Genomic DNA, 137506 nt, shown 5'->3' on the forward strand with positions numbered 1-137506 from the left:
CACTTCTCACTCAAGAGGCTTGCATCATGGTTGCACGTGGCTGCACTCCACTATAGATGGTTTGTCACTGAGTGAATCCACTTAAATAGAGAACTACATGATTTCTTTGCAGCCTTTTTGCCAACTTATTTGCAATGTTTTTGCCATGTGCCCACATTATACTGATGTTGGATGTTAGGATGCTTTGTTTTCATAAAGTTTTTTTATTTGTGGATGTCTTTCGGTAGTCAAGATGTTGATGTGGAGTCCATTGTCACTAATTTTTTGCAAGCATCTTTGGAGACCAGCCTTTTCCATTGCATGTGAACTTGGAACTTCAGAGCATTGGACAAGTTGGAAATCAATAACAACTCCTGATTTCTCTTCCATGACTGTGTATGAGCCATACTTGTCAGAAACCAACGTCCGTCTCCAGACACTCTCAGAGATTTTCCTTCCATCACTGCAAACACTGTTTCTTGATGAATTGTCCAAGCCTCAGTGACAACAGGGAATAAATAGGCATCTTGAATTCAATAAAACTCAGAACGTGATAAAATTTGCCAATTGAGGTGTTTAGAAAGATGAGAAAATTTATCATAAGTACTGCCAGAAAATAATATGGACGCTGACATAAGAAGATTGCCAGTAGCCATGCCGCTTATGCTTGGTTGTGAAACCCATTTGAAAGTGTTGTCTGCGCAACACTCAGTAATGACTGAAAGGCAGCTGCCAACAACAAACTTGCCTGTGTTCAAAATTGCCTTGCCACATGTAGGACAACGTCAAATTAGCTGATCAAGGCAGCTTTCAAAAACAAAAAGAAACTTTCTTTCATGCATGGCCGAGTGGTTGCTGCTTGTTGATGTGTCCAGTGAGACAGCAGTTGAGTCATCATTTGTTACTTCCTCAAGCGGTGCATGATATTCAGACATAAGAGAGATGTCTTAGATTACAGAGATGTCTTCAAATGAAGACATGGTAGCAGCCGCAGCAGCAGCAGCACCAGCAGCAGCACCAGTGGGAGTGGAGTCTCTTATGGAATAACTGACTTCACCTACTGACTCGTAGATGTCATCATAGTCATATTGTGTCCAAGCATCTGCAGTTTGAGGAACAGCTTTGGATGGCAATGTGGAATGTGGTAGGAAATGATGAGCATGTAGATGTATAACTGGCCTCTGATGGAACTTCTATGTGGGAATGATGGTTGTCATGTTCAATTAAGTTGGTGTTTGTACTTTGTACAATTCTCAATAGAATCAGTTGGTTTGGTTTTTTGTTGATCTGTTATTGTCTGTTTAGATGTCTATCATATCAGGAATGTTGTTGATAGGAAAATTGGTACTTGTAGCAATAACAGTTGTTTACCTCTAAAATTGTGTCCCAGCTCTCTACTGTCTGTTCCCTAGCCTCGACACTAGGCCTCCCTTTGCTTCGGTGGTCCGACCGCGCGAGGATGGCAACAGGGACTGTATCACGTGATGTTCTCTCCAACAATTTGATAAACAGGAATGCCAGACCTAGCGGTTTCTAACGATACCGAGATCATCGCGTAAGTCCGCTAAACAGCAGAGATATTGATGATTTTCAAAGTTCACACTTATGGGGCACAGACAGTAGTAGAGTGTCTCTTGCTTAGATTCAGAGGCAGAGCATATCGCCTTAGTTTTCTATAAGTGCCTTTCAAGTGTGAAGACCAAGACTCACGTGGGAAATGGTCTGAACATACGCGATAAGTCTTCTTGATATCAGTCTCACCTAGGCCAAGTCTACGTTGCCATTTCCTTGAAAGATTCCTGTTTCCAACAGGAAATCTGTAAAGAGAGGGAACCTCCCTCTTTGTTTTTCGCAAACGATGCACTTCAATACCATAACAACTGCCACCTCAACTACTAAAAGGTCTTGCACTTCCATAACAACTGCCACCTCAACTACTAAAAGGTCTTGCACTTCCATAACAACTGCCACTTCAACTACTGAAAGGTCTTTGTTTATGTTGTATACGCCCACACATGCTGTATATATGCCCACACATGCCCGCTAGTAAAATTGTCGTTACTGTACAAACAGTACAGTGGGAGTGAGGATGATAGCTGTACATCGTAGAATTGAGGAGATATACCTATGATCTAGATAAAGCATCGCTGTTAGGTTAGTAAAGTAGCGTACAGTACCACGCAAGTGGCGACTGTGTTGGTACAACACGGAGCCTCAAAAGGAGCCCCTTTTTAAGTTAATTCATAGATCATGTCTCGCTGCATTTTGGGTGCGTTAGGAGCACTTGGCACAGTTAATTAAACCTAAAGTATTTACTTCCAAACGAGGACACAGAGACCGAATACGCTTAAATACGGGGAATCATCTGAACAGCTTGTGGCCCATTCTCTGCTTCAGTACATGGCTGGACCGTAAGCTTCATGCAGGAAGATATTGGGCCTTGTATCTTTCTTTCAGCAAGTTTTAGTAGTTGGTGAGAGTTCTCCTTTGACGATAACTCTATTCAGAAAACGTGCAGAAATTCAGCTTGCATCAGTACGCAGACATGGCACATGCGCATTCTATTCCACGTTTCGTTCCGCGTTAAATTCCATTCTGCATTCCATTCCATTCCGCATTCCATTTCATTCCGGGTTGCTTAATTTACATTCCATTCCGCGTTCCATTCTATTCTGGGTTGCTTAATTGACATGTTGCCACAATATTAGGTCAGTTTCATAAGCAATTACTGCTCCGTCTGAGTTCTCGTTTATTACCTCTCGTCTTCTAGCTCTCAAAAGAACAGAATCAAGAATGAAGACAATCGTTCTGTGCTGCATTCTGATTGTCGCCGAGGTAAGTATAGATTGATCGGTCATCTGTGGCTTGCGGTACGTGTTGTGATTAGTAGCCTTACATGTCTGTCATATTGCTGACATTTCCTAACGTTCTCTTACGACCACTATATCTAAGCTCTCATGCTTTAACATACCATGGAGATTACTGTAACAGTGGCTTCGTATTTTGTTCTAGTTTTCTATTGAAAGCATCTTTGGAGATGAATCTGGTGTATGCTTGGCAGGAAGACTTGTTGAATCGGTAAAGTTAACATTATCTTCCTTACTGAGGCAATGGTTTTTATTACTTCTCTACTTCAGTGCACTACTACAGTTCGATACTTGCAAGAAGAAATGAAGGTATATGTACATTTGATGGCACACGTAGCCATACCGATTCCTTGTATTTTAAAACTTGTGTCCTACTGGCTGACCACTGAATCGATCGTTTATAGAAAATGCAGCAGTCATTCAATGAGAAGATAAAAGAACTACCAGATAAAGGGCGTATGCGAGACCGAGAGATAGAGGTAGGACTGATGGGTGATGTTGATGTGTTAACCACGTGCATGGAAAGTGGAACTAACATTATTTACGAATAGTGTTAACTCAATAGAGTTGACTTGTCCAGAAATCTGACTCTACCTAGTTAAGTGCTCTCGAATGATATGTTTAGCAACGGCTTAGGCGCGTACTTGTCGAAATACTGGAATTTTCCCACAGGCTTACCATTCTTTGAACGGACTTTAGATGAATGCATTGAATGGAAACCTTAGCTGAGACGAGAGGGTTGGGCTAAAACCTCAGTATGGAACTTGACGAGATAGTGTCCTAGAGTTCAGGCATATTCAAATACATTCTCAGCTTTGAAACTTGCACTGAAGAAGCAAAAATGCGTAACTAGGAAGCTAAATTGATTGACATGAATATTACTTAGGCACTTGTGTTTGTTTAGAAACGACTTAGTAGGTGCTGCTACTCTCTGCATCTACTTGCATCTAAAACTGCAGGGAACACAGTAGATTACCTACGCATACCGTTACAAAATCACAAGCAAACATTTTGAAAAGTGACTTTTTCTTAGTAGCAAAGTTAACGAATTACATTTCAGAAATTCAACGCAGCTAGAACATTGGCAACATAGGCGGATAGAGGTGAGGAGTACTGGGGTCAGGACACCCTCCTCTTCAACAACACGCATACCGGCCGCAGCCGAAATCTTGTGTGTTGTGTTATCTAGGGGAACATTCAATTGTGTTTTAATGGATTCCAAACTTGTATCCTATACTATAATACGCAAACGCTTGGGAACGCCCGCTTCCGTCTGTCCACATGTCTGTCTGTCTGTAACGCGCCGATCGACACGACGTCGGTCTCGAATCGTCGAGAAACGCGGTGGGCCGGTCGAGATCGCAAGTCCGAGACGAACGGTCGCGTCGAATTTTGCCTCGACTGCCTCCGACGGCCCGAAACGAGACTTTGGCGACCTGAAATGAGATGCGCGGAAGTTTGTTTATTCAATTGACCGAGTATGCGGATGGACGCACACCCGCCATCGTACGCCGTTCTAATTCTCTCATGTACAGTGTGAGGATGCGCCGGGTGTAGTCGGAGTAAGCCGGCCAGCTTACCGGGCCACTTGTGCGTGCGTGCGTCCGTGTGATACTGAATGTGTCTTCGCGGAAGTGACGTCATCCTTCACGAATAGATCATGGCGTTTTAGGTGAGAAGAGTCTGAGATGTGGATGCTGGAAAATGTCTAGTTGGAGGCAAACGGTTGCGTCGGATTGCTTTAGGGGCTGAAATTAACCTAAAATTAGATTGTGTCTTCGTGGCAGTGCCGAGTATGCGGATGTGACATGCGGGTCGGCGCTTCATCTGCATCGAGTATGAGGATGTGACGTGAACTGGACTGTGCTTCATCTGCATTGATTGTCTGGATGCGCCATCATCTTCATCACGCTGATTGTAGTCGGAGTAAGCCGGCTGCGGCTCACGGTCTGTGGTGGTACTGGTAGCGTCGGCTACGACGTCTGCAGAAGCATGTAATGTGGGAAGAGAAATGCAAGATGTGGCGGCTGCAGTTTACGATACGTAGAGTCTAATAAGGGTGCGTTCGAATACTAGTTCCAGTTCTAGAACTGGAACTGCCAGAACTGTCAGATCTGTTGGAACTCTTGCCAGCAAACGAACACTTAGAACTGTCAGCAAGCTGAGCATGCGCAAGGGCACATACTTCCGAAAGCGCAATAAGAAGTAGAGTGCCGTTTCTACTCCACTAACTTGTTGTAGTCTGTTCGAACATCAGCAGGGCTTTCGTTTTCAGTTTTTTGGAGCTGCTCGCCAAGAAAGTTACTGTGATCAGTTCCAAATGTCGTTTCTTCTTGTATTTGCCAAGCTGATGGTCGCCGAAAGTGTTCACTAGAACCAACAACAAGGTCCACAACGACCTCAACATCTGTACCCGCCATTTCACTTCGGCCGAATCCGAGAATTTGCATCTAGGGCATGACAGTTCCAACAATTCCAGCTCGCTAGGCAGAACTGCTAGACCTCTTCTGACATTTCTAGAACCGTCAGAACTACCAAGCGAACGCTACAGAACTTTGCTCCCACGCCAATTCCAGTTCTAGAAATAGTATTCGAACGTACCCTAAGCTCTTGTATGCGTGTGTATATGATTCCCAGAGTGCAAGATGCACCGGCTCACCGGGCCGCTTTTGCGTGCGTGCATGGGTGCGTCCGTGTGTCACGGAAGGTGCGTCTTCTTTGCAGAAGTGACGTACAACGATATATTGCTATCGCCCAGATCGCCACCGCCCATAGGGCGGGTAGTACTAGTATTATGTACTCATAACGGATTGCACAAACTACTTTGAGTAGATTACTAGATATATCAAATGATTAGGTCAACAGTAATTCTAGTTAATTCATAGCCTTTGGGTGCCTTTAATCCTTGGTGCCTTTAATCTAAGTTGATTCTGGTGTCCTTTATCTAACATTAATGATGCGTTAAATTTTTAGTTGATATCGTTTTAATAGATTCTTTTAATGTGATGTCATGGATTGCCTTCTAGATTGACAAGAAACTGACTGATCTGAGAAATGACAAGGACAAAGATTTCTCAACACTGAATATGTCAATAAAAGCTACAGAAAGGAAGTCAAGCAGTGAGTTGCAAGGATTTCAGAACAGGACAAATGAGATAGTGGCTGCTATTGAAGTAGGACAGCAATCCGACGTTAACGCGCTGCAGAAAAGGGATGATGAACTGAATGCTGAAATAGACACTTTAAACCGGAATACAGAGAAAATACGCAACATTTCTCTCGCTAGTAGTAATTCATTGATGGATTTGTCTACTAGTCTGCAGAAGACACAAGATAGTGTCACAAAATTAGAAGAAGAGCAGGTGAAGTTTGTAATGACCTTGCACTCACAGAATGAAACGCTAGTATCACTGGAGACGAAATTAGAGTCCACGTCAGACACTAGTTCAGCGAAATTACAAGCTCTTCGTAATGCATTCGCTGAAACTCGTTCTCAGTTGAGTTTGGTTAACGTGACGATTAAAAACTTGAGAAGGCAAGCGGCAGACCATGATATTCAACTTCAGAATCATTCACAAACTCTCATTGATACAGCTGCTGCTCATAATGAATCTTTGGAGCAGTTGAAAGATGAACTTGTTAATGATATTAGCTATTTGAATGTTAAGTTGACAGTTTTACAAGGCTCTGTAAGCAAGTTTACAACAACTTTGGTTGAATTGGAGAGAAAATATAATTCATCCATAAAGAAGGTTCAACAGACAGATCGGCTGTTGAACGAACGTGTTGATAACAACACTCAGAAAATAGCTGACAGCACAGAAAAGGAAGAGGCTCGATATCAAGAAGGTAGTAAAAGTCTTAAGCAACAGAATATCACCCTGCACCGAGAGATACAGAAAGTCAGGATTGATAGTCAAGCAGAGATTGAAGTTCTCAAAACCAATTTAACTAATTTAAAAGCACGGCTGGACAACTGCTCATGTGATGCAGCACCAACTCCTAAGAAGAAGGTATGTGAGGATGAACCTTGCTTTCCTGGAGTTGAGTGTTATGATCTAGGAACTGTTGTTGACATGAGATATTACAGATGCGGAGCTTGTCCAGTTGGCATGTATGGCAACGGGGAGAGCTGTCATGTGTATCATGTTGCAGCTAAATGCAAATGTTACTCTGATCCGCACTTTATTACCTTTGACAATCTTGCCCATGATTTCCAAGGTAAATGTGAGTACACTTTGGCTAAGGACTGTTTGAAGGATGACTTCAGAGTTCATCTACAAACTGATGATTCTAGAGGCATTTCTTTCACTTGGCCTAAAGCTGTTGCAATATCTGTTCCAAAGAACAACTTTGTTATCAGACTTTGGAACAACGGAACAATATCTGTCAACCGTATTGATGTCAAGTCTCTTCCGTATGTTTTGCCGACAGACAGTAGTACTATCAGCCGTTCTCATGGTGTCATTACTGTAAGGCTAGGATATTCAGGAGTAATTGTTCGTTGGATTTCTGGGAGATTTGCTGAGGTATCTGTCCCTTCAGAGTATGCCAACCGTACGTGTGGTTTGTGTGGACAGTTCAATGGAATTTCTGAAGATGATCTGGAGGCGGCTGATGGACACGTTTACACTCCTAGCTCTGTGGCAGTACCGTCATGGTCATCACGTTCTAGACTAGGTTACCTTTTGTTTGGCAGGAGTTGGACTATTGAGGGATGTGAGCGTCTTCTTGTTTCACACAAAGAGGTCTGCTTTGATGACGACACCCCTCCGCCCGTTCCTTGCACTTCAAATAGTCAAACATACTCCTTAGCTCAGTCATATTGTTCAGTTATCACAGACAAACTAGGGCCATACAGAAAGTGTCATGATACTGTTGATCCTTCTGTCAACTACCAGTTTTGTTTGTATGATGTTTGTGCATGCCAAGGCGACACCAGCTGCGCTTGTGACGTGCTTCTTGCCTATGAGACTCAGTGTCATGATGCTGGGATCACTGACATTAGTACAGTGATTGACCAATGCGGAGTTTGCTTTGGTGACGGAACAAGCTGTTTTACAGACGGCGCCACGTGCCAAGTATCTGGTGACCCTCACTACAGAACATTTGACAATTCTGGTCATCATTTCCAAGGTATATGCGAGTATGTTTTGGCTAAAGACTGTTTGTATAATGACTTTTCTGTTCACGTTCATAACGAACACAGAGGTGGAAATACTGCAGTTTCCTATACTAAAGCTGTTGCTATCAAGATTCCTGACGTCGGAACTATTCGATTATTGGCTGGTCGAATGGCAACATTCAACGGTACTGCTATTGAAAAATCTACATACGTGGCTAAGAAAGATGGTACACTTATATTAAAGCGTTGGGGCAAAACAATTGTACGTTTGGCTAGCTCTGGTGTTGTGGTCAGGTTTGATGGCAATAATCTTGTTGAGGTGACTGTGCCGGATCGATATCAAAAACGAATATGTGGTCTTTGTGGTGATTTCGATGGATACTGGCGCAATGATCTGATAACGGACTTTGAAACTAAGGAGTATCTCAATGCAAGTCATCGTCATTACTCCTCATCAGCACGATCTCGCCAGGCATATCTTGACTTTGGTCAAGCATGGGCAGTAGGTAAGGGTTGTGGAAGGCTCCTACTGGGTGACAATGAGACATGCCGGGAACCTGATCAACCACTACCTTTTCCCACTGATTCTTGTACTGAGCTAAAGCCTAAAGCAATAGAATATTGCAGTGTCATGACCAGCAAGAACGGTCCTTATGCCAAGTGTCATGCTTCTGTTGATCCATTACTTCATTACCAAGGATGTCTCTTTGATGTTTGTGCGTGTGATAGTGAAGCAAGCCTTCCTACGTGTGCTTGTCCAACAATCCAGGCTTACGAAACAAGCTGCAAGAAACAACGCGTGTGGGATATAGGGACCGTTATTGATAATTGTGGAAACTGTTTCACTGATGGAACTAGTTGTAGTCGTCAAGGAGCAGTCTGTCAGGTGTCAGGGAATCCTCATTATCGCACATTTGACGGAGCGGGCCACCACTTTCAGGGCAATTGTGAATACATTCTTGCAAAAGATTGTCTGGACAACGACTTTCAAGTTAACGTGCGTAATGAGCATCACGGAAATGCTGCCGTTACATGGACACAGTCTGTGGCCGTATTAATTCCAAGGGTTGCCGTCATCAGATTATATGCCGACTCTGTAGTAACGATTGATAACATAGAAATGAAAACCGATTACTACAAAATTGGTCGTGATTTGTCTACAATAAGTCGATTAAATGGCAAGACACACGTGGATTTGTCTTCTGGAGTGAGTATAATTTGGGACGGTGATCACGTAGTGGAAATTCGCGTGCCTGCTTCATACAAGAGCCGCACATGTGGTTTGTGTGGTATTTATGACGATGATAATAGCAATGATCTTGAACTGCGCAATGGGTCTGTCGTTTACGCCAGTGACTTGATGTACTCGGGATCTCAGGTGTCAATAGAATCGTACCATGAATTTGGCACGAGTTGGGCTGTTACTGTTGGCGAGGCCCTTCTGACCTTGGATTCAAACGGAACTTGTGTAGAAGAGCCACCCAAAGATGATCCTTGCTCTGGGAACCCAATCCTGAAGGGAGAAGCAGAGACGTACTGCAAATTTATTAGCGACCGTCAGGGCCCATATGCTAACTGTCATCCCGTTATTGATCCTAAAGTTTACTATCACTCTTGTGTGTATGATCATTGCGCATGTGAAGGAGACACGAAATGTGCTTGTCAAGCAATTGGAGCTTATGAGTCGTTATGCCGCCGTCGTGGTGTGCTTCGCGTTGGGTCTGTAATTGACAAATGCGGTGTTTGCTTTGGAGATGGGACTAGTTGTTATGATAAACGAGACACATGCATTGCTTATGGTGACCCCCATTATCGAACATTTGATGGCGTTCATTACGACTTTCAAGGAAAGTGCGAGTACGTCCTTGTCAAGGACAAAAGCAACTCGTTTGTTGTTACAGGAAGGAACATTGGGCAAACAGTAACTTACACTCGGGCTATTGGGATCAGCATCCGTGGCGTTGCCAGAATAAGGCTCGATGATCAGCTGAACGTTTGGGTCAATGATCGTGAGCTCACTACATTTCCACACTACATCAACAGCGATGGAACAACAATCAGCTTGTCGTCAGGTGGCGTGAAAGTTACGCTAGGAAACTCAGGAATAGAAATTGTTTGGCATAAAAGATGGTGGGTTCATATACACAGTCCCGTTGCTCTCAGAGATAAGCTTGTTGGTCTCTGTGGACAATACGATGGAAGTGGTGTTGATGATTGGACTAGTCCAGATGGAACTGTCTACACCACGGCTCATGATTTCGGACTGAGCTGGAACGTTTCCGGAACGGACCGACTTATTCTTGATCCAGACTTCAACTGCCTTGATGCTCCGCAGCCACCAAGGGATCCTTGTGATGTTAATCCTCTAGCTAACGCCGCTGCTTTACGATACTGCAAGTATATCATCGATTCGACCGGCCCATATGCACCATGCCATAAAGCTGTTCCACCTAGATCTCAGTATGAGGCCTGTTTGTACGACGTTTGCTATTGCCGAGGCGATGCAGACTGTGCTTGCACTGTTGTTAAAGCTTATGAGACACTTTGTGGGAACGCTGGAGTGAATGGTCTCGGCTCAGTTGTGGACGAGTGCGGCATATGCTTTGGATCCGGACCTCCATGCAAATATGACACTGGCGGATCAGGTGGCGGAGCTACCTGTACCGCGTCAGGTGACCCACATTACAGGACATTTGATGGTCGTTGGCATCATTTCCAGGGTCTCTGTGAGTACGTTCTTGCAAGCGATTGCGTTAATCAAGACTTTGTCATTCACCAGCGTAATCGGCCTTGTGGCTCTAGGTCTTGCACTAGATCCATTGCAATCCGCACTATATCTGGTGATGTCATACAACTTCTCCAAGGTGGTGTGGTTAAAGTTGGTGATAAAACCGTTGCTTTAAGATTTGATGTAGGCAGCACCGCTATATTTCGAACGGGCGGATATGTTGTTGTTCATTTGGCTGGTCGAAACGGATCGATTGTTATTGTCAGATTTGATGGCAATCACATGGTAGAAGTAGTAGTACCAGAAACATACCGTGGTCGGGTTTGTGGACTATGTGGAACGTTTACCGGAATAACCAATGATGACTTAGAGCTACCAGATGGTAATCTAACCTCAAACGTGCACACTTTCGGTCTGGGATGGGCAGTTACACCACATAATCGTCTTCTCATTCCCATTGCAGATACTTCATGTCGTGACCCAGCTATGGCATCAGGTCACCCTTGTGACGGCAAACCGGGTATTAAACAGAAAGCTGAAGAGTACTGCAGTTTGATATCGGATGCTCAGGGACCGTACCGTGCCTGCCATCAAAAAATCGACCCACAGGAGCATTACGACTCTTGTGTTTACGACGTATGTGAATGTAATGCAGACATTGCATGCGCTTGCGATCTCGTAAAAGCCTATGAGCATCAATGTATACGGCAAGGCCTCGCGAATAAAATCGGTTCTGTTGTAGACGATTGCGGAAAATGTTTTGGAAATGGAAGAGATTGCATTCCACCGACTAAGTTTGCACAAGTGTTTGGAGATCACTACGTAACATTTGACGGTTTTGGTTATCATTTCCAAGGAAACTGCGAGTACACGTTAGCAAAGGACACTTTCAAATCAGAATTTGTCGTCCAATTGCAGAATGAATATTATGGCAATAACTCTTTGACTTCCAACAAGGCTCTAGCCATACGTGTCGTTAATGGTCCAGTTATCACTATTACTAAAGAGTTACTCGTGTTTGCCAACAATATCCAGATTGCAGATTTTCCATACAAGTCTCCTTCAGGAAATGTTGTTGTTCGTCGCGTGGGAAAAAGTGTGACCGTACATTTGGTCAGCTTGAAAATTACTATAGTGTTTCATGACAACAATTTGGTTGAAGTTGGCATTCCCGTTGCGTATCGCAATCCCATTGCTGGTCTGTTTGGAAATTGCGATGGCAATTCAACCAACGATTTAACATCCAGTAACGGTACAACTTGGAAATCGTTGAGTAATTCGAGTTCGGAAGCTAGTTTTCTTGCATCTCATGAATTTGGAAAGAGCTGGGCAGTAGAGGGTGTTGATCGACGTCTTCTTCCCGTAAATAAGAGCTGCGTCCATCATCTAACGTTATTGCCTCATCCGTGTGATGGTAAACAGCAGACTCAAGCAGAAGGCCGGAAATATTGTGATATTATCAATAGCGTCCGTGGTCCTTATCACAACTGCCACAGTGTGTTAGATCCGACGTTTTATTATGAAAGCTGCGTAAATGACATTTGCTTTACTGATGGGGAATATGATGGTGGGTGTACCGTAGCGAGGGCATACGAAGCTGCTTGTCGACGATTAGGGGTCAAGGGATTAGGATCTGTACTGGACGAATGTGGAGTCTGCTTTGGGGATGGAACCAAATGCAACTTCGATACTGCTGCTACGTGTCAAGTTCAAGGAGATCCACATTTTACTACGTTCGACCAAGCCGGTCATCATTTCCAGGGTAAATGTGAGTATGTGCTCGCCAAGGACTACATTGGCGACGAGTGGCAAATACATGCTCACAGTGCTGTATGTAATGGCCCGTATACTTGCACCAAATCGGTGGCAATTCGAGCTGCTAGAGCTGGAGTCATCAAGCTTTACCGTGGTCCAAAGGTTTATGTAAACAATATTGCTGTGACGTCATTTCCGTTCTGGTTGGCAGGAGATGGGACGACAATTAGAAAACGTTTCAATAAAATCGAAGTTGTATTAGCAAGTGCTAGGGTTCGTGTTACATGGGATGGCTCGTATGGAGTCGATATTTCTGTACCTCTGGACGCCAAGAACAAAACATGCGGACTGTGCGGCTCATTTAACGATGTATGGACGGACGATTTGAAGACCTTGAATGGTACAATACTTTTGGCTAGCCACAGATATGGGTCACGTTCCACTCAGTCGTTATATGCTTATCACGAATTTGGTCGAAGTTGGGCGGTCACAGGAATTGACCGATTGTTGCTGTCAGAAAACGATGCATGCGTCGATCCTGCCATACCTGAACCTCATCCTTGTGATTCTGCTGCTGGTGCGCGTAAGAGAGCTCAAGTTCAACAATATTGCTCTGTTATTTCTAATCGCCAAGGTCCTTACGGTGGATGCCATGACAAAGTCAATCCAACCGAGCACTACGAGTCTTGTCTATTTGATGCGTGTGCATGTGAGGCCGCGTCTCCTTTGACGTGTGCTTGTGATTCCGTTCACGCTTATGAGAGCTTGTGTGAGAAGAAGGGTGTAAGAAGACTTGGCACTGTATTAGATGAGTGCGGCGTATGTTTCGGAGATGGTTCTACTTGCATTAACGCTGGAGCAACGTGTCAAGCATCGGGTGATCCGCACTACAGGACATTTGATAACGTTGTACATCACTTTCAAGGACGCTGTGAATACGTTCTGTCTCGAGATTGTGCTAATAACGAGTGGCAGATTCAAGTGCAGAACGAAAACAGATACAACAACAGGGCGGTCAGTTGGACGAAAGCGGTTGCTATTCAGCTGGCCAACACAGGCGTTATACGCTTGCTTGCCAATCGTATTGTGGAAATAAACACCGTCAGAATCAATCACTTTCCGTATCGCGTTCCGAGTGGCGGCGCATTCATTCGCCAGGAAGTGAACAAGGTTCGTGTTTACTTAGCTGAATCGGGTGTGTCTGTTTCGTGGGATGGAAAGCACTTTGTTTCTGTTACTGTGCCGTCTTCTGCTAATGGCACTGTATGCGGTTTGTGTGGTCAATACAATACCGATCAAAGTGATGACCTGGAACAGAGGAATGGTACTATACTCACTCCAAGCTCAGTTTTGGGGTCCGGCTCAGTCCAGTCTCGATATGCCTATCACACGTTTGGTGTCAGCTGGTCCGTTTCGACCACAAAGCGACTTTTGTTACCCACTGATGCGACCTGCGAAGATGATTATCTTCCTCCTCCTCATCCGTGTGATGACAATCCGTTTATCACAGTCCGAGCAGAAGAATATTGCAGCTTTATTATTAATCGCAACGGACCATATGCTGCTTGTCATGGTGTCATTGATCCACAGAGTGATTACGATTCTTGCCTCTTTGACACTTGCGCTTGTGGTGGAGATACCACTTGTGCGTGTGACTCTGTCCAAGCTTATGAGACAGTATGCCGGCGTAACAAAGTGGCCAATCTAGGTTCGGTAGTTGACGAGTGTGGCTTGTGCTTTGGAGACGGCACGACGTGCTTTCCAAGTGGAGCGACTTGCTCCGCGAAAGGAGATCCTCACTATACAACGTTTGACGGATTAGCTTACGATTTTCAAGGCAAGTGCGAGTACGTTTTAGCTAAAGATGTAGAGGGTGACTTCGAAATTCGAGTTCAAAACGAGCCATGCGGATCCACTGTCACGTGCACGAAAGCGGTAGCTATTAAGATTCCAGGTGGTGCTTCTGTTCGTTTATTTCGTCAACTGGTAGTGGAAGTAGGTGGTATTGTAATAAAGAGGTTTGGTATAACTGATTCGTCGCGTACGGTTCGAATCTTTAGAAAAGGTGGGATGGTTTACGTTCGGTTGTTAGGACCCGATGTCCTCATCAAATGGAACGGCAATACCGTTGTGGAAGTGACGGTGCCAGAAACTTACATGAAACGTATGCGTGGTTTATGTGGTGACTACACTGGCGATACTGCCGATGACTTTTTGACAAGTTCTGACGTCGTTGAATCTAGAACGTCGGCGGGAATCTTCAATTTTGGGGTCAGTTGGGCTGTTGAAGGTGAGGATCGATGTATTTTGTCACCGGGTACGGTGTGCAATGACGTGATAACACCACCATTTCATCCTTGCGACGGAAAGCCAACTGTTAGAGCCAAAGCAGAAAAATATTGCAGATTTGTTACAAATGTGCAAGGCCCATATGCAAACTGCCATCCAGTTCGTGATCCGTCTGACTACTACAAAGACTGTGTATACGACACTTGTGCCAATGATGGCAACACTAGCATAGCGTGTGAATCGGTCCAATCGTACGAGAGTATTTGCCGAACGCAAGACAAAGTAACTGAGATTGGGACCGTTATAGACGAGTGTGGAGTATGCTTTGGGGATGGATCCTCGTGTGTAGATGTCGGAGCGACATGTCAAGCCTCGGGCGACCCACATTACGTGACCTTCGACGGAGCCGGTCATCACTTTCAAGTAAGTACTGTATATTACTTTTTGTATTTTGCTTTCTTACAGTTTTAGTATTTCTATTAGAACTTATTTATTAACTATTTTGTAATAATTTTATGTTATCCGAGTTCGATTTGACCATTATTATAGGGAAAGTGTGAGTACATCTTGGTGAAAGATTGCTCTGGTGCTAACCAGTTTCAAGTCAACGTTCGTAACGTTGGAAACACTGTTACCGTGACAAGAGCGGTAGCTATTCGCATTGCCAACGTTGGCGTTATTGTCATGAGGCAAGGACAACCAACGACAGTCAACGGGTTCAATATAGCCGGATATCCATACAACGTTCCTGCTGACGGATCACGTATCACAAAAGTAGATGGTAAAATACGCGTCCACCTCGCGAATTCTGGAGTAAACGTTTACTGGGATGGTTCCCACTTTGTCCAAGTGACGGTACCGACTCAGTACTTTAACAGTACGTGTGGACTATGTGGTCAATACAATGGTGATAGTAGCGACGACTTAGAAGCAAAGGATGGTACCGTTTATTATCCCAGTCATCGCACTTATTCGTCGTCACAAAACTCAAGGCATGCTTACCACGCTTTTGGTATTAGTTGGGCTGTCAGTGGTGCGGAGCGCATTCTTCTTGATGAATCTGACTCTTGCAAGGATTCCACGGTTGAGCCTCCGGATCCATGTTCTGGCAAAGCGGCCGTGAAGGCAGCTGCAGAAAAGTACTGCAACTGGATTAGAGATGCTAACGGTCCTTACATTGATTGTCATGCGACTCGTGATCCAGAGGAAGCGTTCAGGTCGTGTGTGTTTGATGTATGTGGAAACAACGGAGACACGAGTGTGGCGTGCGATGTCGTCCAAGGGTACGAGGCGCTATGCAAGCGACGTGGAATAACTACCATAGGATCCGTGGTTGATCGATGTGGAATTTGTTTCGGAGATGGCAGCACGTGCAAAGCAGGTGCGACATGTCAAGCTTCTGGTGATCCTCATTACGTAACATTCGATGGACTCGGTCATCATTTTCAAGGTAAATGCGAATACATTCTTGCACAGGATTGTCGAAGAAAGACATTTTCTGTTCACGTCCAAAACAATCAGCGAGGTAGAACGGACGTCAGCTGGACCAAAGCGGTAGCAGTTTGGATCAAGAACGTCGGTGTTATTCGCTTACTTCCCAACAAGGTCGTCACCGTCAACTCTCGTGTTGTTGAGACATTTCCACATCGACTACCAGGTGACGGCACCGTCATTAGGCGCGACACTCAATTCGCAGAGGTAGATATTGTGGCTCTCGACGTCTTGGTGAAATTCGATGGCACTCATCTAGTTGAGGTGACGGTTTCGGATGCTTACAAGTACTGGACGTGTGGACTGTGCGGTATTTACGACGATACTTCTGCCAACGATCTTGCGCTCAAGGATGGTGGAAATGTGACCGCTAGTCACGACAAATATTCGGGATCTCTGGCATCGAGGACTGCTTATCACAATTTTGGTGTTAGTTGGGCAGTACTTGGCACTGATCGTTTTCTGCTCGGTGCCAATGATACTTGCGTTGATTCAAAAACTCCGCCGTCGGACCCTTGTGAAGACAGGAATCAAATAGCGGCTGATGCTCATCGATATTGTGGAATTATTGCTGATCCTCAAGGACCGTATGCCCCCTGCCATTCAGTCGTAGACCCAAGGTTACATGTTGACTCGTGTGTCTTTGACGTATGCGCTTGTACTGGAGATACAAGCTGTGGCTGTGATGCAATCAAGGCTTACGAAGCGACCTGTCGCCGTTCCGGTGTGGTCAAATTGGGAACAGTTGTTGATCAGTGCGGAATCTGTTTTGGTGATGGCAACTCTTGCACTAAACCACCAGCATCATGCCAAGCATCCGGTGACCCTCATTACACGACGTTTGATGGAGCTGGACATCATTTTCAAGGCAAATGTGAATATATCCTTGCTCGGGACTGCGCTCACAACGATTTCGTTGTACACGTGCGAAACGAGCATCGACATGGAAATAACGACGTGACGTATACACGCTCTGTTGCCATCAAAGTTCCAGGTGTAGCTGTTATTAAACTTCTGCCTTTTAGAAAGAGTCTAGTCAACAATTTTGAAGTTTCGCGTTACCCTTATGTTATTGGAGTCGACGGTTCACTTATACAGGTACAAGGTGGTTTGGTGAAAGTAATCCTGGCGAGTTCTGGAGTTGAAATCTATTGGGACGGTAATGACTTTGTTAAGGTCACAGTTCCCGGAGAATATAGGGACCGTGTTTGCGGTTTGTGCGGAACCTTTGATGGCAATGCACAGAATGACTTTGAACTGCGAAATGGTACTGTACTGAGTGCAAGTCATTTGACATACTCGAAATCTGTTCAGTCAGTAAGAGCATATCATGATTTTGGTCGTGACTGGGCCGTTATTGCTTCTGAGAGGTTGCTCTTGGATCGCAATGTCGTGTGCGTTGATTCTCCTATTGCACCTCCTCATCCTTGCGACGCACGTGCTGGACTACGACAACAATCAGAACAAAGATGTCGCGTTATTCAAGACAAGCAAGGCCCATACGCTCCGTGTCACGCTACTGTGGACCCGAATATGCAGTACGAATCTTGTGTATTTGATACATGCGCTTGCGGTGGCGGATCGTCGTGCGCTTGCGAGGCCGTTTACGCTTACGAGGACGCTTGTCGTGAAAATGGAGTAACCGACTTGGGTTCTGTGATCGACGAATGTGGTGTCTGTTTTGGAGACGGGAGTACGTGTCCACCTCGCGGTTCGATGTGCCAAGCGTCAGGTGATCCTCACTACAACACTTTGGATGGCGCTGGCCATCATTTTCAAGGGCAATGTGAGTACGTGTTGGTGAAAGATTGCGTTGACAAGGACTTTGCTGTCCACGTGAGGAACGAGCACCGTGGATCGCAATCTGTAACATGGACCAAATCTGTAGCGATTCGTGTAACAGGAGGTCCTGTAATCAAACTCCTTAGAAGTTCTGTTGTTCAAGTTAGCGGGGTTGTAGTGACATCTTTTCCTAGAACGCTATCTCCAGATGGTACCGTTCTGCGTAAAGTTGGTCGCGTTGTGAAAGTTCGGCTCGGAAGTTCAGGCGTTCAGGTGACGTGGGACGGAGACTCTATAGTTGAAGTTACTGTTCCTCCGGAGTATAAGAACAAGACGTGTGGACTTTGCGGACAATATGACGACTTGTGGACAAATGATTTGCAGCTTGCAAATGGTACGGTCGTCTCTCCGAGCCATAGGTACGCATCTTCATCGCAAGTCTCGATTCGTGCGTATCACGTATTCGGCGTTAGCTGGGCTGTAAAGAACACCAGTAGACTTCTTCTCCTTCCTAATGACGCTTGCATTGATCGCACCATTCCTCCTGTTCATCCGTGTGACTCAAAGTCGAACGATGTACGAGATGCTGCTCGAAAATATTGTAATGTAATTCAAGACCCTAAAGGGCCCTACAGTGCCTGTCATGACTCTATCGATCCAACTCAGGCTTATGAATCTTGCGTTTTTGACACATGCGGATGCAACGGCGATACCACTTGCGCTTGCAGGTCTGTAAGAGCTTATGAGTCGCGTTGCAGAGATCTCAAAGTGAGCGGTTTGGGAACCGTAGTAGATGAATGCGGTGAGTGTTTTGGAAACGGGCTCAGTTGTGTGTCCGTCGGTTGTGCGGCGCAGGCGTCTGGAGATCCGCACTACTTGACATGTGATCGCTCGGGTCATCATTTTCAAGGAAAGTGCGAATATATCTTTATGATGGACATCGTAAACGGAGACTTTCAGGTTCACGTTCGGAACGAACACCGTGGAAATCCTAGGGTTACGTATGTGCGCGATGTAGCGGTAAAGTCACGTGGCGGAGCCGTCATTCATATTCTGAAGGGCCAACTTGTGAAAGTTAATGGTGAGACCATAACGTCGTTTCCTCATTATGTGGCAGTTGACGGTACTTGGATACGCCGTGTACAAGGCAAAATACGCGTGTTTCTGGCCAATTCGGGCGTTGTCGTAAAGTTTGACGGAAATCACTTTATAGAAGTGACCGTTCCTGACGATTACAAAGAAAAATTGGGAGGCTTGGCTGGTAACTTTAATGGAGATTTCTCGGACGACCTGGAAGGAAGCGATGGCACAATTTACAGTCCATCTCATCGATATTATTCCAGCTCATTGCAGACTAGGAGAGCGTACAACTGGTTTGGTATTAGTTGGGCTGTGAACGGAACAGATCGTTTGATATTGAGCGCCAACGATCCTTGCGTTGATCCCATTGAACCACCACCTCATCCCTGCGATCCGGATCCAGCACTGAGAAGAAAAGCAGAGAACTATTGTCGTTTCATTTTAAACCGTCAAGGTGCTTACGGACCTTGCCACGACGCCGTTCCTCCCGACTTGTATTTCGAGTCGTGTGTGTTTGACAGCTGTGCTTGTCCCAATAACATCGAAGAGTGCGCATGCGCGTCTGTTCAAGCTTACGAGGCCATCTGTGCGCGCAGCAATGTAACCGGTTTGGGCTCGGTTATTGACGAATGCGATGTTTGTTTCGGAGACGGAACTTCATGCGAACCAAACAGCGCAACGTGTCAAGCGTCGGGAGATCCTCATTACACAACCTTTGATAACGCCGGCCATCACTTTCAAGGTCGCTGCGAGTATATCTTGGCAAAGGACTGTGGCAACGACAGTAAGTGGGAGATTCATGTTCGCAACGAACATCGCGGCAGCAGAGCTGTTACGTACACGAAATCAGTGGCCGTGCGCATTCAGGGCGTCGGTGTTATCAAACTATTAAAGAGTCAGGCCGTCGAAGTCAACGGATTTCCTGTAACGAAATTCCCGTATATCGTACCAGGTGATAATTCTGTCATTCGTAAACAGTTTGGTCAAGTGAAAGTTTTCCTTGCTGATGCAAACGTCGTGGTTCGATTTGATGGCAACCATCTAGTTCAAGTGTCTGTTCCTCCAGAATATTTCGATCGTCTGTGTGGACTCTGTGGTACTTACAATGGCGATTTTTCAGACGATTTGCAATTACGCAATGGCAGCGTAGTCCGCCCCAGTCATCGCTTTAATTCTAAATCGACTCAGTCTGTTTGGGCATACCATACTTTCGGTGTGAGCTGGACCGTTCTCAGCGGTCAGCGTATTCTCATCCCAACTACGGATACGTGCGTCGATGATGTTGTTCCGCCTCCTCATCCTTGTGATGGAAATCCTTATCTGCGGGCTAAAGCAGAGCAGCGATGCCGCGTTATTACCAACGCTCACGGTCCATACCGTGAGTGTCACGGCGTCACGGACGAATCCAATGGGTATGAATCGTGTGTCTTCGACACGTGCGCCTGCGGCGATCGACCCGAATGCTATTGCGGTGCCGTGCTGGCGTACGAAGAAATGTGTAAGCGTCGTGGCGTTTCTAACATTGGAACAGTCATTGACGAGTGTGGCGTTTGCTTTGGAGACGGATCGTCATGCACACCCGGTGTATTTTGTCAAGCATCCGGTGATCCTCACTACAGAACGTTTGACGGTCTCGGTCATCATTTCCAGGGTCGCTGTGAGTACGTTCTTGCGAGGGACTGCGGAGGCACTGACTTCAGTGTGCACGTGAGAAACGAGCCGGCATCTCCTGCCAGCGATGTGACAGTGACAAGAAGCGTTGCCGTCAAGGTTGGCGGTGCCGGCGTTATTCAACTACTTCGGAACAACGTCGTCGTAGCGAATGGGAAAACAGTGACCACCTTTCCATATTTCGTTGGCGCACACGCTATTATCAGTCGGCTTCCTCCACGCTGGATTCTAGTGCGTCTGTCCGAATCTAGAGTAAATGTACGGTTTGACGGATCGAGCACAGTACAAGTCGCTGTACCAGAAGATTATTTCAACGGTACGTGTGGTCTGTGTGGTTTCTACAATGGCGAAGCATCTGACGACATGAAAACGGCGAATGGTACCGTACTTGTTGCGAGTAACCCTCATCATTCGAGATCGTCTGCATCGGTCTATTCCTACCATACATTTGGTATAAGTTGGACAGTTATTGGTTCTGATCGCTTGCTGCTAGGTGAAAGCGATACATGCACTGACCCTGTTATTCCTCCTCCACATCCTTGTGATGGGCAAGCTCAGGTTCGAGCTGACGCAGAGAGATATTGTTCGTTTATTAGGAATGCGCGAGGACCATACGGAAAGTGTCACGGAGTGATAGATCCTACTAATCACTACGAATCGTGTGTGTTTGATACTTGCGCTTGCGGTGGAGACACAAACTGTGCATGCGACTCGGTTGCAGCTTACGAGACACTATGTGGCAACTTTAACGTGACCAACCTAGGCTCGGTCGTCGATGAATGCGGAGTGTGCTTTGGGGATGGTTCAGCGTGCACTAATCCTGGAGCTACATGTCAGGTAGTTGGTGGTCCTCATTACACCACGTTTGACAACGCAGGTCATCATTTTGAAGGATACTGCGAATACATTCTAGCGCAAACTAACGACTTTTCAATGCACATTGAAAATGGTCCATGTTGTCAGAAAACAGACGCGACTGTAAGGAACTGTGCCATTAGCATTAGGAAAGTTGGTGTCGTGCAGCTGAATGAAGATCAAAGTGTACTTGTAAACGGAATAATAGTCGAGAACTTTCCGTATACTATCGCGGCAGACGGCAGTCGCATTTCCATTCTTAACGGTCGAGTTCGACTGTGGCTTGCTAATTCTGAGGTAATCCTCTTGTGGGACGGAAAGAATGCCTTCCTTCAAGTGGACGTCCCCACTACATATAAGAACAGAACCATCGGTTTGTGCGGTAACTACAACGGCGACCCTAACGACGATCTGACGTTAAGAAATGGATCGGTAGTTTTCGCAAGTGACTTGCGTGCGTCTCAATCACAGCAGTCTATGTGGACCTACTATGACTTTGGAACGAGTTGGTCCGTTAACGGTACCGAACGGTTACTGCTAGACGCGTTTTCTATATGTGATGATCCTGAACCCACTGATCCGCATCCTTGTGTTGCAAACGCTGCTTCTAAGCCGGAAGCGGAAAAGTATTGTCGCTTTGTTACTGATACACGTGGGCCATTCGGTGCCTGTCATGCTACCGTCAATCCACAGATTTACTATGAAGCCTGTCTATCTGAGACATGCCGCTGTAGAGGGGATACGGCGTGTGCATGTAAGGCAATCACGTCATACGAAACGGTGTGCCGTACGAAGAGAGTACAGCAACTGGGCACGGTTGTCGACGAATGCGGTATTTGTTTCGGTGACGGTTCCACGTGCCTCCAAGCTGGTGCCACCTGCCAAGCTTCCGGTGATCCTCATTACGTCACGTTTGACGGTCTCGGCCATCATTTCCAAGGACACTGCGAGTATATATTAGCGCAAGACTGCAAAGCCAATGACTTTAAGATACATGTGAGGAATATTGGTAATACGGTGACAGTGACGAGAGCCGTGGCCATTGATATCCGCGGTGTTGGCCATTTGAGCTTGCTTCAAGGTCTTGCGGTGGAAATGAACGGCATTAGCGTTGATACCTTTCCCTACGTTGTGCCTGGCGATGGCTCTAGAGTGACTAAAATTCCCGGAAGAGTAAGAGTATACCTCGCATCGTCGGGTGTTGTTGTATTATGGGATGGGTCACATATGGTTCAGGTGACTGTACCGAATACATACAGTAACAGAACTTGCGGTCTTTGTGGACAGTTTAACGGCATCCCATCGGATGACTTGGAAACACGCAACGGCATCGTTTATACTCCTAGTCACCCCAGTTATTCGTCTTCTGATCGCTCTAACAAAGCGTACCACGCTTTTGGCGTCAGCTGGGCGGTAGCAAAGTCCGACTGGCTGATCATCGACTCCACAGTCATGTGCGTTGATCCTGTTCTGCCTCCTCCTCATCCATGTGACGACAAAGCAGCTATCAGGCAAAATTCGGAGAAATACTGCAAAATCATTACGGATATCCAAGGCCCTTACGGCAATTGCCATGCCACGATACCGCCACAAAATCATTACGAATCGTGCGTGTTTGATAGCTGCCAGTGCGACGGTTGTGACGAGAATGCTTGCGACTCTGTTCGTTCGTACGAGCTACTGTGTCAAGCTCGTGGTGTCACCGATATCGGATCGGTTCTCGACGAGTGTGATGTCTGTTTTGGCGACGGCAGTCGGTGTCAGAATATCGGTGCGACGTGTGTGGCGTCTGGAGATCCACATTACAATACTTTCGACGGCGCAGGTCATCATTTCCAGGGTAAGTGTGAGTACATATTGGCTGAAGATTGCTCTGCAAACAAAGCGTTTTCTGTACATGTTCGCAACGAACACCGTGGAAATGCGGCCGTCACTTGGACGAAATCCGTAGCCGTTGTAGCCCCTGGGCTCGGTTCTCTCTTGCTACTGTGGAATGGTGTCGTTATTCACAATAACATCGAAGTAACGACATTTCCCAGGACGACGCCCGATGGGACGCGAATTTCTAAGAAACCGAGAAGCACGCGAGTCCGCCTGCCAGGGTCGGACGTTATCGTCACGTGGGACGGTAATCACATGGTACAAGTGTCCGTACCTACATCATTCGAAGGTAAGACATGTGGCCTGTGCGGATTCTTCGACGACGACTACACGAACGATCTCAAATTACGAAATGGAAGTGTGGTACATCCGAGTCATAAGACCTACTCGAGATCTAGACAGAGCGTCTATGCTTATCACATATTCGGAATAAGCTGGGCTGTTTCTGCTAGTCAGTCGCTTCTATTGGGCGACGGAGAAGTTTGTGTCGACGGCACTATACCACCTCCTCACTCTTGTGACGGAAAGACGCAGATACGAGCTAAAGCTGAGCAGTACTGCGACTTTGTACGTAACGTTCAAGGTCCTTATACTGGCTGCCATACTACTATCGATCCTTTGGAGGGTTTTGAGGCTTGCGTGTTTGACGTCTGTTCGTGCGGTGGAACGGAAAGCTGCGCCTGCGGTGCCGTCCGCGCGTACGAAACGCGCTGCCGTACCCAAGGGGTGCAATATCTCGGCTCTGTTGTCGACGAGTGCAGTGTTTGCTTTGGAGACGGTTCATCGTGCGAGGGAGGCGCGTCGTGCCAAGCTTCGGGCGACCCACACTATTCCACTTTCGATGGTGCCGGTCATCATTTCCAGGGTCGATGCGAGTACACTTTGGTTTCCGACTGCGTTTCGGGCGATTTCTCCGTCCACGTACAGAACGAAAATCGAGGTAGCGCACATGTCACTTGGACGCGATCGGTTGGTATTCGCGTGAAAGGCGGGAGTGTTATACAGCTATTGCAGAATAGGAAAACATACGTCAGCAGTCGTGAAGTGACCCGTTTCCCTCACACCGTCGGCGTGGACGGAACCCGCATCACTCGACAAGGAAACAAGGTCCGCGTTTGGCTGGCAAATTCTGCTGTTGTCGTGCGTTGGGATGGATACCATCTGGTAGAAGTGATAGTGCCCGATACGTACAAAAGCAAGACATGCGGACTGTGCGGAACGTACGACGGCGACTATACGAATGACCTTGAAGGACCAGATGGAACAGTATACACTCCTAGTCACCGCACGTATTCTCGTTCTACCCAGTCTTTGTCCGCATATCATGCTTTCGGAAAGAGTTGGACCGTTCTCGGTAATAAACGCCTACTATTACAGAGCACTGATACATGCACCGATTCCGTCACCCATCCACAGGATCCTTGCACAGTTCATCCTCAAGTGCGAGCAAATACCGAGCAATATTGTCAATTTATTCTTGAGACTCAGGGTTTGTATGCAGCTTGTAAAGCCCCAACCAATAGCACTCTGGCAGCTCTAGACTCCAACTTTTACTACGAGAACTGTTTATTTGATACGTGTGCAGCTGGCGGAGACAAGAGCGTGGCTTGCAACTCGGTTAAAGCATACGAGAGCGAGTGTCGGCGTCGCGGTGCGGACATCGGCTCCGTCGTCGACCGATGCGGCGTTTGCTTCGGAGACGGCAGCACTTGCGCCGCCTCTCGAGCAACGTGTACAGCAAGCGGTGATCCTCATTACTCGACATTTGACGGGGCAGGTCATCATTTCCAAGGGGCATGCGAGTACATCCTGGCGAAAGATTGCACAAACGAGGACTTTTGTGTTCATGTGAGAAACGAGCATCGTCATGGCAGCAACAGAGTGACATATACCAAATCGGTTGCTGTACGTATTAGAGGACTCGGTGTCGTTAAGATACTTAGTGGCAGAGTAGTTACAGTTAACGGTCAGACTGTCACACATTCGAGAACGTTGACGGACGGCAGTCAGTTGGATATATCTCACAATGCAGTGACACTAACGCTCACGACGGACGTCGTGATTAAGTTTGACGGATCGCACTTTGCACAAGTGTCGGTGCCAGGTGACTATTTGAACAAAATGTGCGGTCTCTGCGGGAGCTACGACAATCAATGGATGAACGACCTGACCTTGAGCGATGGACGTGTGATGATGGCGAGTGCTCGTAAATACTCTTCTTCTGCTCAGTCGTTGAAGGCGTACCACGATTTTGGTGTAAGTTACAAGGTCACTGGTGCTTGTCGTCTATTGCTGGGCGTAAATGAAACATGCCAAGACTCGCCGACACCTCCTCAACATCCTTGCGACGGTACTAACCATAGATCGAGTGCTGAGCAGTTTTGTCAGGTAGTTAAGGACCCGAACGGCCCTTACGGTAGCTGTAAGGACGTTGTTGACTTGACGGAAGCGTTCGAGTCTTGTGTCTTTGACGTTTGCGCATGCGCCGGTAACAGTTCATGTGGTTGTAACATAGTAAAAGTATTTGAGAGTGAATGCCGTCGCTTGGGAGGGCAAGTTGTCGGAACAATCGTAGACGTATGCGGCGTTTGTAATGGAGATGGTCAGAGCTGCCTTGATGACTACGGACAATGCACAGCGTCGGGGGATCCCCATTACTTCACATTTGATGGATATGGACATCACTTCCAAGGTCGCTGCGAGTACGTATTCGCCGAAGACTGCGTCGGAGGTGACTTCTCAATTCACGTTGTCAACGAAAATCGTCATGGCAGCAGTCGCGTGTCGTACACGAAATCGGTTGCGATCAAGGCAAGAGTTGTGGGAGTAATCAAATTGCTGATGAATGACGTCGAGGTTAACGGACAGAGTGTTGACATCTTTCCTCATCGATTGGGATCGGACGGCACTACTATTGAAAAGAGGTTTGTTGAAGTGACCGTGACACTCGGATTGTCAGGTGTCGTGGTGAAATGGATCGGTGTGAGCAGTTATGTTAGGGTTTTGGTTCCGCCGAATTACAAAGAGCGTACTTGTGGATTGTGCGGAACGTTTGACGGTAACCGTACCAACGATCTCCGCCTACGTGATGGTTCCGAAGTGGCGGCGAGTAACCCGAGCTATTCATCATCACAAAAATCGAGAAACGCTTATCACTCGTTTGGCACTGATTGGACTGTTCCTGTTGCCAGCCGTCTGTTGTTACGTACTGCAGATTCTTGTAGCGATGATAGCACGGCTCCGGATGATCCATGTAATGTAGTGAGCAGTAGCTTGCCTGCTCCAGCAGAGCGACGGAGACAAGCCGATAGCATATGTCAGGATATCGTGGATACGAATGGTCCTTATGCTGGTTGTCATGCAGTAGTCGACACTAAGCTGTACCATGAATCGTGTCTCTATGATGTGTGCGCGTGTGGCCTAAATGCAGATTGCGCTTGCGCTTCTGTCGTTGCCTACGAGAAGGAATGCAGCAACCGTGGAGTGACGAACATTAAGTCTGTTGTTGATAATTGCGGTGTTTGTCATGGCGACGGCACTTCGTGTCGAAAGGATTATGCTACGTGCAACGTGTACAGTGATCCTCACGCTGCGGTTACAGGACAAAAGCAAAGATTTTTTACGTTTGATAATCTTATTCATTTTTTTCAAGGTAAATGCGAGTACGTTTTGGCTCGGGACTGCACTGGAAATCTCTTTGATATTCACATTGAAAACGACCATCCGTCATCTGGTGTTATTCACACATCGTGGACGACTGGTCTCTCTGTACGTGTAGCTGGCCTTGGTGTGATCAAAGTAGTTCATACTGCGACGGATACGACAGTGTACTTGAATGGAGTCCTACTTACTCGACCTTCTGAGAACAACGGAATCGATGGCTCTCAGGTCATTGTTTCTAGTTTCTTAGAAGATCAAGTGGACATTTATTTGGCAAGTTATGATGTCAAAATCACTTTCTATGGTAACTATGAGATCATAGTGTCAATTCCGCCGTCGTTGAAATCCCGTATGTGCGGCCTGTGTGGAAACTACAACGGCATTACAAGCGACGATTTGATACTACCGAACGGTATATCTCTCAACGCCAGCAATATAAACGGTTCTGCGTCTTCACAGTCGGTTAATAATTATCACAAGTTTGGATTGAGTTGGTCTGTGGAAGGCGATGATAGACTAAGTCTTGCCCCCAGTTACCAATGCCCAGACGAGTTTTCTCCACCTTTGTGCGAGAGGAAGCCACAATTAAAGAAGGATGTTGAACTATTTTGTAACGTTGTTATAGATTCCACTGGTCCGTTTGCAAGATGTCACTCTTCGATCTCTCCCAATTCATTGAACCAGCAGTGCATACTCGATTCTTGCTCTCAGAACGGCAGTCTACTATTCGGTTGTTCTGCAATCAGATCATATCAGAGCCAGTGTGAACGGCGCTTGCGCACTTTGCTTGGTCCTACGGTATTGAATTGCTCAACAGGTAATTAGGTTAAAATTTAGCCTATACTTCTATATTTGTATAAAATAGCTACTTGTGGCTTGCTGTGCAGATGCTTGTGCAGATTTTAGTCCATGTTTCCAAGGAGTGACTTGTACAAACGATTTGAGCCTTCTACCGCCGTATACGTGTGGTAGCTGTCCGTCTGGGTATTTAGGAGACGGGCAAACGTGTGTGGATATCGATGAAGTATGCTAGAAAAATCAATCGCTAGCTGTGTATAAATAATGTTGTAACTTTGTTCTTAGTGTGGAGATGCCACGCCATGTTCCAGTGTTGTCACGTGTCAAAACTCACCGGGAGGATTTAGTTGTGCCGCTTGTCCGTTGGGTTACGCCGGCGGCGCGAGAACCGGTAGCGGTTTGCAGGACGCGCGTACAAACATTCAGGTGTGCTGGTCATGAAATGATTTGTCAGACTTGAAAGTTACTTTGTGCTGCTTTCTAGGTTTGTGTCGATGTCGATGAATGCCTAACTAATAACGGTGGATGCGACTCAAGAACCAGCTGTACTAACAAAATTGTGAGTCTTCACACGTTGGTATCTTGTAATAGTGTAATAGGAATCTGTTCTTCTAGGGTTCGTTCGAATGCGGGCCTTGTCCACATGGATACACAGGAACTGGTCTGACAGGTTGCGTGCTTGGTGACTATTGTCTTCTGGGTCTTGATAATTGTCATGACCAGTTGGGTACTTGTACGTCCACTGGTCCCGGTCTGTACAAGTGCGAGGTCAGTTCCACTTTGTAAGATTATGTTTACACTGAATAATAATTGTTGGTGATGTTGTGGTGTAGTGTAAACCTGGATACGCTGGTAATGAAACATTATGCGCCACGGATACGGATCAGGATGGCGCTCCCGACAACGCGATACCTGGATGTACCGACTCCAGATGCGAAGCGGTAACTTTTACATTTCTATTATTGCGTGTGTTCGGTTCAACTACAATATTGTTCAGGACAACTGTCCTTCAAAACCGAATAGTGGACAAGAAGACGCAGATGGAGATGGAACAGGTGACGCGTGCGACAATGACAGCGACAACGATGGCAGAGCAGATACAAGCGTAATGACATTTAGTGGCCTGCATGATCCTCGAGTACATTTACTCTGTGTTATTTGCAATTTTAGGACAATTGTCCTTTTGTTACGAATGCTAACCAGGCTGATAGAGACGGTGACGGTGTTGGTGATGTGTGTGACAACTGTCCTTCGGACAGTAACGCTGATCAAGCTGATGCTAACAACGACGGTAGAGGCAACGCTTGCTCGTCCGACAGCGACGGCGACGGAGTCGACAATGCGAATGACAACTGTGTGGACGTTCCGAATCCAAAGCAAAACGATACTGACAATGATGGTCTAGGCGACAAGTGCGACAACTGTCCAAATAAATCTAATGCTAATCAACTCGATGATGACGGAGATTTGGTGGGAAACGAATGTGATACCGATCTAGACAGGTTATTATTTAAGATGTTATATATATATACATATTACGTTTGTTATTTCTCTCTGTTTGTACAAAGAGACGGAGATGGATATCAAGATACCATCGACAACTGTGCTGACGTGCCTAATAGTCAACAAACGGACTCGGATAGTGATGGCGTTGGTTAGCATACGTTTTGTGTTTCATGACGAATTTGCGACATTAATTTTGACTCTTAAACTGTAGGCGATGCGTGCGACGATGATAAAGACAATGATGGCGTCACAGATAACAGCGACAATTGTCCGCTAATAGCGAATGCTAACCAAACCGACAGCAATAGTATGTGTTCTGATTTTATCGAACTTCGGATCTAATCGTTGTTCATATTTAGGTGACGGGGTCGGAGATGCTTGTCAGAACGACGAAGATGGCGATGGAGTGATCGATTCTTCTGATGCCTGTCCTAAGAATAGTGGAGTTACAGCTACTGATTTTAGTCAATTTCAGTTGATATATCTTATCGGAACTGTTAGCGGCATCGAGTGGGTTATATTGAATCAGGTAAAAGCATACATTTCGTCCGAGAATAGAGGAAGGAGTATAATGTACTACTTACTTATGTTCTAGGGCAAAGAGATCAAACAGCTACTTAATAGTAATCCTGGAGCTGCTATAGGTAGTTTGGTGTGTGTTTGGTAATAGTATCTCTGCTCATATTGCTTTTGATTTAGGATACGATAGTTTTGGAGCCGTAGACTACGAAGGGACTTTCTTCGTCGACACGACAAGAGATGACGACTTTATGGGGTTCGTCTTTGCGTACCAGAGCAGCAGCCGGTTTTACCTTGTCGATTGGAAGCAAGGAACGCAAACATACTTGGGCCAAGGAGTTGCTGGAGTAACCATTAAGGCAAGACTGAAATGCACATAACATGTTTAGTTAACATTGTCAGTTATCGATAGAGAGTTCAAAGCAGTACAGGACCCAGCAACGCTCTTAATTATGCACTATGGGAAACTGAAACAACTTCTAATCAGGTTTCGAGTCATTACAGATACTTTGTTACGTACATTACTATCTTAATACACTATTTTGTTCCTCTCTTGATGAAAGGTTTACAAACTTTGGCATGATCCCAATAATTTGGGCTGGCAAGACCGCACATCATATCAGTGGAAGCTAAAGCACAGGCCAGGAACGGGTTTGATTAGGTAGATATGGCGTATCGCTGACCCGAATTGTTTACAGCCTACACGTATATTGGTTTGTAGAGTGCAGATATTTCAAGGGACAAGCAAAGTCGTAGACAGCGGTGATGTGTACGACAAAACGTACGCTGGAGGTCGCTTGGGTGTATACTGCTTTTCGCAAGAACAAATCATTTGGTCACAATTGTCATATTCATGTGTCGACAGGTAGACTTTATTAAATATAATTGCATTGCGCAAGTTTAGATGTAGACTGTAATAATTATTACTTTAGGTTGGATTACGCCCTTCGCTTCGATGGAGCAAATGATTGTGTCGATGTTGGTTTGGCTGCTACATTGCATTTGACCAGCAGGTACATGTCATAAAACCTCTAGCCTATGTTATGGGGTTTCTGATAGTTGCGGTCCTTTCCAGCTTTACCATCAGTGTCTGGATGAACCTCCCTGATGCGAGTACATCCACGTTGCCTGTTGTTTGCAGTGAGGACACGATGCTCTGTCTCTACATTGATCAAGGGTAAGCAAATGTGTGAGATGATACCGAATTAATCACTAATCGTTTTTTGGTTATTTAGTCGAGTGAAAGGAAAGATAGGATCTACAACTATTGTCGGAGCAACAGCTATAAAGACTAAAGAATGGGAACACATTGCTCTTGTTTACGACATGACAAGTTGTTCTTTCCTAATATACTTGATAAACTTCTTTGCAAATTCGAATTATGTTTTAGAGTTTGAGCTGAGCGTCTATCTAAATGGTGTACGTGGCAACACCGCCACAAACGTTCTTGCATATGCAGTTAGTTTCTTAGGACGAATGAACCCATGTGTGTTCTTATGATTCTATTTTGTATAGGGGGGATCCAAAAAAATCAACATCGGTAAAGACGGAGCTGGTAACTTTTTCAAGGGACAAGTCGATCAGGTCATAACTGTTTCATAACTCAATTGTGTCAGATCGTCTTTCATAGTATTACGCTACCGCTGCTTTGTGTAGTTGCGTGTATGGTCGAAGGCTTTAACAGCAACAGAGCTGCGTACGCGGGCGTTGCTTACAGATCTTAGTGACACAACAATCTCTGCCGACCTTCAAGCACACTATCCGATGGACACTGGCTCCGGAGACAAGTTGTATGACCAAACAATGAATGATTTCCACGGCACCTTGGACGGTCCAATGTGGACAGCGGTAGGATGTTTGAGATGCGGTGTACCTATACTTGACTCTTGTGATCTCTTTCTGCTCTGTTTAGAGTTCTCTGGTACTGTCTCGAGAAAATTTTTGAGAAAACTTGTGTGACACTTAGTAACCGGCTGTTTCGTCTTTTCTATTGGTTTTTTTGGTTTGCATTAGCGGTATAGCATGCATAAATATTTTGTTTTGTTGCTATAGTTGTTAGCGCATGCATTGTAGCACTAAGTTTGATCAACGCAAATTTTATTTTCGGAAACTGTTTTCGTGTAGTTGTTTGCTACGCGCGAGAGAAAGAAAGAAAGAAAGAAGCAGTAAACGTGAAAATGCCTTTTAGGCCAGCCCTCCAGCTATACAGCTGGTCTTTTGTGCGATTCTCAGGAGAAATCTGTTCACCGACCGTGTGCTATAGCGTTGGAGAGGTGATTAATCACACAGCAAAGTCCCGCCCCCTTTTTACATTTTTACTTTCACCGCCGCCGGATTGCCGCCGGATTGCCGCCGGATTTACATTTTTACTTTCACGGCCGTCTTTGCCGGAAATTGTACTGAGCATGCGCACTACACCTGTCACATTTTCGACACTGGCTTCAAGCTTCGCCATACTGCAATGCTGATGTGTTCCTCCAAACATGGCTAGCATCACCGTCAACACACCACACTAGGCGGACTGTTTAGTAAGCAAACATGAGGCTTCTGTTTGACAAGCATACGAGATTGGGGAGTCTTGAGCTTCCCTTGGTCCCCTGACTTACGCCGGTGAACATGTGCCTGCATTAGCTATATTCTGTAGTCCAGCCAAGTGCTCGCAGTGGTACAGACTTGATTGTGACGCCAACTGAGGTGTGGCCATTTGAAGTACCATCGAGATTTCATCGACTGATCTTAGGGTCACAGTAGGTAGCCTACTGTAGCTGCTACTGTCTTCAGTTAGAACTCAGGCGATTCTGTACACTTCTGAGTTGAAAAGCAATGTTGCTTGTGAGTTCCTTGCCAAAGGGTTTAAGTTGTGACGAAATGTGACCCTTTTCACGATAGAGCTACAGACACGGCCCATGCATGCAAAGTACAGAACGCTACTAGTACTGGTACACTCAACATACGGTGTTAGACTAATAATAAAAACAAAACTTGGAGATTGATAACTCAAAATTACGAGATACTGAAGTTAGATATCTCGAATTTTGTTGTGCATGTGATAGTCTTCCGACTCTACGTCTTCTTTGTTATAGTGCTGATTGAGGCAAATACAAAACGTGACCAAATTTGGTAGGCTTTATGTGTTTGGTATGTGTGTGTGTGTGCGTGTGTGTGCGTGTGTGTGTGTGTGTGTGTGTGTGTGTGTACATACACACACACACACACACACACACACACACACACACACACACACACACACATATATATATATGTTACGTCACAATGCTATAGCTATCCAGCAGTCTTATCAGCAAGCTGTTGTTGATTTGTTTATCTAAACATCAAACTACATTCAAAGCAAAAACATAAGAGTTCCGAAAAGAAATATTGTTTAGTGCGTAGGTATAGGTTGGAAACGTGCTGAGTATATTCTAAAATATCCCAGGAGAACCCGTCTCTACTCGCGCGCATTGGATAACATCAAACTACGTCCAGAGCAAAGACGTAGAGGTCCACTTAGTAATGGTCAGTGCGTATATAGGAGGACACGCCTCCACTCACAAGCGAATTACTCTGCAACGGCTCATCGGACCTCCACCAAATTAAGCTGACCTCGGACGGTATGCACAGAGCGTGTCGTTTATTACCGGCAACGTCAACGACAAGATATTTTTGTGTAGCATATCTGGGCATTTAGAAATACGCCTACCTTTGGTTTTCCGAGTACACTCGCCGAATACCTACCACAGTCGATACGCCTGTTTCCTGCAACGGCAGCAACGTCTTCAAAGTGATAACATCCAATGGGACTGTTGAAATGGCTCCGAGAAGACTCACTGAAAAGACGTGTGACTGCGTTTGCACTGAATACAACCTACACGTTTCCTGCACCGAGCGCTAAACTGGGAGTGTGAACACATCACAAACAGAGAGCAAACAGTGCACTAAATCATGTCTGCCTGCATGCCAAGCTACTGCACGTATCCTATGGGTGAGTAAGAAACTGCATGTGATGTGACTTTCAAGTTTCTGTTGTTCAGATATAGATCTCTGAATGGGAAAGTCGCTGCAAATTTCTGGGAATATGACACTTGGTTGAGTTTTCATTTGTCTTCAAGGGATATTAACTAACTAGCACATTCCAGTTTATTCAAACACACATGCCCACACCAGTCATTTGAACTGGATCCTCACAGGGAGTGTGTCGATTTCTACCAAAAAGTTGCACATGACGTGTCTACAAACGCTCAAACTGACTCTTCCATCATAACACTACAGTACTCTGCCCGTACGAAGGACGGGTCATGTATCTAGTATATATATATAAGTTTGATAGTCGGCTAGACTGAACCCACGAGGCTAAAATTTGGTTTACGGGCGTAACTCGGCATGAGTAAGAACATAGGCAGGGTGGTGTCAGCTTTCACCTTCATTCGGGTCTCCTTTTGGGGTTGCATCGTAGAACGATATAATGCTGTTCATCGTTCAAGAAGGAAACTGAATGCCCTTGATAGACTCAATTTGAAGAAAGTTCCGTTACTTGAGCACAATATCATTGGGTAGTTTTGTTTTCTCATAACTAAGAGTGCAATGCTTACATTCAATATCCATTGTTTGTTCACATGCCATTGTTTCGTCACAATGCTATAGCTATCCAGTAGTCCCATCAGACTGCATTATCTGAGCAAGCTGTAGTTGATTTTTTTATTTCAAACATTAAACTACATCCAGAGCAAAAAGATAAGAGTTCCGAAAAGAAATATTGTTCAGTGAGTAGGTAGGTTGGAAACGTGCTGCGTATATTCTATAACATCCCAGGGGGACCCGCCTCTACTCGCACGCATTGAATAACATCACACTACTTCCAGAGCAAAGACGTATAGATCCACTTTAGTAATAGTCAGTGCGTAGAGATTAGAAACGGGCTGAGTATATATTAAAATATACCAGGAGAACCAGCCTCCACTCGCAAGCGAATTACTCTGCAACGGCTCATCGGACCTCCACCAAAATTAACCTGACCTCGGACGGTATGCACAGAGTGTGTCGTTTATTACCGGCGACATCAAAAACAACCAGAAATTTTTTGGAGGAAATCCGAGTATTAAGAAATACGCCTACCTTCGGTTTCTTCGAGTACGCTCGCCGAATACCTGCCACTTTCGATACGCCTATTTCCTGCAACGGCAGCAACGTCTTCAAAGTGATATTGCAAGCCCGTACAGAGAGGGGGTTCGGGGGGTTTGTACGAATCCCCCGCAGCTTTTTTGGTGTTCCGCTGCTTGAAGCAATGACATGTACACATTCGATAGAGTAACTTCCAACGCTGAATCTAGAATTTTTGCGCTACCCAACGTCTACAAGGTTTCCTGTAACATAATTACATACACAAGGCTCTTTGAAATGTACACATGATAAAAGAACAATCCATCATTAAATATCAGATATTGCTGCAGGGCGACGCGTGTCAGGATGGTATTAATGACACGAAGTGTGCGGGTGCGATTCATAACAGGGTACACACGAGGACAGCTATAGTGCCCCGGATAAACGGATACTCCGTTTGCCACCGTAGAATGGGTCGACCCGAAGACCGGGAGAAAGTGAGAAAGAGAGCTGCTTTTGCTTGCGAAAGCATTGATGTGGTGTTTGCGGCAAAGCGTCAGAAGACTGAAGAGTCTGAGAACAGATTTTCTGTTGACAGGGAAAACACTATTGTTGCTTCAGAATCCGCCAACTCTGGTAGCGCCTGGTTGAATTGGCACTGAGTTCCAAAACTACTCCTTTAAGAGAGACATCATTTTGCTACAACCTGCTTGAAGGCCAAAGCTGTCAGAGTCCATGTCCACCGGTAGATATTAATGATTAACACCAGCCATCTGTTGCGCCAACCATTGCCGCAGATCCTTGCCATGATTCCGGATTGGCGTTGAACAACGATATAGACAGTATTATAGGCAGCTGTGATTCCGACTGGAATGTAATCATGACTTTAAAGTCTATGCCTAGTGCACGGATATACGCCCTCTTGAAAGAGCACTCGACACCGCCTGAGAGTTATGCTTTTCTACAGCTTTTCTTGGAGGATGCAAACGAAGCTTTCGCAGAAACTGACTTGTTGAGCACAAGTGGTTAGCATACAGCATGCAATTGGATGGTGGTGTTTGCGTTGCTCGTGCTATTTTTAATGGAGTGGATGGCCCCCAGATCAAAGAAAAGTTTGTAACCAAACCGTTCAAGATGTGGCACAAGAAGTCAGAGCAGTGCAAAGAACACGAGACTCTTAAACATCATGACACTGCTATGCAACTGGCCCATGACTTGATCCATGAAGTGGAAAGTGCTAAAACTGGAGTGCTGATGCTGGCTGATAAACAAAGAGCAGCTAATATTGAGAAAAACCGAAAGTTGCTCAAGCATGTTATTCGAGCTGTCTTGTTTTGTGCTTAACAGAGTATCGCTCTACGTGAAGACTCCGAGAACTTGGCCACTCCTGGTAATCCTGGCAATTTCTTGGCACTGCTGCAACTGCTTTCAGTCAATGATGAGGCTTTGCGAGACCACTTAGAGTCTCCTGCTATAAAAAATGCTACGTACATGTCTCCCCGCACACAAAATGAGATTATCGAAGTTTTAGAAAACATATCATTTTGCGAGGTTTTTTAGGTGAGCTGAAATCTGCTAGATATTATACGATTCTAGCAGATGAGGTGACTTCGCACAACGTTGAACACCTCGCAATCTGTGCTAGATTTGTAGATAGACTCAATCAGGTGCGTGAGGAGTTTCTTGGCTCTATTCCTTTGAAACGTATCACTGGGAAGCAAATAGCAGACGCAATTACATCATTTCTTGACCACAATGGGATTGAAGTCAAAAACATGTGTGGTCAATGATATGACGGTGCAAGTAACATGGCTTCAGAACGCGTTGGTGTGCAAGCCCACATTCGAGAAAAGGCTCCGCTTGCTACCCACGTTCATTTCTGCAGCCATGCCTTGAATCTTGTTATAACCAAATACTGCTCCATACCAGACATTCGCAAAATCTTAGATCGACTCCATTACTGCTGTCGATTTTGTGAACAGCCCAAAACGTAGTGGCTTGTTAGACCTCATTGTATCAAGCAATGTCCTGGATGCTGACAAGCGCAAGCCTCTTCTGAATCTCTGCAAAACCCTTTGGGTGGAGAGACACAAGGATTACAAGCATTTTTTTTATCAAGGATATAAGTTTATCGTACAAGCGCTAGAGCTTATCGGGCATAAGAAGCATTTGGAGACGTATGGTGACATGTACCCGGACTGGTACACTGCTAACCGGAGTGAAGCTCAGCAGATTCTTGCTGTAATCACATCATTTGGTTTCATTGTCAGTTTCATGAATCCGTATGAGTCTAGGTCACACAGTGCTGGCATTACCGTAAAACTGCAAAAGAGAAGTCTTGATATTATGCAAGCGCACCAAATGGTCATCGAAACCATTGACACTTACCGAGATGAGCGTCAGGTAGACAAGAGAGGTTTTGACAGCATCTTTGAAACAAGCGTCAAGCTAGGAGATGAAGTTGGTGCTTCGGTTTCTATGCCAAGAATTGCTATACGTCAGCAGCACAGAAGTAATCCCGATTGCTGTTTCCAAAAGACTACTTCAGAAAAACCATTGCTATTCCACTTTTAGATCACATTTTGTCTTCCCGGGAGTCGCAGTTTTCTATTGCTTCTATCGTTGCGTGTATCCTTCTGGGCATCGTACCCACGGTGATGTGCTCGACTAGAGAAGTCGATCTCACACCCGCCATTTTTATGTACGAAGAACACCTGCCAAAACCTCGGATTGTTCCCAGCTGAAATGTGGCGATGGAGAAAGAAGTATTCTGTAATGCCAGATGACAAGAGACCGTCGTCACCAGAAAAGCTATTAAGGACTACGACGAGGTCTTTTTCTCAAACAGGTATGCTCTCCTCAAACTTGCCTGTACGGTACCAGTCACGTCGTGAGAGTGCTCTTCGTCGCTTAAATAATTATATGAGGGCAACAATGGGCAATGATAGCCTGTCTTACCTTGCTCTTCTTCACATACATTATGATACTCAGATTAATGCAGTAGATCTTTTTGCTAAAATGTACCCTCGCGGGCTCCAATTAGAATCTGTGTTGAAACATTAGCTTTTTCCGTGTTAGCGGTGACTTTGCCTTTGTGAGCTGATAGATTATTATAAAGATATTGCAGAACGCAAATTCAGATCACACGGCAGCATCACTTTTAATTAATAAATGGTCCACAGTCGCCGTACGCGAATCTCCCCCCTCCGCCCAATAGCCTGCGTACGGGCTGTGTGAGAAAATCGAAAACGGAGAGCAAAAAGTGCGCTAAATCATGCATGCCTGCATGTCAAGGTACTGCATGTATTGTATAGGTGAGTAAGAAACCGCACATGACTTTAAGTTTCTGTTGCCGAGATATATATCTCTGGGAGGGTCGCTGCAAATTTCTCGGAATAGAACACTCGGTTAAGTCTTAATTTGTCTTCAACGTGATATCAACTAACTAGCACATTCCAGTTTGTTCGAACACACGCCCATACCAGGCATTTAAACTGAATCCACACAGGGAGTGTGTCGATTTCTCCCCAAAAAATTGCAGATGGCGTGTCTATACACGCTCAAACTGAGTCTTCCGTCATAGCACTACAATACTCTGACCGTACGAAGGACGGGTCATGTATCTAGTATAAATATATATATATATATATATATATATATATATATATATATATATATATAATATGTCAAGCTAATCGCGAGAAACTTCCAACGTAAATGGTTAAGCAGAACGTAATTCTGATGCGTTTTAGCTCGAAGGCCGTTTTCAATCAGGTATAACAGTAATTTGACTACTGTTTGTTGTTTTAGATATGTTCTCCTGTTAGGTCACAAAGTGTGACCACCAATCGTTAACTACATTAAGTCCAGCATCTTGATTCATACTATAACTACATTTTCTGATCCATATAGCCTCTTTTAATCTTCTTTTATAGTATCCTCGTTCTGTAGTTATTTTCCCCAGTCATTTGATGTCCTAGTTTCCAACAATGTGCTGCCACTGCTACCCGATGTAGGTGGAGTTGCAGTCTCGACATGGTATTTGGTACACGGCGTCTATTTGTTGCATTGATGGAATTGGATCTTTTGGATGGCATAGTATTGATGCGTTGGTGGATTTGTATTTACAGACTAAGTTGACGTTTACCAGTTTGCATAGACGGCAAATCTTTTCTGTCATACCAGGAACGTACGAAAGTTAACATTGGTTGGGTTTCACTTTTGCTCAAATCGACCGGAAACAGGATGAAATGACAGAGAAGGTCATATTGGGTGGGTGGGGATATTCCGTACACTTACTAAAACTCGCTTTTCTCAAATGTTTGGGGTTTATAATACTGTTCAACGCGCAATAACACGTACCAATCGAGTCTGCATGCGTGTATTCCTGAGACGTACCATCAGCGTTTAGAATTAGTCACGGATGGTTGCCGAGATCCAGGCCCGTAGGACAGGGGAGGGGGGGGGGTGGATTCGGACGAACCGCCCCGCTCAGCCGTGAAGGTCAGCTTTCGATCCAATGTATATATATAGAACGCGTATAGTTAGTAAATGCGCCTCTAGATTTGTATGCGCTCCTATTGTGTCAAATTCTCTCTATTGTTTGAAGCAATCCCTACATTTCTCGTCGTTTCTTTATAACATGCTTTTAATTGTAGTGTCTATATATCTAAAGAAAAGTGCTCCATGGACGCAGCCGTATGATTGTTTGTTCAGTATCGTAAATACATGTGGTCGCAAACCGCTCTGTTCCTTTTCACTCTTACAGCACGCGACCTTCTCTACTTCGAAAAGCAACCACTACTTTGCTTTGTGCTGGCGTTCGTCTGTAGGTCGTAACGTCACAAAATGTTTGTTCTTCGTGCGGCTCGCAAACTCTGCAATTTTGCGGTCCATCTTTAAATTAGCACGCAACCTTTTCTCACTTTGAAATAGCAACTGCATGGTGTCGTTCGCAGGTCCCCTGTATCTATGCGTTGTTGTTCGTCTGTAGTTTGCAAAAGTTGACATTGCAGAAGGAAAGAGACGACGAAGTTGCTGGCCGGCTTGAAGCACTGCACATGTGCCAGTCGACGGATCGTGAAAGCTTCTTCTAAATCGGCACTGTCGAAACAGCTGCAAGTGAATACTTGGTCACCTAGACAGCCTGTCAGAGCTACATATTGTTCGGTATTTTTGTGTTTTCTCCGCCAAATAAGCGAACTGTATGATGTTCCAATTATTTAGACGCGGAAAATTGTGTTAATTAACATAAGTTGCCCAGGCGAAGAATGGCCTAATCAGCTAGTAAATATATATAATTCGAAAGGCTAAAAAGTAAAATGTATGTGACGTCATGGTTCGTTTTGGTGTATTGCATACCGCCCACTTCTGAAGCCAGGCTACGGGCCTGAGATCTAGCAATTGGAATCTAAACCTACTCTATTGTAACCTGGTGAAGCAGGTAAGGATACGCCCCGCAACAGGGCCTGGATGGCTCTCTACTACCAAGCAGAGGCGTAGGAAGGGTGAGCAGACTATGGAAGCACAGTGATATCAGACTCGATGTCTATAGTAGCCGTTTCTGATTTTGCGCCCACGGGGCAAAATCTAGGGGTCCAAGAGCCCCATTGCCCCATGCGTATGCAAGTCTTACCTCCCTAGTTTATGTCTGAAATATCGTAGCACTGAAGACCAAATAGTACGGCTACATGTAACAAACACTGGCCGTTTATTTTGTTCCTTTTGGAGCGCTAGAGAATCAGCTATGCAACGGGTGCTTACATATTAGAATAAAGTCAACCATGCACTGAAATCAAACTTTACGGAATTGCTACGCGTACGGAATTACCCCAGATTACTCTAACGGAGTTTGTGATTGACAGCTGTTTTCTTGGCTCACATTTCCCTAACTTACTGGTCCCAAATACTGCATAGGCACAACAGCAGGGATTACCTACCATCTTGTGGCCTCACGTTCGCCATCTAATTAGACAGCTGATCCACGTGTCTGGTGTCGTCAACATATCCTGGTAGCCAAATTAATGGTCGATTCTAAATTGGCGGTCGTTGGAAAATCCGCCAATCCGCCAAATGTAGAATTCACCGCCAATATTTAATCTTACACGGTAATTTTCTAAGGGGCCTGATTCCCTACTGACAAAATAAAATCATTATAATTCACGACATAACTGTTACATATAAATTATCAGTTAAAACGTTTCAAAATTTATCGATTGTTAATGCTAGTAGAGTTTCAACGGTCTAACTGTCAAGTTGTCTCCATAGCAACAAGAAACGCCTCCGCTGTTTTAAACAAGGTTGGCACGGATATTGCGCGCTCGCTTCGCTCGAACGTGCAGGGAACACGAGGCTACGTAGATCGCAGAGTCTGATCTGATTAGAATCTTTTTTGTGCGTTCAAGCTCATTTTGACGAGTTTCTCTACCTCGGGGTTACAATTGGAAAATACTGTTCATCTGTGCCGGCTGCTACAGCTTGCTACAGAGTGCATGCAAGTCTTCAATTTCGAAAGCCTGCCAGTGGCTGATACCAGCTCTTCCTCAAAATTCGCAGGACTAGGCAGATCCGTCTGCTTAAACGCATCCGTCTGGTTAATTACACGCTCCAATTAATCTCTAGCGCGTGTCTTTCCAGAACAGGTGTGCGTGTCTATACGTATAGCTATATTGACAAGGCCTAGTCCATGCAGATGCTGACTTCTAGTGTGCGTTTAGAAACTTGTGCTCTGCGCGATTGCACAAACAAAAGAATCTTCAAGGTCCCAAACCTACATTGAGTCAAAACATTTACTCTATTTGATCAAGGAAGTGCTTGATCTAGGAACGAAATGACAATAGTTGATCTTTAGAGTACTCTTCTACTGTCTCCAATAATACATTTGCGCGGTTTCTTTGTCTCCCACAAGTCAACGACAGGGTAAGGACGGCACACAGTCACCTACAGCTTCATGAACCTCGTAAGGTATACATTTGGACCATCGGTTATTGGTTCCTGAAATTCTGAAGCCTTTGGAAAGTCTATATATGCTTTACTTATGTCTGTAAATGACAACTGTAGCTTAACAGTAAGACCTATTACTGTATACCATAGGCATTACTTTGAACAGAGTAGTGAGAGCATAGGGGAAATTCTTCAAGACACGCCCACTCAGTTGGAGATGCACCAAGTTCGCCATCCCTGGATCCGCCTTTGAAAATAATGTCGATCCGTCAAGCGTAGATGTAGCCTGGAAAAGAACTTTAGATCCGATCAACTTCAGAATAGTTTGAGAATAAAATTTTGCCTAAACGCATGTTCCGTTGTGTTAATTCGTGTGTGTGTGTTACATTTGTATGTCAGATATAAATAAGAGGAAGTCAGGAAGATAGAACTTGGTGGTCTAGGTGTCCAGAACTTGTGAAAGGTAGTGCTGTCGACATAATTTCCAAACACTGCATAAGCGGATTCTTGTGAGACATCAGACTCCGTGTTTTGACGTCAGCTGTTACGTAGTTGTTTCTGTGCTATTTAACTGCGTACCATGAGCACTATCAGTCGCGGATCCAGAGCCCTAACATGGGGGTGCACGATTAATATCAACAAATGAAAATTTTATATTAACACAAATATATAGCCTTAAAGGACTTCAGTAGTTATGAAACGGCACTACGCACTAGGCTGTCATCTGAGTCTAGAATATGAATTAAATAATTTCATCCTTCGGGGTCTGTTTTCCAGCAAATCATTGATGACTTCCTCGTATTCTGTTTCCATGTCGTAGTGAAAGTGTGACAAGGCGAGACCGCTAATTGTCTATCCTAGTGTAGACCACAGGTAAGATCTAGTTAAAGCAACAGTAGTTCACTGATGCTCCGCTCACAACTATACAAATGATTACTGGTAGTGTGTAAATAGTGTATTTATAATATATACAATTGGAAAATACTGTTCATCTGTGCCGGCGGCTAGAGCCTGCTCCAGAGTTGAGGGCAAGTCTTCAATTCCAAAAGACTGCCAGTGACCAATACCAGCTCCTCGTCAAAAGTCGCAGGACTACGCAGATCAGGCCCGGATCCAGATGGGGTTCAGGGGGTTGAAACCCCTCTTTTCCAATAGGTGTGGTTTAATAATTTCATTAGGAAAGAGAAAATTAATAATGCTATAAATAACTGCTACCAGGTCAACCCCCTCTTTCAAAAATTCCTGGATCCGGGCTTGCTGATACGTATGGATAAATAATTAACTTGATCAGAAACTGGCGAATACTTGTAAAAAATTAACCACGCCCCTTTGCCAGCTGCTTCGCTTGCGACTTTAGCGTATGCGTAGCTATGTAGGCTTCTGCTGCAGCTTCATGAACATTTTCAGCTGCATATTTGAACCATTGGTCACTGTGTTCTGACACGTTACGCCTGAAATTCCAACCCTTAATTGGAAACTACTATCTACGTCTTTATACATATTGTCTCGAATTTTCTTTATAAAATTTCTGTAGAAATTTCTCAAGACACGTCCACTCGATTGGGGTGCACGTGCACCAAGTGCACCATCCCTGGATCCGTGCCAGAACGCGTTGACGAACCGGTTAGACTACAGAAGAAACCCATGTCGGAGAGTAGAGAATACATTTTACTTCATACTGCAAACAGAAAAAGTACGGTGCCAAAAGAATGATTCTATTCGTATACCAGCGCCATCACCACACGCTGGCATCAAACACAAGACACGGATTTGCATTATTAATGTCTGCACGTCGTGGTGCAAATCTACCTGCGGCCCGTGGTTCATAGACGCCACTGGTGAGGTACGTTCTCGATAGAAATGACGCCTTTATCATCATACATATTAATGGCGACTTTATCTGTAGGATGATCCCATTTTCTCACGTGATCGCTCTTTGCTGGGGGAATTAAATTTTCTTGATCACACCTTGCTGGTGTAGTAGTCGTTACTGTAATCACGTGACTAAAGATGTGTGTGTGAGTGTGTGTGTGTGTGTGTGTGTGTGTGTGTGTGTGTGTGTGTGTGTGTGTGTGTGTGTGTGTGTGTGTGTGTGTGTGTGTGCCAGCAGAACGAATATGATACGAGTATCGCTTGCACGACACTTCAATCATCATCTAGATGTAGTATCTAGTTATAAAGAGTATAGCTACAGAAGACCTGGTGTGTGTGTGTGTGTGTGTGTGTGTGTGTGTGTGTGTGTGTGTGCGTGCGTGCGTGTGTGAGCGCGTTATAACGTACAAGCAACAGAATAAACAAAGCTCATCTTCACAAAAAAAAGAAACTCTGTGTCAGGCGTAGGTCTGATCTGCATAGTTTTATGGAAACGAAGTGGCTACGGATACGGGCCCGTACCCCCAACTTGCTCCGGCTACGGGTATGGCACACTGGTCACATGACGCGGCACGCTGGTCACATGACAGCTTTGCTTTTCTGACGCTTGCGCATTGTTTGCACGTGCCGGTGACTGTCTGTACGTGCAGACTTCAAAGTTACCCGCGTAAATCTCCCCCGCGTAAATCTCCCCCGCGCAAGTGTGTTCTGACCACCGCCAGTTTCTTTCGCGCCCAAATGTTTGCGAATTTCTCAAGCTCGACAATCAAAGGCAGGTTAGACAATCATTGACTGAAGCGGTACATATACATGGCGGGTGGTTCCGATAACAATTCACACTCGTAGGTCTATCAGAGAGCTGACCAGGCAGGAATGCGGTAGACTGAAGTTTCCTAGTGTGAGTCCAGAGCAGGGTCAGGTCATCACTGTGTCCAGAATCACTCTTTTCAGCAACCCCCACACCAGTACTGTGATGCCCAGTGAGTCTGTGCGCAGAAGACTAGCCGGAAAGATCAATCAAGACTGTGACTGTAAAGATGAAATCCAGGTTGCTGGATTCTTGTTTGGTGTATTTGATGTAGATGGAATTAGATAGTTCCTAGCAATACACGAAGCCAAATCCATCGCCTCACCGGTAAATTTGATTGATGCAAGAAAGAACACATTGTTTGTCGTACTGACCCTTGCATACATACACTTGACATGAACTTCACAGGAGCATGCACGCACCTGTATCTGGTAAATATAAAGGTTTACACATTCAGTCGGTGCCAACAATACTGCTGACTTAATAAATACCGTAATTCACACCACTCTGTGCCCTCTGTCATTTATTGTAATGCATCTTCAACGTAGACACAGAACATACTTTAAAAACCAGCAACAGGTCTCAAAGCAAACTACCATATGCTATACATAGAGCAACCTCTAATCTTCAAATATAAAGTAGTCACCTCTTTCTCGCCTAACGAAGATATAGAATCGACAATAAATATATCATTCCTCTTGTCCTAATTCGACTGCTTCTAAGGAAGCCTCTAAAGAAGCACTCATTGATGATTGATTTCCGAACTGTGAATTAGTTCCTCATACTTTGCGACTCAATTCCCTCTTTGAACAGAATAATCAGTTTACCACAAAAAATTCCTTTCAGCATGAGTAAAGTATGGTCCTAGGAGGAAAGTTGAGGAGTCATAGATGAAGCAAACTACTATCAGACAGATCATATGCAATCACACACATGCAAATCTTTCAATTAAATCAATCAATATTAAAATAATGTTGCAACTTTCCAGATTCCAAAACTAGTTTTGCTTCTCTACCATACAATTATGCAATTCAGAAATAGTGCAATAGAAAACTTTTCATAATTGATATTACTTCAGGATTAGGGTTGCATGACAACACTTCATAACCTGTCAGCTGAGCAAGCCACACATGGCCATCTAAACAGTTCATTAGACAACTATATGGTGCTAATTCTAACTTAATCAGTACTGCTCCAAACTGCAGTAAAGTTTTCAATTAATTATTCTTATACTTGGATGTACCAACAACTGACATTAATAGAATATCACTGTGCCACAACTGTCAACATTATCATGCAAACAGTAGCCCTGTTAGCAACATAATTCCATTGCGAAGATGTCTACCTAATTCTGCACTAGGGGTAACATGTTCTTTAATGTTTCTCCATTTAATTATTTGTTAGGTCACTCTTGAGAAAAACTGGTTTTCTACAAATTTCACCATTCCTGACTTCTTGGATGTGACACCACTCGACAACCAAAGTTTCCAGCTATTCAAAAACATGTTATGGAACCAACCAGCATCTGCCATAACAACGACATGTGGTAACTTAAGCAGTCATCAAATTTCCATGTTGACTTGCAATCGTTGGCTAACAGAGGACATACTGCAAAACTTGTCTGATGTCTTAAATCAACGTTCAAGAGACTGTCTGAGCATAGTTCTCTCTGAGTATAACAAAACACGATCGCACAAAGCTGTTTTAGCAGCTGCAGAAGGCAAGGAAAACGTACGTCTTGCATTCTTGATCTTAAACGTTTCAGTAAATCAATTACTTCAGACCACCATGGCTTCCAACAAGTTGCTAACAGGAAATCACTGGGTGGTAGCTGTAATAGATGTCTGTGCTGAAACTACCTACTACTGTGATCCCTTAGGTTTTCCTATTCCCATCAATCTGTCAGTCGAAACACAGCAGGTTTCTTTAGAACTGAAGAGGGTTCTTAGCAAGCAAATGAAAATGTTCTATCACAGGATTGCAATGCATAAGCCGATGTTTGGCCCCAATAGTGAACACATCTGTTCTCGAAATTGTTTGAACTTTCCAGTTCAAAAGTGTTCATCGGCATGTGGAATAATAGCGTTTACGTTTGTTGCAATTTCTGCATTTACCCCAACAAATGTCTGGGAATGTATATGCTCACCCCACATGGCTCTGAATGATGTAAAGTCAAATTTGACTCTATTTTGGCAAGCAAGTAAATATTCACCTTACCTACGCAAGGTGCTAGTGTGTTGGATATCCACTCGGACTATTGACGTGACAAACATCATTGATAAGTCTGCACTTGTGCTCACGGCATCATCTTTTAACAAACAAATTTCATATCAACATCAAGCAAGCAGACTTAGACTTAGACTTAGCCTGAAGCAGAAAGACTGCGAAACTGAAGAAGACAGTTTTGGTCACAAAAATGCACCATGTGACGAAGGTACAGAGAATAGCAATGACAGGAGTCCGTCTACTACTCACTTAGACATCTCTTCTGTAACAGTTCCACAGCTCACAACTGGACAAGAATTTTCCTCCTTTGAAGAGCTAAAGCACTGTATTTCTAGTTATGAAAGAGCAACATTTGTACAACTCTACATTAGGAGATCCAGGTCAGTAGAATCTGCCAAGAAGCGAGCAACTAAAAAGAACTTCAATTCTGACTTAAGGTTTTCAGAATTACAGTATAACTGTATTCATGGTGGAAAGCACTTCCAGTCACGGGGTACAGGAAAGCGCCCTAATCACTCGTAAGTCTCATTTGTTTGTCGTAATAGCTATTCAACACCTTTATATGTACAACTTCACTACATTGCAGAACCTTTCAAATGGAATGCCCATGTTAGGTGAGAATTGTAGCATCAACGGATGGACAGAAATTGACCATCAAAAGTATCAACCTCTAGCATAATCATGACATTAGCAAGGTAAGAATTATTGTCATCCTTGCATTCAATAATTAAAAGGCATGGCATATTGCATTGCACTTGGCTGTGGTACTTTAGAGACAATAACAGCACCTTCTTGTTTTCATAGGAACTCTTCAAGCAACTACCACGACAGAGAAAGCTTTCCAATGATGTCAAGCAAGAAGCGCAAAAGTTGCTGTCATTACAAGCAAACAAGAAGATGGTTCAAGATAAACTGTCAAACGAAACAGGCCAAGTGGTTCTTTTAAAGGACCTGAGCAATCTATCTACGCTAATGAAGAGTGGCAGTACCCGTAACAACTTAGAAGGTACTGTCAAGGAACTGACAGAGCAATATGGTAGGTTATTATGTAGGTTTTAAATGCTGTAGAATGTGTTGTTAATGTGCATTTGGGGTGGTCACGTGTAGGTTCAAGTGTGCATGTAATGACAAATGACCAAAAAGAACTATTGGGAGCCCATTTTCAAGATGACCAAATGAAAAAGGCATTCGATGCTTACACTGAGATATTATTTATTGATGCCACCTACAAGCTTCTTGAGCTGCGGTTCCCATTATACATTATCCTCATAGAAGATGGCAATGGGCAAAGTGAAATTGCAGCAGCATTTTTGTTACTTGAAGAGAAGAAAACATCACTATCAAAAAATCATGTCTATTTTTAAAGAAAACAATCCATCCTGGACAGCTACCAGAGTTTTGATGGCAGACAAGGACATGACTGAACGTGACGTACTAGCATCAAATTTTCCAAATGCTGACCTTTTGATTTGCCTCTACCACACTCTCACGTCATTTCGACGAGAGATTTCTTGTGAAAAAATGGGCATCACATCAGGTCAGAGAACCATGTGTTTGGAACTTCTGCAGCAAATGGCATATGCCACAAATGAAGTAAAATATACAGAATTGTATTCTCGTTTCAAAACCTGCGCTCCTGCAGCTGTAATCGACTACTTCAACAAGCAGTGGCATCCCATTCGTAAGCAATGGACAATGGGTATGAAATACAGCACAGGCAACTTCTTGAACGCGACCAACAATAGACTTGAATCACTAAATGCCAAATTAAAATCTGTCATTCCCCGCTTTTCCTCCATGGAAACATTCACTGAGAATTTCTTTTGTTATTCTGAGAGTACTACAGTCAGAACGAGATCATAATGCAAGTCTTTCAGTTTTGAAAGTGCCCACTGCATTTCATTCAACCTCTGATGAAGCAAGCAAGCATATTATGCTGTGCCTTACTCCCTATGCCTATGAGTTGGTGAAAAAGCAAATGGATATGATTGCAAAAGTAGCATTAAAATGTGCAGAAAATCAGCAGTATCATGTGTCCTCTAGTGAAGGCAATATTACAGTAACTGCAACCTCATGCCAGTGTCTAGGATGGCTTTCAATGAGGCTCCCATGCCGTCATATACTGTCGCAAGGGCTGACATTGGCATGAGCTTATTCGACGAAGGATTATGTGACAAAAGGTGGACACTACACTACTTCAAGTCAATGCACAGTATTTTCAAAGAATTTTGCCAGCAATCAGTCGACTGTCTCTTTTGTTACTAGTTCATTGCCTCAAACACATAACTTAGCACAACCACTCTCTCAGGTTTGTATTACATGGCTAGAACTTCAACAACATTGCCTGCAGTATGCTCTGGTTCAGTTTCAGAAATCTAAACTTGTTTCAAGAGTCACAAGTAAATTATCTACCCTAGCTTCAGAAGACTCTGGACTAACCTTTACCAAGCGATTAGAATTGTTGAAACAATTAGTTACAGCATGGGAAAATGGAGAAACAGTTGCATTAGTCAATGGTAAGACCTAGTGGCATTATGTATACAAACTGTGTGCATACACCAATAATGTGAGCAAATACACATGCGCATGCTGATGCAACAAGTAGGCACACACATTGTACATATTTACTTTGTTAAAGACAAAATGGTGTCAGTTTTGTTTTGACAAATACCTAAATGTGTGCAGATCCTACAAAAGAAAAGCAACAATATTTAAAAAAATGAAACACACAAAAACAGAGCTCAACAAGGTACACTCTTTTTCCACCGGCAATAGTAATACTGAAAGGAAACATGTTCTGACACTTACAGTTCCATCAGTAAAAATGAACCAAGAATCAGAAATGAATGCCTGCATCCCGACACCAAATGCTGCAAAGGCAAACCGAAGACAACTAGGTATGTTCTTCACCTTTTGCATACTGCCTGATATTACATACAACATTGAGTCCAGTGTTGTTTCTTTGTATAACAACAAAATGCGTTGTTTGTAATAGAGACCAGAGCAGAACGACTGCTTGAGAGTCAACAAGTAAGTTAAATATATACTCCACTGACATGGTATTGTGAATTGTGATCACTACAGTTCTTTCTTTGATCTGCTCAAATGACTGACATACAGATAGCAATTATTGAACTAAGCTTCTACATAGTATGACGTAGTCACTACAAGTGTTTCTAGCCATTATGAGGAAAGTAGTGTCTTGATTATACAGTACCATACCATACCATAACATACCATACCATACCAAACCATACCATACCATACCATACTATCCCATACTGTATTGTACTGCAGTGTAATATACCCTACTATACTACTGTATTCGCCTGTAATATAAAGCCTTGGGCGTATAGAAAAGAAACGCTTTTTCCTGGGCGTATACTAGGCCATGGGCATTATTTTGGTCTCAAGCGTATACATGGCTGCAAAATGCTGTCGTTTGGCCAGTCATCATCTAAACACTTGATGACAGAAATACCACAAATGCTTGCAATTATCCTTTGCAAGATCAAAGGTAATGGTATCTGTACAGCATCAGCATACACGCAGAAACTACACTACACACGCAAACCAGAGTGGTCGCCCTGAAGTCAGTCAAAAGCATCAGGATTGGTAATTGCAATGAAGACATGAGTCTAGCGGTAAGCACTTTACTCAACACTGACACCAGCTCATCAAACGCACAAAGACGGAGACAAATTTTCTGTGGACCCCAGTTTGTTTTGTCTGCGCATGCGTATCCTGGGCTTATACTTGGTCATGGGCGTATAATTGGGCATGAGCGTTTTTTCGGGCTGAAAGTTCTGACCTGTCACACATGGGCGTATATACGGGCATGGGCATTATTTGGCATGGGCAAATAGCAGCAGTATAATATACCATGTAATAGTCATAGCATGAGTTGTGGAAATCCATGTACATTGTTATTGATCCAAAGCCTTCAAGGCTTATCAATGAGCTAATTGACAGAACCACATGTGAGATCCAATTATCTAGTTGATAATCCCGAGAGGTTGAGGTGTCAATAAAATACATGGACCCTATTACAACCATGCTATAAAATATTTAGAATATATCATGTGACCTTTAGAGGTAATGTGATTAGTGAATTTGGTACGGTGGCAGTTTTGAACCTACCAAGACATTTCTATCATGTATAGAACACCCCATATTGACTAATCAGATTGTCTAAAGATCACGTGACATATTCTAAAGTATCCCTTACTTCACCACACCATATTGGATGTTATACCATGGTCACGTGCGTGTGACCAGTCACAAGCTCATATTGAGGTGGTGTATATGGCGTATTGCACAGTAAGTATGCAATAAGTTACTTCTGCTTATTATGTTACTCTCATTTATACTTACATGTCACGTGACCATGTTATAAATAACTTATGGTATGATTAGCGGGCAATATGGCTTTACCAGCACTCAGGACGGGGTTATAAAGCCATATAGCACGCCCATCGTACGATAAACTACACTTATACAATACTACTATAAATAAACAGATGGTATACAGATATGAGGTGCATTTCTTACCTCTTACAGTCTTCTAAAGGATAGAAGAGTTACGCGACCTCTTCTGGTTGTTTTTTGCCTTTCGTCCTCTTTCTAAAATGTTGAAATAAGGACTGATGCTTATTCTGGTTCTTCTACCTGAAAAAACAGAAGAGAAAGTCGTGTACATAACTACTGTGCCATTTGCATGTAATAGACAGCCACTTAATCTACCTAGCTTGTTGTGCTATACAACAATAGGGTACATGGCAGCAGAGGAGACAGGGCCATTCTTGTGAGACTTGATGATACTTCCTTGATTAGCCATCAGATAAACAAGATGATTGACTTTCTTATACAATTGGTAGACATGAGGCAGAATCGTTGAAAAACTAGACTTTCCTCCATCCAAGATATGAGATCTGCTTAACCATATTGAAGGCACGTTTCATACCTAATTTCAAAAGGACCCAGTCAGGATAGAACGTCCTCTAATGCCAACCTAACATGCATATGCTTAGCTCTGAACCTCCTTCTGTTAGGGTTACGGTTACTTACGAGTTAGGTCAATGCTGGAGCCAGCACCAGAATCAAAAATAACTATGTCTGGCCGCTTTCATTGTCTACGTACCGATGAAAGACTTGTTTCTTGTGATGAAGATTTAGTTCATGAAGGCAACTGCTTCAACAGCAACTATTTCATCATGTTCCCTGACTGACTGACTGACTGACTGACAAAAATCATTTAAAAACAAATTTCTAAATACAGAACACCAAAAGTTAAAAATATTATCCATGACAGTGGAATCACGGTCACAGCAAACTACAAGTTAAAACTAAGCGCAAATAGTAGAGATCAATTCTAATGAAAAGCGCCTTGAATGGCACTGTGCACTGACTGACTGACTGATTAACTGCCGTTCGTTAGTTGCAACACATATCTGTCTACAGAGAGAGACACATCGAAAACGTAAATCTGTTTAAGCCACTAATAGTAGCACTGGAGAAAGATGGATTAACTAAATGAATTGTTTCTGACTGTTTGTATCACATTATCTCTTCTTGTTAAATCACAGGATAATGACTTTGAGAAATCAAAGTTAGCCAATGAATTGAAACAAGATCTCCAGAGTGAGTTTATAAAATGAAATCAGAGTGTACTCAATATTTGGTGCATTGACAATTACATTTGTTCATGTCAGGTATCAAGATGCCGTCTACATATCGAAAGAGAGGAAGACCAAAGGACACGAACTAACAGTGATAGGCCTGCCATCAAAAAAGAAGAAGTCTCTGAAAACTCTCCAGCCATTTACTAAGTTGCACACATCAGTAAAGGAGAAGGGTAGGTATTTATCTGGACTAATTAACAAACACATCCAGCTAGTTACTCTGTACATTGTGCAGTAATGCTAGAATGGTTCGTGGACGCAGATTTGGCAGCAGGTGTGCTGAAAAATTCACAACGACTGCTTACTGAAAGAGATGTCGAGGCTAGGCCAGAGATGGTAACTGATGCTGTTCTGGATGAGAATGTAGACATTCATTTAATCAGGAAGTACTTTCAACACGATGCTTGGCTGCTTGTGACCCAAGTTGTACGGCAGAAGCAGAAAACTCAAGGATACATTTGCAAGTACTGTTCCCATGATCTAGATGATGAGTCACAAGCAATTTTGTGTGACCACTGCCTTCAGTGGTTTCACATGAAGTGCGTGGGGCTGAAACAGAAGCCAAAGAAAAAAGTACTGGTTTTGCAGACATTGCCACCATGCACGCCTAATGTAGCTAGTGCTCTACCACGCTAGCTATAGCCATATTTACGTATAGATTATTATCTAGACATACCTACGGTCGACTAAGATTATAGATTGCTTAGCTGTGACAACTCCGTTGACTTACCGACTCAACGCTATGCGTATACGTACAGTGTACGTACCGACAAATTGCGAAAGTGTCATGTGACCAGCATGCCACGTCATGTGACCAGTTTGTCGTACCCGTAGCCGGAGCAAGTTGCGAGTACGTGCCCGTACGCGTAGCCACTTCGTTATGGAAGGCTTCCTCTATTCCATTGTTTTGGGTTTGAAAAAGTCACTAGTAGAGCTAACATGGAGTCAAGCGCTAGTCCCATTGAGCTTATTGTACTTTGCACTGCACTGGAGCTACGTAGAGAAATTTGCCGACACCGAGACTCAAAAGTACACTTACAACTGTGTGCTATGGACAGTGGGCATTCTAGTTTTCACCGCAAAAGTACATAGCATTTACCAGAATGGTCAGTAGAACTGTTGTGTAGCTACATAGAGTTGTAATTGTCTAAGGTTGGACAACTTTCGGTTTCTACGTAGGGTTCTGCAACGCTTGCGGCCTCACGGTTGAGAATGTAATTTTTTCAGCGGTTTTCGTAGTTTTTGTTACACACTGCTGTCAAACGTTTCTGATTCGTGACGTTGTCCCAAAAACGCCAAAAGAACAGACTGTCTCTGCTGATTTGGTGGATCACGCAACAGACGGTACCGGTCAACACTAATTTGTATAACAATTATTAATAAACATGCGATTGTTTACTAAATATAATAAAATGCTTTCAAGAATGATAAATGAAATATATAAAATTATTGAAATTATTGAAATTCTAATATTTAAAATATTAAAAATTTTTATTCAAGTATTCAAATATGTAAATATTAAATTTTATTTAGCTGTTTAGTACATGTGCTAAGTCTGTAGGTCAAAGGTCTTCAGCTCAAACGAGCAGCCTCCCATTGGACGGATTGGACCAAGCAGAAGTTCGTCGGAGAGCTGTAGGTGCAGCTCCGAACCTTGAGGACAAAGTCGATGACCGGCTGTTGTTGCAGGTATTGTATAACCCGTCTGCTTCTGTACCTAAATGCATATTTAATATCTAACCCATTTCTAATCAATAATATCATCACAGCCCGCATACATTCATTAGCTGAGAGGTTCAGTAGTCTGTGCCTGTTTGATCAAGTTTTTGCTATATTTTGAAACACATCTCGAATCACATTTACAGCATACCTATAAACCGCATTTCAACTCTTAACAATTCATTAGACCTGAACCAGGAGTACAAGTACTGGAATTTTTCAAAAATAGTAAAGCAATTGTTAGACTAAATCTGTAGTAACAGATGGTAAATTGTTGATAATTAATCACCAGTCTCTTTGAGAACGTGGGTTGCAATCTCTCTCCTGTCACCACGTATCACAATACTGCAATGGTGTACACATGTACACTACAAAAACTGTCTATTGTTAATATCAACCCTTACAGATAGGAATAAATGTTATTGGCACAAGCTGGGTTTTCCTGATTGACCAAGCTAATTTTTTGACAAAGGTATCTTGATGTATTGCATCCTTATGTAGTCAGTGTAAAGGAACACCGGATCTTTGAGGGTTTCCTAATTGTTTATGCATTAAGTCCCCAGCAGTGAGAGGGATGCTGTGGCTCTCTGCACGCAGGCGTGCAATTACGCGTAGGTTATGGCGTCCTACGCTGGCCAGACTGTCAATAACGGACAGGATTACACAACTGCAGCTTCTGCAGGTTGATACAAGTGTGTTAGGCGCTCTAGACGTTCGTCTGTTTCTAGGGCAGGCGCCATGACATAGGCGTGTCTGCATTGTCTAATCTTTAAGGCATGGACATACGTTTTTCTGCATGCTCCACTGATCAAGTACAATAGCCTCGTTAAAACGATGTAGAAAGTACTAGACAGGTAGTTTGCAGCTTCCTCACTGGACTCCTTGTCTGTTTAGACAGGAACGTGAGACGTTGCGTCATGCTTCCGCTCCTCGTTTTTCATTGTTCAACTTCCAGTCACCGCCTACTAGAGCCCTTATAAATCACAACTTGTCATGGTAAAGTCTCCATTTCTGTGTGGCACTGCATGCATGAGTATTCCCATGCACAGTCGCCCATATACGTAAGCTCTTTTCGGACACATGGAACATGAGACACATGCACACATGAAATTAATTGTCTTGCTACAGAACTTTGTCATGCACTATAGGCGAGTACTACCAACCAGGTTTAATGTAGCTACAGAAATATTAGTCACGTGAATCAATGTGATCCAACAGGAACGTACTACAAAAGCTTACTAGAATACCAAGTTTGAACTTTAGACAAAAGACACACATTTCACTGTTTTGTTGGTACAGTATTTTACGTTGTCTGAAATCTGTTGCTTTCTTTACAGTTTTCAAAAAAACTTCTAGACCTATGGGAAGATATTGGCGTTGCCTTAAAAATACCAAAGGGGGACTTGAAAAACATCGAGCATAAGCACAGGGATGATTTGTCAAAGCGCCTCTTCGAGGTCCTAAAACTATGGTGTGATCGTGAATTTAATCCCACTGTTGGAGCTCTGGTGGAAGCCTGTAAATGTGAAGGAGTGAATGCCGAAGTAAGATGTCGGAAAGCTCTCGGTCTTATTTCCAAGTAAAAACTGGATTTATCAGCTCGCATATGTGTAATGACTTGTGTACAACTTGAACGTCTTTTATATACCACAACATGTTAAATAGCATTAAAGAAATGCATTCCGAGCAGCATTTATTAGCTAGTTTTAGTGTTGGCTTTTTTTGCTTTTTTGTGGTAGGTATAAGTTATTGGAAGGCAAAATCGTACGTCTACTCTGCTTTCAACCGTGTTGTCGTTGTCCTAGCCACATGCAGGCGTAGGAACCTGGTTTTGTTCAATGGGGCACAAATTTGCGTAGGAGGGCGTGACATCAAACAGAAATTAGACTGAATATATACAATCTAATAACTAACAACAACACTACAGTAAGGCACGTCATCTCTAAGTATGTCTCTATGTTTGTCCTTAAGTTTTGTATATCTGCAGGTCAGTTAGAAGCATTCTAGAGTTTTCATTAGTCAGATTTCTCTCAATCACAGCACAAAGAGTTGAGACGGCACGTGCCCCATGCAGTGCTCCCACAGTTGCTACGCCTAGGGTAGCTACTGCGTGTAGTAGGCATACCTACACCACGTGCGCTACCTGTCATGTGTGTGTATAAGGCATACACTAAAAGTCACAAGTGAAGGAGTGTGGTCTATTTCCAGGGGCGGCGAAATATCCTTTGGATTGGGGGGAGCTAAAATATGGTAACAGACTGCCACCATTTTGATTTGTTAACTAAATATGGTTGGTTTATTATTGATTAATCTGTGACAGAAGTTGCCAGAGCAGCATGCACAAATGATCACGACAATGTGTATCAAGTGACAAGCGAGTCAACTGCAACAGCATTCAATATTGTTTAGTTCTATGCAAGCAACCAAACTTCTAGAGTATTTTCTTTGATCATCATCTGCTGAAACTAAGTCTCTAGCAATGTCTGTCTCAAATCTGATGTAAATATATAGCGTCCAGTATTGGAGGGACGATGCCCCTATACCCATATTGTCCCTCCTGCCCCAGTTCCGTCGCCACTGATTCTCTAGCATTATATCCTCCAATTTCTGATTCCTCTCAGAAGTTCAATTAATGGAATGTAGTACAGTATAGTACAATTCTAGACAGGTACTGGCCAAAGTCTCAGTGCTCTGGTATTAGTGCAGGTTCATAGTTTTAAGCAACCAGACCTCTCAGCTGGCTACTGTTTGGCGGGAAAGCTGGTCTGGCTACGGGAGACTAGCATGCTTAAATACAGGGCCACCGGAGCCGCTATGGCACTTCCATGTTTTTGTAAAGGAAGGCAAAAGTTTCCAAAAATAATCTGGAGCTGAAGAGTTGGTATGCTCCAACGGTTGTGAATGTAGGCGAGTATGTTCAATGCCTAACTGAGATCCTTGCATCATGTCTGTCGTCGAGTATCTACTTAGTTTTCTGTGTTTGGTTAATTATATTGGTAACTACGCTTACTTTGATCACACCTACTAACGTTCGTTACTATAGGCCGCAGCACTTTACATTTGCTGCCGACGGGCCTGATATTTCAGTCGTAAAGTCCACATCCGGGTGCATGTCTGTACTATTGCTTGGATGTGTTCAAAACATACTACCTCTAAGGTATGAATTGGAACAATAAATATATGTTTTAGCCTACTACTGTGCAATCAACGATTCCTTTTTCCCTCTTGACCAGACTCCCTATTGCAATTTGATTCTAATTTGTTAATTAACGTAACTACAAGAAGTCACAGTTTGTCACAGTTGCTTAGTAAATTTGTTCTGTAGTCATTAATTGCTTCTAATTAGAACCTAATATATCGTACATTATAGCCTAATATATATGCACCACTACACATGAAGGGATGGTGCATCCGACCTTCAGAGCTTCGTCAATGCTTGAGCTACAGTACCATACACGCAATCACGTGTTTCTATGCTTCTTTCTTGCCTCTTCACTCAACTTTTGTCTTGGATGCTTCTTACGTTTACTCGCTCGTTCGAACGCAAGTTTGATTGGTAAGTTCTCCACACTTGGTGCAGCACAACACAGGATCCCTTGATTCCTCCACAGACCTTTTGGATAATCTCCTATACTCCTTAGTAACCCATTTCACTACACACCCACACATTTCCTCTTCAATGTCAATCCTTTTACGACTTTTCACAGACATTCCATGATTGGCGCCGGCCACCCAGTAAATAGCTGGCTGCGTTGCCATCTTGGCAGATACCTCTGTGAGTACCTTCTTATCACATATCTCATCAGAGTCTCCACTTAGAAATAGTGATGGTAGAACCAAAGGTAACAAATGTTCTTTTCGAAGTGCTAAGGGTTTTGGAAGACAGTAGAGTGCGTAGGACAAGAAAATATAAGCAGAAATAAAATCTGACATAGCTGGTTCACACGTCAAAGCAGCAGCAACTGGAGCACCCATTGATCAACCTGCAGAGTAATGTGTCAATGACAGTGGAGTCTTAATTAATTTGATTGCCATAAGGTGATTTCTTACAACACACACACACACACACACACACACACACACACACACACACACACACACACACACACACACACACACACACACACACACACACACACACACACACACACACACACACACACACTTGTACTTGTGTTTGAGTATTTGTTTATCCTTGTTCTTTTAATATTCGAAGAGAAACGTTCAGCGCGCCGTCTGGCGTGTGCAACAAAGGATGATCCGATTCTTACATCTAACCTTCTACCAATCAGCGGCAAAAGGAAGTGAGCAGACCGGATGTGAAAATAGGAACGTCCCCCTGTAGCACACGCCAGGCGGCGCGCTGAACGTTTCTCTTCGGATATTAAAAGAACAAGGATAAACAAATACTCAAACACAAGCGCGTTCTCTAGGTAAGCCGTGGTATTGAGGAATTCTGCTAGAAAGTCTGGAGCGGGCGCATGGGCGTTGCACTCACAGTAACATCCGACCCATGTCGGGGAGTAGAGAATACATTGTACCTTATACTACAAACAGAAAAAGTACAGTGCCAAAAGAATGATTCTATTCGTATAGAAGCGCCATCAACACACGCCGGCATCAAACACAAGACACGGATTTGCATTACTAATTAGTGTTTGCACTTCCTGCTGCAAATCAAGCTGCCGCCCGTGGTTCATAGACACCACTGGTGAGGTACGTTCTCGCTAGAAATGACGGCTTTATCATCATACGTAATGGCAACTTTAGCTATTAGAGATAATAAATAATAAATAATAATAATAACACATAAATAAATGTCTGTGTGAGTGTGTGTGTGTGTGTGTGTGTGTGTGTGCGTGCGTGCGTGTGTGTGTGTGTGTGTGTGTGTGTGTGTGTGTGTGTGCATGTGTGTGGTTGTGCGCGCGCGCGTTCTAGTATACCTTACAAGAGTAAACAATGCCCATCTTCACAAACATACGGGGCTTTGTGTCTATCGTGTCTGGTCTACATAGTTTTATGGAAAAATTCCTCTATTCCATTGTTGGTTTGAAGAAGCCACTAGAAGAGCTAGACGTGAAGCAAGCACTAGTCGCTTTGAGCATAGTGTACTTGACACTGCACTGGAGCTACGTACAGAAATTTACCGACACCGAGACTAAAGAGTACGTTTACAACTGTGTGCTATGGATACTGAGCATTCTAGCTTTCGCCACAAAAGTATATCACATTTTCCAGAATGGTCAGTAAAGCTGTTGTGTACCTACATAGAGTTGTAATTGTCTAAGGTTGGACAACTTTCGGTTTCTACGTAGGGTTCAGCATCGCTTGCGACCTCACTGTTGAGAATGCCATTTTTTCAGCGTTTTTCATAGTTTTGGTTGCAACGTGCTGGCAAACGTTTTTGATTCGTGATGTTGTCCCAAAAACGCCACAAGAACAGTCTGTCTCTCCTGATTTGGTGGATTATCACACAACAGACGGTACCAGTCAACACTAATTTGTATAACAATTATTAATGAACATGCGATTGTTTACTAAATATATTAACATACTTTCAAGAATTATAAATGAAACATATACATTTCTTTAAATTATTGAAACTCTAATATTTGAAATATTAAAATTATTATTCAAGTATTCAAATATGTAATATTAATTTTAGTTAACTGTTCAGTACATGTGCTAAGTCTGTAGGTCAAACGTCTTCAGCTCAAACAAGCAGCCTCCCATTGGACGGATTTGACCCACAAGCAGAAGTTCGTCGGAGAGCTGTAGGTGCAGCACTAAACCTCGACGACGAAGTCAATATCTTGCTGTTGTTGCAGGTATTGTAAAACCCGTCTGCTTCTGTACTTAAATGCATATCTAATATCTAACGGATTTCTAATCAATAATATCATCACATCCTCCATACATTGATTAGCTGAGACATACAGTATTCTGTGCCTGTTTGACGAGGTATTGAAACAATTGCCAAACAGACTTTAGGAATACTCCTTTGTGCATTTTGTAAACTCTAGTCTGTGACATTTTTTGCTATAATTTGAAACACATCTCGAATCACATTTACAGCATACCTATCAACCACATTTCAGCTCTCAACAATTCATTAGACCTGAACCAGGAGTACAAGTACTGGAATTTTTCAAAAATAGTAAAGCAATTGTTAGACTAAATCTGTAGTAACAGATTGTAAATTGTTGATAATTAATCACCAGTCTCTTTGAGAACGTGGGTTGCAATCCCTCTCCTGTTACCATGTATCATAATACTGCAATGGTGTACACATGTGCACTACAAAAACTGTCTATTGTTAATATCAACCCTTACAGATAGGAATAAATGTTATTGGCACAAGCAAGGTTTTCCTGATTGACCAAGCTAATTTTTTGACAAAGGTATCTTGATGTATTGCATCCTTATGTAGTCAGTGTAAAGGAACACGGGATCTTTGAGGGTTTCCTGATTGTTTATGCATTAAGTCCCCAGCAGTGAGAGGGACACTGTGGCTCTCTGCACGCAGGCGTGCAATTACGCGTAGGTATGGCGTCCTACGCTGGCCAGACTGTCAATCTAACGGACAGGATTACACAACTGCAACTTCTGCAGGTTGATACTTGTCACCATAAAGTAAACAAGTGTGTTAGGCGCTCTAGACGTTCCTCTGTTTCTAGGGCAGGCGCCATGACATATGCGTGTCTGCATTGTCTAATCTTTAATAAAGTCTAGTCTGTCAGTTTTTGCTACATTTGAAACGTATCTCGAATCACATTTACAGCATACCTATAAACCACATTCCAATTCTTGACAATTCATTAGACCTGAACCAGGAGTATATGTACTCAAAATAGTAAAGCAATTGTTAGACTAAATCTGTAGCGCAGATTGTAAATTGTTGATAATTAATCACCAGTCTCTTTGAAAATGTGGGTTGCAATCCCGCTCCTGTCACCACGTATCATATCCTGAAAGGGTGTACACACGTAAACCACAAAAACTGTTTATTGTTAATATCAACCCTTACAGATAGGAATAAATGTTATTGGCTCAAGCAGGGTTTTCCTGATTGACCCAGCAAATTTTATGACAAAGGTGTCTTGATGTATTGCATCCTTATTTAGTCAATGTAAAGCAAAACCGGATCTTTGGGGCGTTCTCTGATTGTTTATGCAACTATGTGGCTAATGAGGGGCTAATGTGGCTCTCTGTACGCAGGCGTGGAATTACGCGTAGGTTATGGCGTCCTACGCTGGCCAGACTGTCAATCTAACGGACGAGATCGAAGATCTGCAACTTCTGCAGGTTGATACTTGGCACCATAAAGTAAACAAGTGTGTTAGGCGTGCTAGACGTTCGTCTGTTTCTAGGGCAGGCGCCACCACGTCTATATAGGGTGTCTGCATTGTCTAATCTCTAAGGCATGCACACTGATCAAGTACAATAGTCTCGTTAAATCGATGTAGGAAGTACTAGACAGGTAGTTTGCAGCTCCGTCTCTGGATTCCCTGTCTGTCTAAACAGGAACATGAGACGTTGCGTCATGCTTCCGCTCCTTGTTTTCGTTGTTCAACTTCCACTCACCGCCTACTAGGGCCTATATAAATCACAACTTGTCATGGTAAAGTCTCCATGTCTGTGCGGCACTGCATGAGTGTTGCCATGCACAGTCGCACATATACGTAAGCTCTCTTCGGACACATGGAACACAAGCCACACGCACACATAAAATTAATTGTCTTGCTACAGAACTTTGTCATGCACTATAGCCGAGTAATACCAACCGGGCTTAATGTAGCTACAGGAATGTTAGTCACGTGAGTCCACCTAATCAATGTGATCCAACAGGAACGAACTACAAAAGCTTACTAGAATACCAAGTTTGAACTTTAGATGAAAGACACACATTTCACCGTTTTGTTGGTACAGTATTTTACGTTGTCTGAAATCTGTTGCTTTCTTTACAGTTTTCAAAAGAACTTCTAGACCTATGGGAAGAGATTGGCGTTGCCTTAAAGATACCAAAGGGGGACTTGAAAAACATCGAGCATAAGCACAGGGATGATTTGTCAAAGCGCCTCTTCGATGTCCTAAAACTATGGTGTGATAGTGAATTTAATCCCACTGTTGGAGCTCTGGTGGAAGCCTGTAAATGTAAAGGAGTGAATGCCGAAGTAAGATGTCGGAAAGCTCTCGGTCTTATTCCCAAGTAAAAACTGGATTTATCAGCTCACATCAGTGTGATGACTTGTGCACAACTTGCATGTCTTTTATATGTTGCAACATGTCAAATTTCATTGCACAAATACATTCCGAGCAGCATTCATTAGCTAGTTTTAGTGTTTTGCTTTTTGCTTTTTCATGGTAGCTATAGGTTATTGGAAGGTGAAATGGTACACCTAGTCTGCTTTCAACCGTCTTGTTGGTGTCCTAGCCACAGGTGTAGAAACCTGGTATTATCCAAAGGAGCATAAATTTGCATAATAGGGCGTGGCATTAAACAGAAATTAGACTGAATATATACAATCTAATAACTAATAACAACAATATAGTAAGTCACGTCATCTCTAAGTCTAAGTATGTCTCTATGTTTGTCCTTGATTTTGTATATCTGCAGGTCAGTTAAAAACTTTCTAGAGTTTCATTAGTCTGATTTCTCTCAAACACAGCACAAAAAGTCGAGATGGCACGTGCCCCATGCAGTGCCTCTGCAGTTGCTACGCCTAGGGTAGCTACTAGTAGGCATACCTAGACTCATGCCCAGTCCTCATTCACGCTAGGTTGCTACACCACGTGAGCTACCTGTCATGTGTGTGTCTAAGGCATATGTGAAGGACTGTGGTCTATTTTCAGGGGCAGTGAAAGATCCTTTAGATTAGGGGAGAGCTAAAAAGTTTGTAACAGACTGCCACCATTTTGATTGTAACTAAATATGGTTGGTATTTCATTGATTAATCTGTGACAGAAGTAGCCAGAGCAGCATGCACAAATGATCACGACAATGTGTATCAAGTGACAAGCGAATCTACTGCAACAGCATTCAATATTATTTAGTTCTATGCAAGCAACAATACTTCTAGAGCATTCTTTGATCATCATTTGTGAAAAAAGTCTCTGGCAATGTCTGTCTCAAATCTGATGTAAATACATAGTTGCCAGTATTGGAGGGATGATGCCCCTATCCCCATGTTGCCCCTCCTGCTCCGGTTCCTTCGCCACTGATTTTTTTATCATTATATTCTCCAATTTCTGATTTCTCTCAGGAGTTCAATTAATGGACTGTAGTGCAGTATAGTACAAAATACTAGACAGGTACCTGTGTACTGGCCAAAGTCTCACTGCTCTGGCATTAGTGTATGTTCATAGTTTCAAGCACCGAGACCTCTCAGCTCCCTACTGTTTGGCAGGGAACTGGTCTGGCTATGGGAGACAAAATGTGTAAATACAGGGCCACTGGAGCCGCTATGGCACTTCCATGTTTTGTAAAAGGAAAGCAAAAGTTTTCCAAAAAATTCTGGAGTTGAAGAGTTGGTATGCTCCGGCGGTTGTGAATGCAGGCGAGTATGTCCAATGCCTAACTGAGATCTATGCATCATGTCTGTCGTCAAGTATCTACTTAGTTTTCTGTGTTTGGTTAATTTTATTGGTAACTACAATTACTTTGATCACACCTACTAACGTGCGTTACTATAGGCCGCAGCACTTTACATTTGGAACTGATAGTTCAGTCATGAAGTCAACATCCGGGGTGCATGTCTGTAGTATTGCTTGGATGTGTTCAAAACATACTAACTCTGAGGTATGAACTGGAACAATAAATATATGTTTTAGCCTACTACTGTACAAGCAATGATTCCTTTTTCCCTCTTGACCAGACTCCCTATTGCAATTTAATTCTAATTTGTTAATTAACATGACTACAAGAAGTCACAGTTTGTTGCAGTAGCTTAGTAATTTTTTCTGTACTTATTAATTAGAACCTAATATCATACATTATAGCCTAATATATATGCACGATTACATGAAGTGTTGGTGCACTCGACCTTCAGAGCTTCGTCGATGCTTGAGCTACAGTACCATACAAGCAAGATCCAATCACGTGTTTCTATGCTTCTTGCTTGCCTCTTCACTCGACTTTTGCCTTGGATGCTTCTTACATTTCCTCGCTCGTTTGAATGCAAGTTTGATTGGTGAGTTCTCCACACTTGGTGCAGCACCAACAGGATCCCTTGATTCCTCAACAGACCTCTTGGATAATCTCCTAAACTCCTTAGTAACCCATTTCACTACACACCCACACATTTCCTCTTCAATGTCAATCCTTTTACGACCTTTCACAGACATTCCATGATTGGCACTGGCCACCCAGTAAATAGCTGGCTGCGTTGCCATCTTAGCAGCTACCTCTGTGAGTACGTTCTTATCACACATCTCATCAGAGTCTCCACTTAGAAATAGTGATGGTACAGCCAAAGGTAACAAATGTTCTTTTCGAAGTGCTAAGGGTTTGGAAGGACAGTAGAGTGGATAGGACAAGAAAATACACCCAGAAATAAAATCTGACATATCTGGTTCACACGCCAAAGCAGCAGCAACTTGAGCACCCATTGATCGACCTGCAGAGTAATGTATCAATGAGAGTGAAGCCTTAATTGATTTGATTGCCATGAGGCGATTTCTTACAACACACACACACACACACACACACACACACACACACACACACACACACACACACACACACACGCATGCACGCACACACGCACACACACACACACACACACACACACACACACACACACACACACACACACACACACACAGACATAATGCAAACATATCTGTCACCACATCTGCAAATGACTTAATTAAGTTCGAAACTAAAGAGGAAAGAACATGTTCGTTGTTAGCCTCAGCTATTCAATGTTTCTATACTTGAAAAAAGTCCTGTCAAGTCTATATGGTCTGTAATCTCACACTCTTATAGTTACATCATTTCGTGAACATAGCATTTTTGGTCTATTTAGAAAGTATTTATTGATAATCATACAAACAGACATTGAAAACAGAGAAGTAGAAACAGGCAGCCATTCTAAGCATAGCTGATGAGTGCCTCATTACAGAAATCAGACTGCAGCATCAAAACAGTCCAGTCCTCACCCAAGCTTTCCCAATTACAAACTTTCAATCAGTTGAAACTGCTAATCAGTAAAGCCAAGAGCTTACAAGACAATAATAAACAAATGTCATGTATTGTCAACATTGAAGAATCAAATAGTTACTTCTAGAATAAGCATTTAATTCTCACCTCACTTCAGCAAGACATTAACTTAAAACATCAAATTTATTATATAGAAATCATTTAACAAGAAACAATGTAACCTACACGAGGTGTCCCAAAAGTCTAGCCTCTAATGAAAGTAAAAACAATACCACAGAAGAGATTATTATTAATTTATCAATTATCATTATTAGTGTAATAATAATAATTAATAATAATCACTTCTGTTAGTTTATTAGTTACAATACATGTGTAATTATGATGACATTACAATGATGTTAAAATCTAGGAAAAACAAAAAGGAAACAAAAACTATATCTCATGAAGCCACTTTAGAACACACTGTACATACAGTAAAGGCTAGACATCATGTTGCTTTGACACTAAAATAAGCCAAGGTCACGTAATACAACACCCCATTGCTAACCTCTTGTAGAAGGACCACCCAAGCAAAGGAAGGCCTATAAAGTGTCAAGGCTTTACAGACTGTATAATAAAAGGCATGGACATACCTTTTTCTGCATGCTCCACTGACCAAGTACAATAGTCTCGTTAAAACGATGTAGAAAGTACTAAACAGATAGTCTACAGCTCCGTCACTGGACTCCTTGTCTGTTTAGACAGGAAAGTGAGACGTTGCGTCATGTTTCCGCTCCTCGTTTTTCATTGTTCAACTTCCAGTCACCGCCTACTAGAGCCCTTATAAATCACAACTTGTCATGGTAAAGTCTCCATTTCTGTGCAGCACTGCATGCATGAGTGTTTCCATGCACAATCGTCCATATACGTAAGCTCTTTTCAGACACATGGAACATGAGACACATGCACACATGAAATTAATTGTCTTGCTACAGAACTTTGTCATGCACTATAGCCAGTAATACCAACCGGGCTTAATGTAGCTACAGATGTGTTAGTCACGTGAATCCACCTAATCAATGTGATCCAACAGGTACGTACTACAAAAGCTTACTAGAAAACCAAGTTTGAACTTTAGACAAAAGACACACATTTCACTGTTTTGTTGGTACAGTATTTTACGTTGTCTGAAATCTGTTGCTTTCTTTACAGTTTTCAAAAGAACTTCTAGACCTATGGGAAGAGATTGGCGTTGCCTTAAAGATACCAAAGGGGGGACTTGAAAAACATCGAGCATAAGCACAGGGATGATTTGTCAAAGCGCCTCTTCGAGGTCCTAAAACTATGGTGTGATCGTGAAGTTATTCCCACTGTTGGAGCTCTGGTGGAAGCCTGTAAATGTAAAGGAGTGAATGCTGAAGTAAGATGTCGGAAAGCTCTCGGTCTTATTCCCAAGTAAAAACTGGATTTATCAGGTCGCATATGTGTGATGACTTGTGCTCAACTTGCATGTCTTTTATATACCGCAACACGTCAAAAAACAAACAGTAAACAAAAATTATATCTTTTGAAGCCACTTCCGGAACACCCTGTACATACAGTAAAGGGTAAGTCGAACTTCTGACGTACCTTCTTGCAAATTCTTAAACCAACTCAAGATCTTATAAGTTCATGTGCAATTACTGACAATTAATTTGGTGGCAATTCTAAGAACTTGTGTGTTCACTAATTGGCACATGTACAATCTTTTAAGAACTTGCAATTATTCTTTTCAAGATCTTCGAGGATCTTAATCATCATATAGCTATAAAGTATATACCCATGCACTTGCAATTTCTACTACATAGTCAAATGTCAATCCTCCTCACTTGAAAAACACAAAGACTTCTGGGTGAGATCTCTTCTTTCGAACAACTCTTCAATTTCTGTCTTCTTGAGCTAGCAGCATCCCGGCACTTCTGATTAAGTGACTGCTGAATTGCGTTCATAGAATCTTTTAAAAATGATTGACTATATTTCTTGGTCAAACATTCTAAAAAACTAAACCATAAGTTACATCATAGATCAACATCACATCACCGTACAAATGCATTCATTCCTATAGGTACATTGGCCTGGAAATACCCTGCTCAATTAATGACCAAACAGCATGTCAAAATAATCACTGTTAGTTGCCATCCATGGGCAACTAAATGCCAAAATTTCAGTTGCCTCTGGTTGACAACAAACTGTATCAAAACATACATACAATCTACAGTTTTGTCAGATCTCAATTTAACATCACACACTAGCTGGGTCTGTAAATGTGTAACAAAAGAACGCTGTGCCTAGATCATTCTTAGATTTCAGCACTCTAAGTGGTGACTCCTTTAGTAGCCATGGCGACTACTCACAAATTGGCTTGGGTGCATACTGAATATGACAGATGCAAAGCTGTTCAGATAATCAATCACACGGAACACGTCTGGGTAGACTTCACAAGAAGACATCTTGCATGCAAAGGAGAACAAATTTCTGTGGCTGTGCTATATATATTAAGCAGTAGCATTAATTTGACAAAAAATGAGTAGAGATTCGGAAAGATTCGGATCTATAGACATGTTTAGCCCTGGCTACAAAATCTTGTGGTACAATAAGAGCTACTTGCAGTAAGTACCTGTTCTAAGAGATAGCACTGGCATTTACGTTTAGAGATCAAAGTCTAAGCAGCTCATTTCATATAGGAATTTGCATTTGATCATTCATACTCTTGTCATCACTGTTTGTCAAATCGCTACACCTGTTAGTTGTCCCTGGGCTACCATGTGCCCATGTGTCGGTAGCCCGGGAAAATGTTAGGTTGCCCGTCATAAAAGTGCAGAAGCTGCTTAATCTACTAGCCAACTAAAATAGCCAAAATATTTTGGGTATTAAGAATTTATGTCTAATTGTCCATAATGACATCTACATATGTTGCTGCCTTTAATTTTAATAATAAGAAAGCACATAGACTACCTATTTTGAAATTTAAACTAAGAATTGAGACGATCTGAAATAGCTATTACTGCTCAGTAACTGCAAGAGGTGTTATGCTCTAAGCCTTAGCAGCTAGTTTGCAATATGCAATATAAAGGTAGACCTAGCTACTGTCTGATCCATCAGACCCGTCACTTCTTTTCACATTTGTTTTCTTTCTGGGAAGACGATGACCATGAACGTGTCGCCAACCAGTTGACCCAAGAATCCAAGCATTTATGGCTGGATCAGGGTCAAACTTCCGAAAATCTGGACCATCACAATGCACCCTCATAAGGTCGTTCAATGTGTCTTGCTGTAGACAACATCGCCGATTGGCCTTTATGATTTTCATGCCTACACCACATAACAAAGATATAAAGCATAAATTTACCAATGTATTGTACCATGGCTTGCTTTACCCGAGAACTGCCCTTCACATTCAGCAGTGCTGGGACTCATAATGAGCATGATGTGCACAAGGTGCAGAATATTGGGGAGGTCACCATCAGGGTTGCTGAATTCACCTTTCAATAGATCAGTGTAGACTGAAAGTATAGGGAAGGTTCGAAGTGAGACTACATGGCGTTTCAGTTTCCCCCACTCACTGCGAACACTTTCCACATTGCAGCTGGCATTTTTCAGTGCTAAGTCAAAAGCTCTAACTAAATTGCTGATGTGGTCATGACCAAAGATCTTCCTCTCGGTTTCATCGTATGGCCATTTCTTAAAGTTTAATGCTGCGAAATGTGATAAAATGGTGGATTTTTGAAGCAACCAAAGCGCATTTTCATATATGACAAAGCACCCTTCACAAACTTCTCTGCGTCGTCATCTAAGTCGACAGTGGTAACAGTGTTAGCATGGATGCCACCTCTGGTTGATCGCCGAGAACTAAGTTGCAAAGTACCAAATGTGCTCTCATGTGCATTGAACATAGCATTGAACTTCTTACGATAATCTCCACATTGCTATAGAAGGTCTGATAAAGCATCAATGCAATCATCAATAATGATTGGCACTGCAATTAAACAATGTTGTTCTGTTGCAATTTTCTTGAGACTTTAGTCACAATCGCAAGAAAATCAAGCATCATGTGAATCCAAAAAATAAAACGAAGACTCAAGATGGTATCTAATATAGCTCGAGCTCTAGACTTCTCTTCGCTACTGTTTCCGTCGCCAGCAGCCATATGCTCCAGGTGGGCAGCTAAAGATGACAAGTTCTGCAGGATTGCTTTCAGAGCCCGCTCTTTACTAGCAACCCATCTAACTTGCTTGATATCAGAAAAAGACTTGAGCTCTTCGTCAAGAGTAGATGCAACTTGTTTCAGCTCTCGTTGTCGTTTAGGTGAATACTGATATATTTTGAAAATTTCCTTAATACAGTACTTGCTTCAAACTCTGCAAGATATGGAACCGCTTTAACTGCATCAAGAATGCCAAGCTCTAGTTTGTGAGCAACACAGTGAATTACAACTGCACAAGGATAGTCTCTGACCAGCTTTGCTTTGACACTGTTGCAATCACCCATCATGACAGTAGCAACATCGAAATTCCCGCAAACAATGTTGGCCCCATGCGTACAGAGCCTGAGGGTATCCTCGGGTTTTTCACTAATAACTCTTCGCAAACCATCCTTTAGCGCTGTATATACTTCATCTGTGTGAGCGTGTTCCAACTCTATCAACGCAGCCAACCTAATCACTCAGGGCCGGATCCAGATGGGGTTCATGGGGTTGCAACCCCCTCTTTTCCAATGGGCGTGGTTCAACAATTTCATATAATTTCATTACAAAAGAGAAAATTAGTAATGCTATAAATAACTGCTACCAGGTGAACCCCCTCTTTCAAAAATTCCTGGATCCGGCCATGTTACTGGTCGACCAGTCGTAAGATCAATGCAGCGAACCATGACAACCTCCTGTTCCACTACAGTCAAATCTGTTGATCCATCACAAATCACGGAGAGATAGCGACACTGCTTTAAATCATTTGCAGTCTTGCACCTTAGATCGTCAGCAACATACTTCGTGAACAAGGCTGCAGACTTATCGCGCAGATAGTTCTTACCTAGATCAACATCATTGGCCTGCTGTACCTCACAAATGTAATCATAGTCAAGAAAAGGCTTGCATTTCTTTGCAACAGCGTATGCTGTGCGAAACAAATACTGATAACGTTGCCGTTCTTTGTTATGAAGAGAAAGAAGGCCAGCTCCGATCTTTGTAATTTCGACGTTCACTGGTCCTGCTCGCATTTCTTCAGCACGTACACATGCAATATGCTATCTTGACAAGTGTTGCTAGATGGGATCTATTCTAAAGTTTGTTGAGCCAATAAAAATGCACTACGTTTGTCGGCAACGAGTGGATTGTTTACATAGACTCTACATTGCATAAAATCAGGACGAACGCTGCTGTCATTGTACTTTTCTTCCACGCATATTTGCAACCAAGGGTAATGATTTCTCCATGTCGAAACAAACTTTCTCTGTCGCTTTACAGCATCATATTCAACATCATATTTGCCTTTCAATAGTTGGCAAAAGAGAACACCCTGATGTTGATAATCGCGATGCTGTTGTAGTTGTTGTTGTTGCCTGTGTTATTGCCGTAGGTGAGGTTGCTAGTAATTGCAATTTCTGGTCATGTAGAGCGTGGCTACTTTCATCAAGTGATGAGATGGAATGTTCAGGTGATGGAATCTTCACATGAGATTGTTCTGTTTCTAGTCCTACAAAGCTAAACAAATTTGTTGCTTTGTCTTTTATGAAACCGGATGGGAAGATTTATTTCTTGCTGAGAGGCGTTTCCTTGGTTTAGCAAAGGACTCGGTCGTTGACTTTCCTTTGGTTGCAGTTGAGACCGTCACTGGGATGACCAAGGGCACAAAATGGTTTGGACTGGGTGAGTTTCCCGCCGACATTGCCATGCAAGACCACATGATTATTGTGGGGATTTGTTCCTGCTGCAGTTCTTGTTGCGCTAGCTGACGAGGATAAAATGTAGCATTCATGAAAGCATGGCAAGCGAAGCGAAACTTTGTTGGGTAGACAGAGCGTACTGGGTGTCCAAAGACAGTATCCAAGCCAGCTAATTCAAGCATGCCACACCAAGTACCGAACTTTGAACATAATCTCTTCTGCTTCTAGGCCAGCAATGTATGAAAAATCGCGAAGAGAAGACTTTTGCATCAGCAATGAGGAAAACGCGTGGCTTGGTCCATCACCAAGAGTTTGGGAAAGTAGACCTACACATTGACCGTCAAGCCAGTGATGACGAGCGTGGCCTAGAAACAGATCAGCATTGTGCTCGACGTTGTCATCTACCTCTGTCATCACAGCAGCATGAAGTTGGTCATGGCGGTCCTCTTTGCCATAAGTTAGAAAGCTTGCAGCCCAAAAGAGACAGTTACCATCTCCTAGCACTTTCACTGGTACTGAATTGCCAGGAGCATCCTTTGGCAGTAACTGAGTAGTAACGTGATCAATTTCAAAGCTACCAATGGTGGGCGTTGAAAACAAAAAATCAGCCATACCGCACACTCACATTCGTGTTGAGCTTGCTGAACAGTAACAACTACGACTTCTAATCATAGTGCTAGAAACTGTGTTCTTATATAGATTGTGTACTTGGCATAGACCATCTGGATCATTATCTCTCCATGCCCCATACTCAGTGCATACGCTAGACTCTAGTCATCCGGTTGAGTCACAGTCATTGTGGTTGAGTCACAGTCATTGTCCGTTTGAGTCATCCACATGAGAGAGTAGTCTCGCATAGCCAGATTCCTTTCCGCCGCGTCAATTGTAATCTGGTGGGTGATAATTACTGGAGCCTTTCTTGTAACGTAATGTTAGTTACACAGTCTCAAGTAAGAAGAACAAAACCAACCAAGAGCAGAGAATGGCAAACACTCATAAAACAAAGGACTATGCTTCAGCTGTGGAACTTACAATACTTGCTCTACTTACTAACCACAACCATTACGCTCAAAAGAGAGGAAACCATTAATTTGAAGTACGTCAGCTTCTAGGAATCTGACCTTGCTGCCTTGCTAGCTGTACAGTGTATTAATACTAAGAACCAGTTTTGTGACTGTGAACAAATCAAACGTTTTTATGTTATCTACAGGATTTATTTACATGCCCTCTACAATGACTTATCAATATCTAGAAAAGTAGGAGTAATATACTTGCTGACAGCAACTGTTGACAGCAGTAAGCCACTGGGTAGGTGTCTACATAATTGTATGCCACCTGTTCAAGGCTATTTGCCAGAAGCCTAAATCACAAGGCACCCGTAAGTTGTTACTTGTTGCCCCATGACCTACTTAGACCAGTATCGTAATTGATACTGAGAACAATAGACACTATTAGTAGTCACACCCTTCACTCTTGCTGATTACAAAGAAACGAAGATAGAACAACATGACTAGCTAGACCTTTAGAAAAAAACAGTCTGATGCTTTATCGAAAACAGAAACTATTGGATCTTAGCAAAGAACAGCTATGTTGCCCAAACATTGCGTAGTTGTCCCGGGCTACCTGCAGATGCATTTTTGGTTGCCCATCCAATATTTGTGGCTGTCCGCAGTGCCCGGGCTACCAATTTGACAAACACTGCTTGTCATGCATACCAGTAAGACTTCAATTTGGTTTGGTCAATGCTGCTGGGAGTTAAAGAGGTAAGCTCGCCCACAGCAGAACACATATTTTCCGTTGTATATTCAACTGCTGACACTGTGAAGAGTTCCCTCTCACATTCTACATTCAGTAATATGTTGTCAGACTCCTCTTTCGCCAAATTGAAACAGCCAGCCAAACCTATAAACAAAGCTGCAAAAGTTTGCAACACAGACTAATCAACCAATAACAGCTTTTCTGGCTTCAGGTCCTCACTTTCACAATTTATTCAGAGCATTCAAAACAGCTTCTGACAGTCATTCTCCAGAGGTTGTGACCGATGGTGAAACGGTTTGTCCTTCCAAAGCTGTAGAGACTTTATATGAGTATTCAGAATGTCAGTCAAGAATTGATAAGCGTGATGGTAGCAACGCTTGCACCCTGATCAGCGCAACAGTTGCTCACAAATTTCTTGCTACCCAAACTAGTGTCCAAGAGTTTATTTCTCAAAAGGATGGCCTGTGAAATTGTATACGTGCGGGGAATAAAAGGTATGACGAATTGCCACTTGCAGGATTCTTGAGTGCTAAGGAAGCAATCCAATTGGAACCATCACTTTATTTGATGGCAAGTACGGACATTTTCGTTAGGGCGGGCAAATGGAGGCTATTTGAAGAGTGCTTATTGCAACAATCAGCGTTGAATGGTTGTACTGCTGGTATACTTGTCGCCATATCATACTCATTCACTGTCTGCTTGGACAACACTAGTCTGTTCCTCTTTGATAGCCATACACACGGACAAAATGGTTATCTTGCTGCCATCGTTGAAAAGAAGAAAATGACTGGTTATATGCAATACTTTTTTCATAAGTGGTACCCAACCATATCTTTTGTTGGCAGACAAGGAGTTGCGCAGCTAACCATTGTTTGTCTCACATCTGAACAGCAGCTGTCATAAATTTAATTACCTGAGTCCTGTGTCTGTCCTGTCTGTCTGTCATTAATAGCAAACAGTGTCTGCAAATCAATAATTTGTGTGATTAAACTATTATTACCCAGGCGAAGCCAGGCATTGGAGCTCGTTATGTCATAACCACAAGCTAATCATCAGAGCTATCATTAAGCATGATCATGACTAAAACAAATTTAGTAACGAAGAAAGGCTTGAAACATGCCAGCAACAAACCTCAGGGGCCCAAGCTCTGCTTTGGGCTTTGTTCCGAGATGTATCTAGCTCCACTTGGTTCATCATGCGGTCCAAGCTGGCTTCCATGGCCTCTTTCGACCTAAATGAAAACGTATCTTGCGATAGATTTAAAAATAAACCGACTTTGTGATAAATTACCTCCACTCTAGCACAGCAAGCTCTTCCTTCGTGTGACCCTTCCTGGTTGTAAATCTAACCAGAACCTTTGTTCCCACGTCTAGAGGAGGATCGGAAACAATCTTCCTTCTGGGAACGACACTCAATGTCCTGCGTCAGACTCTAGTCACTCTACTACAAAGTGAGAGGCTTGATCCGACTCTGTATGCGCCATATGACAGCCACAAGCCAACTATTAGAAGAAATGGTAAGCCAACATGCTGATAGATCGTTTCGCACCATTTCTAAGTCTCTTCCTCGACTGTCTCGCACTCGGCATGATTCACTAGCTTGCAACGAAAACGACAAAACGTGCCGATGAGAATATGAACATGCCCAAGCATGCACGCTGTTTTGGCACACATTGTATCTAACAGAATTAAAAGACTCACTCTCTATTCGTCCACTAGATTCACGCTTCGGCGGTTTCGCTAACCTGATACATTCCATTGCTACATACGTGAAGGTTTGTTCAAAAGGTGTCAGCTGACCAATTAGGCTAGTAGCGCGCGCTTGTTCTAGAGTTACAGTTGTCTATTATCATCTTTCTGACACTGGAAGAAATATCAAAGGTCAGAACATTTGTAAACAGTTACTTAGGAAGTCTTCAGACTTTCTGATAAGTGTTTGTTACATCAGTCAATTTGTGCCTATACTCATGGCTGGTGCATGTGTTCTGCTGTTGCTCTCCAATGTTATTAGGGTATGTGTTTGGGTATGACGGTGCTTTTTTTGTAGATTCTGGACAAGAAATAGACACATAAATTGTAGTAGATTTCGGTCATCAATTGGGAGACTTCGATTGCTGTCTAGTTGCATTAGTTTCACGAAGTGGCTACGGGTACGGGCCCGTACTCGCAACTTGCTCCGGCTACGGGTACGGCAAACTGGTCACATGATGTGGCACGCTGGTCACATGACACTCTCTCAATTTGTCGGTACGTACACTGTACGTATACGCATAGCGTTGAGTCGGTAAGTCAACGGAGTTGTCACAGCTAAGCAATCTATAATCTTAGTCGACCGTAGGTATGTCTAGATAATAATCTATACGTAAATATGGCTATAGCTAGCGTGGTAGAGCACTAGCTACATTAGGCGTGCATGGTGGCAATGTCTGCAAAACCAGTACTTTTTTCTTTGGCTTCTGTTTCAGCCCCACGCACTTCATGTGAAACCACTGAAGGCAGTGGTCACACAAAATTGCTTGTGACTCATCATCTAGATCATGGGAACAGTACTTGCAAATGTATCCTTGAGTTTTCTGCTTCTGCCGTACAACTTGGGTCACAAGCAGCCAAGCATCGTGTTGAAAGTACTTCCTGATTAAATGAATGTCTACATTCTCATCCAGAACAGCATCAGTTACCATCGCTGTCCTAGCCTCGACATCTCTTTCACTAAGCAGTTGTTGTGAATTTTTCAGCACACCTGCTGCCAAATCTGCGTCCACGAACCATTCTAGCATTACTGCACAATGTACAGAGTAACTAGCTGGATGTGCTTGTTAATTAGTCCAGATAAATACCTACCCTTCTCCTTTACTGATGTGTGCAACTTAGTAAATGGCTGGAGAGTTTTCAGAGACTTCTTCTTTTTTGATGGCAGGCCTATCACTGTTAGTTCGTGTCCTTTGGTCTTCCTCTCTTTCGATATGTAGACGGCATCTTGATACCTGACATGAACAAATGTAATTGTCAATGCACCAAATATTGAGTACACTCTGATTTCATTTTATAAACTCACTCTGGAGATCTTGTTTCAATTCATTGGCTAACTTTGATTTCTCAAAGTCATTATCCTGTGATTTAACAAGAAGAGATAATGTGATACAAACAGTCAGAAACAATTCATTTAGTTAATCCATCTTTCTCCAGTGCTACTATTAGTGGCTTAAACAGATTTACGTTTTCGATGTGTCTCTCTCTGTAGACAGATATGTGTTGCAACTAACGAACGGCAGTTAATCAGTCAGTCAGTCAGTGCACAGTGCCATTCAAGGCGCTTTTCATTAGAATTGATCTCTACTATTTGCGCTTAGTTTTAACTTGTAGTTTGCTGTGACCGTGATTCCACTGTCCTGGATAATATTTTTAACTTTTGGTGTTCTGTATTTAGAAATTTGTCTATAAATGGTTTTTGTCAGTCAGTCAGTCAGTCAGTCAGGGAACATGATGAAATAGTTGCTGTTGAAGCAGTTGCCTTCATGAACTAAATCTTCATCACAAGAAAGAAGTCTTTTATCGGTACGTAGACAATGAAAGCGGCCAGACATAGTTGTTTTTGATTCTGGTGCTGGCTCCAGCATTGACCTAACTCGTAAGTAACCGTAACCCTAACAGAAGGAGGTTCAGAGCTAAGCATATGCATGTTAGGTTGGCATTAGAGGACGTTCTATCCTGACTGGGTCCTTTTGAAATTAGGTATGAAACGTGCCTTCAATATGGTTAAGCAGATCTCATATCTTGGATGGAGGAAAGTCTAGTTTTTCAACGATTCTGCCTCATGTCTACCAATTGTATAAGAAAGTCAATCATCTTGTTTATCTGATGGCTAATCAAGGAAGTATCATCAAGTCCCACAAGAATGGCCCTGTCTCCTCTGCTGCCATGTACCCTATTGTTGTATAGCACAACAAGCTAGGTAGATTAAGTGGCTGTCTATTACATGCAAATGGCACAGTAGTTATGTACACGACTTTCTCTTCTGTTTTTTCAGGTAGAAGAACCAGAATAAGCATCAGTCCTTATTTCAACATTTTAGAAAGAGGACGAAAGGCAAAAAACAACCAGAAGAGGTCGCATAACTCTTCTATCCTTTAGAAGACTGTAAGAGGTAAGAAATGCACCTCATATCTGTATACCATCTGTTTATTTATAGTAGTATTGTGTATAAGTGTAGTTTATCGTACGATGGGCATGCTATATGGCTTTATAACCCCGTTCTGAGTGCTGGTAAAGCCATATTGCTCGCTAATCATACCATAAGTTATTTATAACATGATCACGTGACATGTAAGTATGAATGAGAGTAAGATAATAAGCGGAAGTAACTTATTGCATACTTGCTGTGCAATACGCCATATACACCACCTCAATATGCGCTTGTGACTGGTCGCACGCACGTGACCATGGTATAACATCCAATATGGTGTGGTGAAGTAAGGGATACTTTAGAATACGTCACGTGATCTTTAGACAATCTGATTAGTCAATATGGGGTGTTCTATACATGATAGAAATGTCTTGGTAGGTTCAAAACTGCCACCGTACCAAATTCACTAATCACATTACCTCTAAAGGTCACATGATATATTCTAAATATTTTATAGCATGGTTGTAATAGGGTCCATGTATTTTATTGACACCTCAACCTCTCGGGATTATCAACTAGATAATTGGATCTCACATGTGGTTCTGTCAATTAGCTCATTGATAAGCCTTGAAGGCTTTGGATCAATAACAATGTACATGGATTTCCACAACTCATGCTATGACTATTACATGGTATATTATACTGCTACTATTTGCCCATACCGAATAACGCCCATGCCCGTATATACGCCCATGTGTGACAGGTCAGAACTTTCAGCCCAAAAAATGCTCATGCCCAATTATACGCCCATGACCAAGTCTAAGCCCAGGATACGCGTGCGCAGACAAAACAAACTGGGTCCACAGAACATTTGTCTCCGTCTTTGTGCGTTTGATGAGCTGGTGTCAGCGTTGAGTAAAGTGCTTACCGCTAGACTCATGTCTTCATTGCAATTACCAATCCTGATGCTTTTGACTGACTTCAGGGCGACCACTCCGGTTTGCGTGTGTAGTGTAGTTTCTGCGTTTATGCTGATGCTGTACAGATACCATTACCTTTGATCTTGCAAATGGATAATTGCAAGCATTTGTGGTATTTCTGTCATCAAGTGTTTAGATGATGACTGGCCAAACGACAGCATTTTGCAACCAGGTATACGCTTGGGACCAAAATAATGCCCATGCTCTAGTATACGCCCAGGAAAAAGCGTTTCTTTTCTATACGCCCAGGACGTTATATTACAGGCGAATACAGTAGTATAGTAGGGTATATTACACTGCAGTACAATACAGTATGGGATAGTATGGTATGGTATGGTATGGTTTGGTATGGTATGGTATGGTATGGTATGGTATGGTATGGTATGGTATGGTATGGTATGGTACTGTATAATCAAGACACTACTTTCCTCATAATGGCTAGAAACACTTGTAGTGACTACGTCATACTATGTAGAAGCTTAGTTCAATAATTGCTATCTGTATGTCAGTCATTTGAGCAGATCAAAGAAAGAACTATAGTGATCACAATTCACAATACCATGTCAGTGGAGTATATATTTAACTTACTTGTTGACTCTCAAGCAGTTGTTCTGCTCTGGTCTCTATTACAAACAACGCATTTTGTTGTTATACAAAGAAACAACACTGGACTCAATGTTGTATGTAATATCAGGCAGTATGCAAAAGGTGAAGAACATACCTAGTTGTCTTCGGTTTGCCTTTGCAGCATTTGGTGTCGGGATGCAGGCATTCATTTCTGATTCTTGGTTCATTTTTACTGATGGAACTGTAAGTGTCAGAACATGTTTCCTTTAAGTATCACTATTGCCGGTGGAAAAAGAGTGTACCTTGTTGAGCTCTGTTTTTGTGTGTTTCATTTTTTGAATATTGTTGCTATTCTTTTGTAGGGTCTGCACACATTTAGGTATTTGTCAAACAAAATTGACACCATTTTGTCTTTAACAAAGTAAATATGTACAATGTGTGTGCCTACTTGTTGCATCAGCATGCGCATGTGTATTTGCTCACATTATTGGTGTATGCACACAGTTTGTATACATAATGCCACTAGGTCTTACCATTGACTAATGCAACTGTTTCTCCATTTTCCCATGCTGTAACTAATTGTTTCAACAATTCTAATCGCTTGGTAAAGGTTAGTCCAGAGTCTTCTGAAGCTAGGGTAGATAATTTACTTGTGACTCTTGAAACAAGTTTAGATTTCTGAAACTGAACCAGAGCATACTGCAGGCAATGTTGTTGAAGTTCTAGCCATGTAATACAAACCTGAGAGAGTGGTTGTGCTAAGTTATGTGTTTGAGGCAATGAACTAGTAACAAAAGAGACAGTCGACTGATTGCTGGCAAATTCTTTGAAAATACTGTGCATTGACTTGAAGTAGTGTAGTGTCCACCTTTTGTCACATAATCCTTCGTCGAATAAGCTCATGCCAATGCCAGCCCTTGCGACAGCATATGACGGCATGGGAGCCTCATTGAGAGCCATCCTAGACACTGGCATGAGGTTGCAGTTACTGTAATATTGCCTTCACTAGAGGACACATGATACTGCTGATTTTCTGCACATTTTAATGCTACTTTTGCAATCATATCCATTTGCTTTTTCACAAACTTATAGGCATAGGGAGTAAGGCACAGCATATTATGCTTGCTTGCTTCATCAGAGGTTGAATGAAATGCAGTGGGCACTTTCAAAACTGAAAGACTTGCATTATGATCTCGTTCTGACTGTAGTACTCTCAGAATAACAAAAGAAATTCTCAGTCAATGTTCCCATGGAGGAAAAGCGAGGAATGACAGATTTTAATTTGGCATTTAGTGATTCAAGTCTATTGTTGGTCGTGTTCAAGAAGTTGCCTGTGCTGTATTTCATACCCATTGTCCATTGCTTACGAATGGGATGCCACTGCTTGTTGAAGTAGTCGATTACAGCTGCGAGAGCGCAGGTTTTGAAACGAGAATACAATTCTGTATATTTTACTTCATTTGTGGCATATGCCATTTGCTGCAGAAGTTCCAAAAACATGGTTCTCTGACCTGATGTGATGCCCATTTTTTCACAAGAAATCTCTCGTCGAAATGACGTGAGAGTGTGGTAGAGGCAAATCAAAAGGTCAGCATTTGGAAAATTTGATACTAGTACGTCACGTTCAGTCATGTCCTTGTCTGCCATCAAAACTCTGGTAGCTGGATTGTTTTCTTTAAAAATAGACATGATTTTTGATAGTGATGTTTCAGTCTCTTCAAGTAACAAAAATGCTGCTGCAATTTCACTTTGCCCATTGCCATCTTTTATGAGGATAATGTATAATGGGAACCGCAGCTCAAGATGCTTGTAGGTGGCATCAATAAATAATATCTCAGTGTAAGCATCGAATGCCTTTTTCATTTGGTCATCTTGAAAATGGGTTCCCAATAGTTCTTTTTGGTCATTTGTCATTACATGCACACTTGAACCTACACGTGACCACCCCAAATGCACATTAACAACACATTCTACAGCATTTAAAACCTACATAATAACCTACCATATTGCTCTGTCAGTTCCTTGACAGTACCTTCTAAGTTGTTACGGGTACTGCCACTCTTCATTAGCGTAGATAGATTGCTCAGGTCCTTTAAAAGAACCACTTGGCCTGTTTCGTTTGACAGTTTATCTTGAACCATCTTCTTGTTTGCTTGTAATGACAGCAACTTTTGCGCTTCTTGCTTGACATCATTGGAAAGCTTTCTCTGTCGTGGTAGTTGCTTGAAGAGTTCCTATGAAAACAAGAAGGTGCTGTTATTGTCTCTAAAGTACCACAGCCAAGTGCAATGCAATATGCCATACCTTTTAATTATTGAATGCAAGAATGACAATAATTCTTACCTTGCTAATGTCATGATTATATTAGAGGTTGATACTTTTGATGGTCAATTTCTGTCCATCTGTTGATGCTACAATTCTCACAAAACATGGGCATTCCATTTGAAAGGTTCTGCAATGTAGTGAAGTTGTACATATAAAGGTGTTGTATAGCTATGACGACAAACAAATGAGACTTACGAGTGATTAGGGCGCTTTCCTGTACCCAGTGACTGGAAGTGCTTTCCACCATGAATACAGTTATACTGTAATTCTGAAACCTTAAGTCAGAATTGAAGTTCTTTTTAGTTGCTCGCTTCTTGGCAGATTCTACTGACCTGGATCTCCTAATGTAGAGTTGTACAAATGTTGCTCTTTCATAACCAGAAATGTAGTGCTTTAGCTCTTCAAAGGAGGAAAATTCTTGTCCAGTTGTGAGCTGTGGAACTGTTACAGAAGAGATGTCTAAGTGAGTAGTAGACGGACTCCTGTCATTGCTATTCTCTGTACCTTCGTCACATGGTGCATTTTTGTGACCAAAACTGTCTTCTTCAGTTTTGCAGTCTTTCTGCTTCAGGCTAAGTCTAAGTCTAAGTCTGCTTGCTTGATGTTGATATGAAATTTGTTTGTTAAAAGATGATGCCGTGGGTACAAGTGCAGACTTATCAATGATGTTTGTCACGTCAATAGTCCGAGTGGATATCCAACACGCTAGCACCTTGCGTAGGTAAGGTGAATATTTACTTGCTTGCCAAAATAGAGTCAAATTTGACTTTACATCATTCAGAGCCATGTGGGGTGAGCATATACATTCCCAGACATTTGTTGGGGTAAATGCAGAAATTGCAACAAACGTAAACGCTATTATTCCACATGCCGATGAACACTTTTGAACTGGAAAGTTCAAACAATTTCGAGAACAGATGTGTTCACTATTGGGACCAAACATCGGCTTATGCATTGCAATCGTGTGATAGAACATTTTCATTTGCTTGCTAAGAACCCTCTTCAGTTCTAAAGAAACCTGCTGTGTTTCGACTGACAGATTGATGGGAATAGGAAAACCTAAGGGATCACAGTAGTAGGTAGTTTCAGCACAGACATCTATTACAGCTACCACCCAGTGATTTCCTGTTAGCAACTTGTTGGAAGCCATGGTGGTCTGAAGTAATTGATTTACCGAAACGTTTAAGATCAAGAATGCAAGACGTACGTTTTCCTTGCCTTCTGCAGCTGCTAAAACAGCTTTGTGCGATCGTGTTTTGTTATACTCAGAGAGAACTATGCTCAGACAGTCTCTTGAACGTTGATTTAAGACATCAGACAAGTTTTGCAGAATGTCCTCTGTTAGCCAACGATTGCAAGTCAACATGGAAATTTGATGACTGCTTAAGTTACCACATGTCGTTGTTATGGCAGATGCTGGTTGGTTCCATAACATGTTTTTGAATAGCTGGAAACTTTGGTTGTCGAGTGGTGTCACATCCAAGAAGTCAGGAATGGTGAAATTTATAGAAAACCAGTTTTTCTCAAGAGTGACCTAACAAATAATTAAATGGAGAAACATTAAAGAACATGTTACCCCTAGTGCAGAATTAGGTAGACATCTTCGCAATGGAATTATGTTGCTAACAGAGCTACTGTTCGCATGATAATGTTGACAGTTGTGGCACAGTGATATTCTATTAATGTCAGTTGTTGGTACATCCAAGTATAAGAATAATTAATTGAAAACTTTACTGCAGTTTGGAGCAGTACTGATTAAGTTAGAATTAGCACCATATAGTTGCCTAATGAACTGTTTAGATGGCCATGTGTGGCTTGCTCAGCTGACAGGTTATGAAGTGTTGGCATGTAACCCTAATCCTGAAGTAATATCAATTATGAAAAGTTTTCTATTGCACTATTTCTGAATTGCATAATTGTATGGTAGAGAAGCAAAACTGATAAAACTAGTTTTGGAATCTAGAAAGTTGTGACATTATTTTAATATTGATTGATTTAATTGAAAGATTTGCATGTGTGTGATTGCATATGATCTGTCTGATAGTAGTTTGCTTCATCTATGACTCCTCAACTTTCCTCCTAGGACCATACTTTACTCATGCTGAAAGGAATTTTTTGTGGTAAGCTGATTATTCTGTTCAAAGAGGGAATTGAGTCGCAAAGTATGAGGAACTAATTCACAGTTCGGAAATCAATCATCAATGAGTGCTTCTTTAGAGGCTTCCTTAGAAGCAGTCGAATTAGGACAAGAGGAATGATATATTTATTGTCGATTCTATATCTTCGTTAGGCGAGAAAGAGGTGACTACTTTATATTTGAAGATTAGAGGTTGCTCTATGTATAGCATATGGTAGTTTGCTTTGAGACCTGTTGCTGGTTTTTTAAAGTATGTTCTGTGTCTACGTTGAAGATGCATTACAATAAATGACAGAGGGCACAGAGTGGTGTGAATTACGGTATTTATTAAGTCAGCAGTATTGTTGGCACCAACTGAATGTGTAAACCTTTATATTTACCAGATACATGTGCGTGCATGCTCCTGTGAAGTTCATGTCAAGTGTATGTATGCAAGGGTCAGTACGACAAACAATGTGTTCTTTCTTGCATCAATCAAATTTACCTGTGAGGCGATGGATTTGGCTTCGTGTATTGCTAGGAACTATCTAATTCCATCTACATCAAATACACCAAACAAGAATCCAGCAACCTGGATTTCATCTTTACAGTCACAGTCTTGATTGATCTTTCCGGCTAGTCTTCTGCGCACAGACTCACTGGGCATCACAGTACTGGTGTGGGGGTTGCTGAAAAGAGTGCTTCTGGACACAGTGATGACCTGACCCTGCTCTGGACTCACACTAGGAAACTTCAGTCTACCGCATTCCTGCCTGGTCAGCTCTCTGATAGACCTACGAGTGTGAATTGTTATCGGAACCACCCACCATGTATATATACCGCTTCAGTCAATGATTGTCTAACCTGCCTTTGATTGTCGAGCTTGAGAAATTCGCAAACATTTGGGCGCGAAAGAAACTGGCGGTGGTCAGAACACACTTGCGCGGGGGAGATTTACGCGGGTAACTTTGAAGTCTGCACGTACAGACAGTCACCGGCACGTGCAAACAATGCGCAAGCGTCAGAAAAGCAAAGCTGTCATGTGACCAGTGTGCCATACCGTAGCCGGAGCAAGTTGGGTGTACGGGCCCGTACCCGTAGCCACTTCGTTAGTTTCAAGGGAAACATGGTTAGCTTATTAATAGTGTAATAAGGTCACCAATTGTTGGTTTCAGTATTTGATATGATCAAATTTGTTTTAAAAGTTTTAGTCCAATTTTTTCACTACCAAAAGGCAAAAATACAAATCAAGATCACAAATCAAGATCACATTGCAATGCAAGAAGCAATGATAGATTAAACACACCTAGGAAATATGAGCGACCAAAGCTTGGTAATCGATCTATACAACATAATCTGGGAAAATCGAAAATAGAAGTTGCAATGGTTTGTATTTTTCTGAAATAATATATACAGAGTATATCTTTTGCCTGAGTTAGAGATGCAATTGATTTGATGATTGCACAGAGAGTAATAGTGTCTACTGGAACGAATCTCATTTTTCGAAGGGATTTCCCAACCACGACTTACAAGAGAGGCATGAGATAGATGGTAGGAAGTGTACAGTTGCATTACATGCTTCTAGATTTCATCATTCAAGTATAACTATCTAGAACTGCATTCAGTGGAGCAGCTCAAAGATCGTACTACTGAAGTTTCAAGGAGTTCATCTGAATTTTGTAAGTGTGCATGTGCATCACTACTTCTTAAATTTGCTCTGGAAGGTTGACTTATGTCAATGAATGTGACAGTGCATGATTAAACTGCCACATATGTTCCACAAGATGATGACAGCAATAAATCTACTGATAACAGAAATGGCTCTAACTACTATGATTTAAGTGACGTTGAACAAGATGAATCTAGTGATACCACCAGTGACTCTAGTTCTAGTAGCAGCAGCGATGATGTAGACAATGATCATGACTCTGAATTTGGCGACTCTGATATCGATGACTCTGATGTTGATGACTCTGATGTTGATGGATCTGATATTGATGACTCTGATGACAGCCAGAAAGAAGACATGTATGAGTGCACAGTTACTGCATAATGTCTATATAAATTAAAGTACATTAATTTCCATTATACCATGGTCACGTGATGTGCAACAAGTCACGAGTGTGTATTGAGATGATGTATATGAAGTATTACACAGCAAATATTCTATAATTAAGTTACTTCCAGTTAATATCTCACTTATACTTATAAACGTCACGTGACTATGGTATAAATAACTTACCGTATGATTAGCATGTTATATGGCTTTTACCGGCATTGGAGTGAGATTAGAGCACTCGGCTTTATCGTGGGCAATAACTTCGCCCTTTGTTCTGGTGAAAGTCATGCATATAGCACACTAATCATGTGATAACCTATACTCAATTACCATAGCATTGGTGTAGGGACATGAATGTAGATAGTACTACAGTTGAGAATGGAACCGTAGGGACACAAAAAATGAGGAATACAACTCACTGTATGCTGGCTGTCCAATCAAAGAAGATCAAAGTGTTTTATTGATTTCAATCTTTGCTATTCGTCATCACCTTTCAGACGTGGCCATCAGTGATCTTCTTCAGCTTATCTCATTGCACTGCCCAGAGCCAAACAATTGTATCAAGTCTTTGTTCAGGTACATTAGTGGTCATGTATGAGAATTCCAACGTAGGAGACTTTAGTCTGGAAGTTACATGTGTTGATTTCTGAGATGCTTGAAGTCTAATATATTTAATATGTAAGTATATCTGCAGGCTGAATGCATATGGTTAGGTTCAAGTGGTTCAGGAAATGTTTACTGTCTGACGTTAACAGTTCTTTTTGCAAGCCAACAAAGACATTGGTGTGTGGTTTGTGTGGAGAAGAGGCTACAAAGTTGTGCGATAACAACATATGTCAAAACTATCAGAAATCTACATTATGCCTGCATGACTTGATCTCTCCCATAACTCTTCAACTCTCAAGATTGTTGGCAGGTACTGTTTAAATAGCAGCTGTTCTGTTTTAAAAGCCTTCCAAATTTATTCAGGTATTGTATATGTAATTCCTTAGAGAATAAACAGACCCTTTTACAAAAGTCTTCCAATTCAGATGAACTACGTGTTGAGCACCAAAAATCCAAGATATCACTGACAGTCAGAGGTTACGTTGCCGCTCATACCATTGATTGAGTTGCTGTACATAAATTTTGTTGAGGTAGTTAGGTATAAGGTAATCAAGAGCTCAGTCAATGGACAAATTGTATCGCTTATTGTCAATGCTGATGGTGCCCCAGTCTTCAAGTCATCAAAGTTATCAGTGTGGCCTTTGATGTGTCATGTTGTTGAGTTACCTGTACCATTAATTAAGGTTTGAAGTAGAATGCATGTGGTGTTGAATTCTGTTATATTTTTTTGTTTTGAACAAGCCTGAACTATTATTTTGCTTCTGATTACAGCATGCCCTATGTTTCAATCTCCATTCTAGATTTAATGTTGACAACATGATTCTGGCAGGACTTTTGTGTGGTCCTACCGAACCCAAAATCCATTTGTTTCTGAATGCTTTTGTGGAGAAAATGCAGAGTCTTTCCCAGGAAGGTACAGCAGTGCAATCTTCGTTTGTGACAATGCATCTTCAATTCCATTCTTATGCAAAACCATTTTTGACCATGTTTGCTGCGGTGTGGTTTTCATATTTACATACCAGAAGTTTAATGGTTTTGGTTATCTTTAAGAAGATCTCCTTTGCACATGTGTCTTTAAGGAGTAACAATCCAATCTGGAGAAGAAGGGTCTTATACATGGAAGGTTGGACTATGTCAAGTGGTTGCGGACTTGCCAGCTAGAGCTCAACTACTAAATCATGTACAATTCAATGAAGCTTATGGATGCACGGTATAACATTTTGCATTGTGGTTTACCTTTTCAAACATCTTTGATGGTTTTCTGAATCCTTGCCACTGTTTTTGTAGCAATGCCTACATCCAGGCAGGCGACTTCAACATGTCCAGGTCTATCCATATTGTGAACACGACTGGAGGACAAAGGAGACAGTCACAGACCATGCTTCTAGAGCAGAATTGACTGGAAAACCTGTGATTAAAATTCTCTAAAAAAAATTTAGTCACTTTAACTGCATGCACATTTATGCTTCTGGTGCAGATTTATGGAGTTAAAGGCAAGAGTGTCATGCATGAGTTGGTTGAAATTGCTGATGATCCGCCAATTGACTATATGCACACTGTCTTAGAAGGTATAATTTTATAACCGCATCGCGTACTCAACACTTTATCAATGAAATTAGCATTGTCTTGCTTTTACATTGTAATATGTGTTAATGTAGGAGTTTTCAAGCGTCTTCTAAGGTATTGGTTTGAACCTGAATTTCACCAGGAGGAGTACTATCTGGGAAGAAATCAAAACCATCAGTGACACAATAGCAAAGATAAAGGTTCCACATGACTTTAGTTGAAAACCAAGATCATTAGATCTAATTAAATTTTTCAAAGGTAAGTACTTGTCTATAACAAATTTGTGATAATTGTTTAAACATACGAATTACTGGTAGTTGTTATACATATATGATTATTGCATGGATAATCGATGCATGATATTGTCTAGATGTATGTGCTGACTGAAACATTTTTCAGTGCATAATCTTTTTGTTCTAGCAATGGAGTACCATAACTTGCTACTATACTTTATACTTCCTGTCGTTCGTCAGTTTTTGCCTCCAGACTATTTTCTTCACTTTTCCCTTTTGGTTGAAGCTATCACAACATTGTTGTTGAATCCATCTAAAAAGGAAGCAAGGTTTGCTGGCTTGCTGCTGTCTTACTTTGTCAAAGAAATGGAACAACTTTATGGTATAGCTTATGATATCTATTCGTCAGTTGCTATGTCATTTACACTGGTCTTGATTTAGGACCTACTGCAATGACTATGACTGTTCATAGTTTGCAGCATTTGGAGAGAAAGGTTATTGAGATTGGTCCTCTGTGGGCCAATAATTTTCATTGTTCTCATTTGAAAATATGGTGAAGGAAATAGGTCACCTTTATTCTGGGACAAGGCACATAGGAGACCAGGTCAGTCGTGTTTTCATTGAAGAGCATATGTTCACAGGTAGCGTTGGTGCTATGCAGAAATCTGTCATTGCAACAAGTTTTTACTTGTATAGATTTCTCAAAATTTTGTTTTGAGACAACAGCTTGCCAGATGTCAAACAGCCACTGCTCAAGTCGTCAAAGACTATGCTTTGCATCTACGTCTTAGACGAAATCATAATGCTAGGTAAGTTTGTGCTTTCTCTTTATCCAGTTTACTGCAAAGTGGTATATGGAATACATATATGGCCATAGGCAAAATACAATCCAAGTTTTGAGCAGGCTAGCCTACTTTTTGCCAGTTGTTGAGGAGAAGCTGGATGACATTGAAGTCTCTGCTGTAAGAGATTATTTGGGAAGAACAGCGACGACAATTTTTCAGTTACTAGAGGGATCGTTGATCATGAAATGTACCACAGCTTGCAATTCAAATGGAAAGGGAAACACATGCAGCAATGTGGTGGAAGCAGAACACAGGACAGAAAATATACGGCAGCATTTTGAAGTTTCCTTTGCTGAATGACACTACTCCAGTAGCCTTGTTGAGGACACTGCATTATCACTGTATCAACATTTGCAGAGAAGTCACTGGTTCTACCAAATCGTTTATAAGGCAGCTCCAATGTGATAGAGCTGTAGGAACATCCTTTATTACAGTTGAAGAACTAGATGATGTTGCAATTGTGGATTGCTGTGATATTAAAAGGACGTGTATTTATATTCCTTCCAATGACTATGGTCCAACTATTTGTGGTTTGATAGTACCAAATTTGGGAGATTTTCAGGTTAAATAGAGACATGGTTATATTTATTGCAAATCTATAGTTCGTTGTAGAATATTGTAATACAGGGAGCTAAACTGCAAAGTATATTCGTGTGGTACCCCATCCTTTGAAGCCACATGTGTTGTACTGCTGCATTGCAAGACATTCATCATGTAGAAATATGCAAATGTGTGCAGTTAATACTTGAGTATTTTGCATTATGCACATACCTTATGTAATTGCTAAAGATTCCTTGCATTGCTAGTTTATAACACCTAAAGGAATTTAAAAGTAGTAAATGTATCTCTTAATTAATCTAATGATTACTATATGCAATTATATACACTAAACTTTGTATATTTGTTAAAAATTGAATCCTGTAGAAGTATATTCATGTATATATTATATATGTATGGTTGAAAGCACTGCAAATGACTTCAGGTAAATGATTAAGACATTCAAATTAGAAGAGAGTATGATAACCAGATCTTGCAAGACCACGTGTTTTTCAAGAAATCATAAGATCATGCACAATATGCACTCCTCGCTGCAAACAGTGGGTTTTAGAAAAATCTATAAGAATAAATTTATGTAGGATATCACCTAACTACTATAGAGCGAATGTGCCCTGTATTGATATCTAATACATGGCAATTATCAGAAAACCGACTGACCGTGCAAGCAATGAAATAGCATACGATGATAATGAGGCTTTGATAAATATGTGCAAATAACAAAGGAAAAGCAGGTCCATAAAAATGATAAGGGAAATGTTAGTTTCCACAGGCATTCCAACTGTGGACTATGACAAACTACAAACACACACACACACACACACACACACACACACACACACACACACACACACACACACACACACACACACACACACACACACACCCTAGAAGCTGCTGCAATTCCGAACGAGTTCTCTGTGGCTTTATGTATTTGCAATGAAGCACAACAATTCACTAAACACAATATAATAAAAATACCATCCTATAACAATATTACCATAGTCACACTAATTCACATGAAAGTTTCCAAACATCTCGACCATAACAAGAACTTAACGACAATTCAAACATGTAGATCCAATATCTTCTAGTTCAAAACCCTAGTTAAAAAACAGTGAGCATAATACGCTCACAAAGCACACAACCACTTCATCGTACCCTAAATCGGTCAGTGGGTCTTTCGGCCATTTCAAATTTCAAATTCTAAATTTTAAATTTTAAATTTTTGAAATTCAATTTCTCAATTTTTTGTATTGAAATTTTAAATTTTTAATTTAACGTTACCAATTCTTAAAAATTTTGCATTGAAGTTTTAAATTTTAATTTTTTGAAAAATCAAAATTTAAAATTTTATTATTTCAAATTTGTAAAGTTTTAGGTGAAGTATATTAAAAATTGCTTTGCCGACGAGAAAGCGGACGTAGGTGTATATATGAACTAATGGCCGGATTTGAACTAACAGAAATTGAATGCTCATCCGTTTTCTCAAATAATTTGAGTGCATCAGAAAAAGGAAATTGAAAGAACGAGTAGCAGTACGTGGTAGGGAGTCCATTGGACGGCATAGAGGTGCATTCCAACGTGTGCTGATACGCTGATTCAATTAAACTAGGCGCGGTTTCTGCTAATCACATCAGCACGTTTCTGGTACCGTGTTTCTGCACCTGTACGTACGCCGCTTCAGACAGTTACTAATGTTTAGTAACTGGAAATGTATGGTCGCGTCGTTACTGTAGATGTAGGAGTACGATTGGCCCAACTGCAATTTGCACTTCATGTCTAAATTTTGTACATCACATAGAACACTACCCGATAGCGCAGATAGAACCTCTACAACCTCATGCTGTCTCTCTCTTGTGCCGTGAGAACACAACCCACACTCACTACAAGTTAATTACGAGATCAAATAGTAAAGGTGAGCACGCACGCAGTGCTCATGGCAGAAGGGGAGGGCCTAGGGAATGTACGTGTACCGTACTGTGCTGCCGACACGCCCCTCTCCCCGACGGTACCGCGTCCAACTACTACATTTACGTATGTCGTACTGTACCGGCAGAATAACCGCCAATTCCACCAATTCCAATTCGCCAGGTCCACCTCTAGTAGGGCATTGAGAGCTTGTTTCATCGGGTATTTCACTCTTTGATTGACTTCTACCCAAATTCTTTTAGCAGGGTGACTCTACGTGTCTAGGCCGATGTGCCTGCACGCGCAAATAACTATCAACGTTGACTGCCTTACGTTTGGCTTTTTGTTGGAGTCTTGAGCAACGCTCCTGACTGGACTCTCGGGTACGACGTTCGCATTCTCGTTTCGCCATTTTCCCTAGCCTATAGCTAGAGCGATATTCTCTTTCGGTTTCATAAAGTCTACATTCACGCTCGAGTATAACCTTGGACGTAAGTCTGGCTCTACGTCCGTCTTCGCTTTCACAAGCCCTACGTTTACGGTCGAGTGCAGCTTTGGCCATAAGTCTCGCACTGCGATCGTCTTTGGTTTCACGAGCTCTACGTTCACGATCGAGTGTAGCCTTGGCCTCTAGTCTTGCACTGCGTTTGTTTTCGCTTTCACGAGCTCTACGTTCACAATCGAGTGCAGCCTTGGCCAGCAGTCTCGGCCTGCGTCCGTCTTCGGTTTCAAGCGCCCTGCGTTCAAAGTTACGTCGCGTCATGGTCTCGAGCCTTATCTTGCGCTTCTCATTGGTTTTGAGAGCGCGAAGGCTAGCTTTTTGCGCAGCTAACGCTTTCAACGTTTTATCTGACTTGGACTTAGTACTAATACGCTGACGGCGTTGATGCTCACAAGCTAGACGACGTTTTCTGGACTGTGGAGACTCGACAGCATTAGACGTTATGCTGTTACTATGAGCACACGCACTGGCGTCGCCCCGAGATATCTTACTCGGGCTCATAGCTAGTGCGCCTCCATCAGCGCACAGTACATTACTACCGCGTTTCTTGCCTGTGATCTCGACTGCATTGCTTGCAGTCTCACTTGCAAGATCACCTGCATCATCACCACACATACCACACATACAACAATTACAACTGAACTGTTGTTGCATTATGCAGTCACAGACAACACTCATTTGTCTGCCTCGAAGGCAAGACGCTTTCTCTGCTCTGGCGGCAAGATATTTTATCTCTGCAATTAAAGCAAGAGAGTTACCAACAGTAGACGCCGGATTACATGCACGGACGTCACTGGGTTTGTCACACATAGGACTCACAAACATGGACAGTCCTACCGGTCTATCATTGCAGGCTTCCAAACTATTGATGCCTTTAGGACTTCTATGTTCACACTGGATCCTAACAACGCAAAAAGATATCGTTATTTTCATTCACTGAAAACGATCTCTTTCATCTGGTAGGATTTCAACTTTGTGTTCGAGTGAAACGTACACAGATAAAGAGTTGCGTATAAAAAGCATATAATACCTTCTGGATTTATTGAAATGATCGTTCAAACGTTTTTCTTTCGCACACGAAAGGTTGTCGTCCATCTCGAAAGCGGGATTTCGACATACGGGACGTCTAATCGTTACGAACCCGCGTAATTATCGAAAATTATTTTAATTGATTATCAACCATGAAAGCGATCGATTTTATTGCAGAAATGTGAATTCTGTTGTTATTTGTGACAAGTCCTAACAATCGCAAAACACAAATTACACTGTTCTCGTAATAGAACTCTCTCAAGGAAATTTCGCGCCTACGATTGGCTGTTCGTCTATCGTCTCTGGTTGCCACGTACGACATAAAGGAATTAGTGCTTCGTGATTGGGCCACACTAAGGAGGCGTGGAACATTCCTGTCGCGTGACAGACATAGGCAGCCAGGCAGCCATCCAACCACATAGTCCCCAGACCGAAAGTCGGTTTGGCTCTATACATTTGGAGTACGCTACTCGCCAAGTCTCGTGACTCTTACAAAGTTCCTTTTCTTATAGACTCATAGCTGAATAATAACGCTATTGTTTACATCTGTAAACAACCAAAGCGTTAACTAGAGTAGGAAGTACACACGTAAGCGTTAGAGAGATAAACAGTCGCAGCTGGAGCGTCAGGAAAATGACTCTCCTAGCCAGCTGACTTTCCTAGACGCAAACGGTACGTGTATTTTCTGGTTTTTACAACTTCTTTGCTGTTCCAACTTCCACAAATGTGCATAAATCATACAAACAAAATTTAAATTTTACAAAATACTCGATATTTTTTGGCAAGATGACATGACTAACAAGTTCGTCTTCACTTGCCAAAGAAGTGGGTGTAACACAGCTATTTTGTAGCTCTGGTTTGCGGACAGCTGCTGTTGTGGAAGAAATGATGCCATCTCTTCATATGCTATTATTTCCTATTTGATCTAACATGCCAGACAATTTAAATTGTATAACATTAGTCAAATATTCAATTGAAGAACACGTGTGCAAGTACTGAGTACATGCGACAGGTGGTGTACGTGGGCGTGTGTTTCCTGTAAAAGTGGGTACGTGCAACGTTTAATCTTGATTCGTACGTGCTAGAACAGCTGCCACGTAGAACGTTCAAAACTGTGTTACCGTATTTACAGACCTAAAATTATGAGAGACAACTGCAGTTAGTTATTACGATCTACATCACATACCACGGTACTACACGTTTTCACAAAGGTACACAAAGGATAATAGGAAGTGATTAATTTGCGTCAGCACGATAGACTCGGGCCAGTCTCTCCTCGTCCTTGCCTTTTCTCGTATCACAATCGTGGCGTAGTAAGACTGGCTCGAGTCTCACGATGCAGTCTCTACTAGTGTGAAAAACGCAAAGTGAAGCATGCGAAATCGCAATAACTCTCATACTGTAATTACCCTTGAACATTCGACGTGTCAGCTGTTCTCGTGCAACCGCGTCAAGCTAATTTTGACTGGCGACGTTTCACCCACGTTGGCAGCATGGATGCCCACAAGCAACAACTGACGCTTGTGTGGTTATGCAAATGCTTGCAGTGCACGTGTGAGCTTGGCAGTCAACTGGAAAAGAAGCACAATTATTTCAGTACTGTTCAGCGATAATTTATCGTATATTTTTAGTAATACAAGTTGAATTGTAATGTATGTTACTTCAACTATGGAAAATCTTGTAATGAGAGCATGTACTACGTTATATGCAAAAACAGCTGTCTGCAAACCACCACTAAAAATACAACAGCCACGTTACGCCCACTTTTTCTTCCCACGAACTCAACTGATTGTACCAAAGCATCTGTTTAGCTAGTCTTGCAAACAATATTTACATATCGAGTATTTTGTAGAACTTTAATTGTATATTTATTATTTATGCCCAATTGTGTATGATAGAACAAGTAAAGAAATTATGAAACGACAAACCAGGCGTACACTATCTGGATGTGGTAAATTTAGCTTGTTAGGAGAGTCAGCTTGCTGACACTCTAGCAGATTGACTATCTATCTTAAAATTATTCTGGTTGTTACCAAACGCAAACGTCAGCTTTGTCATTTCTATACCTATCTGGATGTGGTAAATTTAGCTTGTTAGGAGAGTCAGCTTGATCACACTCCAGCAAATTGACTCTTTATCTTAAAATTATTTTGGTTGTTACCAAACGCAAACGTCAGCTTTGTCACTTCTATACAATTACTGAAGCGGACAAAGGCGTCAAGAGTCAGCTGCTGTAATACGAAAGCTGTTTAACGCCCCACAACTGGCAGTAAATTCAGTGTTGCAGTCGTCCTTCTTTCAAGTGGTTGCTCAAGTCTAGGGTAAGTACCTACTAACATTTCTCTTATCCATCTTTGTTCTATAGCAGAATTAACTTTTCTGCTAGGCATCTAGTCAAGCATTAGAAGTGAACTATCTGATTTGGTTTATTGTTCTCTAGACCATCAAAATGAGGTGATTTGAGGCAATCAAGTCTAAATCGATTACTTGTTTCAATTATAGGTTTTGTGTTATAGAATTTACTCTAATTGCTTTACTCTGCTTCTGCTTCTCATTTCGTCCATACTAGGTTAGTGTTTATATATCATTGAAATTAACAAAGGTATATATGTTTGTAATGCCGGTTTGATTACCTTATAGTCAAATTGATTATCAGTTTAACCGTCTCCATTTAGGTTTCTCATTCTTGTGTTACTTACCTAGACTTGTTATAGATGCTACATATATGTTTGATTGAATGACTTTCTATTCTTGCTCGTTGCATGCCACAACGTAAAAGATTTATTTTTATAATAACAAACGATTTTGGTACATAGAATAGGCAGCTTACCAAATTTGAGTACGACTGCTTACTAAACAAATGTAACTTCTTGCATTATTAAAATGCATTTTCATTAGCTAACTGATTTGCATGTCTCCAAATATATGTTGATCTGTAAACTGTAGCAAAGTAAAACTTGACTGTTGCTTACTCGTTTGTCAACTTGTTTGTTGATTGCTGCTTTCAACGGTTGGAAGAAAGCACAAAAAGGTACCACAGCAATAAAGTTAATTTGAGTTCTGAGAAGTATACATGTATTTACGTAGGCGTATTATGAGAGATTATTGTGAGTTTGGCACAAATTTCTGCGACCAATCATCTTTGCTGCATGCATAAATATAAACCGTGCATTTTGATAGTATACAAAGTAGTAATTGTTCTCTTTGTGACATTGAATTACAGTATATATGCATCAAGATTTCTCTTGATTATTTTGGTTGCTGATCTGATTTCCGAGTTCAGTCTATTAATCTGTTTATCCTATGCATGCATCACATCTAAAATTTTGAAATTATAATTAGCTATACTTTAACGCTTGACTGGAAGTAGTTGAGAAATCAAATGCATTTTAGATGTGCAAGGAAGCCCATTGCAAAACAAAGACGGCGAATGCAGTGTTTTCAGCAATCCATCAGAGACAGTTCTAGGATCAAAACAGAAATTTGTAACATTTGACTGTCTTGTTCACCGATTCCAGGGATACTGTGAATACATCTTGGCTCGTGACTGCACTGGAGGTCTCTTTGATATTCATATCGAAAACGATCCTCTCCGTCACAGTGCCGTACGGAGTGCGGTGGCCGGTGGCGTTGCAGTACGTGCACAAGGAGTAGGCGTGATTAAAGCAATCATTGCTCGATCGACAATAAAAGTTTATAAGAACGGCAAACGTTTGTCTTGGCCATCGACTACTTACACAGCTGACGGTTCACGTGTGCTGCTGTCTACTGACGCATTCCAAGACCGAGTTGAGATCTTTTTGGCAGCTACAGGCGTAAAAATAGTTTTGTTAGGACAAACCAAAATTGTCGTTTCTGTTCCGCCGTCGTTCGAGAACAAAACGTGCGGACTGTGCGGTAACTTCAATGGCAACCCAGACGACGATCTTATGATACCGAGTAAAGAGTCGTTGAGCATCAGCAGCGTGAATGATTCCACATCAGCTATTTCTATCTCCAACGTCCACAAATTTGGACTCCAATGGGCTGCCGTAGGCAGAGAAAGACTTATATTGCACCGTAATGAAGACTGTCGCGATCCCATTGACGTCTCCTATTGTGAATTTCCAGAACACAGAGCAAATGTTGAACGGTTTTGTCATGTCATTATTGATCCAAAGGGCCCATTTGCGGAATGTCACCCTTATACTGCCCCCGGTTTGGCGTACAAGAAATGTGTCCTGATGGGTTGTTTGCATTGTGGAAATAGGACAGACTCTTGCTCCGCAATTCGATCATATCAAATTCAATGCCAACAATGTAACAAAAAATTCCATTCTGTGATTGTGGCCGAATGCTGTAAGCCTTTTGTCTAAGTATCTTTAGCAGAATGAGTTCTAGTTGTATTTTCCATTTGTAGATAAAACGTGCAGTCTTCTGGAAGCTCCCAGTCATGGTTTCAAAGTTGGCGATGGACACTCTCCAGGAGATGTCGTCAAATTTGGCTGCTATACCGGATACAGTCTGTCCGGGTCAATTTCCCGTACGTGCCATACCAACGGTACCTGGAGCGGTCAACCTGCAAACTGTACTGGTAAGGTATTCGTAAAGTACAATGACAGCCTGTCTAATAAAATAAAACGATTTAATCAATGGATCAATGTCAAATTATCTTACATCATGATAATTAACATCAATTCTTTTTAAAATGCATTAGAATATAATATGCTTGAAAAATAAATATGTAATTATTATAATTAAATAGAAATTTGTAATTATTGTAAACAACCGCTGATTTGCGCTCTTCTTTGCAGACATCAACGAATGCAAGATACCTACATTTAGAGCTATATGCGATCCCCTTTCCAGTGACTGCGTCAATACTGATGGCAGCTACAAATGCAAGTGCAGAGCTCCATGTTACTATTCGAATGGAGATTCTTGTCAATTGGCTAGGTGCCCTGAACTCGTACTTCACGATTATGTTGAGATAGTCGGAGTCAAGGGAGTTCCATGTAGAAGTACTTATGAGTTTTCGTGCTCACCTGGATACAAGTTATCTGGCCCAAACAACATCACGTGTTTCGCAGGAAATTGGAGCGATGCACCTCCATCATGCGTAGGTCAGTGTTAGAAAATATAACGATTTTGTCAATGAATCATATTTAATTATCTTACATCATGCAATAATCAGCATTAATGTTATTTTTAAAATGCATTAGAATATAGTATGTTTGAAAAATAAATACGTAATCATTATAATTAAAATAGAAATTTGTAGTTGTTATAAACAGACAATATGATATGCACTCTGCTTTGTAGACATCAACGAATGCCGTGAAGGTTCCTTTCGTGGAGGTCCATCATACCCATGTGGTGATCCCACTTCCAGTTTTTGCGTCAATACTGATGGCAGCTACAAATGCAAGTGCAGAGCTCCATGTTACCATTCGAATGGAGATTCTTGTCAATTGGCTAAGTGCCCTAAACTCGTACTTTCCGATCATGTTGAGATAGTAGGAGGAAAGGGAGTTCCATGTAGAACTACTTATGAGTTTGCGTGCTCATCTGGATACAAGTTATCTGGCCCGAGCAACATCACGTGTTTCGCAGGAAATTGGAGCGAAGCACCTCCATCATGCGTAGGTCAGTGTTAGAACATACAACGATTTAGTCAATAAATCAATGTTAAGTATCTTACATCATACAATAATTACCATTAATGCTATTTTAAAAATAAATGAGAATATTATATGTTTGAAAAATAATTAAGAAAGATATTTGTAATTATTACAAACAACCCCTAATGATTTGCAATCTTCTTTGCAGACATCGACGAATGCAATACAGGTTCATATAGCTGTGATCCCATTTCCAGTCTCTGCGTCAATACTGATGGCAGCTACAAATGCAAGTGCAGAACTCCATGTTACTATTCGAATGGAGATACTTGTCAATTTGCTAAGTGCCCTGAACTCGTACTTCCCGATCATGTTGAGATAGTAGGAGAAAAGAGAGTTTCATGTAGAACTACTTATGAGTTTGCGTGCTCATCTGGATACAAGTTGTCTGGCCCAAGCAACATCACGTGTTTCGCAGGAAATTGGAGCGAGGAACCTCCATTATGCGTAGGTTAGTATTTGCATATTGAAATGGCGCTTCCTTTTTCTATTCAAGTCAATCAGTACGATTGACTTGATTTTAATTAAACAATTCGGTAATTGAAAATTAAAAATTACTTAATGCGGTTTATGTTGTGTTATGCAAACATTGATGAATGCCGTGAAACGCCACATGACGTCTGTGACCGAGATAGTCACTGTGTCAATACTAATGGCAGCTACAAATGCGTGTGCGATGCATGTTACTCTTGGAATGGAGACTTTTGTGAAGTAATTTAGTGCCCTAGTTTCCAACCTCCTGCTCATGCCATACTAAAATATGGTGGAAATGAAGGAGGGCACACAGCTTGTAACACTACTGTCAGGTTTGAGTGCTTACATGGTTACAACCTTTCTGGACCCGGCGAAATCGCATGTAAAAATACAGGAAATTGGAGCGACGCACTTCCATCATGTTTAGGTTATTGGTTGCTTCCTAATGACAGCTTGTCTAATAAGACAAAACCATTTAGTCAATGAATCAATGTTGATGATCTTACATCATACTATAATCAGCATTAATGTTATTTTTAAAATGCATAAGAATATAATATGCTTGAAAAATATTTAAAATAGAAATTTGTAATTACTATAAACAACCGCTGTGATTTGCACTTTCCTTTGCAGACATCGACGAATGCGATGGAGGTCCAAATAGCTGTGATCCCATTTCCAGTTTCTGCGTCAATACTAACGGCAGTTACAAATGCAAGTGCAGAACTCCATGTTACTATTCGAATGGAGATTCTTGTCAATTGGCTAAGTGCCCTGAACTAATACTTCCCGATCATGTTGAGAAAGTAGGAGAAAAGGGAGTTCCATGTAGAACTACTTATGAGTTTTCGTGCTCACCTGGATACAAGCTATCTGGCCTAAGCAACATCACGTGTTTCGCAGGAAATTGGAGCGATGCACCTCCATCATGCGTAGGTCAGTGTTGGAAAACAAAACGATTTGGTCAATGAATCAATGTTATCTATCTTACTTCATACAATAATCAGTATTAATTATATTTAGAATATAATATTGTCGAAAAATAAATATGTAATTGTTATAATGTAAATACAAATTTGTAATTATTATATACAATCTCTATGATTTGCACTTTATTTGCAGACATCGACGAATGCGATGGAGGTCCAAATAGCTGTGATTCCATTTCCAGTTTCTGCGTCAATACTAACGGCAGCTACAAATGCAAGTGCAGAACTCCATGTTACTATTCGAATGGAGATTCTTGTCAATTGGCTAAGTGCCCTGAACTAATACTTCCCGATCATGTTGAGAAAGTAGGAGAAGAGGGCGTTCCATGTAGAACTACTTATGACTTTACGTGCTCACCTGGATACAAGTCATCTGGCCCAAGCAACATCACGTGTTTCGCAGGAAAGTGGAGCGATAAACCTCCATCATGCGTAGGTCAGTGTTGGAAAACAAAACGATTTGGTCAATGAATCAATGTTATCTATCTTACCTCATACAATAATCAGTATTAAGGTTATTTAGGATATCATAATGTTGAAAAATAAATATGTATTTATAATAATAAAAATTTGTAATTATTATCAACAACTGCTATGATTTGCACTCTATTTGCAGACATCGACGAATGCGATGGAGGTCCAAATAGCTGTGATCCCATTTCCAGTTTCTGCGTCAATACTAACGGCAGTTACAAATGCAAGTGCAGAACTCCATGTTACCATTCGAATGGAGATTCTTGTCAATTGGCTAAGTGCCCTGAACTAATACTTCCCGATCATGTTGAGATAGTAGGAGAAAAGGGAGTTCCATGTAGAACTACTTATGAGTTTTCGTGCTCACCTGGATACAAGCTATCTGGCCTAAGCAACATCACGTGTTTCGCAGGAAATTGGAGCGATGCACCTCCATCATGCGTAGGTCAGTGTTGGAAAACAAAACGATTTAGTCAATGAATTAATGTTATCTATCTTACCTCATACAATAACCAGTATTAATTATATTTAGAATATAATATTGTTGAAAAATAAATATGTAATTGTTATAATGTAAATACAAATTTGTAATTATTTAAACTATCTTTATGGTTTTGCACTCTATTTGCAGACGTCGACGAATGCGATGAAGGTCCAAATAGCTGTGATTCTATTTCCAGTTTCTGCGTCAATACTAACGGCAGCTACAAATGCAAGTGCAGAACTCCATGTTACTATTCGAACGGAGATTCTTGTCAATTGGCTAAGTGCCCTGAACTCGTACTTCCCGATCATGTTGAGATAGTAAGAGAAAAGGGAGTTCCATGTAAAACTACTTATGAGTTTGCGTGCTCACCTGGATACAAGTTATCTGGCCCAAGCAACATTACATGTTTTGCCGGAAATTGGAGCGAGGCACCTCCATCGTGCGTAGGTCAGTGTTGGCATTAATTAATTAAATGGCAACTTGTCGATTGATTCAATGTTATATAACACCAAGCAATTTAATAGATGATATTAATTTTGTTAAATGTATACTTGCATTTTAATATGATTTATTATGTTAATTTAATTTATGTAATTAAATAAATGAGTGCCATTATCAAACTATCAATATTATAAGTATATTTCAGTATACTTTGCTTTGCAGACGTTGACGAGTGCTCTCTAAACCATTCTTGCGACAAAGCTCATGGACTTTGCCAAAACACGATCGGCAGTTACCTGTGCACTTGCAGGCTTGGATACTATGGAAATGGCTACACATGTAATAGTGATGTTTATATTGTTAAGGGACAAGTAAGAGATGCTTCTACTAAGGACCTCATTAGTGGAGCAGTCGTTTTCCTTGGACAGAGATCAACCACCTCAAACCGCAAAGGCTTTTTCCGGTTTTCCAACGTCCCTGCTCTTAACTACGTATTGAATGCGTCTGCAGATAGCTATGTGTCTAACTCAAGAAGCCTTCACGTAACTGGCTATATTAAGAGAGGCACAGCTGCCGACATTATTCTCACTAGAGTCTTGGAATCAGGTAGACAGAATTAATTAATTGCCAATCGTGTTATGTGACGTCATAATCTACTTAGACACTTGGAGGATCGTACTTTCGTGGGGTGAAGAACCAAGTGATCTCGATGCCTACTTAGTACTCCCTGACCCTAATAGTACTCACGTCAGTTACAGCAACAAGATAGTGATATCTAAACCTGGAAAGATCACTTTGGATACCGATAGCAAGAAGAAATACGGCCATGAAACTATAACAAGTATGTACTTCATTATAATCGATATATCTATCTAGATAACAAAAGAAGACATTATATAATTTTCATTTTGTAGTTACCAAAGGAGTTGAGCCTGGCGCATACGGACATTATGTTGATTCATATGCAGGTCCGCATTATGATTTTCGCAAAGGAAATGGAACTGTAGAGCTATACAACGGGAACGCTAAAGTGGCCAACATTCGTTTGCCATATCATAGCCAATTGAAACACTGGGTAACGTTCCAAATATTTACTTCACTCAAAAAGTTCCAAGTTATTAACAATATCACCAATAATTATCAAGACTTGCTTGCTGACAAAGAAAAAGAATTTCGTCGTCAACAGACTCAAGACTAAACAGCTTTTTGCTATGTGTTGTCTGTAATATGCTGACTGGTTTTGGTAATCTATAGTATTAGTTCCATCTTCTGTAACGATGGGCAGATGGAGGCTTGCTCCGTTGTCTTATGTCACGTGTCTATTTCTTTGCGATGCTGTGTTCGTGCTGCTGTGCGCGATTATGTGTACTGTTTCTGTCTTGGAGTGAAATTTGTTAAACATGATGCACAAATCACATTACTGTGTCTGTCTACAAGTTTCAATCAAATTAGAGAAAAGAAAGTTTACGATTCTAGAGTTGTTCTACTAGCTTTAGTACAAAGCGAAATGTCATTTATCTCTTCAGTCTTTCAACTTAGCGTGATTACTTGTTGTCTGTGTAAGTTATAGAAATTCATGACGTATGGTATTGTTCTAGTCACACGAGGACGCATTTCTATTTAATGTATACGAATATTTTCAACAATCTATTACACTTCTTAGTCTGTCTGTCACATAATTAAAATATTACCATTTATGCAATGTGTGCGTTTTCACAGACAAACATCCATTCAAAGGCTTTTAATCCTAAAATAAAAATAGTTTAATTTTTAAGAGTCATTTTCTCATTTAGGTTAAACGTGAATGCATGTTTTGTAGGTTTCTAGCAGTTGCAAACAACAGCAATGATGCCTGAGAAATTGACTATTTGTTCTAACCCTCAAATTTATTTAGAGTACATATGTACATAATTACACTTATTTATAATATGTACTAACCGCTGCAAAATTATTAAGCCACGCACATCATGTGACTCTCTGGATGTTTAAATGACCAACAAATATATTACTAGTAAATGAAGCTGTGTTTACACCGTCTTTTCAGAGCTACCAGCGCGTGTATGTGTGCGGGTGTACATGTGGCTGCATTTGTGTGTGTGTGTGTGTGTGTGTGTGTGTTTGTGTGTGTGTGTGTGTGTGTGTGTGTGTGTGTGTGTGTGTGTGTGTGTGTGTGTTGTGTGTTGTTGTTGTTGTGTGTGTGTGTGTGTGTGTGTGTGTGTGTGTGTGTGTGTGTGTGTGTGTGTGTGTGTGTGTCTGTGTCTGTGTCTGTGTCTGTGTCTGTGTCTGTGTGTGTGTGTGTGTGTGTGTGTGTGTGTGTGTGTGTGTGTGTGTGTGTGTGTCTGTGTGTGTGTCTGTGTTTGTGTGTGTTTTATTGTACATATCAATGTAAATTTATTCATTTTTGTCTATTTATTGTCATTATCATTAATTAATCATTAGCTTGTTGCTAGAATGTAATTCTTTGAAAACTCAGGGATGCGTCGATGTGATTAAAGATAATTAACTAAATATCATCAATGTCCCAGACTACACTTCGAATTCAGTACATTCACATGCGTGATCGCTGCGTCTCTTGCACGGAGCGGGCTTGTTAGCCACATTATTTCTCAATTCTACATGTAGTGCTCTCGCTTGCATCACTTGATGTGGACACGATTATCGTGTTTTCGTTCAGCCGTTGCTGTCATCCTTCTTTCCGTTAATTGAAATTAATTCGTCGCGTTAGTTGTAGCTTTATTGTAATGTCAAGAAACATAGACTCTGGGATCACGGTAACGTCTGCCCCATTTTAAATACGCCTGGAACGTCATTTAACGTAACCGGAATTATCCACGCTTTACATTGTTCAGACAAGCTTTCATTATTTAGTGAGAAAAGATCACCGAACTCTCCGGAGCCTTGGTCTTCAAATACCGTTGAAACCATCTTTGTCTTGCAGACACGAGCATAGTGTCCCAACTTTCCCCACTTGTGGCATTTCGCGAGTATCGCAGGACACCGCTCTCTAACGTGTGTAGGTTCTGCGCAGCACTTCTGGCATGTAGTTCCTGGTGTGCTCGTTTGCTTTTTGCTCACTCGACGAGCTTGAAAATGCGCCGGCTTACTTTCTCGTTGCCCTGTTAGCGATCGTTTCGTGCGGCGTATCTGAGATGCTTCCATTTCCAGTGGCTTCTGAGGTTCCAGAGATAGGGTATTTCGAACAACAGTCTGCTTCCCTTTTACAGCTTCGCTCTGACGAGATTTTGTTATTGCCGTCGAAAGAGTCAAATCTCAGTCCATCTGCAACGCTTCCGAGAATTTGGCATTCCGCAAACCTACCATCAGGGGGTCGCGAATTAGCTCTACGCGGAGGGTTCCAAACTCACAATGCTCCTCCAAGCTGTAAAACGTTGTAATGAATGTCTCGACAGGTTCATCCGTCGTCTGGTGTCGTTGGTTGAATTTCGCTCTTTCATAGATCACGTTTCGTTAATTTATGAAGTAGCCATCTAGCCCAGCCTTGACGTCTGCATATTTCATTCTTTGCTCTCCGGTGAGGGTGAGACACGGTAGAACATCTTCTGCTTGAGCGCCCACGGAGTACACGAGTGTACTGACCTACATTGCGTCTTCTTTCTCTGCGAGACCTAAAGCGGTTCCCAATCTCTCTAATCTACGACTCCATCATGGCCATTGCTCAGAGGACAAGAAGTTAAACTTCTCTGTAGGTGCAACTTGGATCGTAGCCATCACCGGTAGTTCTCTAGAGTTGCTTCACTCCTAACACCATGTACTATTGGGTTCTTTGTGAAAGACACCGGTGGCCTTCTACCCGTGCATACAACTGTATTCACACATGAAAAGACCCTAGATTAAACCATACACTTAAATATTTACGCAGTTATGGCCGTCCAATAGGAGTGGCCAACACAACACACTAGCCTCTATAACACCATGTACTTCTGAAAAATGTTAGCCAATCCAATCACCAGTTAGGTTATGAGCACACATCATGGACTTTCCCGCCATCTCGCCGTTTTGCAGGATGTAATCAGAGAGGCGCTTTCGGATGTAAAGCATGTCACAAGTATTGAGACGGTATGCACAGCTATAACAACATACCGATCCGTTGTAAGCAAAATTTACAAGCTGCTGCGTCTTTACCTTACAATACCCGTAATAGCTGCAACTTCAGAGAGAGCCTTTTCAACTTTCAGGAGGCTACTGAACTACCTACGATCCCTATGGCGGAGAAGAGCCTAAATAACTGTTCACTCTTACATGTGCACAAAGAGTTAATGGATGACATCAACTTGGTAGACTTTGCGACCGATTTTTTGCTTGTACCGACGAGCGAATAAGGTACTTTGGGGCCTTAGTACTAGAGCTTGGTAATTGTTTCACCGGAATAATGTATGTATGTTTGGCATGAGAATAATTATATAATGAATATCGAAAACGGCTCAAAATTCTTAAGCTACATAAAGCCTTTGAAAAGGACAGTAGCTTCTCAAAAAGCGAAAGGTCACGTGAATCTTTAATTTTTGGCCGGCTCCCTCAATCTGTAGGCGTTTCCGCCGCCACTGTATGCCCTCTCACAATAGTGCATGCCTAGAGACACTTGCGTGTGATGACATTCGGGACATTCTCACAAGGAATGCAAATACTATAATAAGACGGAACGTGCGCTCGCACGCACAGACACAGACACACACACACACACACACACACACACACACACACACACACACACACACAAACACACACATACACACACACACACACACACACACACACACACGCACGCACGCACACGCGCACACACACACACACACACACACACACACACACACACACACACACACACGCACACACACACACACACACACACACACACACACACACAAACACACACACACACACACACACACACACACACACACACACACACACACACACACACACACACACACACACCAATAAGTCTTTCTTGATATTAAATAAAGTAAGGTACTTGCCTGATACGCCATGAACTACATTTCGTCGTCTCTAGAACTGAAAAAAATTGAAACTTAAGCAAAATTCTGCTGTGAAATTAGTTACAGGTCTATGGATGGGTGTTTGTTGCTGAAAACGGCACAAGGAGCAAAAACTGTACAAACATCAATTATACAAAGCAGTTACTAAATTTATATTTTGTTCAAATATAGCCTTGTACGTTAAGGGCAGGAGTTTTGCTAGCGGTGTCATAAAATTTTCTGATGAGCTAGACCTGGGTCGCGATTTTTGAAAAAACTGTATCTGAAATTATGGTATTTTGCTCTATACGGCGAAAGAAACTTGCCCGTGCATAGTTCTATGCATTTTGCAGTTTCTAATAAGACATTTGATGTAACGTTTCGCCGGTTCGGTGCCGGTTTCGAGATTTTTTACGAGTTGAACGCTCCTCTTGCGTTCTCTGTGATTTCGACAGAATGTGACAAAGGCCAAATGTCATCACATGCGGGTTCTTCATGACCAAAGGGTGGGTAAAGCTAAGTTTACAATATGCCACTGATTGCGAACGCGATGCTCGCGAGGACGCTCGCGCGAAAACGCCGAGTAGGTGTCAAAATGATGACGCTGACGTTGTACCATTTACAATATCATTTGATGAGCGTCAGCGGCAAGCCAATACGCGTATGCGCATGCTCATCTTATACGAAATTCTGTGATTTGAGTTTTATTTCCTGAGTTTCTCCCTCACCAAGTTGTCGCGGAGACGCTTCCACATTATTTGGCAGTCTGTTGCTGGGAACCCGGTATTTTTTCGATACGTTTTACAAGCGTTTTCTTGTGAATCTCATCTCTAGGGTACCGTACGTCCAGAGACACTGTTAGCTAGACAGCTATCACTATCAGGAACATTGTCGGACGAGGATTGGGAAAATGACGAAACACACAAAGAAATGGCTAGGAGGCGAGTGGTAAATACGATTCAGGAAATGGACAAAATATTTAGAAGTGTAAGAAAGTGGATTGCACAGTGTCAAGAAAAACGGAAGATACGAGCCATACAACGAGGTGTTCCATATGAAGAGGGACAAGTGGCACAAAGAAAGTTGTCACCAGCTGAAAGGAGATTATGAAAACTTTCACCATACAAGAGTTCTAGATATGTGATAATCGAAAAACAAGGAGACTCATATTGGTGTCGTGAAATTGAAGGGACAAACTCACGAACCATTCAAAGGCATTACAACGACTTAGAACTAGCTCAGGAAGGAACGTTATCGTGGGAGAAGAACATCACGGATCAGAGGAGGATGGACAGTTAATTGGATACAGAAGATGACTATTGTGGAACGGTATCACAAGACCAGAGAGAGCAGCCTGAAGAATATAGAAGACGGTATCCAATGAGAAAAAGACGTTGTGTGAGACATCTCACATCAACACATATGCTAACAGATATGAAGAAGTCGAATATCGGTACACGGATGAGGACGACGAAGATTTTTAATGGGACGGTGAACCTAATTTTGTAATGGGAGGAGTGTCATGAATAGTGTTGCGCATGCGCGTAGGATGTATATATAGATTGGGTTTCCTAAATACAGATACAGTCTTGTGTTTTGTTACAGAAGCCTAAGCTTAGTCATCACAGATTCTAGTAGACAATATGAACCAAAGCCAGACATCATTAGTAAATCCTTCCAACCCTCAAAATGTAAAATGTAGGGAATGTGGGGGTTGGAAGGATTCACTAATAATGTCTGGCTTTGGTTCATATTAACTATAGATCTTCTTTCTGTTACATTTATACAATCCCTACATCTATTTTATAGCTATGCTGTACATGTCTAAATTAGCTAAGGCCTGTAAGCATTTCTAAGCATGTCTAAGATTTAGCGCCTTTTCATTAGCGTTAAAATGAAACCTGGTTATATGTAACAGGTTTCATTAGACATGATTCAGAGGTAGCACACTCAACTGGCTTACATGTGTAAGGGGTATACGTAACAGTGTCCGACAAATTGGTAGCCCGAGCGCCCGAGACATCCATTTTTTACGAACAACTGAATAATTGGTGTGTAGCTACCCAGGGACAACCAAAGTAGTGCAATGGATCTGCTTCACGTGGTGATGCAAAATGGCATGTCAGTCTACTGTAACCCCTTCATCTAAAGCAATAATAGCGCGTGGCAAGAAGACGGCAGGTGGCAAATGCCAAACAAGACAAATGCCAAACAAGGCGTATCAAGCTAATAAATGGTGTGATCGAGTGTGCTACTTGGGTACATATATCAGATGACAAAATACGGGTGTGAACCGCTGTTGTGAGTAATACATAGTTGCACGTGCTGAGTATGTTAATTTGACAATCCTAGTAGAAGTAACTGTAGTTCTAGAGGTGTCATTGTGCGCCTTTCTTCTACAACTCTTGCATGGCATGTACTTTAGCTAATCATTAGCAGGTCGAAACATCTGTCCAGGTGGTGGCAAACGCCACTCCTCAACACATTCTTGCTTTGCGTACAGTATGTATGTACGCGTGTGACCACAATCAGAAGAAAGGAGGTCTTAATATCACAACTGCTGCTCTGTAAGACTTTCGTTCTAGCTTATAGTAGTCATTCCAGTGTTGTTCTTATGTAGACATCTCAGTCGTGCATGCTTCGTGTTTGTTTCTGATGGTGTCACAATTTGAAGTCGTGATTGAAACTAAGTTACTATACAGATATAATAAATCAGTCACTAATAGTTTCAGCTTGCAATTGTACATGCATGAATTCTATTGAGTATTTGTATGCTGCAGTAGTGTGTAACTGGACAGACATGTGCGCGCGCAAGCACACAGATGCACAAATTCCACAACAGACTAGTAGTGTTGTATAAGAGGAAATTGCACAGACATCCATAGTCAGCAACGGACATCCATAGTCAGCAACGGACAACTGAAAGATCAGTACGTGGTTGCCCCGGGGACAACTACAAGTTTTGTTAATTTGTCGCACACTGCGTAGGGTACCATGGTATCCTAGCGCACGTTGAACGAATATGGATCCTAATTTTTAGTGCCTCTGCGTTGTTCTTTCTTCCGTGCGTGTATGATTGAATATGCAACGACATTTGGAATATAACTTGGCCTAGTCGTCAAAGCCCAAGTTTATCATTTACTGGATATGCGTTGCAAAGGTTGGGTTCCCGTATAAAATTCTGTGTACGTAATTATTTGTCAATTTTTTGCTCCTGTCTGCGACACAGATCACAAACAATTTCAGAATAGACCGGAAAATGGCAAACCTGACCGAATTACACAGTTATTGTGATAAATTCTTTCATAAACGCGTTTGGCGTATTCAAATGTTATTCGTATTCGAGGATGCAACTATAAAACAATCGCTTTCGCTAGTGGGCTGGGGGACTATAGCTGATTGGCTCTTCGTCCATTGCCTCTGGTTGCAATGGACAAGCAATCGCAAATACTGCTCCGTGATTGGCCTGAACTGTGCAATAGCATTGATGACGGTCATTGGCTCAAATCTGCTTGAAAGGAACACAATTTTAATATAATTTTGGTTTCTCTAGCCACCATAAGAATAGAGTTCGGGTAATTCTAAAGCGTTTTCTCAATTTTCTCAGCCGTACGTAACGTACAAAATGAGATATCCGTGGAGAAAAGGAGAAGAAAAGAAAGAACAAAATTGGCGCATGGGCCCCCGAGGCTAGCAACTGTTTTCTAGGTTGTTAGATGGCTAGTGACCAAAACAAAATCGGATATAGTACAAGACGTACAAACATTTTAATTCGTTGATTTTGAAAAATTATAGTTTTCATTTATTATGTTTTCTAAGTGTGCAAAAAACGACCACGCCCCACAACGCTCCAAAACCGGGAGTCCCTACATAAGGGCACTGCCGTACCCTGTGATACAATTGACTACTGTTTGTTGTTTATAAATATGTTCTCCTGTTCCGTCACAAAATGTTACCACCACCAATCGTTAACTACATTAAGTGCAGCATCCTGATTCATACTATGCTATCATATTTTTGCGGTTATACTAAAGGAGGGCAAACATAAAATACTTCCACAATTAAATAATTACCATCAATCAATTCAATTTTACAATGGGAACTAAAAACAACAATCAGTTTTTCTTCTTAGATTGTATGATTAAAAGAGCCACAGGTGGACGATTAACAACATCTATTTACAGAAAACCAACTGACACCAACAAATATCTCCATTATAAATCTACGTACACCTACTTTGTCAAAAGTGGAATCATCAACTACCTTAAACACAGACCTGACACAATCTGCACCACATCAACGGATAAAGACAAAGAAAAATCATATCAGAAGAGCGTTCACCAACAACAGATATCCAATGAGATTTATAGAACAACAGTTAGACAAACAAAAGAAACATTCAATAGACAAAAAAGTGAAACACAACCAATGTAAACTTTCGTACGTTCCTGGTATGAAAGAAAAGATTTGCCGTCTATGCAAACGCTTAAACGTCAACCTAGTCTGCAAATAGAAATCCACCATCGCATCAATAATGAGCCATCCAAATAATCCAATTCCATCTATGCAACAAATAGACGCCGTGTACCAAATACCATGATGAGACTGCAAATCCACCTACATCGGAGAGACTGGTAAGACACTAAAACCGCGTAAGCAACAACACCAAGCTTCAGTCAAACGAGGAGACGTAAACACAAACGCAGTCGCAGCACATCGTTGGAAACTAGGACATCAAATGGACTAGAAACAACCAACTACAGAAGGAGGATACTATCAAAGTAGAGTAAAAGAGGCTATATGGATCAGAAACAGTAGGCATAGAATGAATCAGGATGCTGGACTTAATGTAGTTAACGATTGGTGGTCACATTTTGTGACGTAACAGGAGAACATATCTAAAACAACAAAATATCACAGGGTACGCTACTACCATGCATGTAAGAATTGACAAGGTAGTGTGGGCGTGGTCAGGTTTTAGGCCTTCAGAAATCACCTTAAAACACGGCTAAATATCTGGAAAACGACAGATAGAAAAGCTTACAAGTTCAACTACGCTTTACGAATTCTGAATTTATCTAAGCTTGTCTTCAAAACTGGAAAACGCTCGTCAATTTCGGAATTTTCGCCTGATTTTGTCTTCTTTCTTCTTCTTTTTCGGCACGCATAAGTCTAACTGTAGTACGCTTTGTCACTTCTTTTTCGTCAATCATACTACTCTACATATACGTAGAGCTAAAACTTTGGGAAACGACGTAGAATAAGCCGACCTGCATTTTTTGATGATAGAAAAAGGAACCAGCAGTGGCAGATCTAGGGTAGGGGATGTGGGGGTTGCAACCCCTGTTTGTTGGCCTCGGAGCACAAGGTCTTGAAGCCGCATTGCGCTCATTTCCAGTATTAAATTGAAAATAACTAAACAGATTCTTGACGAAGTGAGACATCTGGCAGCGAAACTCCAGACTCGTGACCAGGACATCTTTGTTGCGTAGGGAATGGTTCACTCAGTACGTAACTGAAAGAAGGAAGGCAACAAGGCAGGATATATACAACCTCTTTGACATTTGGTATCAAGACATTCTGCGACTCGCAGACAGGATTGGATCCGTTGAATGTATTCCAAGACAAACGAACTTACAGCGAAACCGTAGCAATACATGCACCTACTAGTAGTCAGAGTCCGATTGAGCACTAGAAACGATCCGTTGCGATACCCCTCCTAGACTTCCTGCTTTTTCAGATGCGCGAACGATATAATGGTGAGCAAGGTAAGGTCCGAGCGTTGTTGAGTCTAGTGTTTACCCTTCTGGTTCGTTCCGACGTTGACCCAATGAAAAGGAGATCTTCCATTCCCGAAGTTAGCAAGCGGATCGTTTCCTAAGCAGTTGTTCGGTAAGCAAAGGAGATCTTTTCAGAGACATGGTACAACAATTATGATTGGCTGGAGCACTGCGAGGCTAGGGCGTAAAATGACATGGGGCGCCATTTTGTTTTTGTCCATTTGTGTTGTGTGTGTGTGTGTGTGTGTGTGTGTGTGTGTGTGTGTGTGTGTGTGTGTGTGTGTGTGTGTGTGTGTGTGTGTGTGTGTGTGTGTGTGTGTGTGTGTGTGTGTGTGTGTGTGTGTGTGTGTGTGTGTGCAACTACAACTTTACAATGCATGCATGCAGCTACAAATTAAGTCTGCGATCATGCTAGAGCTGCCATCGCTTGCATCAAACGTTTCTGCAATATTAAATTAATTTCAGCACACTATATAATACCAAGTCTAGATTACCATCAGCAAGAAGTCTAAAATTCGTACATATTTCAGAACTGCTGGAAAGAGATGTCTGCAGAATGTACAGTACATTGATTATTTATAATATTATGAAGAGTTGTAATTTAGTAATTAAATAAGCTGTGATTGACTATTAGAAAACATTACGTTGTTGACACTGTTTAATTCATTAAAGGATGCCATGTTGCTAGGCAAGGCTATTATTTAAAAGCCATTATTTGCAGATTTGATTAATTATTGTAGGAAGCCAATAAGGTATAGCCACAGGTCTAATCTTCACATGAGACATATTGTTAGCTGAAGTAAACACTACCTTGTTATTTCTCTCATTTGACTTACCTTAAATTTGATACCACACGTTATAAAAATAACCAAAATCTTCTATGTATGATTAATAATTATCCTCAATTTCTACACTCACTAAAATCTACTATGTTCTATTAATTGTACAAGGGAATTACAACTATCTCAAGGCGAACCGATGTATTTTGCATTCGGCAGACTGTAGTTCTGGTAATGCCTAGACTTACAGACTCAATCCAACCTGTTCATAAATATATTTAACTTAATTATAATTGTTAAAGGGTAATTGCAACGCAAAAATCAAAAATTCTATTATGTTGGAAATTGATAGTTCCAGTTGCACCCATGGGAAAGTTTCGAAGCAATTCGTCGCGTTTCGACACCAGTTGAAGTGAAGCAGAGGCGTCGCTCAATAGGGGCCTGGGTGGGCCATGGCCCCCCCAATATTAGTAGGCGTGGCCGTCTAGACAATTGACAATAGACAATAATCCTAGCGCTGGCCCCCCCAATTTTGGACGTCCAGCGACGCCTCTGAGTGAAGGTACCGCGAAGTGTTCGCTCGTTTAGCGGCGTAGTCGCGTCGTGTTCAAAGCGAAGATCAAGTGACAATATTTATACAGCAGAACTCAATAATTCCTTCAAGAATTTGTTTCATCGGAAGATCACTAGGCTGTATTTTGGTGAGATGCTGATGACGGCAGCAAGAGAACTACAATAGTACCGGTACATACTCTGTCTAGTTAATTAATTAAAAAAGAACGTAATGGTCATTTGTTGATCCACATTTCAATCTTTTGGATCTAAGAACTGTAGAAATGCAGAACTAATGATATTTGAGTCTCCACACATCAATTAATTGTCGCCTTGCCTAGAAAGCCTGCATGATTCTGAAGCCCTGGAGATGTTTATAATTTTTCATAAACACTAATGAGAAACTGAATATAATGACACTCAACTAACTCACTCAATTATATTATGCACAAGTGCCAAATACAAAACTGAAGAGTATTTCATCTCTATTACAAAATAACTTTGCAATTATACTGTCAACTGAATCACAGTACTTCTAAGTGAGTGCTCCTGTAAGTAGGAATGAAATGTTGTCTCCAAATGATGCAAGCTACCAAACAGCATCGTAAACATCAGGGTCTTCAGACCTGCATAAAAACCATTCTTCGCGGTATAGGTGTTTCTCTTGATTTATATATATATATATATATATATATATATATATATATATATATATATATATATATTTACATATCTCTATTTTTTATATTTTATTGAACAACTCATAGCATATATTCTCATAAAGACCATTCTTCGTGGCATAGGTCTTTCCCTTGATATATATATATATATATATATATATATATATATATATATATATATAAGTGACACCCATATATTTGTATATGATAACACAAATAACACATAACCTCCCTAAGGACGGAAGCACAAAGAGTCTAAGTCATAATAATTAAGTAGATAGTCATTAATTAGTCTTGAGTTATATTGCTATAAACGAACAGATAACTGTTCATATATATATATATATATATATATATATATATATATATATATATATATATATATATATATATATATATTCTTCCTTTTTCGCTGGTGAAGTGCAATGCCAGCAACATCTTGCAAGTCTTTTACCACCTACTAGTTCTGTCTCGTCCTCTGTTTCTTCTACACAACAATTTTTTCCAGAAGGCTCTGCATCATGCTTTGAGATCCAGCATTAAAGTTATCCTTGTTAGCCTGCGAGAACAGGCACGTTTTAGTGCTGTCGCATATCCTCATGCGGGGGCTTGGTTGAGAGCAATCCCCAACTCAAGTCTAGGCCTGGCCATGTCTCCGCGTGAATTTGTGACTTCTTTGCGTTTGCGTTTGGGAATTCCGGTTTTTCCAGCACCCCCACACTCAGTCCGTTGTCAGAGGCGTAACTAGGCATGAGGCAACCGAGGCAGTTGCCTCGGTAAAAAAAAAGGGTGTGGCGTTGCAAAAACTTTGCTAGATGTATCAGTTAGTAGATAACAGGAAAGATCGGGCATTCTGCACGCGGTTACCGAACAGAAGAAGTCCTCTTTCACCACTGTTCTCGCACTTAGCTAGCGCACGTTCACGGCACGTGAAGCACTTGCCACACACGTGACTGAGAAACCTCGAGGTTAATTAATTAATTAATTAATATTAACTTGCCTCGGTAAAATTTTAATGCTAGTTACGCCCCTGGTTGTGTGTGCAGTCATGAATTGGACATTTTTGGTGACCATGCTCTTGGCTGTGGACCTCTTCGGATTAAACGACATGATGCCTTATGTGACGTCGAGAACAACGCTGTTCCTCTCATTCTATGACAAGACCAGGTGACGTTTTCCATCCCGACTTTTCCCTAGGCAAGGCTGCTTATTTCGACATTTCCGTAAGGAATTCGTTCACTCCCTCTCACCTTATTAATGCTGCCATAAAAGCTGGTGCTGCTGCTGAGGGTGGGGAAGTGGACAAAGATGAACGACATCTTGCTAACGTTTCAATTTATGGCTGTTTGTTCTACCCTCTTGTGGTGGAATCATACGGAGTATGGGCTGCACATAGTCTGGAGGTGTTGAGATCAATTGTAAAGAAGTCTCTTCTATCATCTGGCTTGTCTCTTTGCCAAGCTTCCAGGCAATTTCATGAACAGTTATCTGTTCGTTTATGGCAGTATAACTCAAGACTGATTAGTGACTATCTACCTAATTATTATGACTTAGACTCTTTGTGCTTCCGTCCTTAGGGCGGATAAGTGTTATTTGTGTTATCTGTATTATATACAAATATATGGGTGTCACTCAAAAAAAGAAATATATATATATATTTTAAATAATTAATCAATATATATTTTTATGTAAACCCCCCTACGTGGTGGTGGTGGTGGTGGTGGTGGTGGTGGTGGTGGTGGTGGTGGTGGTGTGTGTGTGTGTGTGTGTGTGTGTGTGTGTGTGTGTGAGAGTGTGTGACAACACAACCCATTAATGTGCTGTCAACTATTTCACATATATTTTATACTATTAGATGAAAATCCATATCATTCTAATCACATTCAACTGTATTGGTATAGGTGCCAAATACAAAGAAGTATGCATCTCTATGCAAACTACTTGAGCAATAATGCTGTCTACTGAATCTGCTACTGGATTATCAGTTTCAGAAACAGGAATACAGTGTTCACCCAAACGGTCCTGTAAGTCTCCAAATGTAGAAACAATATCTGTTTACTTGAGGCACATATCTTGGCCTTTCTTTTAGTGCAAACTTTTGAATGACTACATACTATTTGGTCCTATTAGCAATGAATAGTTCAACATAGCCCAAACGAAACTGTCTCTTCATCGTGAAACTCGACGGTATATGAATTTCTTTTAGACTTCTGGTTAGCTCGACTGTGCACCATAATACCATTCACTTATAGCTTTCTATGTATATTGACATGACTTCTGTTACTTTGAAGTAGCTTTTTGATAGCAACGATGTACTTGTCATCAATAAACGCTCCTTTTTGGATGACCACGAAAGTACTGTAACATTTTCTGCAGTGCTAAAGAAACCAAAAAACAATAAAGATTGTGGATGTCAACTGCTTAAAGGCCAATGAAGTGACTGTACTGAAAATGCCCTATTTTTTAATCAGTGCTACAGCTTTAGGTGAATTCACATCTTCTTCTACAGAAGGAAACAATTGTGGAATCGACTGCACCAATGATGCTGCAGTTGCAATCTTTGCACTACAACAAATATTATGATATTATTAGCAATTCCAAATAGTTGTCTTCAAATATCAATAATTCTCACCTAATTAGACACAAATCTTGTCTCATGCACAATTTTCTTAGTACTCCATTTCAATTTTCAAAAAAGAAACAAGAATAGGCCCAAAATGGTCCAGATCTCTCCACAAACTCTGAAAGATGCTGCAAATATGCATCTTCCTAGTGCAAGATATTGTACCTATATACGCATACATTGTTTGATACATATGATACTAAGACAGCCAAGCAAAGTTAGCACGCATTACAAACTGTTTGGATATCATTACTTTCACTATGCATAAGTAATCACAAAAATACACAGACTTCAGTTATTGTACCAGGTGTGTTTCCAGGGCACCTACAGTAGAAACTGCAATCTAATAGTACACCATTGTAGAACATGTTCTAACAAAATTTTTAGCACCTTCTTTCAAGATTTTCAAATTGATTATACACAACATATACTTATATAAATAGACTTTTATTCATTCATTAATTCGTTAGTTATCTTATACCAACTTTACGCTAGATGATTTGACTCAAGCCAAACTGGCCCGTGCAAATTTGGCCCCATGTAAACGATGTTGGCTCGAGCTAAGTGTATTTAGGACGTGCTAACTTAGTCCGAGCTAAACCATAGGGCCATGCTCGAGCTAAACCTAACCACGTGTTACATATTTTTGTGTTACTGGGCAACAATACATATAGCATACTTCCCTCTGCGTATTCCCAAATTTCTCGTCCCGTATTCGCAACCTTGAAGACTTTGATGAACATATGGCAAAGAATCTTTAGAAAGGTTTTGCGCCGGAATTAACAAAATAAGATTAGAAGCAAAAACAGTAACGTCTTGGTCATGCGCTTGCACAAAGCATGCCAAACGCACCACCACACCCAGTTAGCCCGGATAGTCTAAACAAGCCACAAATCATGCCAAATTAGCACGAGCCAGGCTCGAGCCAATTTGGCACGAGTCAAATCGTCTAGTGTAAAGGCTGGTATTAGATACAACACATACTATATTTCTCCAAATAACGTCTTAGTCAACAAAAAATTAAATGAAGAAGACTTATATAATTGGCAAGAATATATATGGTTTTTCTTGTTTTATAGTTTGTTGAATACCAGCAACTAAAATGCCTTGTACATATATAACAGTTTTGAGTTACCCACTGCATAAAGTTACTGCCACAACAGTAATAACATGCAAGCTAGGTTCTGCTCATTTCCCTTGTACTAAATCACCTGTGTTAGTAAACAGTTCTTGCTATGATCTCTCATGCTCAATACAAACACCTAATTTGGCCATTGTGATCCCATAACAAATTGATAGAAAAATACCACATAATAGTCCAAGAATATTTGAATAAATACTTTATTTTTGTAATGCCAAAATGCTATCAAATTGATGAATAACACATTATAATCAAATGAGATTAACAGTATTCATATATCAGCAGATGGTGTAAATAGGTAAATTGAATACTCTAGTCTAGTCTCCACAAGTCGACGATTATATGTGATTATCTAATGACAAAACGTGGCAGGTGTGCTGCCAGTAAGAGCAGCTACATAGTATATAGTAACCATGTTACACAATAAAATAAGATAAATAGTTTAGTTACTTAATGAGCTACAGAAGGCTTCCATTAGTCTATTGCTACACATATTTATAGATTGAATGTCTTTTGGTAGGAATAACTATTCCCATATTCATTGCCTTCCATTAAAAGCATCTGGTAGATAATCCAATAGACAAAACTGGCTGTGTCTATTATTAAAACCATGCCAAAAGTCTAAAAGACAACAGAGATATTGCAAACATTTTGCAGTCTAATCTAATCAAAGAATAGACAGCGGCAGTAGCATTGAAATAGATACTGGGCAAACAAGGTGGCATGCCTCGCTGAAATGGTGTGGCAAAAACCTGTAAAGTTTCACAGTGCATGCAACATCTACGAAAAACTTAGAGCACAGACAAACATGCATTCAAACTGAGTTCCTTTACTTTGAATGGATGTGCAAAGGTATTTCAACAGAATAGTACATACCATAGAGCAGTTCATGCCTTTCATAAAACTTCAACAAAAGTTGTCGTGCTCTATCAATATCATTGGAAGACATCTTTATTCCCTAAAGGAGACGACATTCAACAACAAGTAAGCTGTAATAGATATAGTACTCTCTTGGCAGAATCATAAGCACTGGAAGAGACCAGTAAAACCGCCATAATCTATATTCACTAGGTACAAACATAATATCTTACTGTTGAAGACAAACAATAAAATGTCTGAATACTAACAATACCCTTCCCTGTGGAAAAGTCTTTCAGCGTATGTGGAGTTTGACTAAAAAGCGTGGTCAGGTGCTTTAATTGAAAGGAGACGCTTATCGAGGAAAGTTATCTGCACGAAATTGAGACTCTTACATGGCACAGTTTACAGTAGGTATACACATAATGTAGGTATTTGCCTTATTACCAATAAAGTAGATTTCATCGAAAAATGTCAGCCACCTGTCAAGCAGTGATCGAGTAATACTCGAGCAAACTACGTGCATCCAGTCAATAGCTGTTCTCTCCACTAAGTCAAATCCGGGTAATGCTAAGAGTGGAGGTACTACATTCAGCATTCCCTTGACCTGCAGCAAAAAAATTAACTGTAAAATACATGCATATTGTTAATAGATAATGTCAATCGTACTGGATGTCGTAGATCTACAGCCTCCGTCACATCACTAACAACACTGGCATGGGTTCTGGCAATAGCATCGTGCTTAATTGGCCAATATCGATGAAGGTGAACAATGAATTTAAAAAGTTTAAATAGCAAGACATGAAATGTAACTATTTGTGGACAGTTCCTTTAGCTGACTCATCAGAGGTTGTAGAAATGCTTGTATAGGCGGTTTCGATGAATGAAACTAAAGAGCACAGACATGAGATACTTGAGTGAAAATCTATAACATGGCATCATAAGTAGAAAAATTAGCACTTAAGTTCATTGCCTACATGCATTCAGGAAGTAGCTCATTAATTGTAAGATACACAGGCCAAAGAGACCGTTCCTGAAGTTCTAAAAACAGACACCATCCGTGTTCAAAGTCAGTGTGATATTCCATTTCGATAATAATCCAGTAGTCATATTCCTGTATCTTTTGCCTCTTTGTTATATCAGAAATATTAGCATTATTTCTTTTCTAAAAATTAGCAGAATGTTTCAAACAAAAGTCACTGTCTCAAAAATAAAAAAATTAAACGCTCTTGGTGAACTCAAACCTTTAAACAGTTGAGCTAAACCATCTTTCAAATCAAAAAACAAAGCTCATATGGTTTTGCAGTTAATTGCTTCTTGACATTGTTCCCTGCTACATTGGTCTGCACTGTTTGGAATTAAGTATTCACAGCTGAGACATACAATTGCTCATATTCCAATTGCTTTCATAGGAGGACAGTTTTTATTACAATGTGCTTTCAGGCAGTACAATGAGGTCATAGCATGGTGACCCAATGGAAGGTGAGCCGAAATAAGCTGCATTAGGTCTTTACAAGCTTGAACAATTAAATAATATTATTAAAACTGAGCTGCTCCTTTATGTTGCAGCAAGACTGGGTTCATCACATGAAAATGAACCAGTGCCGGTGTCTAGTCTGTCATATGCAGTCCCTACCTGGCATTTATCATCACACAGAAATAGGGTGCAGTGTCCCTCTCGGTACTTAGATCTAATATTTGACTGTTTCGATTACTGCCTAGGTTGTCTTCATTGATGTAATCATCAAAATTATGCTGTATACAACAGACCGGCAGCCTTCCTCGTTGTCCTCATCTGAAGGGCAATGAGACATTTGAATTGAGTTGTACTAAAAAAGAACTGGAAGGATGATGTTTATCGATCATATGGTCAACAGCAAAGCTTGAAGCTTCAAACTGTAAAAAGGGTAAAAGAACGGTAGGATATAGGACAATGTCCCACCAAATGTGCTTCTTGTCAAACCAAATACTGCACCAGTTTTGGGACATGTTTGAACAAACATCCATCGGTACGCATAAATGATAGTATAAACCTTGTCTCTTAACATGTGATGGCCTTTCCAAAAGTGAAAGTTCTAATTTCATAAACTTAGGTACCTGCTAGCATGATTTATCAAGAGAAAACCTCAGCTACCTTTCATTCTCCCTTGAAAGTTGGTTATCCAAAATTACATGCAAAATGGATGCAGTAGAGATGAGGCACTTAATTATACGTGTAACACCATGCAAGAATGTCCTACCAAGGCTCAGTCTGTTCGAGCCAAAATAATTCCCTATTTTCCACACTGTAAACCCTTCCCACATTCATCTAAGCAAAACAAGACGTTGACATAAAACCACTGTGCTAGCTGTTTCATTTGATAAAACAACTTTTAGGGGACCACATTATAATTATTAAGCTATATATTATATGAATATTTAACAACAACGCTAACATCAGACATGGACATTAAGACGTTTGAGTTAAGAGAAAATTTAGGGAAAGAACAAGAGGAGCTTGTGATGACCATCTACAATGTAATTAATGAAACAAAAAATTATGGCGTTAGTTAATATGAATTTGTTGCTATCTTTCTGTCTCTTATAGGTTTATACAAATTATAAACGTGTCCACATCGTTTGATCTACAATCTTATCTACAATCTGACCATTTGCTGTTATGTCACCTTTCACAGTTGTGATCTAGGCCTCTGCTTCAACACTAGGACTACTTTCCGACTCCTCAATGGTAAGGCCTTGGGTCTGTCGCTTCATTAAACAGTGCATTGTGCTTTCATCTCGAAGATACGTGCTCTCTGTAGGGTCCTCGCTTTCGAGAGTTTTGGGAAGCCATCAGGCAATTGTTTCTGCATGTGTAGGTCGTAAAATCCCAGATGACTTTCAATACTTGGATAGAACAATGCAGATTTTGACGAGTGAGCTTCAGAATGCTGATCAAGTGGAATTAGCGCGGAAATTCTCTTATGGCTGACAGAAATCCCAGGTCGCAAAAACCTTCATCGTCTTTGAACGGCTTTGACGTAGATGAAGTCTTGCCTGTTGAGGAATGTACGTGTTCGTTCGTAGGATACGATCGACTCGTATAGTGCACGCGTTCTTTGCTTGCACAGAATTGCTTCAATCGGTCACAGTTAGCTCTGTGTTGGTTGAATTTGTTGATGATGGGAAACGGTGACAGGTGGCTGAGAGTAAAGCATGGAGGTTTGCGGACTGACGGTGAACAAGAGGTTGTCTTCAGCTCACTATGAGAAGGAAGCAACGTCATGGCTAAATAACTAACAGCAAAACTAATAATTGACAGAACTGCTTTTTGCAATACAAAGCAGACTAAAGGCATTCAATCAGAGAAATTTTTACAAATCTAGGAAGACCAGACAATTTTTTTGCAACTGTATCAGAAGACTAGAATTGAAGTACGAAATCAAGCTCGAGAAAACTCAGAGAAAGACTGATAGACTGTTAAATTGACGAGCAAGTAATCAAATGATTTTAATCATATATTACTAACCTACAGACAGCTGAGAGTGATGGACGAAATGAGAAGTAAGAGTAGTTGTTGAACTTTGCTTGTCAAAGTAAACTTATCAGAGTGAATTCTACATTAAGAAAAGAATAAACAATAACAGGTAACCGATTATGAATCGACTGTCTGAAATCACCTCATGTTGATAATCTAGATGACCAACAAAGCAAAAACATGATATTTTATTATATATTTCTTGACTAGATGCCAAACTGAAAGGTTGGGTAACAGAAATTATTGTAAGTATACCTAGAGTCCTGACCTGAGCATCCACTCGAAATAGGGACGACTGCAACACTGAGTTTACTGCTCGTTCTGGGTCGTTCAATAGCTTCGTAACAGCAGCTGACTCTTGACGTATTTGTCCGCAGACAATTTTTTTGCAACTGTATCAGAAGACTAGAATTGAAGTACGAAATCAAGCTCGAGAAAACTCAGAGAAAGACTGATAGACTGTTAAATTGACGAGCAAGTAATCAAATGATTTTAATCATATATTACTAACCTACAGACAGCTGAGAGTGATGGACGAAATGAGAAGTAAGAGTAGTTGTTGAACTTTGCTTGTCAAAGTAAACTTATCAGAGTGAATTCTACATTAAGAAAAGATTAAACAATAACAGGTAACCGATTATGAATCGACTGTCTGAAATCACCTCATGTTGATAATCTAGATGACCAACAAAGCAAAAACATGATATTTCATTATATATTTCTTGACTAGATGCCAAACTGAAAGGTTGGGTAACAGAAATTATTGTAAGTATACCTAGAGTCCTGACCTGAGCATCCACTTGAAATAGGGACGACTGCAACACTGAGTTTACTGCTCGTTCTGGGTCGTTCAATAGCTTCGTAACAGCAGCTGACTCTTGACGTATTTGTCCGCCTCCGTAATTTTCTCGAAATAATAACGCTATTGTTTACATCTGTAAACCACTAAAGCGTTAACTTGAATAGGAGGTACACACGTAAGCGATAGAGATAAACAGTCAGCTGGACAGTCAGCAAGCTGACTCTCGCTAGACTCAAACGGTACGTCTATTTTCTTGTTTTTGCAACTTCTCTTTACTTGTTCCAACTTACACAAATGAGTATAAATTATACAAATAAAATTTATATTTTACAAAATGCTCGATATTTTTTGCAAGATGACTTGAATAACAGATTCGTGGTCAGTTGCCAAACAAGTGGGCGTAACATCTTTAGCACTGGTTTGCGGACAGCTGCTGTTGTGGAAGAAATAATTCCAGCTCCTCATATGCAATTATTCCTTAGTTGATCTAACATGCCAGACAATTCACCTTGTATAACATTAGACAAAGGATAATCGGAAATAATTATATAACGTCAGACTCGGGACAGTCCCTTGGCCCTGCCGTTTCCCGTATCACAATCGGGGCGTAGTAAGACTGACTCGAGTCTCACGATGTTAGTCTCTACTAGTGTGTAAAACGCAAAATGATGCACGCGAAATCGCAATAACCCTCATACTGTAATTACCCTTGAACATTCGACGTGGCAGGTGTTCTTGTGCAACCGCGTCAAGCTAATTTCGACTGGCGACGTTCCACCCACGTTGGCAGCGTGGACGCCCAAAAGCAACATCTGACGCTTCTGTGGTTATGCTCATCCTTGCAGTGCACGCGTGTGCTTGGCAGTCAGCTGGAAAGGAAACACAATTACTTCAGTACTGTTCAGAGACAATTTACCATATATTTTTAGCAATACAAGTTGAATTGTATTGTATGTTACACTAACTAAGGAAAAACTTCTAATGAGAGCAGGTACTACTTCATACGCAAAAACAGCTGCTGTTCGCAAATTACTGCTAGGAATACATTAGCCACGTTACGCCCACTTCTTCTTCCCACAAACTCGACTGATCGTACCAAAGCATCTATTTAATTAGTCTTGCAGACAATATTTACATATCGAGTATTTTGTAGAACTTTAATTGTATATTTATTATTTAGGCCCAATTGTGTATGATAGAACAAGTAAAGAAATTACGAAATCGACAAGCCAGGCGTACACTATCTGGATTTTGAAAGGTCAGCTTGTTAGAAGAGTCAGCTTGATCACACTCCAGCAGATTGACTCTTTATCTTTAAATTAATTTTGATTGTAACAAAACGCAAACGTCATATCTAAACAATTATGGAGGCGGCGAAGGCGTCAAGAGTCAGCTGCTGTGATACGAAAGCTATTTAACGACCGAGAACGGGCAGTAAATTCAGTGTTGCAGTCGTCCTTCATTCAAGTGGTTGCTCAAGTCTAGAGTAAGTACCTACTATCATTTCTCTCATCACCTTTGTTCTATAGCAGAATTATCTTTTCTGCTAGGCATCTAGTCAAGCATTAGAAGTGAACTATCTGATTTGGGTTTATTGGTTCTCTAGACCATCGACATGAGGTGATTTGAGGCAATCAAGTCTAAATCGATTACATGTTTCAATTACATGTTTTGTATTATAGAATTTACTCTGATTGCTTTACTCTGCTTCTGCTTCTCATTTCGTCCATACTAGGTTAGTGTTTATATATCATTGAAATTAACAAAGGTATATATGTTTGTGATGCCGGTTTGATTACCTTATAGTCAAATTGATTATCAGTTTAACCGTCTCCATTTAGGTTTCTCATTCTTGTGTTACTTACCTAGACTTGTTATAGTTGCTACATATATGTTTGATTGAATGACTTTCTATTCTTGCTCCTTGCATGCCACAACGTAAAAGATTTATTTTTATAATAGCAAACGATTTTGGTACATAGAATAGGCAGCTTACCAAATTTGAGTACGACTGCTTACTAAACAAATGTAACTTCTTGTATTATTGAAATTCATTTTCATTAACGAACTGATTTGCACGTCTCCAAATATGCGGGCAGCTCTTTACTCTAGCAAAGTAAAACTTGACTGTTGCTTACTCGTTTGTCAACTTGTTTGTTGATTGCTGCTTTCAACGATTGGAAGAAAGCACAAAACAGTACGAGAACCATAAAGTTTAATCTGAGTTCTGAGAAGTGTACATGTATTACGCAGGCGTATTATGAAAGATCATTGTGAGTTTTGCTCAAATTCCTGCGACCAATCATCTTTGCTGCATGCATAAACATAAACCGTGTATTTTGATGGTATACAAAGTAGTAATTGTTCTCTTTGTGACATTGAATTACAGTATATATGCATGAAGATTTCTCTTGATTATTTTGGTTGCTGATCTGATTTCCGAGTTCAGTCTATTAATCTGTTTATCTTATGCATGCATCACATCTAAAATTTTGAAATTATAATTAGCTATACTTTAACGCTTGACTGGAAGTAGTTGAGAAATCAAATGCATTTTAGATGTGCAAGGGAACCCATTGCAAAACAAAGACGGCGAATGCAGTGTTTACAGCAATCCATCAGCAACAGTTCTAGGATCAAAACAGAAATTTGTAACATTTGACTGTCTTGTTCACCGATTCCAGGGATACTGTGAATACATCTTGGCTCGTGACTGCACTGGAGGTCTCTTTGATATTCATATCGAAAACGATCCTCTCCGTCACAGTGCCGTACGGAGTGCGGTGGCCGGTGGCGTTGCAGTACGTGCACAAGGAGTAGGCGTGATTAAAGCAATCATTGCTCGACCGACAATAAAAGTTTATATGAACGGCAAACGTTTGTCTTGGCCATCGACTACTTACACAGCTGACGGTTCACGTGTGCTGCTGTCTACTGACGCATTCCAAGACCGAGTTGAGATCTTTTTGGCAGCTACAGGCGTAAAAATAGTTTTGGTAGGACAAACCAAAATTGTCGTTTCTGTTCCGCCGTCGTTCGAGAACAAAACGTGCGGACTGTGCGGTAACTTCAATGGCAACCCAGACGACGATCTTATGATACCGAGTAAAGAGTCGTTGAGCATCAGCAGCGTGAATGATTCCACATCAGCTATTTCTATCTCCAACGTCCACAAATTTGGACTCCAATGGGCTGCCGTAGGCAGAGAAAGACTGATATTGCGCCGTAATGAAGACTGTCGCGATCCCATTGACGTCTCCTATTGTGAATTTCCAGAACACAGAGCAAATGTTGAACGGTTTTGTCATGTCATTATTGATCCAAAGGGCCCATTTGCGGAATGTCACCCTTATACCGCCCCCGGTTTGGCGTACAAGAAATGTGTCCTGATGGGTTGTTTGCATTGTGGAAATAGGACAGACTCTTGCTCCGCAATTCGATCATATCAAATTCAATGCCAACAATGCAACAAAAAATTCCACTCTGTGATTGTGGCCGAATGCTGTAAGCCTTTTGTCTAAGTATCTTTAGCAGAATGAGTTCTAGTTGTATTTTCCATTTGTAGATAAGCCGTGCAGTCTTCTGGAAGCTCCCACTCATGGTTTCAAAGTTGGCGATGGACACTCTCCAGGAGATGTCGTCAAATTTGGCTGCTATACCGGATACAGTCTGTCCGGGTCAATTTCCCGTACGTGCCATACCAACGGTACCTGGAGCGGTCAACCTGCAAAATGTACTGGTAAGGTATTTGTAAAGTACAATGACAGCCTGTCTAATAAAATGAAACGATTTAATCAATGAATCAATGTTAATTATCTTACATCATAATAATTAACATTAATTCTTTTTAAAATGCATTAGAATATAATATGCTTGAAAAATAAAATATGTAATTATTATAATCAAAATAGAAATTTGTAATTATTATAAACAACCGCTATGATTTGCACTTTTCTTTGCAGACATCAACGAATGCCATGATCGTCCATATCCATGTAATCCCACTTCCAGTTACTGCGTCAATACTGATGGCAGCTACAAATGCAAGTGCAGAACTCCATGTTACTATTCGAATGGAGATTCTTGTCAATTGGCTAAGTGCCGTAAACTCGTACTTCCCGATCATGTTGAGATAGTAGGAGGAAAGGGAGTTCCATGTAGAACTACTTATAATTTTGCGTGCTCATCTGGATACAGGTTATCTGGCCCAAACAACATCACGTGTTTCGCAGGAAATTGGAGCGATGCACCTCCATCATGCGTAGGTCAGTGTTGGAAAATAAAACGATTTAGTCAATGAATCAATGTTAATTATCCTACATCATACAATAATCAGCATTAAGTTTATTTTTTGAATGCATTAGAATATAATATGCTTGAATAATATGTAATTATTATAATTAAAATAGAAAATTGTAATTATTATATACAACCGCTATGATTTTGCACTTTTCTTTGCAGACATCAACGAATGCCATGATCGTCCATATCCATGTGATCCCACTTCCAGTTTTTGCGTCAATACTGATGGCAGCTACAAATGCAAGTGCAGGGCTCCATGTTACCATTCGAATGGAGATTCTTGTCAATTGGCTAAGTGCCCTGATCTCGTACTTCCCTATCATGTTGAGATAGTAGGAGGAAAGGAAGTTCCATGTAAAACTACTTTTGAGTTTTCGTGCTCATCTGGATACAGGTTATCCGGCCCAAACAACATCACGTGTTTCGCAGGAAATTGGAGCGATGCACCTCCATCATGCGTTGGTCAGTGTTGGAAAATAAAACGATTTAGTCAATGAATCAATGTTAATTATCTTACATCATACAATAATCAGCATTAATTTTATTTTTTAAATGCATTAGAATATAATATGCTTGAAAAATATGTAATTATTATATACAACCGCTATGATTTGCACTTTTCTTTGCAGACATCAACGAATGCCATGATCGTCCATGTGATCCCACTTCCAGTTACTGCGTCAATACTGATGGCAGCTACAAATGCAAGTGCAGAGCTCCGTGTTACCATTGGAATGGAGATTTTGTCAATTGGCTAGGTGCCCTGGACTCGTACTTCCCGATCATGTTGAGATAGTAGGAGGAAAGGAAGTTCCATGTAAAACTACTTATGAGTTTTCGTGCTCGCTTGGATACAGGTTATCTGGCCCAAGCAACATCACGTGTTTCGCAGGAAATTGGAGCGATGCACCTCCATCATGCGTAGGTTAGTATTTGCATATTGAAATGGCGCTTCTTATTCTATTCAAGTCAATCAGTACGATTGATATGATTTTAAACATTTTGGTAATTGAAAATTAAAAATTACTTAATGCCGTTTATGTTGTGTTATGCAGACATTGACGAATGCCGTAAAAAGTCACATGTCTGTGACCGAGATAGTCACTGTGTCAATACTAATGGCAGCTACAAATGCTTGTGCGATCCATGTTACTCTTGGAATGGAGATTCTTGTGAAGTAATTCAGTGCCCTAGTTTCCCACCTCCTGCCCATGCCAGACTAAAATATGGTGGAAACGAAGGAGGGCACACAGCTTGTAACACTACTGTCAGGTTCGAGTGCTTACCTGGTTACAACCTTTCTGGACCAAGCGAAATCACATGTAAAAATACGGGAAATTGGAGCGACGCGCTTCCATCATGTTTAGGTTAGTGGTTGCTTCCTAATGACAGATTGTCTAATAACATAGAACGATTTAGTCAATGAATCAATGTCAATTATCTTACATCATAATAATTAACATTAATTCTTTTTAAAATGCATTAGAATATAATATGCTTGAAAAATAAAATATGTAATTATTATAATCAACATAGAAATTTGTAATTATTATAAACAACCGCTATGATTTGCACTTTTCTTTGCAGACATCAACGAATGCCATGATCGTCCATATCCATGTGATCCCACTTCCAGTTACTGCGTCAATACTGATGGCAGCTACAAATGCAAGTGCAGAACTCCATGTTACTATTCGAATGGAGATTCTTGTCAATTGGCTAAGTGCCCTGAACTCGTACTTCCCAATCATGTTCAGATAGTAGGAGGAAAGGGAGTTCCATGTAGAACTACTTATGAGTTTGCGTGCTCATCTGGATACAGGTTATCTGGCCCAAACAACATCACGTGTTTCGCAGGAAATTGGAGCGATGCACCTCCATCATGCGTTGGTCAGTGTTGGAAAATAAAACGATTTAGTCAATGAATCAATGTTAATTATCTTACATCATACAATAATCAGCATTAAGTTTATTTTTTGAATGCATTAGAATATAATATGGTTGAAAAATATGTAATTATTATAATTAAAATAGAAATTTGTAATTATTATATACAACCGCTATGATTTGCACTTTTCTTTGCAGACATCAACGAATGCCATGATCGTCCATATCCATGTGATCCCACTTCCAGTTACTGCGTCAATACTGATGGCAGCTACAAATGCAAGTGCAGAGCTCCATGTTACCATTCGAATGGAGATTCTTGTCAATTGGCTAGGTGCCCTGAACTCGTACTTCCCGATCATGTTGAGATAGTAGGAGGAAAGGAAGCTCCATGTAAAACTACTTTTGAGTTTTCGTGCTCGCTTGGATACAGGTTATCTGGCCCAAGCAACATCACGTGTTTCGCAGGAAATTGGAGCGAGGCACCTCCATCATGCGTAGGTTAGTATTTGCATATTGAAATGCGCTTCTTATTCTATTCAAGTCAATCAGTACGATTGATTTGACTTTAAACATTTTGGTAATTGAAAATTAAAAATTACTTAATGCCGTTTATGTTGTGTTATGCAGACATTGACGAATGCCGTGAAAAGTCACATGTCTGTGACCGAGATAGTCACTGTGTCAATACTAATGGCAGCTACAAATGCTTGTGCGATCCATGTTACTCTTGGAATGGAGATTCTTGTGAAGTAATTCAGTGCCCTAGTTTCCCACCTCCTGCCCATGCCAGACTAAAATATGGTGGAAACGAAGGAGGGCACACAGCTTGTAACACTACTGTCAGGTTCGAGTGCTTACCTGGTTACAACCTTTCTGGACCAAGCGAAATCACATGTAAAAATACGGGAAATTGGAGCGACGCGCTTCCATCATGTTTAGGTTAGTGGTTGCTTCCTAATGACAGATTGTCTAATAACATAGAACGATTTAGTCAATGAATCAATGTCAATTATCTTACATCATAATAATTAACATTAATTCTTTTTAAAATGCATTAGAATATAATATGCTTGAAAAATGAAATATGTAATTATTATAATCAAAATAGAAATTTGTAATTATTATAAACAACCGCTATGATTTGCACTTTTCTTTGCAGACATCAACGAATGCCATGATCGTCCATATCCATGTGATCCCACTTCCAGTTACTGCGTCAATACTGATGGCAGCTACAAATGCAAGTGCAGAGCTCCATGTTACCATTCGAATGGAGATTCTTGTCAATTGGCTAGGTGCCCTGAACTCGTACTTCCCGATCATGTTGAGATAGTAGGAGGAAAGGAAGCTCCATGTAGAACTACTTATAATTTTGAGTGCTCATCTGGATACAGGTTATCCGGCCCAAACAACATCACGTGTTTCGCAGGAAATTGGAGCGATGCACCTCCATCATGCGTAGGTCAGTGTTGGAAAATAAAACGATTTAGTCAATGAATAAATGTTAATTATCCTACATCATACAATAGTCAGCATTAAGTTTATTTTTTGAATGCATTAGAATATAATATGCTTGAAAAATATGTAATTATTATAATTAAAATAAAGATTTGTAAATATTATATACAACCGCTATGATTTGCACTTTTCTTTGCAGACATCAACGAATGCCATGATCGTCCATATCCATGTGATCCCACTTCCAGTTACTGCGTCAATACTGATGGCAGCTACAAATGCAAGTGCAGAGCTCCATGTTACCATCCGGATGGAGATTCTTGTCAATTGGCTAAGTGCCCTAAACTCGTACTTCCCGATCATGTTGAGATAGTAGGAAGAAGGGAAGTTCCATGTAAAACTACTTTTGAGTTTGCTTGCTCACCTGAATACAACTTATCTGGCCCAAGGAACATCACATGTATCGCCGGAGAATGGGAAAAGGGACCTCCATCGTGCGTAGGTCAGTGTTGACATTAATTAATTAACAAAATGGCAACTTTGTCGATGGAGTCAATGTTAAATACCTTAAACAATTTAATAGATGACCTCAATTTTGTTAAATGTATACTTGAATTTTAATATGATTTATTAGGTTAATTTAATTTATGTAATTAAATAAATGAATGTCATTATCAACCTATCAATATTGTAAGTATATTTCTTTGCTTGCAGGCGGTGTTGTTTATACTGTTGAGGGACGAGTAAGAGATGCCTCTACTAAGAACTTCATTAGTGGAGCAGTCGTTTTTCTTGGACAGAGATCAGCAACCTCAAACAGCGAAGGCGTTTTCCGGTTTTCCAACGTTCCTGCTCATAATTACGTATTGAATGCATCTGCAGATAGCTATGTGTCTAACTCAAAAAGACTTAAAGTAACTGGCAATATTGAGAAAGGCACAGTTGCCGACATTATTCTCACTGCACTGTTGGAATCAGGTAGACAGAATTAATTAATTGCCAATCGTGTTATGTGACGTCATTATCTACTTAGATACTTGGAAGATCGTAGTTTCGTGGGGTGAAGAACCAAGTGATCTCGATGCCTACTTGGTACTCCCAGACCCTGATAGTCCTCACGTCAGTTACAACAACATGACAGTAATATCTAAATCTGGAATGATCACTTTGGATACCGATAGCAAGAAGAAATACGGCCATGAAACTATAACAAGTATGCACTGCATTATAATCGATATATCTATCTGGATAACAAACGAAGACATTATATAATTTTATTTTGTAGTTACCAATGGAGTTGAGCCTGGCGCATACGGTCATTATGTTGATTCATATGCAGTTCCGAATTATGATTTTCGCAAAGGAAATGGAACTGTAGAGCTATACAACGGGAACACTAAAGTGGCCAACATTCGTTTGCCATATCATAGCCAATTGAAACACTGGGTAACATTCCAAATATTTACTTCACTCAAAAAGTTCCAAGTTATTAACGAGATCACCAATGATTATCAAGACTTGCTTGCAGACAAAGAAAAAGAATTTCGTCGTCAACAGACTCAAGGCTAAACAGCTTTTTTTGCTATATGTTGTCTGTAATATGCTGACTGGTTTGTAGTACAGTTCCATCTTCTGTAACGATGGGCGTATGGATGCTTGCTCTGTTGTCTTATGTCACGTGTCTATTTCTTTGCGATGTTGCTTTCGTACTGCTGTTCTCGATTATTTGTACTGTTTCTGTCTTGGAGTGAAATTTGTTAAACACGATGCTCAAATCACATTACTGTGTCTGTCTACAAGTTTCAATCAAAATTTGTGGAAAAGAACGTTTACGTTTCTAGAGTTGTTGTACTAAAGTATAGTACAAAGCGAAATGTCGTTTATCTCTTCAGCCTTTCAACTTAGCGTGATTACTTGTTGTCTGTGTAAGTTATAGACTTCAATAACGTATGGTATTATTCTAGTCACACGAGGACGCGTTTCTAATTAATGTATACAAATATTTTCAACAATTTATTTCATTCCTTAACTTGTTTGTCGTATAATTGAAGTTTTTGCAATTTATGCCATTTGCGCGTTTTTGTAAACAAACATTCATTCACAGCCGTCTAATCTTACAAAAGAAATTAATTGAAGGTTTCAGAGTCAATTTCTAATTTAACTTAAACGTGATGGATGCGTGTTTATTAGGTTTCTAGCTGTTACAAACAACGGCAATTATGACTAAGAAATCGACGATTCTTTCCTAACTCTTACATGTATTTGGAGTACATACCTACATAAATATATGCATTATCATATGTACTGACCATCGCAAAATTAAAACCCACTTCCAACATGTGACTATACCAAAAGTTTAAATGACCAAAAAATTATTATAATAGCTTTTGGAGAAATATTTTAGAATGCAGTTTATTGCAAATTTGGTAACTGCAGAAGGTAGCAGCAAACGCCCGTCACCCTAGTTATTAGACAGAACGGAGGGTGGCAGTGCAGGCAGTGTGGCGTGAAACTTCCCTAGAGAGACTGCGTGCACTAGTAGAGAGTGTTCCCCGACGAGTTGAATCAATCCGGAAAGCAAGAGCAAGAAGCACGAAGTATTAGAGAAATGAGATGACATCTAAGAAACAACCCACAGCTTTTGTATACGCCAAAACAGTCTCAAAGAGGTCATTCTGCAAAGACGCCCACGCAAACTCCGCTTGCATTTGCTTCGTAAATTTCCAACTTCTCAAACAACATTTGTCGCTATAGTTACTATATAATATAGCCTATTTGTAAAACACTGATTATAGGTTTTAATGGGTAAATTGATTTGGGAAACTTCCGGTTTGGTCACGTGCAGTGGGAAGCTTTCAATTTAGCAATGGTCTGTACCTACTATATATACTTAGAAAGCTTATACAGTATATACGTGAACACACCCATTTCTTCCGAATTTCATGTAATCTTATAGGCGCGTCTTGCTACTTCTGAAAATATGACACTTTTAATTAAAACAGTGAAAAAATTAGGTACCACAATCAGGTGCCAAACAGTATGTAGGAACTCGTTTGTATAACCCAAAATTCTAACAGCAGCCTCGGAAGCAAAATGTACAATTACTTCTCTATATTGAAAAGTTTAGTTTTTAGAGCAGGCTAAACATAAGTATTGTCTTGAGGTAAAGTCACAACAGAAAGGATGCACATTACAGTTTTAGTTCTAAGTATCATTTCATTACTGAATAATTTTTGATTAATTCACTTTATTAGACTAAACAAAAATTAAAAAGATGACCAACAACGCATATAAACTTTGGGGTACAGAACCTCAAAAAGTCCCACTTAGCTATGCCACTGCAGTGACCGAGTGAAACAGTATTAACAAAATCAGATTAATTAAATTTTAATTTCTACGCAATTTACATATTAGCATCGTCACTCGTCGCTATCCAATAGAACAGGGGCGTAGCTATTGGCGAGACCTGGGAAGGCGCAGATATTTTTAAAAACTAACCCAAAACCAACCCAAACTCCCCACTCTACAAAAAGTCTAGAACGTCATCAAAGCAATCTACAGACAGTCTCTCTCTCCAATTATCTTCGCATTATACAACCAGAGTTTAAAAGAAAGCCGTTGGCGGAAATAGGACGTGGCCTGGCTTATTGTGAGGTGACTGTGTAATGTTGTTCTTCTGCAGATTGATTTTAAAATCTGGAGACTAGACAGCAACCACAAGCCCAGACTTTAACAACTAGTGAATAAAACACACCTCCATTCTCACTAACAATGTCTTTATATGAGCTGTCTTTCTCTCTTTCTCCAGCTTCTGCCGCAACCCCTGCTTGACAAGCTGCCTTTACCATATATGTTGGTTGGAGAGAGAATTTCTTACTGTGATGTCGAAGTAAGTCGGTTGCCCTCTCTCAAAATCTGAATGGTATACATCTCTTGGTCTTGCATTCGAGTCACCACAAAGCCGTTGTTCACGACGACAATTGGCATTATTAGATAATAGTGCTTCGAATACTACGTCAGCAAGAGCGTTGTGTCGTCTATTTCTCCAGTTTCCCTCTCCGCAACCCAGTAGATGGTCCCCAAAACTGTCTAAAATCTGTCCACAAGAACAACGCTTTGAGCTTGGAGGAGGTGGGAAGAAAGGTATCCCCAACCATGTGCGAACAGCGATTATGAACTCCCTCTGGGGCATGGCAAGGCTGAGATTGGGGTTGGGTATTGCCCTTACTCATGCTCCAGCGTGAGGAGCAGATATCGTGTTTAGTCCAGCACGATCTCTCAAACTTGCTTTCTCTAAGATGGCCATATGGTTGTTGAAAGCTTGGTGTCCAGGAGACGTTGTAGGTCACGTTGACTACTCGAGGTAAGATCAATGGTGTCAAGCGAGTCAGGCACAAGACTTCGAATATGATCCTTAGCAGCAGACTCTCCAGGAAAAGCACTAAAGTCAGGCAACGAATAATTAATATTGGGCGCTGACTCCTCCAGAAGTGGCGTAGTTGGTAGAAGACGAGAACATATTAACCGAACGAAGTTACAGTTACCAATGAATGCAGAAGAGGACATTCTCACCGCCTCTTGTAGGCCTAGTCCCCCTGACGAACAGGCAATGAAGCCTGCAACCAAGACATGTCTGAGGTGGAACATCGAATGATGGCATCAAGACATACCCGTAGGTTTGAATCAAATTTGGCCAGTTGCTGGATACCTTTGTTTGGTGGAACTGTTCTCAGCAAATTATTGATCTTGCAAGAGGATAGACAAGATCGTAGTAGTAGCGGCTGTATCTGGGGATCATCCATATCCAATAATTTCTCCTGACATTGAAGGACTTTGTCTACACGTTTAGCGATGTGGCCACAGTAGTGCTCTTCTGATCCAAAGACTGGAGATCCAACAAACTCTACACCACCCACTGACTCAACAACACGTTGAACTTCAAAAGAAAATTCCGAAAATTTTTGATCTCCAGAGGGCCAGAACACTTCATATTTGGTGGGATTGAAAAGAAGGCCAAAGGAAGGACCTCTAGACTGCAGAAGATGGAAAAGTTGAGCAATTGCAGGTCGAGGTCCAATGAACGTACCATCATCAAGATACCAAAGTTGAAATGGAACTTTTCCAGCTGACCCTATGTCATCCATCAGTTCCAAAACCACAAGTGAAAATAGAAGAGGCCCCAAAGGGTCACCTTGTTGAACTCTGCCTGATGATTGAAGGCGATGGTTTCCAAAACGAAGCTCTCTCTTAGAGTGGTAGCACCACAGTGCCCAAGAATATATTTCAGGAAGTTTTTTCCGAAGACGAAGCAGAAAAGAGTCTCTAAAACAGTTATTGAAAGCATTGGACATGTCTATCTTTATGCAACAAATACTTGGATCTTGACCATGATCATCAATGAACTTAGACAAAAGGTGGATTGCTGCCTCCATACCAGACTTGGTGCCAGTTCCCACTTGGCCATAGGGAAGAAGAATGTCGGGCGGCTTTGACCTTACAACCAAGCAGCAAACCCGGCTAACCAAACTTCGTAGAGTTTCACCTACAGCAATGGGACGAACTCATTGGCCTCCCTTTATATATATATATATATATATATATATATATATATATATATATATATATATATATATATATATCATAAACACTGAATTGTCAGATATCAGTTGCGTTGTTTCGTGTTGTAGTCGTGCAAAATGTGCCTTGAGCATGACAACCGTAATGCTAGAGCATATGACAAAACGTCTAGATCTAGAGTCTGAGCTATTGGGGGAAATGGCAGTTGTTCAGGTGTCGACAACTATGCAAATGCGGTTTAACTATCGCAGTTAGACAGAGATAACTCCACTCCGAAACGTAGCGCGCTCATCGAAAAGAAGTGTAAATACGTAGCCCTGCATCCGTAACCGTGTCATTGCGCTCATAGCCTCTGTGACATTTAAGGTCGAGGCTAGTCGACCCTTTTCGTCCGGCTTAGCTCCGGCGACTCTGAGGTCGTACGCTACCGGTCAATCCCGGTACCGCTGATTCTGCCAAAGACTCTCGATTCTTCCACTGCCTACGTCCGAACGTACTCTGTGTCGTTCCGTCGCGGCTCTCAAGTAACAACAGCATTATGCATAAGACCATCAAATACTTTTCGAGGTGCTAAAACTATGGTGTGATCGTGAAGTTAATCCCACTGTTGGAGCTCTGGTGAAAGCCTGTAAAAATAAAGGAGTGAATGCTGAAGTAAGATGTCGGAAAGCTCTCGATCTTATTCCCAAGTAAAACTCGATTTATCAGCTCACATCAGTGTGATAACTTGTGTACAACTTGAGCGTCTTATATATACTGCACCATATCAAATAGCATTGCAGAATGCATTCCGAGCAGAATGCATTCCGAGCAGAATGCATTCCGAGCAGCATTCATTAGCTAGTTTTAGTGTTTTTCTTTTTTGCTTTTTTGTGGTAGCTATAGGTTATTGGAAGGTAAAATGGTACACCTACATACTCTGCTTTCAACCGTCTTGTCAGTGTCCTAGCCACTGGCGTAGGAACCTGGTTTTGTTCCATGGCTCAAAAATTTGCGTAAGAGGGCGTGGCATTAAACTGAAATTAGACTGAATATACGCAATCTAATAACTAATAACAACAATATAGTGCGTCACGTCATCTCTAAGTCTAAGTGTGTCTCTATGTTCGTCCTTGATTTTTGTATATCTGCAGGTCAGCTAGAAACTTTCTGGAGTTTTCATTAGTCTGATTTCTCTCAATCACAGCACAAAAAGTTGAGATGGCACGTGCCCCATGCAGTGCCCCGCACTTGCTACGCCTAGTACCTATAGACTCATCCCCAGTCCTCATTCACGCTAGGTTGCTACACCACGTGCGCTACCTGTCATGTGTGTGTCTTAAGGCATACAGTAAAAGTCACAAATGAAGGACTGTGGTCTATTTCCAGGGACGGCGAAAGCTCCTTTGGATTGGGGGAGCTAAAATATCGTAACAGACTGCCACCATTTTGATTGTAACTAAATATGGTTGGTTAAGTAGC

The 137506-nt window shown here is 41.4% G+C and overlaps 8 protein-coding genes, 5 long non-coding RNA genes and 1 pseudogene across 22 annotated transcripts; 8 read left to right on the plus strand and 6 right to left on the minus strand.

Annotated features, from left to right (window-relative positions):
* Positions 1–45198: 45198 nt before the first annotated feature.
* LOC134194994 (uncharacterized) lies at positions 45199–53391 on the minus strand. Of its 3 annotated transcripts, none has more exons than XR_009972278.1 (3): positions 53343–53391; positions 51483–51599; positions 45199–45569 (listed from the first exon to the last, which is right to left on the minus strand). It is a non-coding gene; the product is annotated as an uncharacterized LOC134194994 (long non-coding RNA). The 3 variants fall into 3 exon arrangements; XR_009972276.1 differs by having other exon boundaries at positions 53289–53375; XR_009972277.1 differs by lacking the exon at positions 53343–53391 and adding an exon at positions 51675–51889.
* LOC134195144 (zinc finger SWIM domain-containing protein 1-like) lies at positions 47675–49620 on the plus strand. The gene is given in 4 exon segments (XM_062664155.1): positions 47675–48274; positions 48276–48752; positions 48754–49057; positions 49060–49620. Coding segments are annotated over 4 exon segments (1137 nt in total). The 5' UTR covers positions 47675–48055; the 3' UTR covers positions 49197–49620.
* Positions 53392–53452: 61 nt separating the features above from the next.
* LOC134194791 (uncharacterized) lies at positions 53453–56116 on the plus strand. The gene is made up of 4 exons (XM_062663762.1): positions 53453–53718; positions 53792–53956; positions 54174–54301; positions 55669–56116. The coding sequence occupies exons 1-4, from the start codon at positions 53493–53495 to the stop codon at positions 55912–55914; spliced, it is 765 nt and encodes a 254-aa protein (XP_062519746.1). The 5' UTR covers positions 53453–53492; the 3' UTR covers positions 55915–56116.
* A 1740-nt stretch (positions 56117–57856) lies between these two features.
* On the minus strand, positions 57857–58306 carry LOC134194540 (testis-expressed protein 30-like). Its single transcript, XM_062663483.1, has one exon. It carries the CDS (start codon positions 58304–58306, stop codon positions 57857–57859), a length of 450 nt encoding a protein of 149 aa, XP_062519467.1.
* A 1009-nt stretch (positions 58307–59315) lies between these two features.
* LOC134194790 (uncharacterized) lies at positions 59316–62877 on the plus strand. Its single transcript, XM_062663761.1, has 4 exons — positions 59316–59573; positions 59647–59814; positions 60029–60159; positions 62299–62877. Exons 1-4 carry the CDS (start codon positions 59351–59353, stop codon positions 62542–62544), a joined length of 768 nt encoding a protein of 255 aa, XP_062519745.1. The 5' UTR covers positions 59316–59350; the 3' UTR covers positions 62545–62877.
* Positions 62878–64426: 1549 nt separating this feature from the next.
* Positions 64427–64999, minus strand: LOC134194541 (testis-expressed protein 30-like). The gene has a single exon (XM_062663484.1). The coding sequence runs from the start codon at positions 64997–64999 to the stop codon at positions 64427–64429; it is 573 nt and encodes a 190-aa protein (XP_062519468.1).
* A 2156-nt stretch (positions 65000–67155) lies between these two features.
* LOC134194884 (uncharacterized) lies at positions 67156–74927 on the minus strand. The gene is made up of 5 exons (XR_009972258.1): positions 74849–74927; positions 74697–74746; positions 74439–74618; positions 74280–74379; positions 67156–67511 (listed from the first exon to the last, which is right to left on the minus strand). It is a non-coding gene; the product is annotated as an uncharacterized LOC134194884 (long non-coding RNA).
* Positions 74928–74972: 45 nt separating this feature from the next.
* On the plus strand, positions 74973–83575 carry LOC134194945 (uncharacterized). Of its 3 annotated transcripts, none has more exons than XR_009972266.1 (4): positions 74973–75028; positions 75195–75485; positions 77175–77291; positions 83226–83575. It is a non-coding gene; the product is annotated as an uncharacterized LOC134194945 (long non-coding RNA). The 3 variants fall into 3 exon arrangements; XR_009972268.1 differs by lacking the exon at positions 74973–75028 and adding an exon at positions 76880–77099 and having other exon boundaries at positions 75142–75431; XR_009972267.1 differs by lacking the exon at positions 74973–75028 and having other exon boundaries at positions 75142–75431.
* LOC134195203 (uncharacterized) lies at positions 79340–80680 on the minus strand (annotated as a pseudogene).
* Positions 83576–83610: 35 nt separating the features above from the next.
* On the minus strand, positions 83611–84363 carry LOC134195069 (uncharacterized). The gene is made up of 2 exons (XM_062664080.1): positions 84123–84363; positions 83611–84052 (listed from the first exon to the last, which is right to left on the minus strand). Exons 1-2 carry the CDS (start codon positions 84314–84316, stop codon positions 83803–83805), a joined length of 444 nt encoding a protein of 147 aa, XP_062520064.1. The 5' UTR covers positions 84317–84363; the 3' UTR covers positions 83611–83802.
* A 5-nt stretch (positions 84364–84368) lies between these two features.
* LOC134195070 (uncharacterized) lies at positions 84369–89213 on the plus strand. 6 transcript variants are annotated; one of them, XR_009972298.1, is made up of 13 exons: positions 84369–84809; positions 84872–84937; positions 85010–86233; positions 86310–86606; positions 86753–86836; positions 87003–87133; positions 87211–87333; positions 87401–87491; positions 87582–87747; positions 87910–88104; positions 88164–88326; positions 88419–88531; positions 88600–89213. It is a non-coding gene; the product is annotated as an uncharacterized LOC134195070 (long non-coding RNA). The 6 variants fall into 6 exon arrangements; XR_009972296.1 differs by having other exon boundaries at positions 86310–86836; XR_009972297.1 differs by having other exon boundaries at positions 86753–87133.
* Positions 89214–124274: 35061 nt separating this feature from the next.
* LOC134194488 (uncharacterized) lies at positions 124275–125407 on the plus strand. The gene is made up of 4 exons (XR_009972222.1): positions 124275–124304; positions 124369–124438; positions 124501–124553; positions 125378–125407. It is a non-coding gene; the product is annotated as an uncharacterized LOC134194488 (long non-coding RNA).
* A 1439-nt stretch (positions 125408–126846) lies between these two features.
* On the plus strand, positions 126847–128852 carry LOC134194543 (adhesion G protein-coupled receptor E2-like). Its single transcript, XM_062663485.1, has 7 exons — positions 126847–126916; positions 127280–127474; positions 127750–127828; positions 127879–128045; positions 128176–128487; positions 128708–128788; positions 128845–128852. Exons 1-7 carry the CDS (start codon positions 126847–126849, stop codon positions 128850–128852), a joined length of 912 nt encoding a protein of 303 aa, XP_062519469.1.
* Positions 128853–129612: 760 nt separating this feature from the next.
* LOC134194544 (fibrillin-1-like) lies at positions 129613–132242 on the plus strand. The gene is made up of 6 exons (XM_062663486.1): positions 129613–129949; positions 130170–130472; positions 130668–130970; positions 131183–131446; positions 131502–131681; positions 131754–132242. The coding sequence occupies exons 1-6, from the start codon at positions 129613–129615 to the stop codon at positions 132035–132037; spliced, it is 1671 nt and encodes a 556-aa protein (XP_062519470.1). The 3' UTR covers positions 132038–132242.
* The last annotated feature ends 5264 nt before the right edge of the window (positions 132243–137506 follow it).

The sequence above is a fragment of the Corticium candelabrum genome, chromosome 19 (genome assembly GCF_963422355.1).
Source record: "Corticium candelabrum chromosome 19, ooCorCand1.1, whole genome shotgun sequence".
In the NCBI taxonomy this organism is placed as follows: Eukaryota; Metazoa; Porifera; class Homoscleromorpha; order Homosclerophorida; family Plakinidae; genus Corticium; species Corticium candelabrum.

Coding starts and splice junctions, on each gene's coding strand:
- LOC134194791 (XM_062663762.1), top strand. CDS start 53,493: ATGGAAGGCTTCCTCTATTCCATTGTTTTGGGTTTGAAAAAGTCACTA. Junction 53,719..53,791: donor ACATAGCATTTACCAGAATG/GTCAGTAGAACT, acceptor GTTTCTACGTAG/GGTTCTGCAACGCTTGCGGC. Junction 54,302..55,668: donor ATGACCGGCTGTTGTTGCAG/GTATTGTATAAC, acceptor CTTTCTTTACAG/TTTTCAAAAAAACTTCTAGA.
- LOC134194540 (XM_062663483.1), bottom strand. CDS start 58,306: ATGGGTGCTCCAGTTGCTGCTGCTTTGACGTGTGAACCAGCTATGTCA.
- LOC134194790 (XM_062663761.1), top strand. CDS start 59,351: ATGGAAAAATTCCTCTATTCCATTGTTGGTTTGAAGAAGCCACTAGAA. Junction 59,574..59,646: donor ATATCACATTTTCCAGAATG/GTCAGTAAAGCT, acceptor GTTTCTACGTAG/GGTTCAGCATCGCTTGCGAC. Junction 60,160..62,298: donor ATATCTTGCTGTTGTTGCAG/GTATTGTAAAAC, acceptor CTTTCTTTACAG/TTTTCAAAAGAACTTCTAGA.
- LOC134194541 (XM_062663484.1), bottom strand. CDS start 64,999: ATGGCAATCAAATCAATTAAGGCTTCACTCTCATTGATACATTACTCT.
- LOC134195069 (XM_062664080.1), bottom strand. CDS start 84,316: ATGGCACACTGGTCACATGACAGCTTTGCTTTTCTGACGCTTGCGCAT. Junction 84,053..84,122: donor AGCTCGACAATCAAAGGCAG/GTTAGACAATCA, acceptor TCACACTCGTAG/GTCTATCAGAGAGCTGACCA.
- LOC134194543 (XM_062663485.1), top strand. CDS start 126,847: ATGGCAGCTACAAATGCAAGTGCAGAACTCCATGTTACTATTCGAATG. Junction 127,829..127,878: donor GATGGCAGCTACAAATGCAA/GTGCAGAGCTCC, acceptor TCAATTGGCTAG/GTGCCCTGGACTCGTACTTC. Junction 128,046..128,175: donor TGCACCTCCATCATGCGTAG/GTTAGTATTTGC, acceptor TGTGTTATGCAG/ACATTGACGAATGCCGTAAA.
- LOC134194544 (XM_062663486.1), top strand. CDS start 129,613: ATGCCGTTTATGTTGTGTTATGCAGACATTGACGAATGCCGTGAAAAG. Junction 130,971..131,182: donor GGGACCTCCATCGTGCGTAG/GTCAGTGTTGAC, acceptor CTTTGCTTGCAG/GCGGTGTTGTTTATACTGTT. Junction 131,682..131,753: donor CGGCCATGAAACTATAACAA/GTATGCACTGCA, acceptor TTTATTTTGTAG/TTACCAATGGAGTTGAGCCT.